Source organism: Somniosus microcephalus, chromosome 4 (genome assembly GCF_052327205.1).
Source record: "Somniosus microcephalus isolate GS21.2 chromosome 4, FLI_Smic_1.0, whole genome shotgun sequence".
Classification (NCBI taxonomy): domain Eukaryota; kingdom Metazoa; phylum Chordata; class Chondrichthyes; order Squaliformes; family Somniosidae; genus Somniosus; species Somniosus microcephalus.
In genome coordinates, this window is record NC_140990.1 from 170886499 (window position 1) to 171030677 (window position 144179).

A 144179-nucleotide genomic window follows, 5' to 3' on the forward strand; every position below is an offset into this window, starting at 1 on the left:
TCGACTGGGCTGGGTGTGCCTTTGTTGTGTCTGAAGCCGGTGCCGAGGTCAATGCCGGGTGGTCCATCCGGTTTTATTCTTCATATTGTTTCTTGTAGCTTGCTTGGCCATTTCAGAAGGCAGTTGAGAGTCAACCACATTGCTGTGGGTCTGGAGTCACGTATAGGCCAGACCAGGTAAGGACGGCAGATTTCCTTCCCTAAAGGTCATTAGTGAACCAGATGGGTTTTTACGACAATATGGAAGTTTCATGGTCACCATTACTGATATTAGCTTTTTATTCCAGATTTATTTAATTAACTAAATTTCAGTTGTACGTTTTGTTTTTGGGGGTTGTTTAACAAAACATTTTTGTGCTGTTTCTTTAAGGTAAAAACAAATTCAAGTCAAGTCATAGCCAAAGTTTTTGTCTTATACTCCTGTGTGCCTTGGAATGTTTTTCTACGTTAAATGCGCTTTATATATACAAGTTGTTGTTGTATAATGTGGCATCGAGTCTGGGGAATTCATTTAAAATCTGGCTGTCAATTATTAAGTCCAAAAGCATGGTCAAGGACACAGCAGGTGGGCAGATTAGCCCTTGAATTCTTAAATGTGTTTTACCACGGATTAAAATCCACCAAAAAGTCGCAAGCACCTCAATAATGAAATCTTCCACATTAGGAAGCACAGAAGCAAATGGAAAAAATGATACTTGTTCAAAAAAAAAGTACTCTTAGACATTTCCAATTAACCCACTCAAAAAGTGGGCACATGGAAACCTGCATTTGAATCACACAATCTGGTCACCTATAGAATCTTACAGCTTAGGAGGCCATTTGGCCCATCGTGCCTGTGCTGACTCTTTGAAAGATATTTCGAACATTTTTTTTTCGTTTATGGGATCTGGGCGTCGCTGGCAAGGCCAGCATTTATTGCCCATCCCTAATTGCCCTTGAGAAGGTGGTGGTGAGCCGCCTTCTTGAACCACTGCAGTCCGTGTGGTGATGGTACTCCCACAGTGCTGTTAGGTAGGGAGTTCCAGGATTTTGACCCAGCGATGATGAAGAATCGGCGATATATTTCTAAGTCAGGATGGTGTGTGACTTGGAGGGGAACTTGGAGGTGGTGGTGTTCCCATGCGACTGCTGCCCTTGTCCTTCTAGGTGGAAGAAGTCGTGGGTTTGGGAGGTGCTGTCGAAGAAACCTTGGCGAGTTGCTGCAGTGCATCTTGTAGATGGTACACACTGCAGCCACGGTATGCCAGTGGTGGAGGGAGTGAATGTTTAAGGTGGTGGATGGTGTGCCAATCAAGCGGGCTGCTTTGTCCTGGATGGTGTCGAGCTTCTTGAGTGTTGTTGGAGCTGCACTCGTCCAGGCAAGAGTATTCCATCACACTCCTTACTTGTGCCTTGTAGATGGTGGAAAGGCTTTGGGGAGTCAGGAGGTGAGATACTCACCACAGAATACCTAGCCTCTGACCTGCTCTTGTTGCCACAGCATTTATGTGGCTGGTCCAGTTAAGTTTCTGGTCAAGGGTTACCCCCAAGATGTTGATAGTGGGGGATTCGGCGATGGTAATGCCATTGAATGTCAAGGGAAGGTGGTTAGACTCTTGCTTGTTGGAGATAGTCACTGCCTGGCACTTCTGTGATGCGAATGTTACTTGCCACTTATCAGCCCAAGCCTGAATGTTGTCCAGGTCTTGTTGCATGCGGGCAATGACTGCTTCATTATCTGAGGAGTTGTGAATGCTGCTGAACACTGTGCAGTCATCAGCGAACATCCCCATTTCTGACCTTATGTTGGACGGAAGGTCATTGATAAAGCAGCTGAAGATAGTTGGGCCTAGGACACTGCCCTGAGGAACTCCTGCAGCGATGTCCTGGGGTTGTGATGATTGACCTTCAACCACTACAACCATCTTTCTTTGTGCTAGGTATGACTCCAGCCAGTGGAGCATTTTCCCCCTGATTCCCATTGACTTCAGTTTTACTAGGGCTCCTTGATGCCACATTCGGTCAAATGCTGCCTTGATGTCAAGGGCAGTCACTCTCACCTCACCTCTGGAATTCAGCTCTTTTGTCCATGTTTGGACCAAGGCTGTAATGAGGTCGGGAGCTGAGTGGTCTTGGCGGAACCCAAACTGGGCATCAGTGAGCAGGTTATTGGTGAGTAGGTGCCACTTGATAGCACTGTCGATGACACCTTCCATCACTTTGCTGATGATTGCGAGTAGACTGATGGGGCGGTAATTGGCCGGGTTGGATTTGTCCTGCTTTTTGTGGACAGGACATACCTGGGCAGTTTTCCACATTGTCGGATAGATGCCAGTGTTGTAGCTGTACTGGAACAGCTTGGTTAGAGGCACGGCTAGTTCTGGAGCACAAGTCTTCAGCACGATAGCCTGGATGTTGTCGGGGCCCATAGCCTTTGCTGTATCCAGTGCGCTCAGCCGTTTCTTGATATCACTTGGAACTCAGCCCACTTCTCTGCTCTTTCCCCACAGCTCTGCAAATTTTTCCTTTTCAGTATTTATCCAGTCCCCTTTTGCAAGTTACTACTGAATCTGTTTCCGCCACACTTTCAAGCAGCGCATTCCAGATCATCATAACTCGCGGCATAAAAAAATTCTCCTCATCTCCCCTCTGGTTCTTTTGGCAATTATTTTAAATCTGTGTCCTCTGGTTATCGACCCTCCTGCCAGTGGAAACAGTTTCTCCCTATCTACTCTATGTAAACCCTTCATAATCTATTAAATCTCCCCTTAACCTTCTCTACTCCAAGGAGAGCAATCCCAATTAATGGCAAACTATTGGGAACTGTAGGCTACAATAGCAGTCACACACAGCGTTGATGTCCTGGTTCTTGAAGAAACACATCTACCAGTTCGACACAAGAGGACGGATCACAGGTTTTGACCTAATCGCTTTCAATAACCATCCCAAATATGGCCTGGCGTGCTATGTCAAACAAGGCATCAAAAGCTACACTGAACTCAAGCATACCAGTATTGCCGGAGTTTTCACTACAGCAATATGCGTAGGAGAGCTAACAATCTCCAATGTCTACAAACCACCACTCGTACAGTGGCCTGACCCACCGCTCCCTCCTAGTCAACATCCATCCATTCATTCATCTCGGAGACGTTTCAAGCCACCACACAATGTGGGGCTATGCAGACGTCAACTATGATGGAGAAGCAATTGTATGTATAGTGGGCTTCACTAGAGAATAAATTCCTCCTTTTTGATGCCAAAGGTCGAGGTACATTTCATTCGTCAAGGTGGCAGAGAGAACATAACCCAGAACTATGTTTCCTCTCTAAAGACAGCAAAGGAAACCCAATTATCGCCTCCAGAACCATTCCTGATGATTTCCCCAACAGCCAACACAGGCCCTCGATCATCAACATTGGCCTCGAAATTCCCGTCATTACATCAACACTGGAAACACAATGGAACTTCAAGAAAACAGACTGAGAAACCTTCCAAAGGTCAGTTGACACCAACATCAGGTAGAGTCTGCCAACCACCAATGCCTTCAACAGATTTATAGGAATTATTAAAGCTGCCATAAAATGCAGTATACCTCGGGGTTTAGAAAGACATATATTCCTTGTTGGACAGAAGAAAGCGAGGCTCTCTGCCAGGCGTATTCGCTGAACAAGAACCCAGCCACAGCCACCGCAATGCTGGAGTCCTTGAACTCGGCGAGATGTGAAAGGCAGAGGAGCCTTCACTCACTCCAGCAGGAAAGCATGGGCCCTGCTCCGTCAACTTGGTGGGACAAACCCTGCCTATAAACACAAGACGACCATCAAAGCAGACGCCGTTGCATTTCGCTTGATACAAACATCAAAGGCTCCGGTGGACAAAGAATTTCGACGTCAGGTGAAGCGGCAACTTTCGAAAACTTGATGGCGGCACCAAGATCGTCAACTATGTCTGATCCATTCACCTTGGATGCACTAAATGCAGCCCTGCTGACAACCAAATCTGGAAAAGCTGCTGGTCCAGATTGTGTTTACCCAGAATTCCTAAAAGCACTGGGACCCAAAGCAAAGAGATGGTTGACCTCCTTCTCTGAGGTACTGGCAACTGGTAAAATTCCACCTATTTGGAGGGAGACTAAAATAATTGCCCTCCTGAAGCAGGGGAAGAATGCTTGTGAAGCCTCCAGCTGCTGCCTGATCTCTTTACTTTGCAATTGTTATAAAGTGCTGGAGAAGCAACTACTCCACAGACTAGTCCCTATCATCAAGCCAACCATCCCTAAGGAGCAAGCGGGCTTCCAGAGCGGCCGTAACTGCTGCGGCTCAGTGATAGCTTTAACAACGCACATCGAAGCAGACTTCCAGTGCCAGCTCAAGACCACCGTAGCACTTGTGGACCTGTCAGTGGCGTATGACACAGTATGGAAGTATGGACTGCTTTTCAAGCTCGCCACCATTTTACCCTGCAGAACAACGATCCACCTTCTCAACTCCATGCTTAGAACCGACATTTCCATGTGTACACTAGCACCCAGAAGAGCAGATATAGGGCATTGAACAACGGACTCCCACAGGGTTCTGTCCTGGCACCCATGTGTTAAGTCTGTGAGTTGTTCAAGTAATTAATACTGAGACTTAATCAGTAACAATAAAACAGGTCTTTACTGGTTGGAGGTAGGGACTATTCTGAATACAAGATTACTGCACAGTGCTTATATACCGGTGTGTTCACCCCCGGTATTACGTCTACAGCAGCCTGAGAAAGTAGTACATCTCTTAAGGTGGAACAGGCTTAAGCTCTCTTAAGGTGGAACAGGTTACATACACAACACCATGTTATTCAAAGTTTACACCAGTGACCTGCCCAATACAGAGTCCCGCAAGTTCGTATACGCTGATGATATTGCCTTGGCCACACAAAACATGAATCTGCCCATCGCCGAGGAGATCCTGACCAGTGATTTACAGAGGATGGAGATCTACTTCCGCCGATGGCTACTTCGGCCAAACCCGCAAAAGACCATCACCTCGACATTCCACCTCAACACCCATCAAGCAAACTAAGCTTTGAAAGTCTCCTTTTACAGCGCAGAGGTAAACCGCCAAAAATACCCTCCTATTTAGGAGTCACACTCGATCGCACCCTGTCGTATAGACAGCATCTCCAGAACCTTGGGAAGAAACTGAAGAGTAGGGTCAACTTCATCCAGAAACTTGCCAGATCTACATGGGGAGCAGATGCTCAAACCTTCCATACGGCAGCGCTCGCCCTGGTGTACTCTGCAGCGGAGTACTGCTCTCCGGCATGGCTATCAAGTCCGCATGTCAAATCCATTGATGTCCAGCTGAATTCTACTTTGAGAATTATCCCCGGTGCGCTTTTATCGACACCAATACCTTGGCTGCCCGTGCTTGCAAACATCGCACCACCACACCTACACCACGAATATGCAGTCTCCAGAGAATACAACTGTTACACCAGCAAAGACCTGCCGATCCAGGCTGACTTGAACAACCTACCACCAACCCGTCTCAAATCTAGGCCATTTTAGACCGTCACCAAAGCCCTTCAGCGATCTTCCCTCAGCCTTGATGACCGATACTGAAATGCTTGGAAGAACTGTGACATACGGAATGGATTCCTGAAAGAGGACCCCACAGTACAACCTGAAGGATCAAATCTTCCTCGCAAACAGTGGACAATCATCAACCGCCTCAGAACCAGTCATGGTAGATGCTGCCACCTTCTCCATAGATGGAAGATTAAAGTATCCCCATCATGCAACTGTGGAGCTCCTAATCAGACCCTGGAGCACTGCCCTCAGAGGAAATTCGCAGGCAGCCTACAAAATATTCACGCTGTTATGCCGGATGCTTTGGCCTGGATATCTGACTTAGATATTAGCATTTGATTTGCTTTGCTACTACCATATGAAAGAAGAAGAATAGCAGTCACAGAGATGAAGTCTAATAAATTGCATAAATAAAGGTACGTCTGTATTGCTCATTGAACACTTGCTTATCCAAAAACAGGGGCATAGGCTGGCCTGTAAGCATCGGCGCAGGTCCCAAGGATTTTTTTTTGTATCGGACATTTTGTATGATTGTTACAGCTGATCGACCAGCAGCCTGTTTGGCCCAGTGGTAGGGGTGTGGTGCAGTTGGACCTAGAAGCACAGACACACCTGTGAGTTTCAATTTAATGGTGAATAGATAATTTAACTTTGGACAATGAGCATCTCGATAGATGATGAGACTTCGTGTTTTAATGGGTTTCGATGGATCTTCAATTGGATAAGACAACGATGCCAGTTTTGCTGGAACAATGGACTTCCTGGCCTCAATGAAAACACCTTAACCTTGGGCAAAACACATCAGCAGTACGACTAAATCACATCAAATATGTACCACAGGGAGGGGGAGACAAGATAAGGAATTGTCTTCCATCCCCCAGCCCTGTACACGTCCTGTGGTTTGGGTTACTGGGTGTTTATTGGAATACAAGAGTTGGGGGAAGGCCCAGGCTCTCAAAGGTGGGAACCAGACAAAGGAGGGTGATTTAAAAGACATCACTGCAATACACAGACCTTAATGAACTTTTAGGGTATACAGAGAAGGCAGCTTTGGCCATTCTCTCCCTCTCGCTTGCTCTCGCCTTCACGTGCCCTCATTCTCTGAACCAAGAACTGAGCACTCCGTCCGAGACGGAGAGAAGAAACCACCACGAGTGACAAGAGCCTCGCCTTGCTCTTCGACTGTAGGAACAAATCTCGAAACTGGGACTTGGATACTGCATCTGCGATACGGAACCAGGAGACACGCTCTACACAGGGAAGCAGCGAGCAAGAAAACAGACAATCGGGGTGAGCATTGTCCAAGCCCACGCATCCTTAAGACCACCGGTACTGTGTGAGGGGGTGTTGTGTGTCCCAACCAATCCAGAGGGGTTCAGTGGGGAGGTTCTGTGTGTATTATATAGTGTATGTTCCGGGGTTTGTGGGACAGGTCCATGTTATACTCTGTATTGCAACAGTGTGATTTTAGGTGTCTTAATTCGAGACAGGGGCCTGTTCGACGGGCCAAGTTGCATTGTTGTACTGTTTGTTTTACGCCACCAGGCATTTTACGTACTGGAGGCGGGTGTGTGTGTTAACCTTATTAAACACCGTACGGTTGAGTCTGAAAAGCTTGTCTGTGTTCCAATCCTGTTCACCGTAATTCCTGTTGTCTAGAACTAAGTAGGGGAGGTGATTCGAACCACCAAGGCAAACCACCTACAGCCTTTAGCTTACAGGTCTATTAATTGTTTCATTTATCTTTTAATTACTCTCACTCCCTACTTCCTCAGATCTGGCATGGTCTCACTGATACTGCAAGAAATAAAATGTAACCTATTTGTTTCACAGTTTTAAAAAATCCCTCTATTACTTTCTATGCTTTTGTTGCATTTTGCTTCATTGTTTCTGTCACAAAATGTCACTACTGGCAACAATCTAACTTTGGCTACTCGACTACAAACATGATATCTATTTTTTGCTTTTACTGTACTTCTGCTTTGAGCATAGTCCTGACTACTAACCGCCCCCAGCCTCCTGATACCCAGATGCACTCACTGCCCAGGATTACACAAAGAATGACCACTGGAGCACAGCTGACAATCAGTAAACACTACCAGATGTGGAAAAAAATGGGCGAAAATTGTTTCTGACAAGTTATCCCTCTCATAATTTCCTTGCAAGCACAAGATTTCATCAATAAAAGGCTGGTGATCTGAAACAAAAACAGAAAAAACTGGAACACACAGCAAGTCAGTCACCATCTGTGGAGCAGAGAGTTGGCGTTTCTGATGCGTTCCCTTCTTCAGTACTGAGACGGAGTAAGAGACGAAGAAATCATCTTAATAGAATCGGCTGTTAATGAAAAAGTTCGTGGTTCGATCCCACCCAGGGACGGATCTTTCACCTTTACGGGGAAAGGGCGGGGGAGTGGGACTAGCTGAAGTGCTCTTGCAGAGAGCCAGCACGGGCCGAATAGCCTCCTTCTGTGCTGTAACCATTCTATGATTCTATGAATCATAAAAAGGAGGGGGGAAATAGCAAGCAGACAAGCAAACACAGGAAAGAAGTATCAGTGGATGGATTGTTGGGTGAAGTAACAGATCATCTCAATCAAATAATAGAAAGGCACACGGAAGAAATAAAACAAAAATACATTGAAGAAACAAAGGCCTCGTGGAATATGAAAATGCCTCAAAATTGGAAAAATGAAAACCATAAAAAACTTGTATGCAGTATCGCATTCCAAATCAGACACCAGATTACACTGCAAACAAGCAAATAATAATTTGCCAACAAGGAGGAACCCAGTATTTTGTGAACCCAGTATTCAATGAATTTCGAGCTCGGCACGATGTTGAGCTCTTTTTCCGCCGCCTTCGTCTCCATGCCCACTTCTCTGGCCAGGAGCCTTCCCCTCGCACAGCTGACCCTTTCTCCCGCTTTCAAAATTCTCGTTCTACTTGGACCCCTCCCCCTGGCCTCTTACGCTCTTTAGATCTTTCCATCGCTAACTGCCGCCGTGACATCGGCCATCTCCATTTCTCTGCTCCCCTCACTCACTCCAACCAACCTCCCTCTGAACTTGCAGCACTCCGTTCTCTCAGATCCAACCCTGACATTTTCATTAAACCTGCTGACAAGGGTGGTGCTGTTGTTGTTTGGCAAACTGACCTCTACCTAGTGGAAGCTGAACGCCAACTCTCCGACACCTCCTCCTACCTCCACCTGGACCATGACCCCACTACCGAACATCAAACCACCGTTTCCAAGACTGTCACTGACCTCATCTCCTCTGGAGATCTTCCCCCCGCGGCCACCAACCTCATAGTTTCCCAACCCCGCACAGCCCGCTTCTAACTCCTTCCCAAGATCCACAAACAGGACTGCCCTGGTAGACCCATCGTTTCAGCTTGTTCTTGCCCCACGGAACTTATCTCTTCCTATCTCAACTCTATCTTTTCTCCCCTTGTCCAGTCTCTTCCCACCTACATCCGCGACTCTTTGGACGCCCTCTGCCACTTTAACAGTTTCCTGGCCCCAACTGCCTCCTTTTCACCATGGACGTACAATCCCTCTACACCTCCATCCCCCATCAGGATGGCCTGAGGGCGCTCCGCTTCTTCCTTGAACAGAGGCCTGACCAGTCCCCATCCACCACCACCCTCCTCCACCTGGCTGAACTTGTTCTCACATTGAACAACTTCTCCTTTGACTCCACTCATTTCCTCCAAATCAAAGGTGTTGCTATGGGTGCCTGCATGGGTCCTAGCTATGCCTGCCTTTTCGTGGGATATGTGGAACACTCTTTGTTCCAGTCCTACTCAGGTCCTCTCCCTCACCTCTTTTTCCGGTACATTGATGACTGTATCGGTGCCGTTTCCTGCTCTCGCCCTGAACTAGACAATTTCATTCACTTTGCCTCCAATTTCCACCCTTCCTTCACCTTCACATGGTCTATCTCCGACTCTTCCCTTCCCTTCCCTTCCTCGACTTCTCCGTCTCCATCTCTGGGGATAGGTTATTGACCAACATTCACTACAAGCCCACTGACTCCCACAGCTACCTGGACTACACTTCCTCCCACCCCACCTCCTGTAAGGACTCTATTCCATTCTCCCAGTTTCTCCGTCTCCGCCACATCTGCTCCGATGATGCCACCTTCCACACCAGTGCTTCCGACATGTCTTCCTTTTTCCTCAACCAAGGATTCCCCTCTACCGTGGTTGACACGGCCCTCGACCGTGTCCGTTTTATCTCCCGCACTTCTGCCTTCACCCCTGCCCCTCCCTCCCGGAACCACGATAGGGTTCCCCTTGTCCTCACCTTTCACCCCACCAGCCTCCACATTCAACGGATTATCCTCCGCCATTTCTGCCACCTCCAACGTGATCCCAACACCAAACGCATCTTCCCCTCCCCTCCCCTTTCAGCATTCCGTAGGGACCGCTCACTCCGAGACACCCTAGTCCACTCCTCTATCACCCCCAGCACCCCTTCCCCTTCGCCCGGCACCTTCCCGTGCAAGCGCAGGAGATGTAGCACCTGCCCTTATACCTCCCCCCTTCCCACTGTCCAGGGCCCCAAACACCCCTTCCAGGTGAAACAGCGATTTACTTGTACTTCTTGCAATGTAGTATACTGTATTCACTGCTCACGATGTGGTCTCCTCTACATTGGGGAGACCAAACGCAGATTAGGTGACCGCTTTGCGGAACACCTCCGTTCAGTCCGTAAGGATGACCCCGAGCTTCCGGTCGCCTGTCATTCACCACCCCATTCCCACTCAGACTGTACTCGGGCTCTTGCATTGTTCCACGGAAGCTCAGCGTAAGCTCGAGGAACAGCACCTCATCTTCCAATTAGGCATTTTACAGCCTTCCGGACTCAATATCGAGTTCAACAATTTCAGATCATAACCTCGGCCCCCATTACATTTTTACTCATATTTTTTATCCACACCTTTGTTTTGGCCCCCCCCTTTTTTTCTCTCCCACATGGCAGCTGTCTCACATTCTGCCAGCGCATTTCACACCTAATCTAGAGCCGTCTTCTGTCTCCACTAGTCCTATCACCATCTCGTCTCGTTTTGAATACCTCTTAATGTCTCTTCACTTCTCTTTTGTTCTCTCCCAGCCCCCAAACTGGCCTTTTAATTTGTTTCATTTCCTGTGCTTCTTCAGTCTTGACGAAGGGTTTCGACCTGAAACGTTGACGCTATTTCTCTCTCCACGGATGTTGCGTGGCCTGCTGAGTTTTACCAGCATTTTCTGTTGTTGTTTCGGATTTCCAGCATCTGCCGTATTTTGCTATCATACCAGTATTTTGTGGGGTTGTACATTATCAGTTTGTATCGCCGAGTCAATATTCCAAGATTCTGCACCATTATCCAACAACAGCAGCAAAAAAAGTGAAATTAAGATATATTGTGAAAAAAATATTCCTCAACAAGTGGCAGTTGGATAAAAGCAGCGTATATAATGGTCCCAGTAATGCCTTACCTATTATATATTAGAAACAGAGTGGCCGCAACATTCTAATGACATTGTGCCTGTAAGTAGCCCTGTAAAGGTCACATTATGTCACTCATTAACTTAAATGAGGCTCCTCCTATGATGTGATGGATTGCTGTGCCTTCCTGCCCCCTCCAAGCAATCAAAAAAGTGGCATGAATTCTAAATAATGCCTCGATGTGCAAACTCTGATCTTTGCCCTACCTTAATCTGAATGAAAACCTAAAAGTCTGCTCGGAAAAGTGGAAATGCCAAGATTTTCAATGGCTGCTTCGTGTTTAAATGGCCAGAATGGCCACTACATGTGTATAAACTCCCCCCCTTCTCCCTCAGAGCTCACCCCTTCCCCTCCACTCTTTCCCTCCTTACTCCCCTCATTCCCCTACTCTCCCCCCTTCTTAGTATATTTTTTCCCAAGAGCCATACCATTTGTTTCCCTTATGTTCTCTTAACCAACATTCCTCACTCAATCAACACACCAACAAAGATTAACTGATCATTCATCTCAGTGCTCTTTGTAGGATTGTGCTGTGTGCAAAACAACTGCCATGTTCACCTACATAACAGCAATGAATGTGCTTCAAAGTAATTCATTTGTAATGTTTGAGACATGCCGTGGCACTATATAAATACAAGTTGTTTCTTATTATTAATTTAATATATATTAAGCGGTGAATTGTCATTTATTTGAAAATTTAGCGTGATCCTTAATTCTTATCCCTGAAACAAAATCAGAGCGTTATGGGCTCAATTTGTCAAGGGCAAATGCTAGAACCGGTCATGTCAATCCTAAACCAAAGGCGGGGTTATGCATAACAAAATACTTCAGATCTACTTCAGATCTGTGTTTAGCATCAGACTAGTTTCTGGTTTTGCAAGGAGGAGGGCAAAAGTACTACACCAAAAGAAATAAATCAACTCTAAAATAAATCCGCATTTTCACCAAGGAAATGCAAATTGTGTCATGATTCTAGCTTAAAGCTGCATAAGGTGTTTGTTTCGTAAAATATATGTATTTTTTAAAAAAGAGACACGAGGGCGGAGATATGAAACACACATTTGATGTGGGCGTGCCTTAGCTGGGGTCATTTGCAATAAGTTGTTGGAAGGGACTTTACTCGTGTAGTCGGATACAGTGATCTGGGCAAAGGAAAACCGACCAGCTTGCAAAGAAGGGAAGGGAAGGGAATCGAATCCAGTTGTAACCACAGTTAGAGAGAAGTGGACATCATGGCTCAATTGGACATGGAGCAGCTGAGGAGCAGAGGAGCTGGGAAATCCATAGCGGTGCTGACCAGCGGGGGAGATGCTCAAGGTAACATTTTCCAACCCCCCCCCCAAATCATTCACATAACGATTTTTAAAAAGCGATAAAGATCGTCAGAGCTGGACATGAAGAGCAATATTGCAGCATTTCAACCTCTTTCTCCCCACCCCATTAATAAATGAGGCGGAAAGATGAGCGGATTAATCTCCAGCTAAAACAGCAGCTGGATTACGACTCAAATCAGCGATTAAAGGGATGGAAAATGTTTAAATAATCGAAAAAGAGCTGGTTCTGCGGGTGGGAAAAATAAAGTGGCCATCACTAAAGCGATTCATCCTGTCAGTGAAAGGCGTGTTGAGTTATTTTCCCACCGCCAGGCACGAAGTTATGGCTCTGTGCGGAATATCTGATTCAAATACTTAGTAAAGAATGGCCCATTCCCCCTCAGACACGCCTCCACCTTGCTGGCCCTTTTCCACTTTGCATGTGAATTTTATTTAATGTTAATTATTTAATCTCATTTTTAAACACCGTGAAGAATGTGTACTGTCGGATTGACCCAGACTCCGGTGTTCTTTCTCTAATGGACATTTCTCGAGCCCAACCGCCAAATACTGCTGTTACTCGTCGCCATCATTGATATGGGCACAATGTGTGTGTTTAAAAAAAAATGTTTTTTAAGATTCATAACCTAAAAAAACGACTTAGTTTTTAATTTAAACATAAACAATAAAGTTAGTGTTTTAACGGATTCTGACGTTTCGAAAATGTTGTTTATAGTTTTCCGATGCGCCAGTCTGAATGATGGCGGTCAGGTGGTGCGGACGTGCTGCCTGGCAGGTTGTCCCCGAGTCCAGAGGAGTGGGCGTCAGTCTCTGCGACATTCACTCTCTCTCTCTGCCTAGGAGGGGAGTGGGAGACGAGAGAGAATGCAAATCAGTAGGGGCCCCACTTCTCTACTGTCCTAAAGATTTTATGCAAGGTTACTGCCTGCCCAGGCATGTAATGTTCCATTTATCTTGCTTTCATTTTTTTTAGCCTATTGTAGTCCCAAGTTTGATCTGTTTAAATGCAATTGCAATTTATATTGCCTCCTGTCATTCCCCTACTGTGGATAGCTGTCTGTTTTTTGAGTGGCGTATCTGAAAATTTCTAAAATAGGGTACCTGATGTCAAAAGTGTCTTTTTTTAATGCAAACTCATTTTCACATAACTGTGTGCCACAGACGCAGCTCATTTCGAGGTCCGCCTCATTCCTAACATTTCTTTGAGGTTGATCGCTCTAATTGGGACTCGAGCTGTAATCTTGGCTCATCCCTGCATCAGTTCTGCTCTGGTCTTGAGTCTGCATATGACGAGAGGCAACACTAATGTTAATTCCTTATGCCCACTGAGCTCCATTCAGTCTGTTGCATTTCCAACATATCTTTTGGACTTTCCCCAACAGATCTCAATGCTTTTAAATGACAAGTGCGTGAATACTGTGGCATAAATTACGGGCTTGACCTTGGGCTCCACCTGTCCAGTTTCTGAGCAAGCTATCCAGAAGCTTCTGAAATGCAAAGCAGACATTCTCAGAACAGTCTTTTGCATTAGTTATTGATGGGTCAAGTAATGCGGCAAGGCACAATATGTAACACCAATTCATTCAATGTTTTTACACTTGTTGCGGATAAAGAGAAAGAACTGCATTTCTATAGTGCCTTTCACAGCCTAGGTATATCCCAAAGTGCTTTACAGCCAATGAAGTACTTTTGAAATGTAGCCATGGTTGTAATGTAGGAAATGCAGGAGCCAATTTGCGCACAAAAAGCTCCCACAAACAGAAACGTGAAAATAACCAGATAATCTGTTTGTGATACTGGTTGAGGAATAAATATTGGCCAGGACACTGGGGAGAACTCTTCTGCGCTTCTTCGAATATGGAGTGCCATGGGATCTTTTACGTCCACCTGAGAGGGCAGATGGGACCTTGGTTTAACTTCACTTCCAAAAGACAGCACCTCCATCATTGGAGCCTAGATTTTGTGTTCCAGTCTCTAGAGTGGGAATTGAACCCACAACCTATTGACTCAGAGGTGAAAGTGCTACCCACTGAGCCATGCATTGCCCATTCCCTGTTCTGTATTCGGTTTTGGGCTTGGGAATAGGTGGCGAACCCTAGGGTGAGTTCTATAAAAGCAGACATGATTGGAGTCTCTTTTGTGCTCCCAGATATCCTATTAATGGGTATCCTTTTAACAAGTCAGTGCATTTATTTTGTGCACATGACAGTTCTTGTCACTTCTCTTTAATATAATTGTTTTATATACAGGAGTTATGCACCTTTTACAAAACAAGTTTTTGATGCCATTTCTCAACCGTGTTGATGTTCCTTTCAGAAAGTTTTGCAGGCTGAGGCTGCATAACCAGCAATTTCAGAGCTCTTTAAAGAGAGACTTGCCATCAGTGCCCTGCTTTGTTATAAAGAAATAGAATGAACTCTTAACAACAATAATTTGCATTTTATAGCATCTTTAATGTAAGATCTGCACCTCAACTCCATTTACCCACCTTTTCTCCTTATCCCTCCATACCCTTACCTAACAAAAATTCGATTGATCTTGGTCTTGAAAATTTCAATTGTCCCAATACCCACAGCCTTTGGGGGCATGGAGTTCCAGATTTCCACTAACATTTGTGTGAAAAAAATGCCTTCTGATTTCACTCCTAAATGGCCTAGCCCTAATCTTAAGATTATGCCCCTTGTGGTTTCCCCCACCAGAGGAAATCATTTCTCTGCAGCTACTATATCAAAACCCTTTAATTTTAAACACCTCAATGAGGCAACCCATCAACCTTCTCAACTGAAGGGAGTACAAACCAAGTTTATGCAAGTTATCCTCCTAATGTAGCCCTTTTTAAGCCCCGGTATCATTCTGGTGAATCTGCACTGCACCCCCTCCAAGGCCAGTTTATCTTTCCTGAGGTGTGGTGCCCAAAACTGAACACAGTGCTCCAGATGGGGTCTGACCAAGGCTTTGTACAGCTGAAGCATAACTTCCTCCCCTTTGTATTCAACCCTCTTGAGATAAAGGCCAACAGTCCATTTACCTTTTTCATTTCTTCTTGTACCTGTGCACTAGCTTTTAGTGATGTGTACATGAACCCCTACATTTCTTTGCTCCTCCACAACTCCCTGTCTCTCCCTGTATTCAAAGTGGATGACCTCACACTTCCACACATTGAACTCCATGTCACAGTTTTGCCCACACACTTAGGCCTCTATTTTCATTGGGCCGTGAGGCGGGCTTTTAGGCGTGCGGGGGGTTAAAATCGCAAAACCTAGGGGTCGCGACACCCCCCCCGCCTGGTTCCCGCCTCCATGCCTTTTTAACCTAGGTGTGTCTGATTGACCCAAATCAGTCCCGCCTGCAACAGGTGGGACTGGTCTTTAGGGCCCTTAAACAGCATTGATTGGCCTTTATAATCCCATTTTAACAGGCCCTTGCCTGTTTAACCCTTTTCCCACGTAAAACGCGCCTGGTGGGGATGACGCCTGTGAAACCTGGCGTGAACACTATTGGCTTGCTGACTACCAGCTGCAGGTCCAACATTAAAGAGGATATTTGATCAGTCATCATTTGCAGGTGGCAGGACTTTGTTGTTTCAGGCCTGGGGCAACTTTTACCAGGCCTAACCACACCTGTGGAAGGTTGGAGCCTCACACCCATCTCCAGTGTGACCTCCTGGGGAAACCCTGCTCGCCACCTTCACTCAGCGCTTCCTCAATGGAATCATACACCAGAAGCATGGGAGCCATTTATTTCCTTCCCTTCTGGGCATTAGATGAGCTCGAACACCAGCTGCGGCACCAGCAGAACCAGGAACAACAGCAACAGGAGCACCAGGCTGCTGCTCACCCACCTGAAGCTGCACAGGCCAGAAGGGGCCAGTGCTTGCAAGTGGCTTGAGAGCACCTTGCACATCAGGGGGGGCCATGGGGACCCATATCTGCACTGGCAGTCCTACTCAGAAGGACTTCCATGAAGGTCTGATTTCTCTGTTCAATAGATGACCATCGCTCCTCCAGAGGTGTCATTCTATTCTGAACACTCACCATGTTTTCTATAGCCTGGCGACTTATCTCCTCCATGGAGGTTGCCATCCTTTCCATGGTGATGCATTCATGCGCCAATGACTCCACAAAGGCTCTGCTCATGTTTGCGATGGACTCCTCCATTTGCTCCACACTCGCTTCTACCCTGGAGACAAAACCTGCCAGCGACTCCTGCATCTGTTCCTGGAGTTCCAGCACCACTGATCTTATGGATGAACCCAGAGGCAGAGGGTCAACATGCAGCTGAGCCGAGCTGGCAGAGTCCTGCGCCCTCTGACTAGGACTCTCCACTGCTGTCCCTGTCTCCACAATCTGCTGATGCTCACTTGTGAGCTGTGATACACCAGGTGACAACAGTACTCTATGTCCCAAAGGTCCCACCGAGGTGTGAGTGGGTGCGCTGAATTCTGATGACGCTGTGCCCTCAGAGGTTGCAGATTCCTCTGAGGAGTCTGGAAGCTCAGGCTCTTCCTCCTGGACAGTGGGGACGGGGGCTCTTGATGGTCCTGTGGGGGAGTGAAGGAAAGAGTTGGCGATGTGAGGTCAAGGTTATATGCATATTGCAGATGAGCATAGGTCCATCTGTTGTAGCTTCAGAATCATTATCAGCGACTCATGCAATGTCAGTGAGAGAGATGGAAAACTATTCTGCCACCAGATTGCTGTGATGCACCCGTCTGTCCGTCCCCCACTAGCGCCTCATCCTCCAGTCCTACGATCTCCAGGATCGCCTCCTCCCAGGGGGTGAGGTGGGCTACTGATGGTGGCCCTCCTCCGGTCCTCGCTTGTTCTCTTTTATTGTGAGCTCTCTTTTCCTGCACTGCAACCACGTTCTTCGTGTGAGCCCCAAGGAATTGACTTGACCTGCCACCTGTAGCCACACAGCCTTGGTCTGACTGGGAGGCCTCTTCCTCCCTGAAGGGAACAGGGCCTCCCTGTGGGCCCTAGCACCATCCGGTAATGCCTGGTGAAGCCTCATCAAATTTGGTGGCAGATCTGGCCCTCCCGCTGGCCGTTGCTCCTGCAGGCTCCTGTGCCATCTTAATGGTGAAGTTTGGGAGCCTGCAGAGGAAGCAAGGCTTGCTGTGGACCTTAGAAGCAGCAGCAGTGATGACGTCATATTCTGTGACTTTCTGACTGGAAATACTCAATTGCCAAGGCTTCCCACACGCTGGAAATCAATTGGCCAATTGAGTTAAATTTGCATCAATCTCACAGACCCATTTACAATCGTGTCGGAATCGCTAAATTTGGGGAACCCGCCAATTCCCCACACCTGAACTAAAATCGAGCCCTTATAGTATCTATATTTCTTTGTAACTTCCTACTCCCATCTACACAACTTACTGTCTCCCAACTTAGTGCCATCATCAATCTTGAATATATGACTGTATTCCTTCATCCAAGTCGTTAATATATACGGTGAAAAGCTGAGGCTCTGGTACAGATCCCTGGGGAAAACCACTTGTCACATCCCACCAATCAGTGTACATTTCTAACCCATGTCATAAAGTTACCTCCAATTCTGTGTGCTTTCATTTTAAATAAACTCTTATGTGGAACCTTATCAAATGCTTTCTGAAAGTCCATATAGACAACATCCATAGACACTCCTTATCCACCATGTCAATGACCTGCTCAAAAAAATTCAATAGACTAGTCAGAGATGACCTACTCTTCAAAAATCATTGTATCCCCACCTCCGCCCCTACTTCACATCCATTGCCAATGAAACCCTTGCCACCCTCTGCCGGCCTCCTATCTTCCACCCTTTCTAAACTTGCCTAGCTGCCTGTATCCTGTGTGCACTAAGTCTTGCTCACCAATCCCATCCCCGTTGACCTAAAGAGAGAAAAAAAGCTTGCATTTATAAAGTGCCTTTCACAACATCAGGACATCCCAGAACACTTTACAGCCAACTAAGAACTTTTGAAATGTAGTCACTGTTGTAATGTAAGGAATGTGGCAACCAATTTGTGCACTGCAAGATTCCACAAACAGCAATGAGATAAATGACCAGATCATCTGTTTTAGTAATATTGGTTGAGGGATAAATATTGGCCAGGACACTGGGGAGAACACCTTTGTTCTTCTTCGAATATGGGGTGCTGTGGGATCTTTTACATCCACCTGAGGGGGAAGATGGGGCCTCGATTTAACATCTCATTCGAAGGATGGCACATCTGCCAGTGCAGCACTCCCTCAGTACTACACTAGAGGGCTGGATTTTACTAACCGTGGCAGGTAGTGTCGGTGGTGGATCCCGGCCTCACTGCCAGCTCCATCCCAAAATGATTTTCCCCTGATTGGGCTTGTTAAGCCCGCCCAGTGTGTTTGCTGGCCAATTGAAGGAAGCGGGTCTGATGACGCCATTTGAAGACACGTCATCAGCGGTTTCCTTAAAGGGACCATGCACAAATTGATTTTGACAGTTGTGCTGTCAGTATTCTACAGCATTGAGGCGCTGCAAACACTGACAATCACTGCACAGAGGTGCACGGCTGTACCCAGGCTCTCCCAGGACTCCCTCCATATGCTTATGGAGGGAGTCACAGCACACAGGAAAGTCCTCTTTCCTTCCAATCGGCAGAAGAAACCTCCCCAGGAGACCAATGCAGCCTGGTTGTGCATTGCACAAGAGGACACCAGCAGGGATGTCATCAGGAGGACCAGGCTGCAGTGGCGCAAACCTTTCAATGATCTCAGTAGATCACGAAACATTAGTACAAAGCCACACTCTACCTCATCCTGCTGTGCCTCCCATCACATCCCCATCACTCTGCCTTCCCTACCCTGTATCCTGTGTGCACTAAGTCTTGCTCACCAATCCCATCCCCGGTGACCTAAAGAAAGAAAAAAAGCTTGCATTTATAAAGCACATCCTTACTCACATCTACTTACCTTGTACCTCCACCCATCCCTCTCTATCTACATTATCGTATCCCCATCTCACTAGCCACCCCTCTCACTCACCCTCATCCTAGCCAAATCATACCGACTAACAACACACAAGGGTAGGTACTTGGGTGTTTTAAGCAATGTTCATGTAAAGTTTCTGTTAATGTGGTGCCAAACATTGAAACCTTTATTTTGAACAATTTGCATTCTTGGACAGATTTGTGTGTGCCTTTGGAAGTGGCTTAGTGAGTTGCAATGAATGGTGGAGACATAACAGTACCCCCCGCAATGGTGATGAGTGTGAAAAGAATGGCTTGGGCATTGTAGGGATGCTTTATGGTGCTGGTGTGGGGTGGTGCCAACCTGGCAGACAGGGTGTACAGCATCAAGTAAAGTAAATCTGGCCATGGTGAGGCCATCCCTGGCCTTCCAGGCAGCAATGTGGTCAGCTGCTCGTGCAGCATCAGTTGATTGTGGAGAAGGTTGGTGTTGGTTTGGTGCTGCTGGTGTGCCTGATACTGCTGGTGTTGAGGCTGCTCGTGGTCAGATTCTGAGGACCAAGGTGAGATAGTATAAACCGTCCCCATTCTGATGTAATAGATGGCACGTGAAGTTGAGGTGACAGAAGCAATCTGTCAATGTGAGAGGTTGTTCCAATGAGGTGACACTGGATAGAGAGTTTGCTCCAAACACTTGCAACCTGCATAAAGCTCAATCTGTCTTCCAAATGCAGTAAGCAACAGCTTCTGAGCTTGGAAAGTGAACAGCTGTGAGATGGGGGCTTTTATAGCACATTTGCAGCTGTCAAGTAATGAGATGATTCCATGGCCATTCAACTCCCGGAGCAGCGTGTACCCCGTAGGCGACCTGGTAAACTCTGAAGGTGAGCTGAAAATAGTTCTTCATCCTCTTGCCCATTAACAAGGTCATAATGACCTGAATTGCCTCCCCCGCCGCTGCGTGTCGGGTCTGCTCAGCACTGACAGACCTGACATTTGGGAATGGCGCGTGACAGAAGGGTCCCGACCTGCTGTCAAAAAAACTTTCCCACCCGACCCGCCACCGATCACACCCGCTGATCCCCCGGAAAATTCTCCCCAGAGTGTCTGTCTAGATTTTGTGCACAAGTCTCTGGAGTGGGACTTGAACCCACGACCTCTCACTCAGAGTGCTACCCACTGAGCCACAGATGATACTACACTGGCTCCCTGTCCCCCAGTACATTAAATTTTAAATCCTTGACTTTCTCTTTCATTTGATACTTTTACAAATTGGTCACGACCTTCTCTATCTTTGATCGGATTTCTATGCAGGCAAGTAACAGTAAAAGTGGATTGCAGGCCCCTGGCACAGTGAAGATTGTGGCCTTCACTTGCATCCTGGGCTAAATTGTAATGCAAAAGAAGCATTAAATTGAGTGTTGTGTTCATTGGGAGAAAATTCTCTGAATAGAGGCAACCATTTCTCCACTCACCAGATGAGGTCACAAACACGATATTAGAAAAATTTAGAAAAACAGAAGTTAGTTCAAGTACAGGAAACTCTCTTTTTTTACCGGCACCTAAATAACCAGAAATCTCTCTTAACCGGCAAAATTCAGGAGTAGGTTCAGGTAAGTTTTACTTCATATTAGTGGCCATGTAACCGGAGTTCCTGGATCTGTGGCCGTGTACCCGGGGTTCCTGCACTTGTTGCCATGCAACAGGGACTCCTGGATCGGTGGCCGTGTAACCGGGACTCCTGCACCTGTTGCTATGCAACAGGGACTCCTGGATCGGTGGCTGTGTACAGGGCTCTTGTACCTTAGTAAGTATACCGCTCTGTAATCCGGACTTTTTGATCAACCGGCACCACTCCGGTCCCGTCGGTGCCGGATAAAAAAAAAAAAAAAGGTTACTGTTTTGCAGTAATCAGTTGTGAAGCAGAAGTTGATGTCCACGTAGTACCAGTGTTAATAGCAAGGAAAAGACCCAAAACTAGCACTTATTATAGAATTAAAACTGCTGAGCTTCTGAAAAGCAATTGATATTACAAGTTTAGTGGTTGTTGTGGCAACCTGCTGTTGTGCACTTCTTAACATAAGCCCAACAATAAGGACTGGATAGGAGGTTGGCTTGGAAACGTTGGGGAGAGGTTTGTATGGACTGGAGTCTAAAATCTTCCTCCTAGATCAGTGGGCTTTTTAAAAACCCAAACTTGGTGTCATCTAATTGGTGATTAGGCTCATTTAGTACCATATTGTACCAATATAATATGTGGAAAGAAAATGGAAGTATACAAAAAATCACATGTACGCTTTAATTTTCTTTTCATTCATGGGATGTGGACAATGCTAGTAAGGCCAGCACTTATTGCCCATCCCTAATTTCCCTCAAGAAGGTGGGGGTGAGCCACCTTCTTGAATACAACTGAGTGGCTTGCTGGGCTATTTCAGAGGGCAGTTAAGAGTCAACCACATTGGTGTGGGTCTGGAGTCACATGTAGGCCAGACCGGGTAAGGGACAGCCGATTTCCTTCCCTAAAGGACATTAGTGAGCCAGATGGGTTTTTACGACAATCCGGTAGTTTCATCATCACCATTACTGATACTAGCTTTTTATTCCAGATTTATTTAATTGAATTTAAGTTCCCCTGCTGCCGGCGTGGAATTTGAATTTGCGTCTCCGGATCATTACTCCAGGCCTCTGGATCACTAGTCCAGTAACATAACCACTATGCTACTGTATCTGTTGTGCCATTCTGCTTTTTATTTCATCAGTTCAAATTGTTCCCATCACTACAAGCACCACCAGTGACAGTCCTGTAACGGTACCTTGCCCCATGTTACAAACCTTGCTGCAGACATGGGCCCGGATTTTGCGGTGGTAATGACGGCGAAACTGTCAGCGTTTGCCGTCATTACCCCTCTCAAACTGACCGTAACTTCAGGATTTAGCACATGCACAGCTAAATGGAGAAATCCTGAAGTTGCAGTCAGTCATTCCCTGCTCTGCCACAAGTTGCACTGTTGAAATCCCCAAAGCCAGCAATCGGGGAAATCAGTTGAACTGACGAAAACGTAAGCTTTTCCGTTGTAATATGGCTGGTAAACACCCCATAAAAACTTATGCCTTGTTGGAATAGGTGTAACTGGGGTTTTAATGGCATATTGACTGCTAAACAACAGTTCTGACCCTGAAAAATTAATTTTATATTTGTAGAATGTCAAATTTCTCCATTATGATAGGAAATTACTCAATTTTTTAAATAATAAATATTTTTTCAAATTTTCTCTTAAAGTTTGTTTATGATATTTCAGCTTCTACCTTAACCCCATGAGTATGCCCCAATCTTTATTTTGCTCTCTGTAAAATTTTTAAAAAGTGAATTGAATCAATGCCTTTTATTTCCTGGTTTGCTGTCTGTGAAAATTCTTCAATGTGATTGGCTGCTTAGACAGCTTGATGACATCACTGCCGTTCTGCACTGGGGATTCCCTTTTGACAGCGCTACAATCAATTTTACTATCGAGAAAGCTGAAGTTGCCACAGAGATCACGAGATCTTTTGTGGGCAACTTTCTTCGAGGTCAGCGGCGAGCGCCGTCGCTGATCGCAAATTCTGGGCCATACTCTAAGGTCTGAAGGACCAAATCCATTGCACATTTCGGAAATTATGGTCATGTGGCAGAGCCACCAAAGGACTCAGAGCGGTTGTACATAATTCCTTTAACAGCAATGTAGTTACTGTCTGTGCCTGTACCTTTAATTACACTGTTTGACTGTACAATGTCTAGTTACCTTTACAGCGCGGTTTCAACGTGATGACGTCATGCCGTTAGTCACGTGATGCCCCAATGGCGGGAAGAACGCGATGACGTCAGTCTTCTGACCAGAGGATCAGTCCTCGTGGAGCCCTCAAGGAGAGTAGACCTGTAATTGATCTGTTCTAGCAGTTTCCAGTTTAAACTTGTTTCGTTTCATTAAAGTTCATTGTCTTAATTGCCTGAGTCGAACTCAGTCTTTTTGATAGGAACCTCCGTTCCTACATTGGTGACCCCGAATTCTATGAACGATTTTCGTGGAAGATTCAACATGGACACGAACGCCGTCACGCTGAAACTGCCACAGTTCTGGGAGCAACAACTAGACACCTGGTTTATCCAGGCTGAAGCCCAATTCGCCATTAGGAACATCGTCGCAGATCAGACCCGTTATTATTACGTGGTCTCCGCCCTTGACAGCGCAACTGCATCACGGATCATCAGTCCTCCTACTGACAGCAAGTATGATGCAATTAAGGCGCAGTTGCTTCAGGTTTTCGGGCTCTCAAAGTCAGAGCGCGCTCGCCGGCTCATCACGCTGCCTGGCCTCAGGGACTTCAAACCGTCCGAGCTCATGAGCCAAATGCTCACGCTCTTGGGTGCCGAACCGGAATGTTTCCTCTTCCGGGAGCTTTTCCTCTATCAAATGCCTGAACAGGTTCAGGCTGCCCTAGCCAGATCCGACATTACAGACTGCGCCGAGCTTGCGGCCGAAGCCGATAAGATTTTCACGGTTACCCAGCAGTGCTGCGCGGCCATGAGGCGCCCATCCCCCAGACGCGGTTCCAGCTCCTCCTACAGTGGGCTGGTGCTCCTACCACACCCGTTTTGGTGCGAAAGCACGATGCTGCCGTTCCCACTGCAGTTTTTCGCCCCAAAAAAACCCAAGAAAGCACATGTGGCGTCCCTGGCGACAGATGACCAAGTCTAACGGACGTTCCGCGGTGGCGATGGCCATCGGATCTACGGGGAAACTCCTTTTTATATCACCGATTCCCTCTCGGGCTGCCATTTTCTTTGACACCGGGGCGCAGTGTAGCATTCTACCTGTGTCGAAGCTCGACATGCAGACTGGGTACCTCGGTTTTTCCGTCGTAGCGGCTAATGGCGCAGCAATTCGAACGTTCTGAAAGCGGTGGGTCGTAGTCTGTTTCGGCGGTCAGCGCTTCTTTTGGGAAATTGTCACGGCCACAGTCTCTCAGGCTATCCTAGGGGCGGATTTTCTGTGTGCCAACAGCCTACTTGTTGATGTCCGGCACCGCCGGCTGATCAATGCGGCCACCTTCCACTCGATTCCGTGCTACCACGGTACCTTCGTGTCGCGCTCCATTGCCTGTGCTTTCCCTCCTGTGGATGACTTCACGCGGCTCCTCGGAGTTTCCGGAGCTGACAAGGCCCACCTTCTCCTCTTCGGAAACGAAGCATGGTGTTGAACATCACAACTACTGGCTCCCCGACTTATGCGTGGGCTAGAAGGCTTGAACCTGGCAAGCTCGCGCCTGCGAAGGCGGAGTTCGACACTGGAGCGGCTCGGGATCATTCGGCGATCCAAGAGTCCCTGGTCCTCGCCCCTCCACATTGTGCCGAAACCAGGCAGCGGCTGGCGGTCATGCGGTGACTACCGACGCCTCAACGACGCCACCACTCCGGATCGATACCCAATCCCGCACATCCAGGATTTCTCTGCCCATTTGGCAGGAAATTCTATCTTCTCTAAAGTCAACCTCGTCCATGGATATCACCAGGTTCCAGTGCACCCACAAGATGTCCTGAAAACCGCAGTCATCACCCCTTTTGGCCTCTGAGTTCCTGCAGATGCCGTTTGGCTTAACGCAGCACAGGCGTTCCAGCGTTTAATGGACTCCGTTCTTCGAGACCTGCGTTTCATCTTCGTCTACCTTGACTACATTCTCATCGCCAGTGCCAGCAAGGAGGAGCACATCTCCCATTTGCGTTCCCTCTTTACGCGCCTCAGCCAACATGGTTTAATCATCAACCCGGCCAAGTGCCAGTTCGGCCTGCAACAGATCGATTTCCTGGGACATGGCATAACATCGGACGGCGCCGTCCCTTTGACGAAGGTTGAAGCGGTTACCTCTTTCCCGCGGCCGTCGACATTCAAGGCCTTGCAGGAGTTCCTGGGGATGGTCAACTTCTACCACCGCTTTGTCCCCAAGGCGGCTCAACTCATGTAACCTTTGTTCGGGGCCCTCTGGGTCTTTACCGGATTTGCCCTTATCAGCTGGACAGCTGAAATGATCCAGGCGTTCGGCGACACCAAGAACGCTTTGGCCAACGCAACCATGCTGGCGCACCCGCTTCCAGGTACCACCATCGCCCTTACCACCGACGCGTCAGACTACGCCATCGGTGCAGTGCAAGAACGGTGGGTCAACGGCACGTGGCAACCGCTGGCGTTTTTCAGCTGTCAACTACGGAAGAATGAAAAAAAGTACAGCACCTTCGATCGGGAGCTACTGTCACTTCGCCATTTTCGGTTTTTATTGGAGGGGCGTCCCTTCACGGCTTTTGTCGACCACAAACCCCTTATGTTCGCCATGGCCAAGACCGCCGAACCGTGGTCTGCTCGTCAACAACGTCACTTGACGTTCATTTCCGAATTTACCATGGACATTCAGCATGTGTCTAGTAAGGACAACCTGGTGGCGGATTGCCTCTCCCGTGCGACGGTGCACCTGGGGATCGACTACGCCCTCATGGCTGCAGATCAGGCCTCGGACTCTGAGGTCCAATCATATAGAACTGTTCCTTCTAGCTTCCAAGCAACCGATGTCACTTTCCAGGCCGCAGGCGCCACGCTCTTTCGCAACGTCTCCATGGGCTTTCCTCGACCTATCGTGCCAGTCGCATGGCGCCGGAAGGTTTTTGATGCCATACATGGGTTGTCGCACCCTGGGATGAAGGCTTCGCAACGGCTTATGTCGGCGAAGTTCGTCTGGAAAGGTATGCACCTCTATGTCCGTGACTGGGCTAATACCTGCGTTGTCTGCCGGAAGGCCAAAGTCCAGCGCCATGTTAAAGCTCCAGTGGCTGCGTTCACTGTTCCAGAGCGTCGTTTCGATCACGTGCATGTGGACCTTGTGGGGCCGCTTCCGCCTTCCCAGGGTTATACTCATCTCCTCACCATGGTGGACCGCACCACTAGGTGGCCAGAGGCAATTCCTTTGGTTTCCACCACTTCGGCAGACGTCGCTAGAGCTTTCATCTCCTGTTGGGTTGCCCGTTTCGGGGTACCGGCGGACATCTCTTCTGACCGCGGGCCACAATTTTCCTCGGAGCTTTGGAACGCTGTGGCTCAGGGGCTCGGCACCAAACTTCATCGCACCACCGCCTATCATCCACAGGCAAACGGCCTTTGCGAGCGATTCCACAGGCCGCTTAAAGCCTCTCTTCGGGCCAGTCTTCAAGGTGCAGGATGGGTGGACAGACTTCCATGGGTCCTTTTGGGTCTTCGTACAGCGCCCAAAGATGACCTACAATCGTCTTCAGCTGAACTCGTCTATGGCCAGCCGCTCCGAGTACCAGGGGATTTCCTCCCTTCTCCCACGGAGCCATGGTCCGCCTCCCAGCAACTCGTTCGCCACCAGGGAGCGGCCAGATGCTTCGCTCCGGTACCTACGTCCAATCACGGTTTGCAGAACTCCTACGTGCCACCGGGACTGAAGAATGCAGAGCATATATTCATCCGCCACGACGCTCACCGGGATCCGCTCGAGCCCCCTTGCACTGGTCCTTTCCACTTTATCGAACCAGGAGACAAATCCTTTTCGGTTGACGTCGGAGGGAAGCCGGATCCCATCTCGGACCGCTTGAAGCCGGCTCACCTGGACCTGGACCACCCTGTCGTAGTCGCTCAACCACCCAAACGTGGCCGACCGCCAGCAGCCGCCGCACCAGATCAACCAAAGCCGCCTGCCAACTCGACCGCGCTCGCCGCACCTGCTCAACCAACTGCCAACTCGACCACCGGCCATCAACTTCCTCTACCAGGGTATCGAAGTCGATCGGACCGGCTTGTCAGGCCTCCTCCTCGCCTCACCTTTTCTGTTGAAGACAATTCTGGGGGGCGCATGTGGCGGAGCCACCAAAGGACTCAGAGCAGTTGTACATAATTCCTTTAACAGCAATGTAGTTACTGTCTGTGCCTGTACTTTTAATTACACTGTTTGACTGTACAATGTCTGTTTACCTTTACAGCGCGGTTTCAATGTGATGACGTCATGCCGTTAGTCACGTGATGCCCCAATGGCGGGAAGAACGTGATGACGTCAGTCTTTTGACCAGAGGATCAGTCCTCGTGGAGCCCTCAAGGAGAGTAGACCTGTAATTGATGTGTTCTAGCAGTTTCCAGTTTAAACTTGTTTCGTTTCATTAAAGTTCATTGTTTTAATTGCCTGAGGCGAACTCAGTCTTTTTGATAGGAACCTCCGTTCCTACAGTAATAACATTGTTTTAGCTCCGAGCCCTGGCCCTTCTCTACATTACTTAATCAAAAAAAACTCATTCTTTTTATAATTCCTCAACAAAAATTTTCCTAAATTAAAGACCTACTGAAAATGCTAGCTATAGGGTAATGCACGGGTTACAGTGTATTGCAAGATGGGAAATACCTCAATGTTCGGATAATAAAGTGTGACTCAGGCTGTTAGCATTGAAAAGTACCACGTTATGAGATTTTGACTTGTGAACCATATATTTGAGGTATCCAGTCATAATAAAACTGAGACTAAAATCAACCACCTGCATCTGTTGCAAGGTCCACGTGTTCTTCTTTCTCCTTTGTCCACTTGTTCTCTTTTCCCATTTTCAGCATTATAATGGAGGACAAAAAAAACATAAGTAGGGAAGATTCAAATTTTGAAGGCACAAATTTGCTGGAACCTTACTAGAAGGGTCCAGGAGCATTTTACATTAAAATTATGCATTCTGGTTAGTTTTGTGCTTTACAATTAATATGAGAAGTCACACAACACCAGGTTATAGTCCAACAGCTTTATTTGAAATCACAAGCTTTTGGAGCGCTGCTCCTTCGTCAGGTCTTAATAGATTGAGAAAAGCAAAGTAACATTTGGATTGCCAACAGACCAACCAGCTCATCACTTACCCAAACGTTACCTCAACAGGCCCACTCTCGTATCCAACCCCCCCCCCCCCCAATCGCCCCAATTCACAAAGACACTCTACCAACTCTGGACTCAGTTCACAGAGATGCTACACCCTATCCAACACTACATCCTTTCACCGAATCACTCTCTTCTCCAATCCTCCCACTTCACACTGATAATCCCCTTGCTCTCTTCTGTCAATTCAGCATGATACTCTTCTCCAAAAGCAAAATACTGCGGGTGCTGGAAATCTGTAATAAAAACAGAAAATACTGGAAACGCTGAGCAGCATCTGAGGAGAGAGAAACAGAGTTAATGTTTCAGATCGATGACCTTGCATCAGAACTGGAAAAAATTAGAGATGTAACAGATTTTAAGAAATTAGAGGCAAAGAAAGAGGGGGCTGGGGGGGTGGGCGAACAAAAGGGAAGATCAAGGCTCTAGTGCCAGCTTCTACCCTCTTCCCTTATTCTTTGTTACCATCCATTCTCCTTCCCTCTGTTGCCATCCGTTTTCCTCACCTTCATTGCTCTCCATTTCCCACCTTTCACCCACTCCTATCCGAGTGTGATGGCTAATACACTGAAACGGGTCTTCCCTCTGTGCCATTCTCGGCGCTAATGGTTGTTGTCCCTGCTTACTGTATGCAGGAACTCTCTCGGGAACGGGAGTTCCTGCCCACAATACACTGAGGTCACAAACTCAGCGGCTGGCTCAAAGAGGAAACGAGGATTGGACTGGGCGAGGGAGCAATGGCTACGCTGATTTTTGTCAGAAAACGCTAACTGTCAGAATAAAGCACACATGGTGTTGTCGCTAGGATTTCATTGGAGTGGTGGGATGTCAAATTTTTGTACGCTGTCCTTTTTGACCTGTGAACCCAAATGTCAGACACGCTAGAATTAGTTCAGTTGCTGTTCTATTGGTCTCCACAGATCATGACCGGGCATTTACTGCATATTATCTATTACCCTGTGTTTTATTTAACCCCACATAATCTGGGCTGACACTCCATATTGGAGTGCTGCGATGTTGCAGGTGCTGTCCTTAGGATGCGATATTAAACTGAAGCCTTGTTTACTGGTGGTGATTCAGATGGATATTAAAGATCCCACGACACTATTCGAAGATGAGCAGGGAGTTGCTCGGTGTCCTGACCAATATTCCTCCCTCAGCCAACAACACCAAAACAGATTTGGTGGCCGTTCATTTTGTTGCGGTTTGTGGGATCTGGCTGTGCACAAAAATGGCAGTGCTTGTCTACATAACAGTCATTTTACTTGAAAGTAATTCTTTGTATATTGGAATGCTTCTAAGAGGTGCGTTAAAGCACTGTTTCCTTCTTGCTGTACTTTGGTTTTATAGCTGCCAACAGTACAATGATAGATTTAACCTTCCGGGTGTGGATTCTGTCTGGAGAGAGCATTTTGAACTGTATAACATCAGGTGAAGTACTAATAGGGGCAGGCCTGTTGCTGGTGCCGGATGCCATTTGAGACCATGACTTAAAAGCATTGCGTAGGAAGCACGTTAAAATATATTGACTTAAATGGAGTTTTCCTGTATCTTATTGGTACCAATACAAGCCTAGTAATAACAATGAACATAATAGTTAACTCGTATAGAATCATATAGCACAGAAGGAGGCCATTCGGCCCATCGTGCCTGTGCTGGCTCTTTGAAAGAGCTATCCGATTTAATCTCTCTGCCCCCCTACTTTTTCCCTCGTAGCCCTGCACATTTTTCCTTTTCAAGTATTTATCCATTTGAAAGTTACTATTGAATCTGCTTCCACCACCCTTTCAGGCAGTGCGTTCCTGATCATCATAACTTGCTGAGTAAAAAATATTCTCCTCATCGCCCCTCATCCTTTTGCCAATTACGCTAAATCTGTGTCCTCTGGTGGCCGACCCTCCTGCCAGTGGAAACAGTTTCTTTTTAGTTACTCTGATCAAAACACTTCAGAATTTTCAACACCTCCTATTAATTCTCCCCTTAATCTTCTCTGCTCTAACTAATTGTACTTCTTGTAATCTACAGGTATGAATGCTGCGGTGCGAGCTGTGGTACGGATGGGGATCTATGTGGGAGCTGATGTTTATTTTGTGTATGAGGTTAGTGTCTTTTTTGTCCTAGTTATCTAATACCGAAGATCGAATGACCAAAGGACAAAGTCCTATAATTAACTCGTTCTATCTGTCTGCGTATTTGTTTGCAATGAATACGGGTGGCCTGGCCTTGGTCTCTTTATCTCCCCGGTCTGTCGTGACATTTTGTCTATATAAGGTAAAAGAACAGTTTAAACCTGAGAGGAGAGGCACTTCAGGAAACTTCTAAATCAAAAGTTAAATACACCGTAAACAGTTCAGCTATAGCAACGCTTCTGATCCTGATCAGATATTTCAGTCCCTTTCCCTCCTGCCGTCCTCCCTCATGAGGGAGCGGCTTCCCAGGTGCCAGTCACCCTCCAGCATCTTGACCAAATGGCCATTCTTCGTAGAGGAGCCTAGAAAGCGAATGCCAACAGACTGTCGACCTGTGGAGGGTATAACGGCCAAGCCTGATCCCGGCCTTGTGCAAAGCCACGCGTGCTCTTCTGGCAGAGGAGCTGATGTAACGATCAGGAACAGCATCTCGCGTTTACCTGTAGAACAGTGACCACAATTAATGTCATTCATTGGCTGTGAAGTGCTTTAGGAGGTCCTGAGGGCATGAAAGGTGCTACAGAAATACAAGTTCTTGCTTTTCTGCCTTCCTTGCTCCTAATTGCCTAGTTTTTTAAATTCGCATTCCCTAGTGTTTGAGCTTTCATGCTAGTGAACAATTTACCTGGATCAATATTCTTAATAACAGAAAATGCTGGAAACACTCAGCAGGTCAGGCAGCATCGTGGAGAGAGAAACAGTCAACGTTTCAGGTCGCTCCTCAGACCATCGTTGTTTCCTTTATTTAAATTGAGGACCCTTGTCTCTGAGTCAACTACTTCATTTTCCATCTTAATGAAGAATTCGATCATATTATGATCGCTCCGACCTAAGGAGCCTCGTACAACAAGATTGCTAATTAATCCTTTCTCGTTACATAATACCCAGTCTAAGATGGCCTGATCTCTGGTTGGTTCCTCGACATACTGGTCCAGGAAACCATCCCGTAAACACTCCAGGAATTCCTCCTCCACAGCATTGTTACTAATTTGGTTGGCCCAATCTATATGTAGATTAAAGTCCCCCATAATGACTGCTGTGCCCTTATTGCACGCTTCTTTAATTTCCCTTTTTAATGCTGTTCCCCAACCTCCGCCTTACTGTTTGGAGGTCTATATACCACTCCCACTAATTTTTTTTCCCATTAGTATTTCTCAATTCTACCCATACAGATTCCACATCATCAGAGCTAATATCCTTCATTACAATTGTATTAATCCCTTCTTTAACCAGTAATGCTAACCCACCTCCCTTTCCTTTTTGCCTATCTTTCCTGAATATCGAATACCCCTGGATGTTGAGTTCCCAGTCTTGGCCATCCTTGAGCCATGTTTCCGTAATCCCAACCAAATCATATTCGTTTACCTCTATTTGCGCAGCCAATTCATCCACCTTATTACAAATGCTCCTCGCATTAAGACACAAAGCCTTCAGGCTTGTTTTTTTTAATGCTCTTCGACCTATTAGAATTATTATTTACTGTGGCCACGTTTGATTTAAACTGTTGATTTCTCTGACTGCCACTTTTTTTTTTCTGCTTCCTATCTTTTGCTTTTATCCCTGTTTTCCTTTCCTCTCTCTCTCCTTGCTCAGGTTCCCAACCCCCTGCCATTTTAGTTTAAACCCCCCCCCCCCCCCCCGAACAGTGCTAGCAAACCTCCCCGCAAGGATATTTGTCCTGCTCTGGTTCAGGTGCAACCCGTCCAACTTGTACAAGTCCCACCTTCCCCAGAAGCAGGCCCAGTGCTCCAGGAAACTAAAGCCCTCCCTCCTGCACCAACTCTTTAGCCACGCATTCATCTGCTCTATCCTCCTATTCCTATACTCACTAGAACGTGGCACCGGGAGTAATCCAGAGATTACAGCCTTTGAGGTCCTACTCTTTTTAATCTGCTACCTAGCTCCCTAAATTCTTGCTGCAGGACCTCATCCCTCTTCCTACCTATGTCGTTGGTCCCAATGTGAACCACGACCTCTGCCTGTTCACCCTCCCCCTTCAGAAAGCGTCCTGCAGCCGTTCAGTGACATCCTTGACCCTGGCACCAGGGAGGCAACAAACCATCCTGGAGTCACGTCTACGGCCACAGAAACGCCTATCTGTTCCCCTTACGATAGAATCCCCTACCACTATTGCTCTCCCACTCTATATTCTTAATCCCTTCCTAAGTTTGAAAACTTCAATTAGGTGACCTTGACACCTGCCTTGCAACAAATTCCTGATCCCCGGAATCATCTTGGCTTTTTGCCTTTGTCCCCCCTGGAGCACAGTTTCACCCTTCCTAATGATGTCACTGACCACTTCACATGGGTCTGACCAATGCCCAATACAGCAACAATACAAGCTCTTCGGATTTGCACTCTATCCCTCTGCTAATGCAACCTAATTTCCGTTTGTTTTTAACCTGCAGCTAAGCGTTGGACTGATGGTTTCAAACAGTTATCCATTATAACTCCCAGATCTCTCTTCCTGAGAGAGTATGTATATGATAAATCGACACATTCTCCCACTTTTGATTCCTTACTCCCATAACTAATTATCTAGGGCCAGCTCTTGCTGGAAACTAACAGTGTGTTAACGATGCACACAGTTATTAATGCGCAAAACGGCCAGCAAGTTCAGGGGATTAAGAGATACGCCATGAGTTGCGAATCTCCAGAGCTTTCTGGTTGATTTGCGTCACTCCGCTGTTTGCTTCGCACAAGTAGCATCTTGCCCATAGCCTCCCCGTGCTGCATTTGCACATTAATTGCCCATTAAACTCATCGCAAAAAGTTAGGGCTGGAGCATAACAGCGTAAGTACCTACTAAACAACATGATAATTGTTAATGCAATGCCAATCAACCCCTCTGAACCAGAAAGACACCAATTTAAACAGTTCAATCTCATTCCTGCAAGTAGTAAATTATAGTTAGAGATTATTTTTTAAATGTCAAATTAATTTTTTTAAACTTTTCCATTCTGTCTTTTTTTTCTCTCTTGTAATCCAATCTTTCTTTCCCTCTTTTTGCATCTGATTTGACTCTAATTCTATTTCCTATGCCTTTCCTTATTTCCTTCTCCATTGTTCCTTTGTTTCTTTCTCAATCCTTAAACCTCATTGGTTAAGGAGATAGACTGCTGGTCCCGCCAGTCAGAGGTTCTAGATGCCCAAGTTGCCTTCGCCAGGCCGTTATCAGCTCACAATTCCAACTATTTATGGTGCCAATGAGCTGAAGGGTGCAGAAAAAGTCTCACTAATGCCATACACCGTGAGATGCTTCATTCCAGCAGGATCCGACCCAATATCTTGGTCTGGTTTGCTGAAAGACCCAAACTCCTTCGGAATCTGATGGCACTATTGCTCATTATTTGGATTGCCTTTTATTACTTATAAAATGATGCCTTAAAAAATTGAATTTAACTAAGCTCTTGCTGTGGGGAAAATCACACAGTGGGGCCACTCTTTATTGTTTCTAATCTCGTATAGGTCTGGTGTCTGGCTGCATTTTGCTTCCCCTCACCACCTCTCCACACCTCCATCTTATTTGCAGTCTCTCCTTGTGCTGCTCCCCACAGAAAACCGTGGTGCAGATTGTGTGGGTTACGATCAAGGGCTGGTTCTCCATTTTCATCGACAAACAGATCACACTCCTCAGTGTGCGTAGAAATCCCAGAATCCCATGAAAAAAAAACCAGAAGCTTATTTATTCAGTTGCCATGAAGCTGTGGCCTGGCTCATGGGTTAAATGCAGGAATTAGAGGCACTGGAAAGGGTGCAGAGAAGATTTAGAAGGATGATACCAGAAATGCGAGGGTATACCTATCAGGAAAGGATGAACAGGCTGGGTCTCTTTCCTCTTGAAAAAAGAAGACGGGGTGACCTAATAGAGGTCTTTAAAATTATGAAAGGTTTTGATAGAGTGGATACAGAGAGAATGTTTCCACTTGTGGGGAAGAGCATAACTAGAGGCCATTAATATAAGATAGTCACCAAGAAATCCAATAGGGAATTCAGAAGAAACTTCTTTACCCAGAGAGTGGTGAGAATGTGGATCTCGCTACCACAGGGAGTGGTTGAAGTGAATAATATAGATTAATTTAAGGGGAGGCTAGACAAGCATATGAGGGAGAAGGGAATAGAGGGTTATGCTGATAATTAGATGAGGAAAGACGGGAGGAGGCTCGAGTGAAGCATAAACGCTGACATGGACTGGTTGGGCCAAATGGCCTGTGTCTGTGCCGTATATCCTATGTAATGTAATCCTATGTAAACTAATTTGGCGGGGGAGGGGAATCAGAAAATAGCAGAGGGGAGCAGAAATGAGATCAGAGGACAGAGCTGTGGTGTATGTGCCTTTAAGAGCAATGGTGGTGTATGTGCCTTTAAGAGCCCCAGGTGTGCGTAATGCCAGTAATTGCCACTTGGGCTATATAAGCCTGTGTATTGTGTATATCCTTTAGAGACCCCCCCCCCCGACTTGCTTAGTAAATACCTATGAACCAACTCCTGTCTTCAGTGTCTTTATCTACACACGGACACTACAAGAGCGATATAAATAGCAGTGAAATTAGAAATATCCCAAAAATTGCAGGGGCCAGATTGATGAAAATAGCAAAAGTGATGAAGGAGGTATTAAATTGTATGTACGTCAATGTCTGTAGTGTAATTAATAAGGTTGGTGAGCTGCAGGCACAAATTGCTACATGGGATTATGATGTGGTTGCATTACTAGAGATATGGCTCAAACAAGGCCAGGAATGGGTTCTTAATATTCCTGTTTACCAAGTATTCAGGAATGATAGAGAAGGAAAAAAGTGGAGAGGATGTGGCAGTATTGATGAAGCATGATGGTGCAGTTCTAAATAGAAATTATTTACTAGATGGTTCTAGGACTGAATCTATTTGGCTCAAGTTGAGGAACAGAGTAACATTGTTGGGAGTTTTTATAGAGCTCCAAACATCGAGAAGGAGATAGCTGAGCAAATTTGTCGGCAAATTTCAAAGGCATGTAACAAAAATAGAGAAGTAATACTAGAGACCTTAATTACCCTAATATAAACTGGGAATAACATAGTGCTAAGAAGAGCCAATATTTATCCCTCAACCAACATAACAAATAAAACCAGATTATCTGGTCATTATCACATTGCTGTTTGTGGGAGCTTGCTGTGTGCAAATTGTCTGCTGCGTTTCCCACATTACAACAGTGGCTCCACTTCAAAAGTACTTCATTGGCTGTAAAGCGCTTTGAGACGTCCGGTGGTTGTGAAAGGCGCTATATAAATGCAAGTCTTTCTTTTCTAGTGCTAAGGGTAGGGAAGGAGAAGAATTTATGATATATGCACAGGAGAACTTTCTCGATCAATATGTCTCCAGTCCAACCAGTGTTGGATCTGGTTCTGGGAAATGAAGTAGAGCAAGTGGTGTGTGTTACTTTAGGAGGTCATCTAGCTAAAGTGACCACAACATAATTCGGTTCAGAGTAATTATGGAAAGAGACCATCAAAATATTGAAGGTAAAAATGCTCAACTGGGGAAGAGCTCATTTCAGTGATTTAAGAAGGGACCTAGCACAAGTAGATTGGAAAGGCGATTGCAGGGTAAAGCAGTAACAGAGCAATGGAAGGTATTTAGGGGAGAGATAGTTCAGGTATAAACTCAGTATATTCCTTTGAAAGGACAAGGTAGAGCATCCAAAGCTAATGTGCCCTGGATGACAAAGGAAATAAAAGTTAAAATAAAACAGAAAAAGGAGGCTTATGATAAATGTTCAGTTAATAACCAGGAAGATTATGGAAAGTACAGGAGGGAATTGAAAAGTTAATACGGGAGACAGAGGTTAGGAGAAAAGATTAGCAGGCAACATTAAATTGAACCCTAAAACATTTTATAAACATATAAAGTGTAAGCGGTTTGTGAGGGAGAAGGTTGGGCCTATTAAGGACCCAAAAGGAAATCTTCATGTAGAAGCAGAGGACATGGCAAAAGTATTAAACGAGTACTTTGCATCTGTCTTCACAAAGGAAGCGGATGATGTGAAGGTTACACTAAAAGAGGAGAGGAAAGTTATAGACAGGCTAATAATAGATAGAAAAGACCTACTAAAAAGATTATCATTACTGAAAGTTGGTAAGTCACCTGGTCCAGATGGAATGCATCCTAGGTTGCCGAAAGAGGCAAAGGTAGAAATAGTAGAGGTATTGATCACAATCTTTCAATCCTCATTGGATACAGGAGGACTGGAGGGTTGATAATACTATTCAAGAAATGGAAGAGGGATAAACCAGGAAACTACAGGCCAGTCAGCCTAACATTGGTGGTGGGGAAGCTATTGGAAACTTATCAGGGACAAGACAAACTTTTATTTGGAAAGGCTTGGGTTAATCAAGGAGAGCCATCATGGATTTGTTAAAGGTAAATCATGTCTGACGAACTTGATTGAATTCTTTGATGAGGTAACAGAGAAGGTTGATCAAGGTAGTGCAGTAGATGTTGTATATATGGACTTTCGGAAGGCATTCGACAAAGTGCCATACGGGAGACTTATTAATAAGATGGAAGCACATGGAATTAAGGGGAACGTGGTGGTATGGATACCAAATTGGCTCTGACAGGAAGCAGAGGGTGGTGGTGGATGGATGTTTTTCAGACTGGGGGGTGGTTTGCAGTGGTGTTCCCCAAGGGTCAGTTTTGGGTCCATTACTCTTTTCAATATTTATTAATGACCTAGACTCGCGTGTAAGGAGCAGCATTATAAAGTTTGCAGATGATACAAAACTTCGCAAAGTAGTAGATCATAATAAGGATAGTTATAGGCGTCAGGATGACATAGACAGGATGGTGAAATGGGCAGAAGCATGGCAGATGGAGTTCAATGGGGAGAAGTGTGAAGTGATGCACTTTGGGAGGACTAATATGGAAAGACAGTGTAATATAAATGTCACGATTTTGAAAAGTGTAGATGAGCAGAGAGACCTTGGTGTCCATATACACAAATCCTTAAAGGTGGTAGAGCATCTTGATAAGTTGATTAAAATAATATGTGGGTTACTTGGGTTTATAAATAGAGGAATAGAATATAAATCGCCAAGAGATCATGCTAGAACTTTATAAACCACTCATTAGGCCTTAGCTGGAGTATTGTGGAAAATTCTGGGCACCACACTTCAGGAGAGATGTAAAGGCCTTAGAAAGGGTACAGAGGAGGTTTACCAGGATGTTACCAGGGATGAGGGATTTCAGTTATGAGGAGAGGTTGGAAAAGTTAGGACTGTTCTTCTTGGAGCAGAGAAGGTTAAGAGGTGACCTAATGGAGGTTTTCAAGATGATGAGAGGTTTTGATAGAGTAAATAGGGAAAAAATACTCCCTCTGGCGAGTGGGTCAATAACCAGAGGTCACAGATTCAAAATCATTGGCAAAAGATCGAGAGGGGAGATGAGGAGAAATGTTTTCACTGTGTTGTGGGGATCTGGAACGCTCTACTTGAAAAGGTGGTGGAAGCTGATTCCATAAATAATTTGAAAAGGGAGTTGGACGGGTACTGGAGGATGTGGAGCTTACAGGGTTACGGACAAAAAGCAGGGATGTGGGACTGAGCACGACTGCTCTTTCAAAGTTCCAGCACAGGCACGACGGGCTGAATGGCCTTGTTCTGAACTGTTAATTTCTATGAATTGCCACTTGCTGCTTACTGGGAGCGACAGCAACAATTTGCATTTACATAGCACCTTTAACGTAGCAAAATCTCCCAAGGAACTTCACAGGAGCATTATCAAACAGAATTTGACACCGAGCCACATAAGGATATTAGGACAGGTGAGAGATAGCTTTTAAGGAGCTTCTTAAAGGAGGAGAGAAAGGTGGCGAGGTTTAGGGAGGGAATTCCAGAGCTTAGGACCTGGACAGCTGACGGCACGGCTACCAATGGAAGGGCGAATAAAATCAGGGATGCTCAGTGTTGTAACGGGCATGTCTTTCCTTCTGCAGGGTTACGAAGGGCTGGTTGGCGGTGCGGAGTACTTGAAGTTGGCAGACTGGGACAGCGTTTCGAATATCATCCAACTGGTAAGCTGTAGGCTTCTCTTTGTTCTATTTCTCTTCAGACCTTGCGCACAAAGGCCCTGATTTAGAAAAAGAAGTTTAAGATCATCTCTGTGAGTGAGCGTTTTTTAATTGCTTTGTATATTCATTGATTACTTTTAACCTCTGCAATAGGAAGTGTGCTTAAGATAAAGCAGTGAGCAGCCCCATAGCTGCAACACTGGGCCCATGACTGAGAAACCCAGATTCAAAATTAAGGGACATTTTAAACCCTAGGGCCAAGTGTACCAGTCTTGCTACAACCAAGGACTACCTTTATTGGTGAAACATGATTTCCAGACCTGTTCGAGTTGATCATTCGAAGGTATGAACGCTGACCACCCTCTGCCTTCCCCTGCACCTCCCCAGAAAGTGATTTCATCTCTACTTAGCATCTCTTTCTCTCCACAACCACCCAGCTGAGAGCAGGAACACACCGTGTTAGAGAATTGCATGGGTCCTAACCGTGGTACGCAGCGTTAGATGCTTGCAATGGCAGCCTGCATCAAAGAAGGGAAATGGGGGGGACAAAAACATATTTGTTTCAAATCAAACTGCTGCAGGCCATGTTGCCCTATATACTGCCCATCTTTGGGCATCGTGCAGATAGAACAATCTGTATACCATTCTCCAGTAAACTAATACTTTCACCTGCACAACCTGTGATGGGCACAGTGGCTGTCAGGTGAATGACCTTTGGGCACAGTGGCCATTGGGTGGAATTACCTGTGATGGGCACAGTGGCCGTTGGGTGGAATGACCTGTGATGGGCACAGTGGCCATTGGGTGGAATTACCTGTGATGGGCACAGTGGCCGTTGGGTGGAATGACCTGTGATGGGCACAGTGGCCATTGGGTGGAATGACCGGTGATGGGCACAGTGGCCATTGGGTGGAATGACCTGTGGGCACACTGGCCATTGGGTGGAATGACCTATGATGGGCACAGTGGCCATTGGTGGAATGACCTTTGATGGGCACAGTGGCCGTTGGGTGGAATGACCTGTGATGGGCACACTGGCCGTTGGGTGGAATGACCTGTGATGGGCACAGTGGCCATTAGGTGGAATGACCTGTGATGGGCAGTGGCCATTGGGTGGAATGACCTGTGATGGGCACAGTGGCCATTGGGTGGCACAACCTGTGATGGGCACAGTGGCCATTGGGTGGCATGACCTGTGATGGGCACAGCAGCACAATCCACCTCCTTGCCCTAGATACGGAGTAGTCACAATTAATATGGTCTATCTGGTTAACAGTTGGTGAATCTTGCCCAACTAAATGGTGAAGGGAGTCGGAAAAAAGGCCGAGCGAGGGTTGAGCCTAAACCTCAGGTCAGGAATTAGATGGTCAGCTTTTTGAGTGACTTTATCTCCCTTTGAGTGCACTCATTCATGTGTATGTCTTCTTGCCCACTTGTGTATTTCTGCCTCTTTCTGTACATCTTGTAATCTATCTTTGCCTCAGGTTGCCTTCACAATGAGATTGAGTCATTCTCCCTTGTAATGAGGGAGTCCCGTCTGTGGTAAGGTTGTTCTGTTTCTGGCATTAGTTGCTTTGTGCCATTGCAGGGTTGGTTGGGAAAGGAGTGGTGCTGCTTGTCTGACATGTCGAATGTGGCTGCACCCCACAGCTCCAGCCTCCATCTCTGATAGAAGAGCTGGTAGGTTGAGGCTGAGTTTTTGATTGCATGCTTCCATGAACTGGGTGCGAATGGCTCTTCATTTCATAATTTGGAAACTCTGTTCATTGTAGAATGACGTCCAATGCCCTTCATTAGAACCTAAACCAATTGAGACAATTTGCATCGCCATGGAGACGCTGGTGGCCTCCATTTCAGTAAAGAGTCATTGTGGCACAGTGTAATTCAGTGGTCGGCTGGAGGAATCCATTGTGTGAGGGGGGGTGTTGGACCGATTGCTTTTGTTGCAATGCATTTGAGATTGAACGGCTGAAAGCTCTGTCTGTGGACATCTCGAGGATCAGATTAACGATGTGTATGTGTTTGAAATGGAGTGTGGATCGACATCTGATCCCCACCCCCTGCACGATCCGGTGAGCTGCCTCTAAGAATGCTGGTTCGCACTGACATATCTGAAAAGGCTTCAAGTCGATGCTGGCGTCCATTTAAAGGGACCGCATGGACAGCGCAACATCTATTGTCAAGTTCAAACTGGTCCATAAGGTGCCTGGCAACAAGGTTGAGGAGTCATGGAGCACACCTGCAAAATAGGGCAATTTAAGGATGGTGAATAAAATCTGCTGCTATCTGTCACAAATGGGCTGCGCGTTAACTAAAAGGCTGGCTTCAAAACTCTCCTTCATTTAAGAAAGGTAAAATATTGTGATAATGTGATGGTTAGTGAAAATACAGTGAGCTTTGAGCCCTTTGTTAAATACTGGAATAGTGGAGGGAGGTGTGCAGTGGGAATGCAGCTGTTAATGGCCTGACAAAAGCCTCTACAATCAACAACGAGAGAGAGAGAGAGAGAGAGAGAGAGAAATGGGAAATCATCATTTATCTATATTAGATTTTTTTACATTAAGGATTTATGTTCATTAAAGAGAAAAAAATTGAATCAGAAAGAGCAAGTAGATGCTACGAGACATGCCTTAATGTGGATTAAGAAAATTGGAAGTCAGAGGATACCGGACAGAAGTAAAAACATAAAATGCTGAAAACACTCAGCAGGTCAGCCAGCATCTGTGGAGAGAGAAACAGAGTTAACATTTCAGGTCGATGACCCTTCGTCAGAACTGGCCTTCCAGTCAACCCATAATGATCCCATATCAACTGTTTAGGCTCCTGAATTTGCAGGCACGGGTGATCTGGGATGGCCCTCTGTAACTTGTAAGGTCATAGAGAGCTAGGCTCACTCCAATCTGGAGCAAGAGCAGCTTGTTGCATCTCTTGTTTTTCTTTTGCATGTATCTGATCAGCTTGCAAAGCACCTTCTGCAAATGAACATCCATGTTCGGGGCTTCAATACGGGCAGGTGTTGGTCACTGTTTTCAATGGAATCTTTCTTTCGTCTGGTGGGCAGGGTGGAACGATCATTGGCAGTGCCCGGTGCAAGAGTTTCTGCACCCGTGAAGGTCGGCTGGCAGCCGCTTACAACCTGGTGCAGCATGGTATCAACAACCTGTGCGTGATCGGGGGAGACGGCAGTCTAACTGGGGCCAACATCTTCCGGACAGAGTGGAGTGACCTGCTGGCTGGTCTTGTTGAACAGGGTATGTGCCTTAACGTATTGACCTACTCCTGCAAGCACCTGCAAAATATATATATCAATGAAAATACAATAAAGGTAGTTGCACACAATGTTCCCACTAAGCTGCGGGGCCGTGCAGTGGTCTGGAGGTCCCGCGCAGGCCGCTCAGCGGCTTTTAAATGGAAAAACCGCGCACGCGCAGAATGGGCCGCACCCCACAAAAAAAATTAGAGGGAACATTGGTCACACAATTAATATTTTATTGGGCATTCTGTCATTTTTAGGGAGTCAAATTATCTGCACCAAGTCAATAATGACCCCGTCCAGTGTAGCACTACTGGGGGATCAGGGGGAAATCAGAACTTAAGATGTGTGTATATATAAATATGTATTAAATAGAATTTACAGCACTAAAACAGGCCATTCGGCCTGGTGTTTATGCTCTAAATGGCCAGTTTATGGCTGGAACCAGTGTCCTAGCGAGTCGAATAACTAGGGCAGTAGACAGGGCTTTAAACTAATGAAGAGGGGGTGGGAGGATTCAGGAAAGAGTAAATTTAAAAGCAGTAAGGGTCAAGGCTCTGGAGCAGAGCAGAGTTTTGGGTTAAAAATAAGCAGAGTGGATCAGGAAGGGACAGAGAGAGTAACAAAGGTAGTAGGGCATCAGTGACTACGGTGACATCAGGGAAAATTAGAAATAAGTCAAAGCTAAAGGCACTATATCTGTGCAAAGCATTCACAACAAAATAGATGAATTAAAAGCGCAGATAGAAATGAACAGGTTTAATCTAATAGCCATTGCGGAGATGTGGTTGCAAAGTGACTAAATGTTCCAGGATGCTTAACTTTTAGAGATAGACAAATGGAAAAGGAGGCGGGGTAGCCCTGATAATAAAGGATGGGATAAAGACAATAGAGAGAAAGGATCTTGGCTCGGAAAATCAAGAAGTAGAATCAGTTTGGGTGGAGCTAAGAAACAGCAAGGGGCAGAAAACATTGGTGGGAGTTGTTTATAGGCCCACAAACAGTAGTTGTAATGTAGGGCAGAGTATAAATCATGAAATTGGAGGCGCATGTAACCAGGGTAATACAGTAATCATGGGGGACTTTAATCTACATATAGACTGGGCAAACCAAATTTGCAGTAATAGTGTGGAGGACGAGTTCATGGAATGTATACAAGAGAGTTTTCTAGATCAGAATGTTGAGGAACCAACTAGGGAACAGGCTATTTTAGATCTAGTATTGTGCAATGAGAAAGGGTTAATTAATAACCTTGTAGTAAAGGGGCCTTTAGGGAAGAGTGACCATAATATGATGGCATTTTATATTGAGTTTGAAAGTGATTTAGTTAAGTCCGAAACTAGGCTCTTAAATCTAAATAAAGCAAACTACGTAGGTATGAGGGGCGAGTTGGCTAAGGTAGATTGGGAAACTATATTAAAAGGTATGACTGTAGTGTGGTAAACCACTTTTATCGTTCACTATCGTTACACTATAGTTATCACTGTTATATCGTTACTCTGGTTATCACTGTTCACACTGTTGTATCACTATACGAGGTCACCTCTTGTCACGCTGATATACCTGGGCTGACCACTGCTGACTCCGCCCATGACTCCACCTACCTGCCCAGGTATAAAGGTAGTCGACTGGCTGGCATTCCTCCTTGTTGTATCCGATCACCCACGAGGGTGGGCTCTGTTATTTAGCCAATAAAAACCTATAGTTACTTTCCTAACTCGTCGCTTTTCATTGGATGAATTGATAGGTATATCAATTTTATTGGCTAAATTTTAAAATGTCGTTCCCTGAGCAGCAAAGCAAGCAGTCAAACGACCAGCCAGACGCCGAGCTACAACAGCCACAGCAGCCAGCTTGGCTGCGAGCCCTCAGACCACCGTACCTGGATCTAAACCCACAGGCAGCAAACTCAGCCCTCGACTTCGAACACTGGCTGAGCTGTTTCGAGTCCTACCTGGGAGAATCCGGCGTGCCTCAGAGATCCAAGCTAAGAGTTCTGACCGCCCAACTGAGCCCTAAAGTATTCGCACTCATCCGGGACCTTAAAACATACGAGGACGCCATCAACCGGCTGAAAAGACAATACCTGAGCCCGGTAAATTCCATGTATGCCAGACACCTAAGATCCCGCCTGCAACAGCCAGGAGAGACTGTGGATGAATTTTTACAGGTGCTGCAAGCACTCGGCAGAGACTGTAACTTTAAAGCGGTAACGGCGGCAGAAAATACTGAAGACAATGTCCGCGATGCCTTCGTGAAAGGCCTGCGGTCCGACTACTCACGGCAAAGACTACTGGAAGCAAAGGACCTCGACCTGGACAAAGCTGCAGCCCTCGCTCGCTCCCTAGAAGTGGCCCATCGGGACCTCGAGGCATACTCAAGGTACTGTAACCTGCGACCCTGGGACTCTGGACCGACCCCAATACCCCCCCCCCCCCCGGGACCTACCTCGGCGTTGGCGTCCCGGAGCCGATCGGGACCGCCACCCCCGGTACCGGCTGCGACCTCTGACCCCCGCGATCGGGCCGCCGGCTGCTGCTTCTGCGGCCAGGCGAAACACCCGAGGGCGCGCTGCCCAGCCAGGAACTCTACCTGCTCAAGCTGCATGAAGAAAGGCCACTTCGCCAAGGCCTGCAGAGGTGGATCATCAGAGGCCAGCAGCGCCTCATGCGAGCTGTGGGGGCGGCCATCTTCCATCAAGGCCACAGAGGCCAGCATCCCCACATGTGAGTCATGGGGGCGGCCATCTTTGATCCAGGCAACCGACACCAGCAGTGCCTCATGTGAGTTATGGGGGCAGCCATCTTCTCCGCCATTTTGTCCAACCTCGTGGGAGACGCCATTTTACCCACCACGCCCGACCGCCACCGTGCCTCTAGACCCGACTACCGCCTCAACCGCAGACTACAACAACTCGCTCAGCTATACACTAGCCTCCGTCACACTGGACCAGGCCCGCCCGCATCACCTGTCCAAGTCGATGATGGACATCAAAGTAAACGGCCACGCCACGACTTGCCTGTTCGACAGCGGAAGCACGGAGAGCTTCATCCACCCAGACACGGTGAGCCATTACTCCCTCCCTGTCCTGCCAACGCGCAACCGGATCTCGATGGCATCGAGGTCACACGCCACAGACATCAGCGGCTACTGTGTTGTGACCCTGTCGGTTAAGGGTACGGAGTATAAAAATTTTAAACTCCTCGTCCTGCCCCAGCTATGCGCTGCCGTCCTACTAGGCCTAGACTTCCAATCCCACCTCCAAAGCGTCACGCTAGCATACGGCGGACCCCTCCCCCCCCACTCACAGTCGACAACCAGCAGATTTTAAACCGCCCACCGCGTAACACCTGCGGCCTATCCACCCTCAAGGTCCCGCCACCTTCCCTGTTCGCTAACCTCACCCCCAACTGCAAACCCGTCGCTACCAAGAGCAGGCGGTACAGCACCGGGGACAGAGCTTTCATTAGCTCTGAGGTGCAGCGTCTCCTGAAGGAGGGCATCATCGAGGGGAGCACCAGCCCCTGGCGTGCCCAGGTCGTAGTCGTTAAGACCGGCAATAAAAACCGCCTGGTCATCGACTACAGCCAGACCATAAACAGGTACACCCAGCTGGACGCATACCCCCTTCCCCGCATATCTGATATGGTCAATCAGATTGCGCAGTACCGGGTATTCTCCACCATCGACCTTAAGTCGGCCTATCACCAACTCCCTATCCGCCCTGAGGACCGCCAGTATACAGCCTTCGAGGCGAACGGCCGCCTCTACCACTTCCTTAGGGTTCCCTTCGGCGTCACCAACGGGGTTTCGGTCTTCCAAAGGGAGATGGACCGGATGGTTGACCAGAACGGGCTGCACGCCACGTTCCCCTATCTAGATAACGTCACCATCTGCGGCCGCGACCGGCAGGACCACGATGTTAATCTGGAGAGATTCCTCCGTACGGCCCAACGGCTGAACCTCTCCTTACAATAAGGATAAATGTGTGTTTAACACCTCGCGCCTTGCCATCCTCGGCTGTGTAGTAGAGAACGGAGTCATCGGCCCCGACCCCGAAAGAATGCGCCCCCTCATGGAGCTACCCCTCCCCCACTGTCCAAAGGCACTGAAGAGAACCCTGGGGCTCTTCGCCTACTATGCCCAATGGGTGCCCAATTATGCGGACAAAGCCAGACCCCTCATGAAGTCCACATCCTTCCCCCTTACGGAGGAAGCGTGCGCAGCCTTCTCCCTCATTAAGGGAGACATTGCCAAGGCCACAATGCACGCAGTGGATGAGTCCATCCCCTTCCAAGTCGAGAGCGATGCATCCGACTTCGCCCTAGCCGCCACCCTTAACCAGGAGGGGAGACCGGTGGCCTTCTTCTCAAGGACCCTACAGGGCCCTGAGATCCGACACTCGTCGGTCGAGAAGGAGGCCCAGGCGATTGTGGAGGCGGTACGACGCTGGAGGCACTACCTGGCAGGCAAATGATTTACCCTCCTCACCGACCAACGTTCGGTCGCTTTTATGTTTAATAACAAGCTGAGGGGCAAAATCAAGAATGACAAGATCTTGAGGTGGAGAATCGAGCTCTCCACCTACGATTATGATATCTTGTACCGGCCAGGTAAGCTGAACGAACCCCCCGATGCTCTGTCACGAATTACATGCGCCAGCGCGCAAAGTGATAGACTTCAGACCCTCCACAACGACCTCTGCCACCCCGGGGTCACCAGACTTTACCACTTCATTAAGGCCCGCAACCTGCCCTACTCCATCGAGGAGGTCAGGACCACGACCAGGAACTGCCAGACCTGTGCCGAGTGCAAACCGCACTTCTTTAGGCCGGACAGAGCAAGCCTGATCAAGGCCACCCGCCCCTTCGAGCGCCTGAGCATCGACTTTAAGGGGCCCCTCCCGTCCTCTGACCGTAATGTGTACTTCCTCAACATTGTTGATGAGTACTCCCGTTTCCCCTTTGCCTTCCCCTGCCCAGACATGACCAGTACCACGGTCATTAAATGCCTGAACGACCTCTTCGCCTTGTTCGGGTTCCCAAACTATATACATAGTGACCAGGGCTCCTCCTTCATGAGCGAGGAACTCTGTCAGTTCCTACTAGCGAGAGGTATTGCTGCAAGCAGGACCACCAGCTACAACCCCCGAGGGAACGGCCAGGTGGAAAGAGAGAACACGACGGTATGGAAGGCCGTCCTCTTAGCCTTAAAGTCTAAGGGCCTCCCAACCTCCCGCTGGCAGGAAGTCCTCCCGGCAGCGCTGCATTCCACCCGGTCACTACTTTGCACTGCCATCAACGCCACCCCCCATGAACGAATGTTTGTTTTCCCCAGGAAGTCGACTACGGGAACCACGCTACCAACCTGGCTGACCTCTCCGGGGCCCGTCTTGCTGCGAAAGCACGTGAGGGCCCATAAAACGGACCCCCTGGTCGAGAGGGTGGACCTCCTGCACGCCAACCCCCAGTACGCCTATGTGGCATACCCAGACGGGCGGGAGGACACAGTCTCCTTACGAGACCTCGGGCACTCCGGAGACACCACCTTCACCCCCCCAAATCCAGCCAAGGTAGACGGCATGCCGGAACCCCACGAGCCTTCGCCGACCACGCAGACACCAGCATTAACACCGGATAATGCAACACCGCCGCTGCGACGATCAGAAAGGCTTACGAGGCCTCCGGACAGACTGACCTACCAGAACTGATAGTACACTTCACCCCGCCGGACTCAAATCTAAACAAGGGGTGAATGTGGTAAACCACTTTTATCGTTACACTATAGTTATCACTGTTATATCGTTACTCTATGGTTATCACTGTTCACACTGTTGTATCACTATACGAGGTCGCCTCTTGTCACGCTGATATACCTGGGCTGACCACTGCTGACTTCGCCCATGACTCCACCTACCTGCCCAGGTATAAAGGTAGTCGACTGGCTGGCATTCCTCCTTGTTGTATCCGATCACCCACGAGGGTGGGCTCTGTTATTTAGCCAATAAAAATCTATAGTTACTTTCCTAACTCGTCGCTTTTCATTGGATGAATTGATAGGTATATCATGTAGACAAGCAATGGTAAGCATTTAAAGAATTAATATATAATTTACAACAAATATACATTCCTTTTAAGGCTTAAACCCCACAGGAAAAGTGGTTCAACCATGGCCAACAGGAGAAGTTAAAGATATTATTAGATCAAAGGAAGAGACTTATACTGCTGCCAAAAAGAGTAGTAAGCCTGAGGATTGGGAGGATTTTAGAATTCAGCAAGGGAGGACCAAGAAATTGATAACGAAAGGGAAAATAGAATATAAGAGTAAATTAGCAAGAGACATAAAAACAGATTGTAAATGTTTTTATAGGAAGAGATTAATGAAAGTAAATGTGGGCCCATTAGAGACAGACAGGAGAAATTATAATGGGCAATAAGGAAATGGCAGAGACATTAAACAAATACTTTGTATCTGTCTTTACGGTAGAAGACACAAAAAAATTCTGGAAATAATGGAGAACCAAGGGTCTAGAGAGAATGAGGAACTTAATATCAATATAAGTAAAGACATAGTACTGGAGAAATTAATGGGACTAAGTGGCAACAAATCCCCTGGACCTGATGATCTGCATCCTAGGGTTTTAAGAGGTAGCTGCAGAGATAGTGGATGTACTGGTATTAATCTTCCAGAATTCCCTAGATTCTAGAACAGTCCCCAAGGATTGGAAGGTAGCAAACATAACCCCGCTATTTAAGAAAGGAGGAAGAGAAAAAACAGGGAACTATAGGTCAGTTGGCCTGACATCAGTAGTAGGCAAAATGCTAGAATCTATTATTAGGGATGTGGTAACAGGGCACTTAGAAAATCATAATATGATCAGGCAGAATCAATATGGTTTTATGAAAGGAAAATCGTGTTTGACAAATCTGTTAAGAGTTTTTTGAAGATGTAACTAGTAGGATGGATAAGGGGGAACCAGTGGATGTAGAGTATTTGGATTTTCAAAAAGCATTCAATAAGGTGCCACACAAGAGGTTATTACACAAAATCAGGACTCATAGGATTGAGTTTTCTATTAGCATAGATTGAGGATTGGTTAATTGACAGAAAACAGAGTGTAGGAATAAATGGGACTTTTTTGGGTAGGCAGGCTGTAACTAGTGGGGTACGCAAGGATCAGTGCTTGGGCCTCAGCTATTTACAATCTATATTAATGACTTGGATGAAGGGACTGAGTGTAACGTATCCAAGTTTGCTGATGATACAAAGTTAGGTGGGAAAGTAAGATGTGAGGAGGACGCAAAGAGGCTGCAAAGAGATATAGAAAGGTTGACTGGGCAAGAACATGGCAAATGGAATACAATGTGGGGAAGTGTAAAGTTATCCACTTTGGTAGGAAAAACAAAAAAGCAGAATATTTTTTGAATGGTGAGAGACTGGGAAATGTTTGCATTCAGAGGGACCTGGGTGTCCTTGTACATGAATCACAGAAAGTTAACCTGCAGGTACAGCAAGCAATAAAGAAAGCAAATGGTATGTTAGCTTTTTTTGCAAAGGGATTAGAGTATAAGAGTGAAGAAGTCTTACTACAATTATACAGGGCATTGGTGAGGCCACACCTTGAGTACTGTGTACAGTTCTGGTCGCTTTACCTAAGGAAAGACATACTTGCCTTAGAGGGAGTGCAACGAAGGTTCAGTAGACTGGTTCCTGGGATGAGGGGGTTGCCCTATGAGGAGAGATTGAGTAGACTAGACCTATACTCCATAGAGTTTAGAAGAATGCGAGGTGATCTAATTGAAACATATACAATTCTTAAGGGGCTTGACAGTGTTAATGCTGAGAAAATGTTCCCCCTGGCTGGGGAATCTAGAACACGGGGTCACAGTGTCAGAATAAGGGGTCAGCCATTTAGGACTGAGATGAGGAGAAATTTCTTCACTCAAAGGGTTGTGAATCTTTGGAATTCTCGACCCCAGAGAGCTGAGGATGCTAAGTCGTTGAGTATATTCAGGACAGAGGTCGATACAGTTTTTGGAACCAAGGGAATTAAGCGATATGAGGGTAGTGCAGGAAGGTGGAGTTGAGGTAGAAGATTAGCCATGACCTTATTGAATGGCGGCGCAGGCTCGAAGGGCTAAATGGCCTACTGCAGCTCTTATTTCTTATGTTCTTATGCACACGAGCCTCCTCCCACCCTACTTCATCTCACACTATCTACATATCCTTATATTCTTTTCTCCTGCCTGTACATATCTAGCTTCCCCTAAAATGCATCTATGCTGTTCGCCTCAACCACTCCATGTGGAAGCAAGTCCCACATTCTCACCACTGAGTAAAGAACTATTAAAACATATCTATAAAAGTACATCTGAGGTGTCCTGTCAATATAATCTTCTTGGCTCCAGTTATTCGGTGAAAACACCCAGCACTGAACCTTGTAACCCACAACGGTGCAGGGTCTGTTCCTAGTCTGTGCTGAGTTAGCTGATCGGATCAGGGCAACAGTTGAGATACTACAGGTTCCTTCTCCTGATCACTATCCAATGACCAAGCTGAAAGGTTACAGCACAGAAACAGGCCATTTGGCTCATCAGCTCTGTGCTGGAGGTTTTCCTCACTTGAGCAACTTAATCTAATCCCCACTCTCCTGCTCGCTCTTCATTACTCTTTTTAATATTCCTCTTTCTCAAGCAAGTATTTTAATTTTATTTTATAATAATTTAAAGACTCTTGCTTGAACCACAGTTTCTGGCAGAGAATATCACATGTCGAGTGAGGACAGGCTTGGGCGCGATGGCCTCCACAGTCAAATAGCCTACTGGTGCTCACTATTTAGGCACACATGCAAAGAATGATCACTGGTACATTCCTCCTCCCTCCCCATATCTTCATGGCTGGTGACAGCATGAGATGAAATGCCTTGAGTGCTGCCTGCTGTCAGCAGCAGTGGGAAAACCCAGGCTATCGAGAACAGGATTATATCTATAAAAAAAAGTACACCTGAGGTGACCTGTCAACGTAATCATCTTCTTGGCTCCAGTTATTCGGTGAAAACAACTGTTGCCCTGATCCGATCAGCTAACTCAGCACAGACTAGGAACAGACCCTGCACCGTTGTGGGTTACAAGGTTCAGTGCTGGGTGTTTTCACCGAATGGCTGTATGATGTTCAGAGTGGGAGTGGACTGGAAGAAACCACTCCTTCCAAGACGTAAATAAAATGTTATGGTGGAGAGGAAAATGTGCAATTGAAGTCCAGTTAATATCTCCCACCTCCTTATTATACCAATAGTTGTCCTCCCATTATTGTTTTCTTTTTCCATCAATTCCCTCCCCTCTCTGAAGGCATCGACCCCTTGCTGTGGTACGGGCAGCCCTCGGATACTTCCTTCAAGTGACGAATTAATCTTGACAGACTATTCGGGCACAGGAGACATTACAACTGAGCTCCATCCTGTGCTGGCTTCCACACATGTACTTTCCAGCAGGAGTCACAGGAAGAATGTTAGCAACCCTTCCATTTTCACAGAAATGTGTTGGACTAGCTAAGAAGTGCAGGGGTCTTGCCCTGCTGATTTAAAGATATTGAGTAACCTTACCCTGCTGAATAACCACAAATTCCCCACAGTTACACTTTGAGTAACCCTGACCCTGCTGAATAACCAGGAACTCCACACAATTACACAGTGAGTAACCCTGACCCTGCTGAATAACCAGGAACTCTACACAGTTACACTGTGAGTAGTCCTTACCCTACTGAATAACCAGGAACTCCAGTACGATAGCAAAATACTGCAGATGCTGGAAATCCGAAATAACAACAGAAAATGCTGGAAAAACTCAGCAGGCCAGGCAACATCCGTGGAGAGAGAAATAGAGTCAACAGGGTCGATTTTTCTGCCAGCCATCGGGCGGCTTTCCAGGTGGCCGGGGGCCAAAAATCGCAGAAAAAGCGGGTCGCGACCGCCGCCCCCCCCCCCCCCCGCCTGATTCCCCACCCCGTCCGACTTTCGGACTGCCGTTTCTCCGCGACCCGCTTCAGTCCCGGCCGCCGCTGGCAGGACTGGTCGTCGGAACACTAATGACCAATTATTACCTTGTTGAAGTAGATTTTCCGGGGCCGTTGCGAATTTGGGGCTTTCCCCACCTGAAACACGCCTGCGGGGAACCCCGCTGATGAGACCTGGCGTGAAAACAGTTGGCTTGCTTGCTGTCAGCTGCAGGTCAATCGGAGAAGCTGCGATTTAAAGGGACAGCATTTGTATGTTGAAGGACCTTGTTGTTGTAGGTTTGGGGCTACTTCTTCAAGGCTTAGGCACAGCTGTGGAAGGTTGGAGCCTCACACACATCTCCAATGCGATCTCCTGGGAAGCCCCTCTCGCCACCCTCACTCAGCGCTTCCTCAGCGGAGGCATCTACGAGAAGCATGGGACGCCTTTTCTTCCTTCCCTTCTTGCCATTAGAGGATCTCCAGCAGCAGAGGCGGCAGCTGCAGAACCAGGATCAGCAGCAGGAGCACCAGGCTGCTGCTCACTCACCTGAAGCTGCACAGGCCAGAAGGGGCCAGCGCTTGGAAGTGGCTTGAGAGCAGCTTGCTGCGCTTTTGGGGGCCATGGGGACCTGTTTCTGCACTGGCAGTCCTACTCGGAAGGACTTCCATGAAGATCTGGTTTCTCTGTTCAACAGATGGCCAACGCTCCTCAAGAGATGTCATTCTCTTATGAGCACTCACCATATTTTCCGTACCCTGGCAAGTTATCTTCTCCATGGAGGTTGCCAACCTTTCCATGGTGATGCATTCATGCGCCAATGACTCCACAAAGGCTCTGCTCATAGAAACATAGAAGATAGGAGCAGGAGTAGGCCATTCGGCCCCTCGAGCCTGCGCCGCCATTCGATGTGATCATGGCTGATCATCCAAACTCAGTACCCTGTCGCCTTCTCCCCATATCCCTTGATACCTTTAGCTCTAAGAAATATATCTAACTCCTTCTTGAATATATTTAAAGACTTGGCCTCAACCGCCTTCTGTGGTAGAGAATTCCACAGGTTCACCACTCTCTGGGTGAAGAAATTCTTCCTCATCTCTGTCCTAAATGGCTTGCCCCTTATCCTTAGACTAAGACCCCTGGTTCTGGACTCTCCGACCATCGGGAACATTCTACCTGCATCTAGTTTGTCCAGACCTGTCAGAATTTTATAAGTTTCGATGAGAACCCCTCTCATTCTTCTAAACTCCAGCGAGTATAAGCCCAATCGACACAATCTCTCCTCATACGTCATTCCTGCCATCCCAGGGATCAGCCTTGTGAATCTTCGCTGAACTCCTTCCATGGCAAGAACATCCTTCCTCAGATAAGGCGACCAAAACTGCACACAGTAAGGTGTGGTCTCACCAAGGGCCCTGTACAATTGCAGCAGGACATCCTTGCTCCTGTACTCAAACCCTTTCGCTATGAAGGCCAACATACCATTTGCCTTCTTCACCGCCTGCTGCACCTGCATGCTTACCTTCAGCGACTGGTGCACAAGGACACCCAGGTCTCGTTGCACTTCCCCTTCTCCCAATCTATTGCCATTCAGATAATTGTCTGCCTTTCTGTTTTTGCCACCAAAGTGGATAACCTCGCATTTATCCACGTTATATTGCATCTGCCACGCTTCTGCCCAATCACCCAACCTGTCCAAATCATCCTGGAGTTTCTCGGTATCCTCTTTGCAGCACACACGCCCACCCAGCTTTGTGTCGTCTGCAAACTTGGAGATATTACATCTAGTTCCCTTATCTAGATCATTAATGTATATTGTGAATAGCTGGGGTCCCAGGACCGATCCCTGCGGTACCCCACTAGTCACTGCCTGCCACTCGGAAAAAGACCCGTTAATTCCTACTCTCTGCTTTCTGTCCGCCAACCAGTTCTCTATCCAAGTCAATACCTTGCCCCCAATCCCATGTGCCTTAACTTTACACGCTAATCTCTTATATGGGACCTTATCGAAAACCTTTTGAAAGTCCAAATACACCACATCTACTGGTTCTCCCTTATCTATTTTCCCAGTTACATCCTCAAAAAATTCCAGTAGATTAGTCAAGCACAATTTACCTTTTGTCGCTATGGACTCCTCCATTCGCTCCACACTCGCAGCGACCCTGGAGACAACCTGCCAGAGACTCCTGCATCTGTGCATGGAGATCCATCACCTCTTCTCTTGCGGATGGACCCAGAGGCAGAGGGTCAACATGCAGCTGAGCTGAGCTGGCAGAGTCCTGCGCCCTCTGACGAGGACTCTCTACTGCTGTCCCTGTCTCCAGAATCTGCTGAGGCTCACTTGTGAGCTGTGAAACACCAGGTGACAACACTACTCTATGTCCCGAAGGTCCCCCCGAGGTGTGAGTGTCTGCGCTGGTGCTAGGTGCACTTACTTCTGCTGACGCTGCGCCCTCAGAGGTTGGAGCTTCCTCTGAGGAGTCTGGCTGCACAGCCTCTTCCTCCACCACAGTGAGGACGGGGGCTCTGGATGGTACTGTGGGGGAGTAAAGGAAGGAGTTAGAGATGTAATGCCAAGGTTCTTTTGATGACTCCCAGCGAGTTGGCATCTGCTGACACCAGCATTCATGCAGCATTGTTCTCAGTGGGAGGCCTCTTCCTCCCTGACCTAGGGAAGAGGACCTCCCTGTGGGCCCTAAACCCATCCAATAATGCCTGCAGTGAAGCCTCGTCGAATCTGGAGGCAGCTCGGGGTCTGGCACTGGCCACAGCTGCTGCAGGCTCCTCTGCCATCCTGTATGGTTCATTTGGAAGCCTTCAGAGGATGCAGTGCTTGCTATGGACCTTGAAAGCACCACAAATGATGACATCACACTGTGGGGATTTCTGACTCGAATTGGACAATTAGTGAGGCTTCCCACAAGCTGGGAAATAATTGGCCACTTTTTTACATGTGTCAGAAACCCCACATTCGGGGAAACCCGACCATTTCCCACACAAGCTGAAAATCGGGGCCAACGTTTCAGGTCGAAACCCTTTGTCAAGACCTGAAACGTTGACTCTATTTCTCTCTCCACAGATGTTGCCTGGCTTGCTGAGTTTTTCCAGCATTTTCTGTTGTTAACCAGGAACTCCACATAGTTACACTAAGTAATCCTTACCCTGCTGAATAACCAGGAACTCCACACAGTTACACTGTGAGTAACTCTTACCCTGCTGATTAACCAGGAACTCCCCACAGTTACACAGTGAGTAACCCTTACCCTGCTGAATAACCAGGAACTCCACATAGTTACACAGTGAGTAACCCTGACCCTGCTGAATAACCAGGAACTCCACACAGTTACACTGTGAGTAACTCTTACCCTGCTGATTAACCAGGAACTCCCCACAGTTACACAGTGAGTAACCCTTACCCTGCTGAATAACCAGGAACTCCACACAGTTACACAGTGAGTAACCCTGACCCTGCTGAACAACCAGGAACTCCCCACAGTTACACTGTGAGTAACCCTGACCCTGCTGAATAACCAGGAACTCCACACAGTTACACAGTGAGTAACCCTGACCCTGCTGAACAACCAGGAACTCCCCACAGTTACACTGTGAGTAACTCTTACCCTGCTGAATAACCAGGAACTCCCCACAGTTACACTGTGAGTAACCCTGACCCTGCTGAATAACCAGGAACTCCACACAGTTACACAGTGAGTAACCCTGACCCTGCTGAACAACCAGGAACTCCCCACAGTTACACTGTGAGTAACCCTGACCCTGCTGAATAACCAGGAACTCCACACAGTTACACTGTGAGTAACCCTGACCCTGCTGAATAACCAGGAACTCCCCACAGTTACACTGTGAGTAACCCTGACCCTGCTGAATAACCAGGAACTCCACACAGTTACACAGTGAGTAACCCTGACCCTGCTGAACAACCAGGAACTCCCCACAGTTACACTGAGTAACCCTGACCCTGCTGAATAACCAGGAACTCCACACAGTTACACTGAGTAACCCTGACCCTGCTGAATAACCAGGAACTGCAAATGGTTATAAGACTTTGCCCCATTGGATACACAATTAAAAAGTTAGCACTCTCATATTTTCTGTTTGGCCTTCAGATAAAATCACCGAAGATATTTCCCAGCAGTTCTCCCACCTGAACATTGTTGGGATGGTGGGTTCGATTGACAATGACTTCTGTGGGACAGACATGACTATTGGTACAGATTCCGCCCTGCACAGGATCATGGAGGTGATTGACGCCATAACGACCACGGCGCAGAGGTATGTCTATGTGCGGCCGGTTTTATTGCAGCTCAACCGAGTGTGTGTGTATCTACCAAGCGCCCAAATGACCTAGAAAGACCAAAGATCTCCCAGCAGTGTGTGACAGAAAGAACTTGCATTTATATAGCTGCTTATCATGCCTTCTGCCCCTCCCTCCCCAAGCACTTTATAAAGCATGGATTACCTCTGAAATGCAGTCACTGTTACTTAGTAACATTTTTAGCCTATTGCGCAGAGCAAAGTCCCACAAGAAGCAAATGAATGACCAGGTAGCGTGTTGGTTGAGGGAGGAATGTTGACCAGGACTGTGGGATAACTCCCTGCTCCTCTTCAGATAGTGCTGTGGGTTCTCAAACTTCCATCTAAACCAGGTTTAACATCTCATCTGATAAGGCAGCACTCCCTCAGTACTGCACTGAAGTGTCAGCCCAGACACTTAAGTCTAGGAGTGGGGCTTGAACCCACGACCCTCTGGCTCAGAGACGAGAATGCTACCAACTGAGCCAAGCTATGTGTACATGCATGGATTCCTTCTTTACTGTTAAACCTCTCGTATGCTGCCTTCAAGCACAACTACTACCTCCCCATCTATCGATTAACTCAGCATGGACCAGGAATCAAATCATGGTCTTTCTGGCATGTACGACTCAGTGTTAGCCTGGGCGGTGCCCTTACCTACTAAGCCATTGGGTTTGCAGGTTTTTTTTGCTGAACGTCCCTAGCTAGACTGGATGCCTTTATTTCAAGTGATTGACAGAATCACCAAAAAAATGCCAAGAAGATGGATGCAGTTCTGAATGCAAGCTGCCGATTTTATACAAATATCTCCAAGATATTCATCGTTCCTCGAACTACTGCTCTCGCCGCATCCTGAGATCCACGCTCAACGCCATGCGGCGCCACATGAACACACTCGACTTCTCTCTTTAGCAACACCGGCGCACTCTATCTCAAAGCTGTCCGGGTCCACAGTTCCATTTCATCCTTCGACTCATCCGACGCTTCAACAAAAAACTTTTCTTCTTCCTTTTCCGATGTCAAGGATCGCAAGCTTCATCAACTCTTGGACACCAACGCCCCTCCGGAACCTTCTTCCCCTTCACTTTCCTCTGACCCCCCTTCTCCCAATCCCACGCCCTGCCGCGTTTTCACTATCCCCTCTGACCTTCCACTCTCTGACCCTGAACGATCAGTCCTCAGCAAAGGCCTGAGCTTCATCCCCTTACGCCCCCACCTCAACGAATTTCGAGCTCGGCACGATGTTGCGCTCTTTTTCCGCCGCCTTCGTCTCCGTGCCCACTTCACTGGCCAGGAGTCTTCCCCCCGCACAACTGACCCTTTCTCCCGCTTGCAGAATTCCCATTCTACCTGGACCCCTCCCCCTGGCCTCTTACCCTCTCTAGATCTTTTCATCGCTAACTGCCGCCGTGACATCGGCCGTCTCCATTTCTCTGCTCCCCTCACTCACTCCAACCTACCTCCCTCTGAACTTGCAGCACTCCATTCTCTTAGATCCAACCCTGACATTGTCATTAAACCCGCTGACAAGGGTGGTGCTGTTGTTGTTGTTTGGCGTACTGACCTCTACCTAGCGGAAGCTGAACGCCAACTCTCCGACACCTCCTCCTACCTCCACCTGGACCATGACCCCACTACCGAACATCAAACCACCGTTTCCAAGACTGTCACTGACCTCATCTCCTCTGGAGATCTTCCCCCCGCTGCCACCAACCTCATAGTTCCCCAACCCCGCACAGCCCGCTTCTACCTCCTTCCCAAGATCCACAAACAGGACTGCCCTGGTAGACCCATCGTTTCAGCCTGTTCTTGCCCTACAGAACTTATCTCTTCCTATCTTGACTCTATCTTTTCTCCCCTTGTCCAGTCTCTTCCCACCTACATCCGCGACTCTTCGGACGCCCTCCGCCACTTTAACAGTTTCCAGTTTCCTGGCCCCAACCGCTTCCTTTTCACCATGGACGTACAATCCCTCTACACCTCCATCCCCCACCCGGATGGCCTGAGGGCGCTCCGCTTCTTCCTTGAACAGAGGCCCGACCAGTCCCCATCCACCACGACCCTCCTCCGCCTGGCTGAACTTGTTCTCACATTGAACAACTTCTCCTTTAACTCCACTCATTTCCTCCAAATCAAAGGTGTTGCCATGGGTACCCGCATGGGTCCTAGCTATGCCTGCCTTTTCGTGGGCTATGTGGAACAATCTTTGTTCCAGTCCTACTCGGGTCCCCTCCCTCACCTCTTTTTCCGATACAGTGATGACTGTATCGGTGCAGTTTCCTGCTCTCGCCCCGAACTTGACAATTTCATTCACTTTGCCTCCAATTTCCACCCTTCCCTCACCTTCACATGGTCCATCTCGGACTCTTCCCTTCCCTTCCTCGACTTCTCCGTCTCCATCTCTGGGGATAGGTTATCGACCAATATTTACTACAAGCCCACTGACTCCCACAGCTACCTGGACTACACTTCCTCCCACCCCGCTTCCTGTAAGGACTCTATTCCATTCTCCCAGTTTCTCCGCCTCCGCCGTATCTGCTCTGACGACGCCACCTTCCACACCAGTGCTTCAGACATGTCTTCCTTTTTCCGCAACCGAGGATTCCCCTCTACTGTGGTTGACACTGCCCTCGACCGTGTCAGTTCTATCTCCCGCACTTCTGCCCTCACCCCTGCCCCTCCCTCCCGGAACCACGATAGGGTTCCCCTTGTCCTCACCTTTCACCCCACCAGCCTCCACATTCAACGGATCATCCTCCGGCACTTCCGCTACCTCCAAAGTGATCCCACCACCAAACGTATCTTCCCCTCCCCTCCCCTTTCAGCATTCCGCAGGGACCGCTCCCTCCGAGACACCCTAGTCCACTCCTCTATCACCCCAAACAGCCCTTCCTCTTCGCCTGGCACCTTCCCTGCAAGCGGAGGAGATGTAACACCTGCCCCTATACCTCCCCCCTTCCCACTGTCCAGGGCCCCAAACACCCCTTCCAGGTGAAACAGCGATTTACTTGTACTTCTCGCAATCTAGTATACTGTATTCGCTGCTCACGATGCGGTCTCCTCTACATTGGGGAGACCAAACGCAGATTGGGTGACCGCTTTGCGGAACACCTCCGTTCAGTCCGTAAGGGTGACCCCGAGCTTCCGGTCGCCTGTCATTTTAATTCACCGCTCCATTCCCACTCGGACCTCACCGTCCTTGGCCTCTTGTATTGTTCCACGGAAGCTCAACGTAAACTCGAGGAACAGCACCTCATCTTCCGATTAGGCAGTCTGCAGCCTTCCGGACTCAATATCGAGTTCAACAATTTCAGATCATAAGCTCGGCCCCCATTTCATTTTCTCTTGTAATTGTTCCACTCCTTTCCCCCCCCCCCCCCCCCCTTTCCTTTTGTTTCTCTCCCACACCTGGCAGCTATCTTTTGCCCTGCCAGTACACTTTACACCTAATCCCAGCCTATTACCATCTCGTCTAGCTTCTAATCTCTTTTATTCTTTTGTCCGATCGCAGCCCTGCCTCCGATCTAGTTTCTTTTCTTTCCAGTTTTGAAGAAGGGTCCAACCCGAAACGTCAACTCAAATTTCTCTCCACGGATGTTGCCTGACCTGCTGAGTTTTTCCAGCATTTTCTGTTGTTATTGCCGATTTATTACAGGTTGCTTAAAACCAACATACACCAACAGCCTATATATCCTGGCGGGTATCGCTCCCCCTGATATAAGAAGAACGGTAGCCAGCAAGAAAGAGCGACTCCGTCAAACATCAGATGAGAGACACCCTCTGCATTGTCATACACCTACACCCAGCCGCCTAAAGTCAAGAAAGAGCTTCATGAACAGTGTTGTTCCATTACAATCAACCTCATCTGAAGCCCGCATCGCCTTGTGGAAAGACCGGCTCGCCAGTCTTGAACAACCCCCAGCGATGGAAATTTTACTTGATGAAAGCCTTCCTCCAGGAGCTAATTGCAACTGGGCAACCTGGAAGTGCCTTAACAGACTTAGGACCGGTGTAGGCTGCTCAAAGGTGTCACGAAGCAAATGGGGATATTCAACCAGCCCGACAACTTGTGAATGTGGAACTGAGGCACAGACTATGCAACATCTCCTGCAATGCCCATCGTTAGAGGAACCCGGCACTGTTGCAGATCTTGCCGAATTCAACAACAAGGCGCAAAAATGCGTCCAGTTCTGGCTGGGCTATGTATAGACTGTCCGTGGACACGATAAGAAGACGACCAAAAAAATGAGTGGGCAGTAAGGCAATTTGCTCTGAGGCTGCTGTTAACGGCTGCCATGCCCCCTTAAGGAGGGCTGTCTGATCACATAACCAGGTGACCTGGGCCACTGTTTCAGAAAGTTCTTCAGCCTCTTTTACCAGCCCATTAAGAGAGTTAAGCAGACTGTGCACTTATTGGATCTGGGCCCATGTTTGATGAGCCGAAAGGCATTGAACTGGTAACTAGCTTAAAATGCCAGCATTTGGAGTGAGTTGAATGGTGGCCCTGAATCAGCTGCTGTAAAGCACAGTATCCCACGCTCTATTTCCTTCGGGCAAAAGGCTCCACTAAGAAATGCACCAAAGGGGAAAACCCGAGTCCCCACTAATCACCAAACACAGAGCCGCAGGGTCTGTCCCACAAACTGCTCGACTCCTCATGTCAAGTCCAATTAGAAATGAAATACAATGACTCCAGTCACACATTGCTTCTGGTGCTTTTACCAGTGAGTCTTTCCGTCCAGCTGCAATGTCCGTGGTGCTCCCTCTCCTGCTGGCACCTACCAGTGTATAGGGTGAATTCTGTGTCCTCCAATTTAAAATTCTCATCCTTGTTCAAATCCTTCGCCCCCCCCCCCCTCCCTATCTCTGTAACCTCCTTCATCCCTACAACCCTCCGAGATCTCTGCGCTCCTCCAATTTGACCTCTTGCGCAGCCCCGATTTCCATCGCCTCACCATTGGCGGCCGAGCCTTCAGCTGCCTGACCCCTAAGCTCTGGAATTCCCTCCCTAAACCTCGCCGCCTCTCTACCTCTTCCCTTCTCCTTTAAGACCTTCCTTAAAACTTACCGCTTTGACCAAACTTTTGGTCACCTGTCCTAATCTCCTTATAAGGCTCGGTGTCAAATTTTGTCTGATAAAGCTCCTGTGAAGCGCCTTGGAACGATTTACTACGTTAAAGGCGCTGAATAAATATAAGTTGTTGTGGATCCCGAGAGCTGTCGTCACAGGCAGTGTGAGAATGTGACCCTTGCAGGGGTACGCTTATCAATCATGGGGACTTCTTTGAGATCTCTCCCCACCCAGTCACCATTTTAAGTTTCTTTTTAGATTGGGGCTTTTGTGTGTGTGAAGACTCAGACTTGATTATTGGACCCCGCGCCTTTAGGGCTGCACATTGTGTGCATGCTGCAGAACTGCTCGCGTCAAAAAAAGTAATCCAATTTTTTTTACCCTCAACAGAACACGCCTCGTAATGGCACATAAAAGAAACCTTATCAAACAGCTTATCTACAATAATCCTATGCATTGTTTTATCACTCACTCACAGGACAAGGAAGCCCAGCCCAGCTAGCCATCAGCCATTATCAGAGATAATAAACTGTGTTCCTTTTTAATAAAAAAAACACTATGCAGACCGAGTGTTGGAAAGAATGTGCTGTGCTGAAATGAAAGCCAGTTAAATGCAGTCTGTCTGTCATGACTGAGTGAACAGTAGCAGTCTCTGGGTTTAAAGGACGATGTGCTCCTTGGTGTTTATCCAACCTTTACACCCAAGTTATAAAGCCTTGTTAGTTAATTTTATGTGTATATAGCTAGTTTCCATAGCAACACTGATCCCACTGCTGGCCCGGGTACTGCTGTTTGTCTTTCTAGGTAATTTGTTAGATCTACCTCCTTTTTTTCTCTCTCTCATGAAGTGTTCCATCTAGAGCAGGGGTTCTCAACTTTTCTGCTTCTGAGGCCCTCCCTCCCATGTTATAAAGATTCCATGAACCCCCGTAACATCAACACACATTTTTTTCTGTATAAGCGAGTGCAAGGTCTTTAGTTAGGTTTTAAAAGGTGAAATAATCACAGGAGAGACTGGAATCAACTAAGGCCCAGAGGTTACACAAATGGGGCATTTTCCTGAAATCCAAGTATGCAACCCCCGGAAAATTTACCAGTGAGCTGTTTGTGAGCCAAGCAGGAAACCATCTCAAGCAGAAACCAATCCCGAGTTCACCAAATTATATAATTGCTGGGTAGGGGGTTGGTGGTGGGGGATGAGGTGGTTATTTTTATTCAAATCCTGGATAACATTCAGTTTAATGCATGCATGCTCCTTCTTTCATGTTTTAATAATTACTGGATTAATATATTCAGTTGGTTAAGTATGCATCTGCAATATTTAAACTAAGAAAAATGATCAGGGGTAGGCATTATTTACGACCTAGAATTTCTAGTTGGTACAAGTCGGGTAGCACTGTACTTTCAGCAAAGCCCCTGTGGGAAATAGACAGTAATGGATTGTAACTAAAATAATTCAATGACTATGGTTTAAAGAGAATGTTGTTACTGTGCCTTTCCAATACTGTAATCAGAAGATTACTGAAGTTCAGAGCTTGATAACAGTACAATCAGGCTGCCAGGTGGAAGGTTAACCTGAATAATTGAAACTATGCTTGTTACTGGGCAGGATTGCATGCTGATAAACACTCCACCGCACCTTGGCCCCAGCGACTCTGACTCCCGGCAAGCAGCTGCACTGTGACCTAACCTTGATGGCAACCGTGTGATTAGCAGGCCTGTCCACCATGGACGTGCATTGAGAGGCTCCGCCTTCTCCTCATCCTGATTGGTTGGTGGACCTCTCAAAACCTTCTCGTGGACCCCTAGGGAGCCGCAGACCCCCGGTAGAGAACCCCCCGAGGATAGATCAGTAAAGAAAGAACTTGAATTTCTATAGTGCCTTTCGTAACCTCAGCATGTCCCAAAGCTCTTTTCAGCTAATGAAGTACTTTTGAAGTATAGTCACTGTTGTAATGTAGGAAGTGCAGTAGCCAATTTGCACACAGCAAGCTCCCAAAAACAGCAATGTAACAATGACCAGATTATCTGTTTTAGTGATGTTGGTTGAGGGATAAATATTGGCCTGGACACTGAGAAGAATTCACATGCTCTTCTTTGAAATTGTGCCTTGGTATCTTTCCACCTTAGAGGGCAGACGGGACCTCGGTTTAACGTCTCGTCCAAAAGACAGCACCTCCGACAGTGCAGCACTCCCTCAGTACTGCGCTGGACTGTCAGCGGAGATTTTGTGCTCAAGTCTCTTGAGTGGGACTTGAATCCATAAACTTCTGACTCGGAGGCGAGATATAGTTTGCTAACCAGGTTCTTATCACAGCTGATTGGTAATGGCGATGACAATTAAATCTTTATATCCCGTTTTTTTTTTTTAAAGTACGACGCAGCCCGGTTAAGACAACCCAGCCAAGCCCAACGCACACATTAGAATTTAACTCTGGTTTATCACGGGTGAAGATTGTGGGTGCAACCAATCTGTGGCAGTGCGAGGAGCTGCCATGTAGCAGCGGGTTGAGATTAATTGGATTCACTTTTGTTGAGCAGTTTTGCCGCCTGTACACAATGTGTTGCCCTGAAGGTGCGGGTCTGATAATCGAGTTCAAGGCTTCACACACACAAGTCCCAATTTAAAAAGACACTTGAAGTGGTGACTGGGGTGGCGGGGGCTGGGTCGGAGTGAGGGAGATCTCAAAGAAAGCCCATGATTTCTTTGCTCGCTCCATGAGTTCAAATTTAACCAGTTATCTAAACTGTTGAGGCTTCTCTTTATATAAAAAAATATATAGTTTAGCTTGAAGCGCAAAAGAAAACATCAGGGTAAATTGTTCGCCGCCCCTTTTCCCCAATAGTTGCTTCATGAAGAGAGATATCAAAGGGTATGGGGGGGCGAGCCGTAGAGTGGGATTACACTAGGTGACGTATGAAGAGAAAAATGTTGCCGCAGACTTGATAGAATGGTCAGTTTTTGTGCTTTAACATTAAGAGCCGAGGACCCAGATGGGTGCGTAGAAAAGGTGGAGAGAGGGAGAGAGGGTAATTGCAAGGTTGAGATTGTGTTGGGTGGACAGCGAGAGAGGTATGGGTTAAAAACCTGGTTATGGTTCGTTTTCTGGCACACAACCAGTGGCGTGCAGTCAGCATGCGCCTGAACCGGGAGGCCCAAGCCTGGCCCAATATTGGGCCTCGGGGGCCCCAAGTGGGTGAGCTGCTGGCTCCTGTCACACCTCCACAGGCAGCTCGGCCGTTTAAGTAGATGAGTTTCAGGCCACTTGCCTCGCCGGCACCTTGCTCTTCTTCCTGAACTTTATTTAGAAAAAGAAAAGTTTTTCAAGATCTTTTTCATGAAGATGGCCTTTAAACTTAGGCAGACTGGTATCAGTGCAACACGAAAGCTTCGCCAGTCACGATTTCTCGCATGTTTTCAATGTGTCTGTGGAAAGAAAACACATGGTCGGCAGACAGAGCGGGGTGAGAGTCAGGAGTTTGGAGCTTTCATTGGGACCGAGAACTGACCTTTAACTTTACTTTTGGAAAAACCAATGTTCCCTTGCTCCGATGTTGAGCCCTAATCAAATTTATTGCTTGACTATAACATCATGTTTGCTTTTGCCTGTGTCTGAGTGAATGGTTGGACATGTTAATGATCACTCTCTGCCCTTGGGTGTCCTCTCTGCAGCCAGCTACTGCGACTGTTTTCCCTACAGAAAAAGTAAATCCAGAACACCGTTAGTTCTGAGTAGGGCAGTGGAAACCAAATACTGGAATCATTTGAGGACCAGGTGGATACTGTGATCAGGGGACTGCAGGCTTGTCCTGGAAGTTCATGATCCGTTTTTGCCTTGTGATCCAACCTATCGCACACTTCTAGGCCTGGGTAAAGCTTCTGTGTTACAACATCGGGCACTTCCAGATCGCGCACAGATGCAGAGATGCAGGCTATGCCAACAGTATGCCTTAATCCCCCAGCCTCAAAACAGCGCCCCTACTTTGCCGGTGTGTTTTTAAAAATTAATTCTCGGTAATGGCATGCATTTATTGCCATCCCCTAGTTGCCTTACTGATTGGCTTGCTGGGCCACTTCTGAGGGCAGTTAAGAGTCAATCATATTGTTGTGGGACTGGAATCACATATAGACCAGACTGGGTAAGGACGGCAGATCTACTTCTGAGGGTTGGGTTTGTACAACAATCCGACAGCCAGCTTCATGGTCACTTTTACTGATAACAGCTTTTTCACAAACTGCCGTGGTGAGATTTGAACTTGTGTTCTCTGGATTATTAATGTCTGCCTCTGGATTACTGGTTCAGTAACATAAGCACTGCACCACCGTATCCGGTGTGGCGCATCCATTCCCACCCCAACCACCCTTGTTGGTCTGGGTGTAAAAGCATTGCAGAACTTCTTTACCCAAAGAGTGGTGAGAATGTGGAACTCGCTACCACAGGGAGTGATTGAAGTGAATAGTATAAATGAATTTAAGGGGAGGCTAGACAAACATATGAGGGAGAAGGAAATAGAGGGTTATGCTGATAGATTTAGATGAGGAAAGACTGGAGGAGGCTCGAGTGGAACATAAACACTGGCACGGACTGGCTGGGCCGAATGGCCTGTTTCTGTGCCGTTAATCCTATGTAGATTATGTGCTGAATTATGGACAGGATTGTCCTGAAGGTTCATACCCAACAACTCCGTTGAGACTCTACAAGCCATTTCACTCTGGACTCTTGCACATGAGAGAACAAGAAGTTTTGTCGGCTTGGGCTGGATTCATGCCGAGGTCTCAGCTGGCAAATTAACCTTTCACCATGTAGTAATCTGCCTCTTTTCACTCCGCAGTCACCAGCGAACCTTTGTGCTTGAAGTCATGGGCAGGCATTGTGGGTAAGTTGCTGATTCCTGTGACAGTCAAACTCTTAACCTTTTAAAGCTAATCATTTAAAAAATATTAAAGTTTGTTACGTACCATTTTTTAGAAGGAAAGGAAAGGATTTGCGAGGTGCAACCACGGAGCCAAAACTGGCATCTTTGCAAGTTTGTGGCACTCTATATTTGGAATGTGTAGTGTGGGCCCAGGCACCATGCCACTACAGCAGTGTCTCGAGCTTTAGAACAGCAGCACATCTGTGTGCCAATGAGGCTGTCGGTGATACTCCTGGTCCTTAAGATAAGAAAGCACAGGAGAGGAAAGGCCACTTGCATGTAGATTCTGCTCTCTGTATTCACCTTGCAATGCAAACAAAGCACTGGGGTTTATTTTTAGAGGGATAGCATAGAAAAGTGGAGAAGTTATGTTAAACTTGCAGAGAGCATTGGTTAGACCTGGGGTTCTCAACCATTTTGCTTCTGAGGGCGCCCCGCCCCCGCCCCCCATGTTATAACAATTCCACAGAGCCCCAGTAACACATTTTTCTGTATAAAAATTAGTTATGCAATTAAACATATATATTTATTACTATTTTGTTTTACTTACTTAATGTGAAACTTGTTGCTGGTGCTGAGCAACAGTTGTCAAGACGTGGAGGCATCTTCAACAAGTAGTCGTCCCCCCACCGTCACTGGAGAGGCCTGACGAGGAGGGCGAGCCTCCACAAGGCTGAGCAGGTTGGCAGGACAATTGCTGCTTTTCCAACTAAATAAAGAATCAAACAGAAAGGAGAGCACTTTAAAGGTTAAAAAGTTTGTGTTGGGATTATTAGTGCAAGTCTTTTTACAGGCGCAAACAAATATTCTGTGTAAGTTTACCCTCTTTCTCGGTACAATAACAATGTTAATACGAAGCTTTTGCTCAGGGGGTGGGGAGGAGAAAACATCTGCATTTTATCTCTAATACTGACATGGACAGTAACCTTTATCTAACGAGGAAGGACATTGTAATTCTCCTTCCCACTCAAATTTCCCTCCCACTCGTTCCAATCTAAATTAGTAACAACGTGCCGGCAATCGCACGCTCTTGCTTTCTCAAATTCCCATTGGACCAGCTCGGCTATCAATCGCAAGGTATTGCCCTGCCCAAGTCAAGCTCTTTATTCACTCCGTTGGTCACTCGTGTCAACTGGGATGCGGACATCTTTAAAGTTATGGCCTGAGGAAACGGCGCTGGTTGGGGCGTGGAATCTGGTGCTTGAGCCTTCTCCCGCGGGTCAGGACGGGGTGGAGAATAGTGAGGAAAGATTGGGTGTGACTCACTGAGTGACTCGCTGAGTTCGAAGGAGGCTGGCGTCGTAGTAAGTTATTCCGCCCGACCCTGGGGAATTTAAAAAATAACTTCTAGCGGGTACAGTACGGATCATGGTGGAATAGTTGGTCTATGTATTTTTGGCAGACCCCTGGAAACCTTCTCGTGGACCCCCAGGTTAAGAACCCCTGGGTTAGACCACACTTAGAGTACTGTGCACAAGTTCTGGTCTGCATATTATAAATAGGATCTACAGACAGTGGAGAAAGTGTAAAAAAGGTTTATAAAGATGATGCCAGAACTGAGAGGTGGTAACTATCAGGAAAGGCTGAACAGGCTGGGGCTCTTTTCTCTAGAACAAAAGGAAGCTGAGGGGTGACCTGATAGAGGCCTTTAAGATTACGATGACGTAGAGAAAATGTTTCCACTTGTGGGGAGTTCAAAACTAGGGACCATAATTATAAGATAGTCACTAATAAATCCAATAAGGAACTCTGGAGAAATTTCTTTACCCAGAGAGTGGTTAGAATGTGGAACTTGCTACCACAGGGAACAGTTGAGGTGAATCACATAGATGCATTTAAGGGGAAGCTAGATAAGTATATGATGGAGAAAGGAATAGAAGGATGTGCCCAATGGGGTGAGATGAAGAGGGGTAGGAGGAGGCTCGTGTGGAGCATAAACATGGCATAGACAAGCTGGGCCGAATGGCCTGTTCCTGTGCTGTACATTCTCTAACCACAGATAGTTCCATCATCAGCAGTGGTTTCCTGTTACTGGTTGGCTTGGTAACCAATCTGTTCGTCTTGCTTGTTCAGGTACCTGGCTCTGGTGTCTGCATTGGCTTCTGGTGCAGACTGGCTCTTCATCCCAGAGGCCCCTCCAGAGGATGGCTGGGAGGATATCATGTGCAAGAGACTTGGAGAGGTAAGGATTGCAGGGCCACTTTGACATTGGGAAGTCTCTGATTGTGACTGGCGACTTCTACAGTTCCTAGCTCCGGCCAGATAAGAGCACCAACATCACATCCCGATCAATTTACAGTCTGCACAAAATAGCTCGAATCATTTATATATTGATTAGTTCCATTAACCATTCTCGGGATATGGGCGTCACTGGCAAGGCTGCCATTGTTGTCCATCCCTTGTTGCCACTCGCTATGCCACTTCAGAGGCATGTTAAGAGCCAACCACTTTGGTATGGGACTGGAGGCACATATAGGCCAGACTGGGTGAGGATGGCAGGTTTCCTTCCCGAAAGGATTTTAGTCCACCAGTTGGGTGTTTACGACAATCCAACTTCTTCATACCAACTCTTTTATTTCCAGATATTTTAATACAAATTCTCAGAGGCTGCCATGGTGGGATTTGAACTCGTTTTTTCTGGATTATTTGTTCGGGCCTCTGGATCACTCGTCCAGCACCATAACCACTAGGCTTCCATACCCTTCTTTCTTTTAAGTTCAAATTTTTGCTCCCATCCCCTCTGTCCCCTGTCACCTTGCTCTATTTTGTATTTGAGGGATTATCCATAAGATCTTGTCCCAGGTCTCCGTAACCAGGAGACAGGGTGACTCGCTTTAGCAAAAATTCTAGGCTGACACTCCAGTTCTGTACTGAGGAAGTGCTGTGCTGTCAGAGGTGCCATTTTTTAAAATTCGTTTATGGGATCAGGGTGTCGCTGGTAATGCCAGCATTTGTTGCCCTTGAGAAGGTGGTGGTAAGCCACCGCCTTGAACCGCTGCAGTCTGTGGTGAATGTACTCCCACAGTGCTGTTAGGTAGGGAGTTCCAGGATTTAGACCCACCGACGATGAAGGATCAGCGATATACTTCCAAGTCAGGATGGTGTGTGACTTGGAGGGGAACTTGGAGGTGGTGGTGTTCCCATGCGCCTGCTGCCCTTGTCCTTCTAGGTGGAAGAGGTCGCGGGTTTGGGAGCCGAAGAAGCCTTGGCGAGTTGCTGCAGTGCATCTTGTAGATGGTACACACTGCAGCCACGGTACGCCGGTGGTGGAGGGAGTGAATGTTTAAGGTGGTGGATGGGGTGCCAATCAAGCGGGCTGCTTTGTCCTGGATGGTGTCGAGCTTCTTGAGTGTTGTTGGAGCTGCACTCATCCAGACAAGTGGAGAGTATTCCATCACACTCCTTACTTGTGCCTTGTAGATGGTGGAAAGGCTTTGGGGAGTCAGGAGGTGAGACACTCGCCGCAGAATACCTAGCCTCTGACCTGCTCTTGTTGCCACAGTATTTGTGTGGTTGGTCCAGTTAAGTTTCTGGTTAATGGTGACCCCCCCCCAGGATGTTGATAGTGGGGGATTCGGCGATGGTAATGCCATTGAATGTAAAGGGGAGGTGGTTAGACTCTCGCTTGTTGGAGATAGTCATTGCCTGGCACTTCTGTGGCACGAATGTTACCTGCCACTTATCAGCCCAAGCTTGAACGTCGTCCAGATCTTGTTGCATGCAGGCATGGACTGCTTCATTATCTGTGGAGTTGTGAATGGCGCTGAACACTGTGCAGTCATCAGCGAACATCCCCATTTCTGACCTTATGTTGGAGGGAAGGTCATTGATGAAGCAGCTGAAGATAGTTGGGCCTAGGACACTGCCCTGAGGAACTCCTGCAGCGATGTCCTGGGGCTGTGATGATTGACCTTCAACCACCACAACCATCTTCCTTTGTGCTAGGTATGACTCCAGCCAGTGGAGCGTTTTCCCCCTGATTCCCATTGACTTCTAGGGCTCCTTGCTGCCAGACTCGGTCAAATGCTGCCTTGATGTCAAGGGCAGTCACTGTCACCTCACCTCTGGAATTCAGCTCCTTTGTCCATGCTTGGACCAAGGCTGCAATGAGGTCGGGAGCCGAATGGTCTTGGCGGAACCCAAACTGGGCATCAGTGAGCAGGTTATTGGTGAGTAAGTGCCGCTTGATAGCACTGTTGATGACACCTTCCATCACTTTCAGATGAGACATTAAACCAAGACCCCATCCGCCCACTCAGATGGACGTGAAAGATCCCATGAGACTATTTGAAGAGCAGGGGAGTTCTTCCCAGTGTCCTGGCTATGTAAATGCAAGTCTTTTTTTAATTTTCTATCTGACTTTGAGAGAGTAGCAAGTCTGTAGTTGGTTCCTCTTCCTGATGCTCAAACTAAGTCTTGTGGAAGACCACCATTGAGCGCCATGCCTTCAGCTGTCTAGACCCCAAGCTCTGAATTCTCTTCCTAAACCTCTTTCTCCTTTAAGATGTTCCTTAAAACCTACCTCTTTGATCAATACCTGTCCTAATATCTCCTTGTGTGGCTTTGTGAAACACTCCTGTGAAGCGCCTTGGGACGTTTTACTGTGTTAAAGATGCTATATGAAAGCAAGTTGTTGTTAGGAAAGGAAATGGAGAGTGAAGGCTCTGTCACTAATGGAGTGCAGGGATGGGAGATCCACGATAAACAAAAGGTAGAAGATCAGAGGTTGTCTCCTGAGATGTAGGGCTGGAAGAGGTTACAGAGGCACGGAGGGACTTCCCGTCTTGCATGTGGTGTCGGTTTCTACCTACCATTTGAAAAATTCCAGAACCCACTTAAACCCCAAACCCCCCAAAAAATAAACCGTAAGAATTGAAACGGGCGAGACAGTTGATATTGCACCAGCACAATGAGTGCGATACAGGCGGAAAGACCCTTCAGCGCCAAGCCCAACTGTTAGTCACAGGTTTGCCCCCATAAGTTTATAATGGACCAAGCTCCACCCCACTGTGATGCCATGATAATTTCACACTTCCTGTTATTCAACTGTAGCACCATTATTGAGGACCTAAAGGTTTCCTGGCAATCATTTCATGGAATCATAAAGCACGGAAGGAGACCATTCGGCCCTTTGTGCCCGTCCCAACTCTTTGAAAGAGCTATTCAATTATTCCCACTCCCCTGCTCTTTCCCCATAGCCCTGCAAATTGTTCCTTTCAACTATATATCCAATTCCCTTTTGAAAGTTACTATTGAATCAGCTTCCACCATTTATACTAGTATAGCGATAGGAGTAGCCATCAATAGCTTGGTGGGGGAACAGGGATGATTTATGCTCTTCATGTCACTGAAAAGTGGCTCCAGCAAAAGAGATTTGCTTTTAACTGCCTCGTGCTCAGTCACATGCAAAAAGTTGGTGGGCGTGGATTGTGCTGTCCTGCGACATTGGTCAACTTTCAGAAACATTAGGTAATCCATTAGATGCTGTTTCTTGTACTGACACTCTTACAAAGGATATAACTACTCATCAGCAGTCCTGTGGGTGGGTCCAATGCAACAACAAAGAAAAAGAAAGACTTGCATTTCTGTAGTGCCTTTCACCACCTCAGGAGGTCCCAATACGCTTTAACAGCCAATGAAGTACTTTTTGAAATGTAGTCACTGTTGTAATGTAGGAAACGCAGCAGCCAATTTGTGCACAGCAAGATCCCACAAACAGCAATGTGATAATGACCAGATAATCGGTTTTAGTTGGTTGAGGGATAAATATTGGCCAGGACACTGGGGAGAACTCCCCTGCTTTTCTTCGAAATAGTGCAATGGGATCTTTTATTTTCATCTGAGAGGGCAGATGGGGCTGAAAGACATCACCTCTGTGCAGCACTCCTTCAGTACTGCTCTGGAGTGTCAGCATAGATTACGTGCTCAAGTCTCTGGAGTGGGACTCTGAACCCACGACCTTGTGACTCAGAGGCGAGTGTGCTGCCCACTGAGCCACGGCTAGTATCCAAGGCCGACTAACTGACCTAATGTGTCCTTTCTCCAGAGTCGCAGCAGAGGCTCCAGGCTGAACATCATTATCCTTGCGGAGGGAGCAATTGACCGGCATGGGAATGCTATCAGCTCCAACTATGTAAAAGATGTAAGTATGAGAGTATCAGCAGCAGTGAGAGCAGCATGGACATGGTATAAGGAAATAGACTGGTCCCAGGATGTGTTCCTGTGTGCACGTGTCATTTTAATTACTAGACCTCAAAACGGAGACCAGAGTCCAGCTGTGAGACACGGGACCAGTGATTTCTTATATAAGTCAGACAAAATGAAAAAGTCTGGCTCTAGGTGCTAATGGAGTTACTGATTCTATGAAGGACAGTGTAGATCCAGTCTCTGGCTATTTAGGTTCCAGTTGATGGCTATTTTATATTCAGGTTCCAGTTCTTGGCAATCAATCAGAGGATTATTTTTAATTGCTGGAATGTATGCAAATTTACAAGCAATTGCATTACATCCTAAATGGCTGAACCATCAAGGGAGCTTTGTCAGTTGTACATTATTCAAAAGCAGTGCAAGAATTGGGCAAGATGTGATCTCAATAGCTGTCCGGTGTCAAAAGCAAACAGATCATCAGAGCACTGTTCACACCTTAACTACTTGTGTCAGCCTAGTGCTCTGCTTTAGACTGTCGACAGCACGTGAGGTGATTTCTATCAGATTTCACAAAAACTGCTGAAAAGAAAGTCGAGCATTGTACTATTTGTTTCTTAGCTGTGCCTTTCTACTTCTGTATAAATTATCTTGTAGATAAATTCAGGCTAAAACAAAGAGTCAAATTTAACAGCCTAATTAGGAGCTTTTTGCAGCCATTTAAATTAGACAGGTAAGTGTGCTAGGCAGCCCACATTATTTGTGGTGTTATATGTTATGTATTGTGTGTTCTATTGTGTGTTCTCCTCCCACCTGTGGTGGCGCTGTCACAGGAGATAAATGGTTGGGTGTTCTCTGTTAAGTTTAGCTCTTTTTGTTCGGAACTTTCCAGAACTTCCTTTCCTTCCAATAAAGCACTTCATGTTTGAATCTCTGAGTTCTGAGTCCTAAATTGTGTCTAGGTAGAAAGGTACCGACACAACAAGTGGCAACGAGGAGCGGCTGAATCTGCGTACGTTATGGATGCAGTGAGTAAACAGAAAATTTAATTTGAAACGTGAGATGGCTACTATATTAGGAAACATCGGTGATTTTGATGAAAATGTGGCGCAATGGAGCGCATATACGGAACGTTTTGACTATTTTGTATTGGCGAAGGCAGTGGCAAATGAAAAGGTCATGCCTACCTTTGAGTGTAATCGGGCCGAAGACATTCAATTTACTTCGCAGCCTCGTGCAGCCAGATAAGCCAGGAACTAAAACATATAAGCAACTAGTGGAAATTCTTGGAGCACATTTTTCACCAAAACCTCTGGTTATTGCTGAGAGATTTAGATTTCACAAACGGAATCAAGAGGAGGGGGAATCAGTGACGATGTTTATTGCTGCTTTAAAAAGGCTGTCGGAACACTGCCAGTTCAAGGAGGTGCTGAATGACACCATTAGAGACAGACTTGTGTGTGTGGTCTGCAAAATGCAGCCACACAGAAGCGCCTTCTTACTGAGGACAACCTTACTCTTAAAGGCCATTGAAGTTAGTGTCTCCATGGAGATGGCGGAAAAGGAGGCTCACCAGTTGAGTTCAACAGGGAGAGTTCACAAGGTGTCGTCTGAGCCTAAAGGTGCGCGGAACAGCACATGTTACCGTTGTGGGAAAACGGGCCATCACGCTAATGACTGCTGGTGTACGGAGCTGGAATGCCGAAATTGTGGCAAAAAGGGTCACATTGAACACACCTGTAGAAGTAAAAAAAGAACAGACAGAGCTGGGAAGCATGGAAGAAAAATGTCTGTATTTGGACAAGAGAGGAAAAAGAGTGTTCATTCAGTGCAGTATGATGGAACAAGCAAAACAGAGGGGAGCGACACCTCTGAGGAGGAAGAGGTGCACATACTGACGGTTGCAGGTGATTCAAATGGCTACTGGGTGTCACCACTGGTGGAGGGACAATCAGTGCGGATGGAGGTGGACACAGGTGCGGCTGTGTCCCTTGTTTCAGACACTATCTACAACAAAATGCTAAAGCAGCTTACCCTTCAGCCAACAAACATTGTGCTAAAGACGTATACCGGCGAACCTGTGGCCATGAGAGGCGTCATTGAGGTGACAGTTAAATTGAACGGACAGACTGCAAAACTGCCACTACATGTGGTAAAGGGAAATTACCCATCGCTACTGGGACGTGCGTGGCTAGAGAAAATCACGCTGGACTGGCCTGCAATCCGCATGATGTCAAAAGGGGAGTCAGGTCTGACTGCAGTGTTAAACAAACATGCAGAACTCTTCAATGGGGAACTTGGGAGCATGAAAAAGATCAGCGTGAGACTGGACATTAAACCTGATAGCAAGCCGAAGTTTCACAAAGCCCGACCTGTACCCTATGCAGTTAGGCCAAAAGTTAAGGCTAACTTGGAGGCCTTAGTCGAGAGTGGAGTCCTGGAGCCTGTGAGCGTGAGCAAATGGGCCACACCCATTGTTCCTGCCCTGAAAAAGGATGGATCTGTTCGAATCTGCGGGGATTTTAAAGTGACTATTAACCCGGTGCTGTCTGCAGAAAAGTACCCTCTTCCCCTCATTGATCTTTTTACGGGCATGGCCGGAGGGCAAAAGTTCAGCAAAATAGACTTATGCCAGGCTTATCTACAAATGCATGTCGATGACAAATCAAAGGAGCTGCTGACAATTGTGACACACAAGGGGCTATACAGGTACTGCCGCCTTCCATTTGGAATTACGTCAGCCCCTGCTCTATTCCAAAGGGCAATGGATCAGATTTTGAGTGGACTGCCAGGAGTCCAGTGCTACCTGGACGACATCCTTGTCACTGGGACAAATGAGGAGGATCATCTTCTGAACTTGGATGCGACACTACAACGACTGAAAGAGTACGGACTCAGAGTTCGTAAAGACAAATGTGAATTCTTTCAGTCTTCAGTTGAGTACCTGGGGCATGTGATTGACGCTACTGGCCTGCATAAGGCGCCGTCAAAGGTCAAGGCGATCGTGGAGGCCCCAGCACCCCAGAATGTGAGCCAGTTACGTTCATTTCTGGGGCTACTTAACTACTATGGGAAGTTTATTCCAGACTTAGCAACTGATGTAACGGTTTCAGCAATGTTGCTATGTCAAGGCAAAACATGGAAATGGACTGAACTGTGCAACGAAGCTTTCGCCCAAGCAAAGAAAGCATTGCTGAAATCGGAGGTCCTGACACACTTCGACCCAAAGTTACCCGTGCAGCTAGCATGTGATGCATCACCATATGGTGTGGGAGCAGTCATATCCCATGCCTTCGGGTGAAGAGAAACCTATCGCCTTCGCATCACGCACCTTGAACAAGGCCGAGAGTAACTATGCGCAGATCGAGCACGAGGCCTTCGGAATCGTTTTTGGAATTCGAAAATTTCATCAGTACCTGTTTGGGAGAAGGTTCACACTCCTGACGGACCACCGTCCATTGACTTCAATCTTCGGGCCCCACACCGGAATTCCGTCTCTCGCTGCAAGCAGGATGCAAAGGTGGGCTTTACTGTTGTCAGGACACACATACGACATCAAATATCGCAAATCAGACTTGCACGGCAACGCAGACGGTCTCTCGAGGCTACCCTTGCCTGTTACTCCCCCAGAGCCTCGTCAGATAGACATCTTCTACTTTAGACAAGTGGAGGGAGCACCTGTCACTGCAGTTCAGGTGCGAAGGTACACCCGCAACGATCCAGTCCTGTCTGAGGTAATGGACGATGTCATTCGAGGGAGAGCAATAGGAGATTCTCCTAGTTTGAAACCTTACGTTTCAAAAAGAAATGAGCTCTCCGTCCAGGCAGGTTGTCTTCTTTGGGGACGCCGTGTCATCATTCCGCCACCTCTGAGGGAACCTATACTGCAACAACTTCATACAGGCCACAGTGGGATGGTTCGGATGAAGGAAATGGCAAGAAGCTACTTCTGGTGGCCAGGTCTCGATGGGAATATTGAGGAGAAAGCCAAATCATGTTCCCCATGTCAAAGGGTCCGGAATGTTCCACAGCTGGCAACCCTACACCCCTGGGATTGGCCTGCAGAAGTGTGGCAGCGAGTACACGTGGACTTCGCCGGTCCTTTCGAAGAGATGATGTTTATGGTGGTTGTGGACGCTCGTAGCAAGTGGACGGAGGTCGCTGTGATGAGGTCTACCACGGCAGAGAAAACAATTGAGAAACTTGGTGAGATGTTCAGCCATTATGGCTCACCGGAACAACACATAAGTGACAACGGTCCAGAATTTGTATCACAGGAGTTTGCAACCTTCCTGCATGTGAATGGTGTCCAACACATCAGGTCTGCGCCCTATCATCCCTCTACTAACGGCCAGGCAGAAAGGTTTGTGCAAACTTTGAAGCACGCCTTGAAGGAATCGCATGGTCAGGGCTCAATCCACCAACGTCTGAACAGCTTCCTGTTGTCCTACAGGAACAAGCCGCATGCCACAACCAAAACTTCCCCCGCTTCGCTCATGATGAAGAGGCAGTTGCGGACAAGTTTTGACTTACTCAAACCTCCAAGGGCAGAACAGGTTGTCCATTGTCAACAACAAGCTCAAGTTGAAAAGAGAGAGAAAAGAGCCAAGGAGAGACGGTTTCACCCTGGAGAGCACGTCCTAGCTCGAAACTACAACACTGGACCGAAATGGGTTCCTGCTATGGTGATCGCGCAGACGGGCCCTGTGTCTTACACGGTTGAGACTGCTGAGGACGTCGTCTGGAGAAGACACACAGATCAACTGTTGCTAGGAGCAGAGACAGCCACAGAGGCTCCAACGGCTGGTTGGCCTGAACTGTTTCCAGATGATACCGCAAACCAGCATCCTTTGCCACAGTGCTCTTCTCCAACACAGGAAGTCAAAGAGACTGTTCCACCTGTGCAAACTCCTGACTTTCGACTGACACAGGCACCTTCCCCATCCAGGCCTGTGTCAATGCCTACTGCTGTGGAAGCTAGCGATGACCGCCGGTATCCTGTCAGGGAGCGGCGGCCTCCAAGACGCTTGGATCTGTAGTCTTAGCGACTTACCCACAAGACTGGGGCAGAATAAACCCCAGGGTAAAGTCAGGGGTTGAGGCAGTCTACCTCTACCCTAGGTTCGTTGAGTGCATTGAAAGTAACTTACCTGTTGAGGAATAATGTGGACCTTCCATTTAAGAGGGGAGGAAATGTTATGTATTGTGTGTTCTATTGTGTGTTCTCCTCCCACCTGTGGTGGCGCTGTCACAGGAGATAAATGGTTGGGTGTTCTGTTAAGTTTAGCTCTTTTTGTTCGGAACTTTCTAGAACTTCCTTTCCTTCCAATAAAGCACTTCATGTTTGAATCTCTGAGTTCTGAGTCCTAAATTGTGTCTAGGTAGAAAGGTACCGACACAACATTATACATCACAGTTAAGTGGTAATTTGTAATCCCAGTATGTATGCTGACTCACTCACTACATCCATACAGGTGCAGCTTTCAGTTCAGAGAACATGTGGTCTGCGTACGGAACCTGCCCTTTTTGCTGTGAACACAACTTAAGTGTCAGGAGAAGGCCAGAATCGTAACAAAGATGTATGTGTCCCTTGGGTAGTGAGTTTCATGTGGAATGCGTATTCCAAACGGTTACTCTGAACATGCTTCAGAGCCCAGCAAGTACACATGAATCTGCAGTAAAGGGACCCCAAACTCATTTAAAGTGAAAAGTCAACAAAATTGTCCACAATGGTTGAATTTTAAACAGATATTACGATGTATTACAAAGTATATACAGCACAGAAACAGGCCATACAGCTCAACAGGTCTGTGCCGGTGTTTATGCTCCACACGAGCCTCCTCCTGCCCTACTTCATCTCACCCTATCAGCACATTGGATTGCTTAACTGAGCGACGCTCACCTGAAACCTCCATTGCATTACTTGCAATACAATGTAGCAAAATGCTGTATCTCATGAACCTGCCATGTTAAAAATGCAAGGGTTGACCCCAGCACTGCAGACTCGCAACATTCCAGCTGGTCGCTGCTACACATTGGCCCAGAAATTCGGGTCGGGGGCTTCCCGCGGGTGCAAGCCCCCGACCTACACTTACCTAGCGCGCCAGCAGTTGAGCTCTGGGCGTAGAATTCCTCTCCGGGGCCTGGCCCAGAGGCCGGCGTGCTGTGCTGGCGTGTCCCAGGGGCGTAGTTAGTGCGATGCATCCCTTGGGATCACGGAGCCATGGGCAGCCAATGGAGGAGGGAAAAGCCCATTCATAAGATTGACAGAAAGACCTGTCAAAACGTATGAATGCTGAGGGCCCAAAACAGTAGTTAACCTTCAAATAATTTTTTTTTTTAAATCACACTTTTTAAATAAACTATAAATTACATTAAATAACTATTTTAAACAATAATTTAAATTTTTGGAAAAAATAATTTTATTAAAAAGGGGCTAAAAATAAACTTACCTTACTTTAAAGTATTTAAAAATAACAAACCTGTGGAAAAAATGTTTTAATTTTAATTAATTGACCACTTACCTTTTTAAAATGCAGTCCTTACGCCTGGTTTTTACATTTCTAAAGCTGTATAAAAAAAAATAAAACGTAAGATCAAAGCGCACGCGCAGACTCCTGCGCGCACGCGTTCGAAATCTGAACCCCTTCGTTCAGAGGATCGGAAGTGCCGGTTTCCCGCGCATGCGTAGTGCATGCTAGGAACTGGCACTTCCATCGGGTCCACGCGTGAGTACCCCGTGCGTACTCGCGCGTTGGGACCTGAATTTCTGGGCCATTATCTCTGACACATCACAATGCTGACATTTATATAAACAATTCCTGATCTTGAACTGAACGAAGTGGCCTGATTTACAGAGTCCCATCCCATTGAATCACTTAGACGGTAAAGAGACCTACATCAGAATGCTGTTCATAGACTACAGCTCAGCATTCAACACTATTGTCCCCAACAAGCTGGCCACTAAACTCCACTCTCTTGGCCTGAACACTTCCCTCTGCAACTGGACCCTGGACTTCCTAACAAACAGACCCCAGTCTGTCAAATTAGGTAACCACACCTCCCCCCTCCTGACCCTGAACACGGGGGCCCCACAAGGATGTGTGCTGAGCCCCCTCCTCTACTCCCTCTTCACCCACGACTGTGTGGCTGTTCATGGTTCCAACACCACCATCAAGTTTGCGGATGATACCACGGTGGTAGGCCAGATCACCAACAACGATGAGTCAGCCTACAGGGAGGCAGTCCAGCATCTCGTGAAGTGGTGCGCCGATAACAACCTGGCCCTTAACATCAAGAAAACCAAGGAAATCATTGTGGACTTCAGGAAGTCTAAAGGCGGAAGTCACACCCCCATCCACATCCATGGGGCTGTGGTGGAAAGGGTGGACAGCTTTAAGTTCCTCAGAGTCCACATCACGGAAGACCTCTCCTGGTCCCTCAATACCTCCTCTTTGGTGAAGAAGGCCCAACAGCGCCTATATTTCCTAAGGAGGCTGAAGGGATGTAACCTGTTACCCCTGATCCTCTCTAACTTTTACCGCTGCACAATAGAGAGCATCCTGACTAACTGTATCACAGTATGGTATGGCAGCTGTAGCTCCTATGACCGGAAAGCCCTGCAGCGGGTAGTCAAAACTGCCCAACGCATTACCGGCACCCGGCTACCGACCATAGAGAACATCTACCAGAAACGCTGTTTACGGAGGTCACTGACCATCATCAAAGACCCTACCCACCCCAGCCACAGTCTGTTCGCCCCCCTGCCCTCTGGGAGACGCTACAGATGCATTCGCACCCGAACGACCAGATTTAGGAACAGCTTCTTTCCCAGGGCTGTCAGCCTACTGAACTCCACAAATAAACTCTAAAGCCTGCACATCTGCCAATGCACTTTATTATGTTTAATGTTAATGTATTACAAGCCAAATGAATGTTGAATGTTTAAATGTCTTAATCTAAATGTACACTCTTGGGAGCCGCAAGCCTACATTTCGTTGTACTGCACTTGTGCACTAACTGACAATAAAGTTGATTATTATTATTAACACATCGGATCTGAGATTTATACTTTGCACTTTAACCTGATTACCCAATCAAATTCATAAGAGCGCATGCAACTGACCCGCTCTGAAGTGCAGGGAAACCGTTGCCTTTTTAATCCTTGTTCAGGAAGAGAGCCCTGGCTAGTTTTTTTTCTTGCCCATTCAAAACAGCACAAATTTCATATTGAAAATGCCTTCAATGGGGACAGGTTTCCCCCATGTGTAGGAAAATCATTCTAGACCTGACGCACACAGGAAATCTCTTCCCTTCCCTTGCCCCCTTGTGTTCACTATATTTCAGTGAGTCTGAGTTGCATGGTTTACGAAATGCCTTTCTCTTTTTCCCTGATTCTTGTACCTATGGTTCATTCCCTCCCTCCCTGACTGATTTGTGTCTTCTGTTTTATTTTCTCCTCTCAGCTTGTTTCTAAGCACCTCGGATTTGACACACGGGTCACTGTCTTGGGGCACGTACAGCGAGGGGGAACGCCCTCTGCATTCGATCGAATTCTGGTAAGCACCTGTGTTTACTCCAAGCCTCTATAAATGACCCATCGGCACTTCCACCATGGACCTTCCCAAACGGCTCGTTGAGTAGCCGGGCCATGCTGATCAGGAAGTTCCAAGCTCCGTTCCCAGCCTGTGCTGAGCTTGACCATCCCGGGCAGGGCAGCAGTCAGGGGTGGTGCCATGATTGGCCTCGGGAACCATTAGTTAGGGAGGGGAGAGAACAGCCAGGATCCCTGATCCCGATCGCTAACTGCTGTGATGGCTGAGGGCAAGATTGGACTTGGCTGTGCTGCTTCTCCGTGGTTGAATAGCTTGCTGACACTCGCAGTCGAGGCTCACACATGAAAAATGGGAGAGACCCATGGAACTGTACCAGAACACCTGCTCAATATTTTTTTGGGGGGGTGGGGTGGTGGTGGGAGAGAAAACTGGTGAAAGGGGGGAAAAAAGAGTGGCACCCTTGCTTATGGCACTGCTGCATGACATTTGCCATGGCCACGATGGTATGGCACATCTGGATACCCACGGCACAGCTGGAGACCCACGCGGCAGTCTATTTAACTGCATTTTCGGTACATTGTCAGCTGGACTCCGTTGGTAGCACTCTCGTGTCTCGAGTCAGAAGGTCAAAGGTCAAAGCCACTCCAGCACCTAATGTAGGCCGACACTGCAATGCATCACTGTGGGAGTGTGCTGTGCTGTCGAAGGCGCTGCTCTGGATAAGATATTAAACCTCAGTTAAATGATCCGTGGCACTATTTCGAAAGAAGAGCAGGGGAGTTCTCGCAACATCCTGGCCAATATTCATCCCTCGGCCAAAGTCCCCAAAACAGATTATTCATCCTTATGTTTGTGGGATCTTGCTGGGCATAAATTGGCTGCCGTGTTTGCCAACATAGCAGCAGAGATTGCATGTGAAATTCCATGGACTGTAACGTGCACTGGGGCATCCCGGGGTGCAAGTTTTCTCTGATCATCGAAGTAACAAGGTAGAAAGAAAGACTTGCATTTATATCGTGCCTCGCACAACCTCAGGACGTCCCAAAGCGCTTTACAGCCAATGAAGTTCTTTTGAAGTGGAGTCACTGTTGTGATGTAGGAGACGCGGCAGCCAATTTGCGCACAGCAAGCTCCCACAAACATCAATGTGATAATAACCAGATAATCTGTTTTAGTGTTGTTGGTGGAGGGATAAATAGTGGCCAAAACTGCCAAACTCCTCTTCAGAATTGCGCCCTGAAGTTGGACTTGAACACAGGACCTTCTGACTTGGAGGCAAGAGAGCGACCCACTGAGCCACGGCTGACCCATTCTGACATGAGGAGGGAAGAAACTAAAATACAAGGCAAGTCAGTTAAGTGGGATGTGGGTAACCAAGACTTATACTTTAAAGACCTTTTATTGGTGACACTTTTTTTTTTTCAGATCTTTTTTCATCAAAAGAGGAAAATCAAAGCCCAATAAATAAATCTGGGTAAATTTAGGAAAAATCCCTTTTTTATTTTGAACATCACTAAAATGCAGTATAAAAGGGGTCTAACGTAAGCTCCAGTGCAATATAAGTTTCCACAATCTCGCAATACCGTTAAGCGATGTGAACAGTAAAAGATATTTGGAATATTTAGGAAGGTGTCTGGGATGGAATTCCTCAGGAGGCAGGGGGTCCTCCTGCCGTTTCTTTGTTGGAAACAGCCACTTACGCTCTCTCTGGGCTTTCCGCTAAAGGTACGGAAGAAGATAGAGAACTCCCTTGGAAGTTCCAGGCATGTTTAAGCAGCACCTCCACCCATGCCTCCCCCACACCCCCCCCCAGTTGTATCGTCGAGCACAAATATTTTAAAAATCTAATTGAGATATGAAACATTTAATGCTAAAATGTAATGTTGCAGAATATGCCATGGGCAGAATGTTGAAATCATTGCATGCAGTCTGTCCAGTTTTTTAAAAATGAGTATAGCTGTAGTTATTACCGGGGTTCTTCAGATATACTTCATTTTATGCACTTTGTTTCAGAGCCTATCCGCATTCCAGAGTTCCTACATCTTTACATAAAAATTACAGTATAGAAACAAGCCGTTCAGCCCAACTGGTCTGTGTTGGTATTCATGCTCCACGCGAGCCTCCTCCCGCCTTATTTCATCTATCAATTTTTCCTTCTATTCCTTTCCCCCTCATGTACTTTCTCTTTGCTTATTTCCTCTCCCTGCCTGATGATCTTTCTTTTCTCCGTCCTCAGAGCAGCAAGATGGGCATGGAGGCCGTGCTCACCCTCCTGGACGCCTCGTCAGAGACTTCGTCCTGTGTCGTCAGCCTCTCTGGTAACCAGGCTCTGCGTCTGCCGCTGATGGAGTGCGTGCTGCTGGTAGGTGCTTGACGCTTTCCCTTTGAGCGCAATCCCCATCTTCCGCTGCAAACTTTATTTCGAGGTGGCTCCTGCTCCCTCCGTTCATCTCCTTGATAAATCTCGATCCCAACTACCAATGTTTGGACCTAAGGAAAATAGATCAGAGTATTTTCTAAATGGCAAGAAACTAGGAACTGTGGAGGAGCAGAGATTTAGGGGTCCGTGTGCAGCGATTACTACTAGCTGGTGGACAGGTATTAAAAAAGCGAATGTAATGTTGGCCTTTATCTCGGGGGGTCTGGAATACAAACGGGTGGAAGTGATGTTACAGCTGTCCAGAGCTCTTGTTAGACTGTCTCTGGAGCACTGTGTTCAGTTCTGGGCACCGCACCTCAGGAAGGATATACTGGCCTTGGAGGGGGTGCCATGCAGATTCACCAGAATAATACCAGGGCTTAAAGGGTTAAATTATGAGGACAGGTTGTGTAGACTAGATTTGTATTCCCTTGAGTATAAAAGATTAAGGGTTGATCTAATTGAGGTCAAAATTCTGTGAACTCCTGTTGTAAGGGTTGGGGGCTTCTTTAAACTGGTTTAAAGTAATTTTCCTGGTCTTGCAGCCTTTGCCTGCACTCAGACCAATTCCAATAAAACCAATTTTAAAACAGCGGTTTCGAATCGCTACCCCACCTTCCAGTTCTGAGTGGAGGAACTTATAATTAATGATATTAACACGGAACAAGTGGTTTGGATGAGAGAAAAAAATCAAGTTTTATTACCTAAATAAACTACAATCCAAAGAATAAACTATACCACACGAACACAGTAATTACAGTAAAACTATATAACAGGGGGTTGCAGACGACGAAAACGAGGGATACAATGGCTACAATGTTATTTAAACAATCTTAGCAATTACCCTCAAATCACCACCCCTTAACTCCTGCTAGGTTGCCTTGTTGAGGAGTCAGAACACCCTGCTCACCTGTGATCCAGCGAAGTAAGAGAGAGCGATAGCTTCTCAGCAGCTATCTTTATACCTGGTGAGGCCCCTGCCGTTCTGCCTTGCAAGGGCTGTGTGCAAAATTCCCCACCCAAAGGGTCCAATACACAAGAGAAAGCTGTGATTGGCTAACTCAAAGTGGTTAGACTGGGTTAATGTGTCTTCCGGAGCCCCCTGGGCTGAAACAAAAGGGAAATACAACTGCTCTGTTGTCCAGGATGCTAGGTGATTTAGACCCATTCAATTGTTAAACGTTTCCCATTCAAGGTACAAAAGTCTCTTCTGCAGTTTAGATGTATCCACTCGATATACAAACAAATGCTAGTAGCATTCAATTGCTTTGTAAACAAAGCATTGTCCTTTGTCTTCGGCCATGTGGTGACAGCCATTTTTATCCCTGGAAATTTAAAAGCACAACGCCCAGGGATTCTTTAATCAAAAATAATTGATCTTCAGAACTGTATGAAGTGCCTTGGGACATTTTACTACGTTAAAGGCGCTATATAAGTACAATATGTTGTTGAGGTGTTTAAGATGATTAAAGGATTTGATGTCAGGAAGCACTTCTTCACACAAAGGGTAGTAGAAATCTGGAACTCTCTCCCCCAAAATGCTGTTGGGACTGGGGGTCAATTGGAAAATTTCAAAACTAAGATTGCTAGATTTTTATTAGGCAAGGGTATTAAGGGATATGGAACCAAGGCAGGTAAATGAAGTTAAGATATAGATCAGCCATGATCTAATTGAATGGTGGAACAGGCTCGAGAGGCTGAATGGCCTCCTCCTGCTTCTATGTTCCCAACGTGTTCTCTTAATAGACGGCAGGCACTGGGGTTTACAGCGCTACTGTATAAACTCTTTCTGCAGATCATCATAACATTATAATGGGTGTCTCTAGAAGGAAGGCAACTGAGACTCGTGCCAGGCCGTGGAGCTCCCAAGGTCCAAAACTGATTTTCAATGCGATTTGAGTGAGGGAATTAATCCTGTAATCTCATCGTCATCCCACAACTGGTGCTACGTGATAAAATTGCTATTTAAAAAAAGTTCTTTAGAGATGATTTTAGACATAAAATGTTACATTTTATGTAACAGCTCCCGTGATATCCTGTCAATTAACAACAACAACAGCTTGTGATCTCGGAAGGTTGTAGAGCTGGAGGAGGTTACAGAGATAGGGAGGGGTGAAGCCACAGAGGGATTTGAACACGAGGATGAGACTTTTAAAATCGAGGTGATTAAAGCACTTGATGATGTGGTAATAAGCCCCAATCGGAGGTCCCAGGTTGGACTCAGGCTCTGTGTTGAGTTGACAGATCTCTGCTGACCTTGATGCCCCTGAGCTAGTGAGGGGAACATCAGTCATGGGGAGGGTGGTCCTGTTCCTGACCGCACATCACTGACCTCTGCCGTGCGGACATCAGGGTCAAGGATATCCACTGGGCACACCGTGTAGCAAAATCATAAACCTGTTCTTTATAAATGTGATTTTGATTTTGTTGTATTTAGTTCACAGAGGAATTGCCCCCCTCCCCTGTTGATCCAGGGTGAGAGCATGACCTGGTATGGCTGTGACTCTCTCTGTGGCTCATTTCTCTTGCATAGTATTGAAGGGCTATTGGTGTCCATGAAACTGTACCCCAACGAGAGTCAGCGTCAGCGCCTTCAGGAGAGGAGGTGGGGGGAGGGGAAATTTGAGTCAGAAATTATTTTTAACTCATTGGACAGTTTTATTTTTAACGCTTTGCCTAAAGACTTCCATTTCTTAATTTCTTCATTTTGCTTCATTTGAAGACCAAGGATGTTCAGAAGGCGATGGACGAGAAGAGGTTTGATGAAGCAATCACACTGCGTGGCAGGTTAGAGCTCCAGTTCTACATAAGAACATAAGAAATAGGAGCAGGAGTAGGCCAATCGGCCCCTCGAGCCCCACCATTCAATAAGATCATAGTAGATTTGAGGTTAGGATCAGATCAGCCATCACTCTCCATCCCACCCGAACCCATGTGATCTCCCGGGAGAGGTGAAAAACCAGATTTAAAAAAAAACCAATAGCCAATTTGGGAGAAAAAATCTGGGAAATTCCTCTCCGACCCATCTAGGCGATCGAAACTCGTCCAGGAGATCACTCGGTCCCTATATTTTCTACAGTACTTACCTTCTGTAAAGGCGATCTCCACCCCAGCCAGGAACAGGAATAAAACCATCTCCTGAAATCTAACACAGAATTAGAACACAAGAAGTAGGAGCAGAACCAGGCTACACGGCCCCTGGGCCCGCTCCACTACCCACAGGGCCACGACCATTCCAAACCTAGACTCATGTCCAATTTCCTGCCCGCTCCCCGTAACCCTTAATTCCCTTTACTTCTAGGAAACTATCTATTTCTGTTTTAAATTTATTTAATGATGTAGCTTCCACAGCTTTCTGGGGCAGCAAATTCCACAAACCTACCACCCTCTGAGTGAAGAAGTTTCTCCTCATCTCAGTTTTGAAAGAGCAGCCCCTTATTCTAAGATTATGCCCCCTAGTTCTAGTTTCACCCATCATTGGGAACATCCTCACCGCATCCACCCGATCCAACCTGTTCTTTCTCTATATCTCAAACACGTAGAAGAAAGTAAGACTTACATTTCTATAGCACCTTTCAGGACATCCCAAAGCGCTTTACATCCAATAAAGTACTTTTGAAGTGTAGTCACTGTTGTATTATAGGAAACACGGCAGCCAATTTGCACACAAGATCCCACAAACAGCAATGTGATAATGAGCAGATAATCTGTTTTAATGATGTTGATTGAAGGATAAATATTGGCCAAGATACCATGGATAACTCCCCTGCTCTTCTTCGAAATAGTGTTGTGGGATCTTTTACGTACAACTGAGAGGAGACGGGGCCTCGGTTTAATGTCTCATCCAAAAGACGGCACCTCCGACAGTGCAGCACTCCCTCAGCACTGCGCTGGAGTGTCAGCCTAGATTTTGTGCTCAATCTCTGGAGTGGGACTTCAACACACAACCTTCTGACTCAGAGTCGGGAGTGCTGCCCGCTGAGCCACAGCTGACACTTGTTGATCACTCACTGTGAAGAAAAACTTCCTCACATCAGTTCTAAATGTGCCTTTCACCAGTTTGAACCAGTGCTCCTTTGTCCAGGCATTCGGTTTCATTTCATCATGGACAAACAAGCTGAATTCCAGAGGTGAGGCAAGAGTCACCATTGATTAGAAACTTAACTGGAGACTGAGGCACCATCTGCCCTCACAGGTGGATGTAAAAGATCCCACGGCATTACATCGAAGAAGAGCAGGGGCGTTCTCCCAGTGTCCTGGCCAATATTGAACCCTTATCCACTAAAACAGATTATCTGGTCATTATCGCATTGCTGTTTGTGGGATCTTGTGTGCAAATTGGCTGCCGTATTTTCTACATTACAACAGTGACTGTTTGTTCTGTACTGCATTTGATGCAGAAATACAGGGGGAGATGTATCCTGTATCTGGGGATGCTGAACCTTCTGGAGCTGAGGACCAGATACACACGTGAGTGAGCCTTCTGATTACACAGAAAATTCAAACATCCGTACACAAAAATGGTAACACCCCATCAACAAAAATGAAATGAGATCGTCCATACACGTAAAAGGCCAGACCGACCACCACTCCAACCCTCCATACGCACTAATAGCCCAATCCAACATACACAAACCGGAACATCCCCTCTTCCATACACAAAAAAGGACATATAAGGAGCTTTCCTTTACTGTTCCTGAACTTTGCCCAGTGAGCTAAAAAATGCGGCAATATGGCCCCACCTATAATATCCCAGTTTTGGAGCAGGACATGAGTGGATCCTAAATCTTAATGGTGGACTCTCTTGTTCCCTTCGCTACAGGAGCTTCGAGAATAACTGGAATATCTACAAGCTGTTGGCTCACCAGAAACCTGCTGAGATCAAGGTAAACCCACGACCTCCAAGCATTAAGACTCCTGCCACATGGGGCCTGTCACATTGGTGCACCAGGCACTCTACTGAGAATAACCACAGTCAACTCCCAGTCTCGCACTTCTGCTACAGCACAGATGGGAAGACCATCTGGGAGCTTCTCGATCTGCTTGGCTCAGCGATGGAGCCTTCAGCTCTGAGCCATTGGAGGAGAGTCTGAAATAAATCTATCCCTTTCACGGGCTGTGGAACTTCTGGCACTCCGCAAACACCACTTCAGTGTATGGGCTGTGAAACGGTGTGGGAGTAAGTCTTGCTGGTCTGCTCTCGCTGGTTCCCCACTGAAGATAGGCTGCTATCACGGAGTTCAGTGGAGTGGGAGGTGGACATTGCATCTCACTACTCCAGCACAGTGCTCCAGAGCACTGCACGGCCTCCTGAACCCCAAACTGGCAATAGTCACCAAGAGTATGTGCACTGGCAGTGCTGTATGGGTTACGTTATATTTGACTGAAGCAGTGTCCGACCTGGGAATAAGTGGAGCTCGTAGTGAGGCCCGAGAGCCATTTGCGGCCCACCTTTGCCCCCCCACCCCTGCCTGTGGCCCTGGCCAGTCTTCCTGCTCTGTCTCTAGATCCCCTTGTGGTGCCACTTCTTGCTGACCAGCCAAAGGAGACAAGGGAATGCTATGCTGGTTATCCCAGCTTCTATACAGCATATGGATGGGCCCTGTTACAGTAGAACTATTGGTCTGGTAAATCCCCATCCACCCCCACCACCCTCTTCCTGTAGGTGAGTGGACTGGCCTCTAATTGAGAATGACCCACAGTAACGTCTGAGATCAGTCTGGGGAATCGCTAACACGGACACCCTCCCTTCTGTTCCATCGCTCAGTGTGGCAGGGTTCCCTCGGAGTTAGTGAGCGAGTGTCCTAGACGGTGCTGTGTGATGCCCTTGTTGATGTCACTCTGCTCTTTGCTGATCCCACAGAGTAATTTCAAACTAGCCATCGTGAATATCGGAGCTCCAGCTGCAGGGATGAACGCAGCCGTGCGTTCCGCGGTCCGAGTCGGGCTGTCGTCGGGTCACACGGTCTACACTGTTAGCGACGGGCTGGAAGGATTTGCCGCTGGGCAGGTAAGTGGCTCCGTTGTTCCAGAGAGACGGGGCCCTGCATGCTCATTCATGTGACTGTTGGGAGGAATCAGCATCGACAAGGTAGTGGCAGAGGTTTAACTGTAGGTGGATTTTAGCAGATCCCCTGTGACATTGCTCGCAGTCGGCAGAGATGCGGTGAGTTTGCATGGTGAGAGATGTTAGCAGATCTCCTCTGGCATTGCTCACTGTGATGAAGGGGATACTGGTCTGTTTATACAGAGACAGATGTTAGCAGATCTCCGCTGGCATTGCTCACAGTGATGGAGGAGTCACTGTTCTGTCTGCATAGACGTTGCAGATCTCCTCTGGCATTGCTCACTGTTGGAGGAGTTGCTGGTCTGTTTACATAGCGATAGATATTAGCCGATCTCCTGTGGCACTGCTCACAGTTGGAGGAGATGCGGTGAGTAGATATAGATAGATAGCGGATCTCCTGTGGCATTGCTCACAGTCGGAGGAGATGCGGTGTGTACATATAGATAGCGTGACAGGGATGTGTTACAGGATATAAATATGACACTTACAGGAAGTGTGTGCTACACAGCAGAATTTTAAACTATTTTAGATACACGTACTCCTTGTCTTTTCCCTGCAGATTAAGGAAGTGAGTTGGTGTGATGTTGGAGGCTGGACTGGACAAGGCGGATCACTGCTGGGCACGAAACGGTAGGCATCACCTCAGCACCCTGACGACCTTTCACCCCTGAGCAGACGGCGCTGAGTGCGTGAGGGCTGGGTACTCTCTCTAGCATCAGATTGTGTTCACTTACTCTGAAACTAGCTGTTTATATTTTTGAAATCACTGAATAATCTGCCTCATGCTGGTGGTTCAGATGTTACTGCAGTCCTCTCAAGCTAATGTGAATTTGTGTTGCCAAAGACCCTTTTAACCCAGTGGTATTTCTATAAGAGGAGGACCGTGCAACCATAATCCCCATTGTTATCAGATTTGTCTTGGTGATGGTAGCACTCTCACTTCTGAGTCGTGGGGGGTAAGTCTGTTAAATCGGAAATGAGGAGGAATTTCTTCTCTGAGGGTTGTGAATCTTTGGAATTATCTTCCCCAGAGAGCTGTGGAGGCTGGGTCATTGAATATATTTAAGGCGGAGATAGATTTTTGAAAGGTAAGGGAGTCAAGGGTTATGGGTAGGGAAGTGGAGTTGAGGCCAAGATCAGATCAGCCATGATCTTATTGAATGGCGGAGCAGGCTCAAGGGGCCAAATGACCTACTCCTGCTCCTACGTCTTATGTTCTTATAAGTCCTACTCTAGGCACATGCCTGTGTTCCAGGCTGACAGTCCCAGTGCAGTACTGAGGGAGCGGTGCACTGTCAGAAGTGCCGTCTTTCAGATGAGACATTAAACTGAGGCCTCGTCTGCCCTCAGGTGGGTGTAAAAGATCCCATGGCTCTATCTGAAGAAGAGCAGGAGAGCTCTCCCCGCTGTCCTGGGCCAACATACCTCCTACACCACTGGAAGCAGGTGATCTGGCCAGTCACCTCATTGCTGTTTGTGGGATTTTGCTGTGCACAAATTGGCTGCCACATTTTTCCGACATAATAACAGTAATTGGACATCATGTGAAGCATGTTGAGATGGCCTGAAAGATGTGATAAAAGTTCTACATAAATGCTTTCTTTCCTTTTTCTTTTTCTTTCTTTCGCTGAGATGCTGTTCTAAAACAGATGATCTGGTCATTATCACATTGCTGTTTGTGGGAGCTTGCTGTGTGCAAATTGGCTGCCGTGTTTTCTACATTAGAACAGTGACTACACTTCAAAAAGTAGCTAATTGGCTGTAAAGCACTTTGGGACATCCTGAGGTCTTGAAAGACTCTAAATAAATGCAAGTTTTTCTTTTAGACTATAAAAAGAATGGATGTGCATCTAAAGAGAAGTCGGGAGGGGTGGGGTGGGGTGGGGGTCAGTGGCACGGCGGAGGGGAAGCGCAGTGATCATTTTTAAATATATCAACCGGCGTTCCCACTCCCGATTGCTATCCAGTGACCCCTATCTGGAGAATGTGCATATGTGCGGTCAATAGATCGGGACTGAACTATGGTGATTCCCTTAGGTTGAATATTCTGCCAACACACACTGTCTGTGCTCACTCAAAGAATGGCTATCCCTGAGCAGACTGTCCTGAGTGCATGAGGGCTGGGTACGCTCTGTAGCATCAGATTGTGCTCACTTACTCAGAAACCACAACCAGCAATGAGATAATGACCAGTTAATCTGTTTTAGTGATGTTGGTTGAGGGATAAATATTGGCCAGGACACCGGGGAGAACTCCTCTGCTCATTTTCAAAATAGTGTCATGGGATCTTTTACGTCCACTTGCTAAGGTGTTTTTTAATGCTTTGAACTGAATTAAAGACTTGCTGGAAGTTTCTGAGCTCCCATTCCCTTTTTAAGCAGCTCGGTGGCACGTCCCCTTTAAAAGGCCTGTCTGGCCACTGTCCTCGTGTTTGGGAACTGGGAATATCCGACCAGCTGCACACAGCACGCTAACAGTACCATTACACCACACCAGGTTCTGTAACCTGCCTGTAAACTTCTCAGTTCTCTCAGTGGCTGCCCCACATTTTCTTTGACCTAAATCAGCAAGTCAGAGGCCATTCGGCCCATCGTGCCTGTGCTGGCTCTTCGAAAGCTATCCAATTAGTGTCGGCTGTGGCTCAGTGGGTAGCACACTCACCTCTGAGTCAGAAGGTTGTAGGTTCAAGTCCCACTCCAGGGACTTGAGCACATAAAGTTAGGCTGACACTCCATTGCAGATGTCATCTTTCGGATCAGACGTTAAACCAAGGCCCCATCTGCTCTCTCAGGTGGACGTAAAAGATCCCATGGCACTATTTCAAAGAAGAGCAGGGGAGTTATCCCCCGGTGTCCTGGCCAATATTTATCCCTCAACCAACATAACAGAAACAGATTATCTGGTCATTATCACATTGCTCTTTGTGGGAGCTTGCTGTGTGCAAATTGGCTGCTGCGTTTCACACATTACAACAGTGACTACACTGCAAAAACTACTTCATTGGCTGTAAAGCACTTTGAGACATCCAGTAGTCATGAAAGGCGCTGTAGAAATGCAAGTCTTTTTCTTTTCAATCAGTCCCACTCCCCTGCTCTTTCCCCATAGCCCTGCATATTTTTCCTGTATGTATTTATCCAATTCTCTTTTTTTGAAGGTTATTTTTGAATCTGCTTCCACCACCCTTTCAGGCAGAACATTCCAGATCATCATAACTCGCTGCGTATTTTTTTCCTGCTCTCCCCTCTGGTTCATTTGCCAATCGCCTTAAATCTGTGTCCTCTGGTCACCGACCCCCTGGCACTGCAAACAGTTTCTCTATCTACTCGTTCAAAACCATTCATAATTTTGAACACCTATCAAATCTCCCCTTAACCTACTCTGCTCTAAGGAGAACAACCCCAGCTTCTCCAGTCTCTCCACATAACTGAAGTCCCTAATCCCTGGTGCCGTTCCAGTAAAGGTACCATTCTCGCAGTCAGTATCAACTACTCTCTGACATTCTTGTGCCTACTCAATTTACATCTACTTTGTCTAAGTTTATGTGCTGCTATTTCATCTCTTTTTTTTGTTTGCAGAACACTCCCCGAAAAGTTCATGGAAAAGCTTGTGCATCAGATCCGCAAGCTTGGTATCCATGCTCTCCTGATCATTGGTGGGTTTGAGGTGAGATGTGCACATTTTTGTCCAGTCCTAAAACCTCCTGCCACTCTTTCCTGCAGCTCCTGTCGAACCCTGCCTCTCCCATGGTTAAACAACCTGCCATAAGAAAGAAAGACTTTTCACGACCACCGGAAGTCCCAAAGCACTTTACAGCCAATGAAGTACTTTTGAAATGTAGTCACTGTTGTAATGTAGGAAACGTGGCAGCTAATTTGCACACAGCAAGATCCCACAAACAGCAACGTGATAATGACCAGATAATCTGATTTTGTTATATTGGTTGAAGGATAAATATTGGCCAGGACACTGGGGATAACTCTTCTGCTCTTCTAATATTGCCATGGGATCTTTTACATCCACCTGAGAGAGCAGACGGGGCCTCGGTTTAACATCTCATCCCTCAACCAACATAACAAAAACAGATTATCTGGTCATTATCACATTGCTGTAGAAATGCAAGTCTGTCTTTCTTTCTTGTGGCAGGTTGTTTAACCATGGGAGAGGCACTCACAACTGAGCCTCCTGCTGATCCTTACAGGGCTGATACTAGCAGTGTCAGTTGTAGCGGCAGTGGACATGGGTTGATGTCCCCACTCCAGGGACCTGAGCACATAAGCTGGGCTGGCACTCCCAGTGCAGCACTGAGGGCGTCAGCCGGCGTGATCAAGGTGTAACACCCCCTTCCCCCGCTCCGCTGAGGCTCGCAAATTTTAGGGGTCTTTATTATCCTTTTAATGCCCCTCCGACCTCTCTGCATTCCTCGCTCTGCTGAAACCAAGACCTATCACACTTTCCTACTCCAACTCCTTCTTTCCCAGGAACCTACTTAACCTCCCTCAGCCTTCCCTTCTGCCTATAATCTGCAGGCTTTAAAATTCAAAACTTGCCGTCGCCTCCCGACCTACTCCCTTCTTCTCTTCTGTTTCCCAACCTCGGCGGCCTCCTCCAGCACAAGGCCCAGACCCTCCATCTTGATTTTTCTTCACGAGGAGGCCCGCATTGTCGTTTCTGAGGTACAGATGGAGTGGTGGCCACGGTGATGTGGGCGGGTGCATTGACGAACATGTGCTTCTCCTTCCATGGCAGGCCTTTGTTGCGGCTCTGCAGCTGACGGAGGGGCGCGAACACTATGAGGAGCTCTGCATACCCATGTGTGTCATCCCGGCAACCATCAGCAACAACGTGCCGGGCACCGACTTCAGCCTCGGCTGCGACACTGCCGTCAACGCTGCGATGGAGGTAAGGAGGGGGAATGGAACATAGGAACAGGAGGAGGCCCTCCAGCCCTTCGAGCCTGTTATATAGGAACAGAAGGAGGCCCTTCGAGCCTGTTACATAGGAACAGGAGGAGGCCCTTCAGCCCTTCGAGCCTGTTACATAGAAAAAGGAGGAGACCATACAGCCCCCTCAATCTGTACCGCCATTCAATTAGATCATGGCTGATCTGTAACCTGGTATTAGAGGGCTAAGGAATGAGGCCTGGTATTAGAGGATGAGGAATGAGGCCTGGTATTAGAGGATGAGGAATGTGGTGATTAGCTCCAGGTCTTCAGCCATGGAAAGTGGCAGAATAGACCTTTTATAAAGATCATTAATGAGATGGAGAAAGTGCATAAGGCCCCACCGCATATAGCGGATACGTTTGTGCTTACACATTTAGAGCGGGGCCTATGGGGCGAGAGTGCCGGGCAGTGGAATTATTTTTGGATTGCTCTCAAAGAGCCAGCACAGCTCTAGACAGCAGGATCTCTGGGCCAGTACACTTCACCTCTGAGTGTTACTGATTTTTTTTCTCCCTCCGCAGACCTGCGACCGCATCAAGCAGTCTGCATCAGGAACCAAGCGGCGAGTCTTCATCGTGGAGACCATGGGAGGTTATTGCGGCTACCTGGCCTCCGCAACGGCGCTGGCTGTCGGGGCTGACGCCGCCTACATCTACGAAGACCTGATTGACATTCACGACTTGACGGTACGTTCCTGAGACGCCGAGCAAAATCTGACCCGGAGGGTGAGGGGGCAATACTCGAGCCTTTAGTTTTCCCGGCTGTAGTTACTCTTCCTCCTCCTGAGGGCACTCGCTGGTCCTGGGCTACAATCCGCCGTCCGCTACCCTGACCAAGTGTACATCCGTCAATGGAAGACTATTCAACTGCATGGGGCATCGCATCTTGCCTGATGTCAGCAAGTGCGCATTCCCGACGGGGTCAGTCAATTGAGATTTAGGCAAAAGCCTTCATGATGGTTTTTTTCTCCTTTCTACCCCAGTGGCGGAAAGGCCAATTATAGTTCCCCCTCTCTCTTTTCCCCCCCCGCGCCCCCAATCTTATAGTCACACAGCACAGAAGGAGAACGTTCGGCCCATCGTGCCTGTGCCGGCTCTTTGAAAGAGCTCTCCAATTAGTCCCACTCCCCTGCTCTTTCCCCATAGCCCTGCAAATTATTTCCTTTTCAAGTATTTATTCCAATTCCCTTTTGAAAGTTATTATTGAATCTGCTTCCACCTTTCAGGCAGCGCATTCCAGATCATAACAACTCGCTGCTTAAAAAAAAAAAATTCTCCTCATCTTCCCCCTGGTTCTTTTGCCAATTATATTAAATCTGTGTCCTCTTGTTACCGACCCTCCTGACAGAGTAACTGGGGAGAAACTGTTTGCACTATCAACACCCTGTCAGACTTCTGTCCGTTTACTTTCTGAGGTGCCCCTTTAGGGAGGGGGATCTGGTTGGAAGGGGTCAGTTTCCTTTCTCCTCAGCTTCTGACGCTTTGCTTTGTGCCTGCAGGCCAACGTGGAACATCTAACTGGGAAGATGAAGACGACAATCCAGCGAGGGCTTGTACTGAGGTAGGCTCCCACCATAAAACCGCGGGGGAGGATTTGGGCGTGATGGTAAAGCCAAGTAACGCGCACGCTTCTCGACCAGCCAAGCTGTCCTTTCATAGGTGTTGGCTCTGGCTCAGTGGGTAGCACCCTCGCCCCTGAGTCAGAAGGTTGTGTGTTTAAGTCCCACTCCAGAGACTTGAGCACAAACATCTAGACTGACACTCCAGTGCAGTGCTGAGGGAGTGCTGCACTGTCGGAGGTGCCGTCTTTCAAATGAGCCGTTAAACCGAGGCCCCCGTCTGCCCTCTCTGGTGGCTGTAAAAGATCCCACGGCAATATTTCAAAGAAGAGCAGGGGAACTTGCTAATATTTATTCCCTCAGCCAACATCACCAAAAAAGATTATCCGGTCATTATCACATTGCTGTTTGTGGGAGCTTGCTGTGCGCAAATTGGCTGCTGCGTTTCCTACATTACAACAGTGACCACACTTCAAAAGTGCTTTATTGGCTGTAAAGCACTTTGAGATGTGCTGAGGCTGTGAAAGGCAAATGCAAGTCTTTCTTCGTGGACAAGGAAATATTATGTATTCCAAATAAGTTCCCACAGCCCATCTTTGCTGGGAGGGCATTGAGCAATTAAGCTGAGTGGCCGCGCAGCGCTCTAGGGGTCCTGCGCAGCTGGTGAGCCGTCTTTTAAAATGAAAAATCTGCGCGTCCCTCAAAAAATTACAGGGAAGATTGGCAGTGAGACACCCGGCTCTCGTACTTCTCGACCATGCCAGTTTAACCAGGGCCCCTCCCCAAGCATTAAACAGGGCCATTGAGAACAAGCCAGCGAGACTCCTAAAGCCACTTCTAGCCGAAAGCTGAGCTCCCACCCCGGGCGCTAACCTGAATTCCGCAATCTAGCAGCTGCACTGGGCTCCAGTGGCGGCATTCTCCAGCTGGCCACTGGAGGGTGCCTGCGAGCTGCCGAGGAGTGGGGCGCTCCCCTCTGGTTAGTGAAGCCTTTGTATCTGTTCCACCTCGTGAGTAACTCGCCACAGGGGAATTCTACATGGCTTTATCTTCAAATCAGATTGCGTCGCATTTGTCTCTTTTTGTTCCCTTTCTGTTTTTAGCCCCGAGATGAAAGGACAGCAGAGTTATAGAGAGAGGACCTCTCTCGTCACTGGTACAAACATTGGGACTGTTGCCCTTGACGTGCGGCATGAACTTGCCGCCGTCACCGGTCCCCTGCTGCTGATTTCCACCACCAGACTTTATCAGTGGTAGAAATCGGGTATGGGCAAGAAACATCTGGCCTCTTTTCTTCCCCCCCCCCCCCTTTCTTCATCGGCAAGCGGTCACGATCCTCAACGCCTGCTCTGCTGACTGAAGTGGGACCCGTTCCCTTCCCAAATTTCCTTCTCTCCTGAAGGAGCTTCCTCTTAACTGGGACACGGCCACCCTCTCCCGAGAGACCATTCCGTTCTTCAGGCGAGAGGGTGAGTGCCGTCATGCTATTTGGCCACCGAAGGCGTCGCAGCGGAGCCCAATCCTGGCCTTGCTCAACATCTCCACGAATACATTTTGCAGCAGGAGTCACAAGGTAGTCAGACCTCCCGTCCCCATGGGTGCTGAGGCCAATTCTCGTGCCTCTACTGCTAACCCCTGGTTGAGATCAGCTAGCTCAGCACAAACCAAGAATTCTACCTGGCACCTTCTGGTCTAATCGGTCCAGTGTTCCACCATCGTGTTCGGGCCTAGGACAACCCCCAACTCCAGTCTCGCACACACGACTCTTGAGCCACTTAGTAGTCGCTGAGGTGGTTTCCCATTGCCTTCCTCGCGGTTTTTATCTTCCGAATACCTTCTCCTAGGTGTGCTGCAACCATGGCTAAAGAGGCCCACCTGCCCTTTACAATAGGGGATGCCACCCGGTCCCATCGGGCACAAGTACCCTCGCTGGATCTCAACCCAATATTCTAAGCCAGTGCTTGGTCTCTGGGTCTATCTGGAGTGGGGTCTGGACCCAACTCTTCTGACTCGGAGGTGGGAAAACTATCCCCGAGCCCGTGGTCACTCTGTCCGGACTCAAAGTACCCCGCTGGATGTCACCACAGTATTTACAGGCCATATTCAAGTCTCCACTCGCCGGGGCTGTCTGGACTGGGGCTTGAACACTTCACCCTTCTCACTCAGAGGCAGGAATCTACCACTGGGCCAAAGGCTCACTCTTGCCATATGCTGTGCCTACCATCAAAGTACTATCACCTCAGCCCTGAGAAAGTAACGCTGAGCAGTGGTTCCAGATGTTACTGACCCCTCCGCAGATGTGAGAATGCCTCACGCAGAGGCTGTGGATGTTGGGGATCAGTTGAAATTTTAAAGATCGAGTTTGATTGATTTCTGTTGGGTGAGGGTATGAAGGGTTACAGAACCACAGCTGGTAAATGGAGTTAAGATATAGATCAGCCATGATCTAATTGAATGGCGGACAGGTTGGAGGGGCTGAATGGTTTACTCCTGTTCCTATGTATAAAAAAGCCGACCATCAGCTCACCTCCATTAGACACACTTCCACCCCCACAACATAATTGTTGCTGACCAAGGTGGCAGGGCAATCTGTGGCACAGACTGGTCCATTCGTCAGCGGGAGGAGGCTGGACCTCCTTTATTTAAGAGAAATGGACAAGGGCCTGTGAATCACCCAGTCACTGCTCCGGGACGCTGGACCCAGACCTGTGAATCGCCCAGTCGGTGCTCCAGGACATTGGACCCGGGCCTGTGAATCACCCAGTCAGTGCTCCAGGACACAGGACCTGGGCCTGTGACTTGCCCAGTCAGTGCACTGGGACACTGGACCCGGGGCCTGTGAATTGCCCAGTCAGTGCTCCGGGACCCGGGGCGTGTGAATTGCCCAGTCAGTGCACCGGGACATGGGACCCGGGTCTGTGAATCGCCCAGTCACTGCTCCGGGACCCGGGTCTGTGAATTGCCCAGTTGGTCCAGGACCCGGGCCCGTGAATCGCCCAGTCATTGCTCCGGGACACGGAACCCGGGTCTGTGACTCGCCCAGTCAGTGCTCTGGGACACTGGACCCGGGGCGTGTGAATCGCCCAGTCAGTGCACTGGGATCCGGGGCCTGTGAATCGCCCAGTCACTGCTCCAGGAGACTGGACCCGGGCCTGTGAATCGCCCAGTCAGTGCTCCGGGACACGGGACACGGGTCTGTGAATCGCCCAGTCACTGCTCCGGGACACGGGACCCGGGTCTGTGAATTGCCCAGTCACTGCTCCGGGACACTGGACCCAGGGCCTGTGAATTGCCCAGTCAGTGCACCGGGACTCGGGGCCTGTGAATCGCCCAGTCAGTGCACCGGGACATAGGCCTGTGAATCGCCCAGTCACTGCTCCAGGACACTGGACCAGGGCCTGTGAATCATCCAGTCAGTGCTCCGGGACACGGGACCCGGGTCTGTGAATTGCCCAGTCGGTCCAGGACCCAGGCCCGTGAATTGCCCAGTCAGTGCACCGGGACACTGGACCCGGGGCCTGTGAATCGGCCAGTCAGTGCTCCAGGACACTGGACCCGGGCCTGTGAATCGCCCAGTCAGTGCACCGGGACATTGGACCCGGGGCCTGTGAATCGCCCAGTCAGTGCACCGGGACACTGGACCCGGAGCCTGTGAATCGCCCAGTCACTGCTCCAGGACACTTGACCCAGGCCTATGAATCGCCCAGTCAAGCTCGAGGACACGTAACCCGGGTCTGTGAATCGCCCAGTCAGTGCTCCGGGACACGGGACCCGGGTCTGTGAATCGCCCAGTCAGTGCTCCGGGACATGGGACCTGGGCCTGTGAATCGCCCAGTCAGTGCTCTGGGACACGGGACACTGGACCCAGGCCTGTGAATTGTCCAGTCGGTGCTCCGGGACACGGGCCTGTGAATCGCCCAGTCATTGCTACGGAACATTAGACCCGGGCCTGTGAATCGCCCAGTCAATGCTACGGGACCCGGGTCTGTGAATCGCCCAGTCAAGCTTCAGGACACGGAACCCGGGCCTGTGAACCACCCAGTCAGTGCTCCGGGACACGCGTCCCGGGTCTGTGAATCGCCCAGTCACTGCTCCGGGACACTGGACCCGGGCCTGTGAATCGCCCAGTCAGTGCTCCGGGACACTGGACCTGGGCCTGTGAAATTGCCCAGTCATTGCACCGGGACACTGGACCCTGGTCTGTGAATCGCCCAGTCAGTGCTCCAGGACACTAGACCCGGGGACTGTGAATTGCCCAGTCAGTGCTCCGGGACACGGGCCTGTGAATTGCCCAGTCTGTGCTCCGGGACGCGGGGCCCGGGTCTGTGAATTGCCCAGTCAGTGCTCCGGGACACGCGACACGGGCCTGTGAATCGCCCAGTCTGTACTCCGGGATACGCGACACAGGCCTATGAATTGCCCAGTCTGTGCTACGGGACACTAGACGCTAGCCTGTGAATCGCCCAGTCACTGCTCCGGGACACTGGACCCGGGCCTGTGAATCGCCCAGTCATTGCTCCAGGACACTTGACCCAGGCCTATGAATCGCCCAGTCAAGCTCGAGGACACGTAACCCGGGTCTGTGAATCGCCCAGTCAGTGCTCCGGGACACGGGACCCGGGTCTGTGAATCGCCCAGTCAGTGCTCCGGGACATGGGACCCGGGCCTGTGAATCGCCCAGTCAGTGCTCTGGGACACGGGACACTGGACCCAGGCCTGTGAATTGTCCAGTCGGTGCTCCGGGACACGGGCCTGTGAATCGCCCAGTCATTGCTACGGAACATTAGACCCGGGCCTGTGAATCGCCCAGTCATTGCTACGGGACCCGGGTCTGTGAATCGCCCAGTCAAGCTTCAGGACACGGAACCCGGGCCTGTGAACCACCCAGTCAGTGCTCTGGGACACGGGACACTGGACCCAGGCCTGTGAATTGCCCAGTCAGTGCTCCGGGACACGGGCCTGTGAATTGCCCAGTCTGTGCTCCGGGACGCGGGGCCCGGGTCTGTGAATCGCCCAGTCAGTGCTCCGGGACACGCGACACGGGCCTGTGAATCGCCCAGTCTGTACTCCGGGATACGCGACACAGGCCTATGAATTGCCCAGTCTGTGCTACGGGACACTAGACGCTAGCCTGTGAATCGCCCAGTCACTGCTCCGGGACACTGGACCCGGGCCTGTGAATCGCCCAGTCATTGCTCCGGGACACGCGACCCGGGGCCTGTGAATCGCCCAGTCAGTGCTCCGGGACACTGGACTCGGGACTGTGAATAGCCCAGTCAGTGCTCCGGGACGCAGGACCCGGGTCTATGAATCGCCCAGTCAGTGCTCCGGGACACGCGACACGGGCCTGTGAATCGCCCAGTCTGTACTCCGGGACACGCGACACGGGCCTGTGAATTGGCCAGTCAGTGTTCTGGGATACTTGATCCTAGACTGAATTGCCCAGTCGGTGCTCCGGGACGCGGGACCTGGGTCTGTGAATCGCCCAGTCAGTGCTCTGGGACACTGGACCCAGGGGCCTGTGAATCGCCTCCCACTGAGTTTCCAATCTCATTCTTGGGGGTGAGGAAGTGAGGAGCAATCAGCCCCAGAGGAGAGGACAGGAGGGACTGAGTCCCATCACCACCGGACTGCTGTAGGAGGATTAACGGAGGCGGGAAGATCAATGCCTGTCCTATTTCCATAAACATTTGAGGTGAAATTTCTTTCTTCCTTTTCCCTCAAGAAACGAGAAATGTCACCAATACTACACCACGGAGTTCTTGTACAACCTGTACTCTGCCGAGGGGAAGGGAGTGTTCGACTGTCGAACAAACGTGCTGGGCCACATGCAGCAGGTAAGGTACACCTGAGACTGTGGAGCTTCAGGTAATGGCTCAGCGAGGGATTGAGGAAATACAAAGGCACATTCGGAAAATCTGATAATTCCCGATCCCAGACTCTGCTCCTGGTACTCCCAATCCCAGACTCGGCTCCTGATACTCCCAATCCCAGACTCTGCACTTGATAATTCCCGCTCCCAGACTCTGCTCCTGATAATTCCCACTCCCAGACTCTGCTCCTGATAATTCCCACTCCCAGACTCTGCACCCGATAATTCCCTACAGTTCAAAGGGATCTGGGGGTCCTGGTGCATGAAACAAAAAGTTAGTATGCAGGTGCAGCAGGTGATCAGGAAGGCCAATGGAATCTTGGCTTTTATTGCTAGGGGGATGGAGTATAAAAACAGGGAAGTCTTGCTGCAGTTATACAGGGTATTGGTGAGGCCACACCTGGAATACTGCGTGCAGTTTTGGTTTCCATATTTAAGAAAAGATATACTTGCTCTCGAGGCGGTTCAGAGAAGGTTCACTCGGTTGATTCCGGAGATGAGGGGGTTGACGTATGAGGAAAGGTTGAGTAGGTTGGGACTCTACTCATTGGAGTTCAGAAGAATGAGAGGCGATCTTATCGAAACATATAAGATTGTGAGGGGGCTTGATCGGGTGGATGCGGGGAGGATGTTTCCACTGATGGGTGAGACTAGAACTAGGGGGCATAATCTTAGAATAAGGGGCTGCCCTTTCAGAACTGAGATGAGGAGAAACTTCTTCACTCAGGGTAGTAAATCTATGGAATTTGCTACCCCAGAGAGCTGTGGAAGCTGCAACATTAAATAAATTTAAAATGGAGATAGACAGTTTCCTAGCAGATAAGGGAATTAGGGGTTACAGGGAGAGGGCAGGGAAGTGGACATGAGTCTAGATTCGGATCAGCCATGATCCTATTGAATGGCGGAGCAGGCCCGAGGGGTCGTATGGCCTACTCCTGCTTCTTATGTTCTCTCCCAGACTCTGCACCTGATAAGTAGAAAAGTCAAGATGGCGACCGAGACGATCCGATGCTAAGCGCGCTCTCCCTGCTTTGGGCGGCCCGCTCTCGCCGCTCGCTCCCGCAACCGGAGCGAAGTGTTCGGCAAGTCGGGTGGAGGCAGCGCAGCACAACGAGCAGCAGCAGCAGCCACGATGACCCGCTAGAGCACGTCGGCCGGCAGCTCCTCGGCGGGAAGGCATTCCGACTGGGAGGAGGGGAGCCGAGCATGGCGGCCAGAGGCTGGACCGTGAGCAGGAGAAGCAGGCCCCGGGCCGTCGGACCGTGGAGCCGGCGACGGTGAGGAGGAGGCCGCGACGACCGGAGCATTTACACCCCGACGATGTGTTCGGCGAGTCGGGCGGAGGCAGCGCAGCGCAACAAGCAGCAGCAGCAGCCACGACGACCCGCTACAGCACTTCGGCCGGCAGCTCCTTGGCGAGAAGCTCGCAGTCCGACTGGGAGGGGGGGGAGCCGGGCATGGTGGCCAGAGGTCGGATCGTGAGAAGCAGGCCACCACACGTGGAGCCGGCAACAGTGAGGAGGAGGCTGGGGTGACGAGGAGGACGGAGCGGCTGAGGGACATCGTACTCCCACTGCCACTGGATGCCATTGAATTGACTTTCTGAACACGGCGCTGTACGAATAGCTGACGTGTCCCTACGGGGAGTAAGCATTCCATTGTACTAGTTACATACGGCAAATTAAATTGAATTGAATTGAATTGAATTATTCCCGCTCCCAGATTCAGCTCCTGATAATTCCCGCTCCCAGACTCTGCTCCTGATAATTCCCTCTCCCAGACTCTGCTCCTGATAATTCCCGCTCCCAGACTCTGCTCCTGATAATTCCCGCTCCCAGACTCTGCTCCTGATAATTCCCGCTCCCAGACTCTGCTCCTGATAATTCCCGCTCCCAGACTCTGCTCCTGATAATTCCCGCTCCCAGATTCAGCTCCTGATAATTCCCGCTCCCAGACTCTGCTCCTGATAATTCCCGCTCCCAGATTCAGCTCCTGATAATTCCCGCTCCCAGACTCTGCTCTCTTGTTTTGCCCGTTAACACATTGGCCTCGGCTTGTACCCGTGGGGAGCGTGCACGCGAGCCCGTTAGCGAGTGGTGCAGCCGGATATTCCGGGGACTTGTGGGGCCTGGTCAATCTCAAAAGTTCCCGGAGTCCCGGCCAGATTCACTACCTGGCCAGCGGGAGCAGGAATTTGATGGCAGGGGGCCGCAGCTGGAGACCTGTGGGAGGAGGGGACTGAAGGCGATCAGTGGCGGGGATGGGGGGAGGTGATGGTTTCAGTGCGATCGAGAGCTGGGGAAGTCCATGGACTCCTTGCGAGGCGGGGGGCTGGAGAACTCCTGCTTCTCCTGGCCCACAAGGAGTTCTGACAGAAGAAATAGCTTAGCTTACCTGGGCCTCTTCTGGCCAGTCAGCTCCTCCCGCCATGGTTCTGCTGCCGGGCTCCAGACAGTGCGGGACACCCCCTGACGTGACGTTAATATTACATCACCGTGCCAATTGCATCATTGGGCTGCGACCTTTGCCCCGGCCCACTTTTAGCAAGAGCCTCTTCCAGGGCCTGAATCGGCGCTGTTAATCTTAAGGTGGTTGGGAATGCTGCGGGTTAGAGGCAGGATCGCGTTACTTTTGGATTTTAACCCCTTGCCCAACCCTTTCCTGCAGGTGGATTTAAAATCGAGGCCATTATGTCTCGTCGGGGCCGTCCAACCTGTTTGAATCTCCCCGTTCACACGCGGGCCTCTTTTATTTATTTTCTTCTGTCTCCAGGGCGGCGCGCCAACTCCATTCGATAGGAACTTCGGGACGAAGTTGGGCGTGAAGGCCGTGCAGTGGCTAACTGAGAAACTCCAGGAAACCTACAGGAAAGGTGGGGTGTAGAACCTCGCAGTGCTGAGAGGGCAGGGCGGGGCTTCAATGAGCCAGTCAGCGGAGCGGAGCGGGGGCTCAATGAGCCAGTCAGCGGGGTGGGGTGGGGCTTCAGTGAGCCAGTCGGCGGGGCGGGGGTTCAATGAGCCAGTCGGCGGGGCGGGGGTTCAATGAGCCAGTCGGCGGGGCGGGGGTTCAATGAGCCAGTCGGCAGGGCGGGGGTTCAATGAGCCAGTCGGCGGGGCGGGGGTTCAATGAGCCAGTCGGCGGGGCGGGGCGGGGGTTCAATGAGCCAGTCGGCGGGGCGGGGCGGGGGTTCAATGAGCCAGTCAGCGGGGCGGGGCGGGGGTTCAATGAGCCAGTCGGCGGGGCGGGGGTTCAATGAGCCAGTCAGCAGGGCAGGGCGGGGGTTCAATGAGCCAGTCAGCGGGGCAGGGCGGGGGTTCAATGAGCCAGTCAGCGGGGCAGGGCGGGGGTTCAATGAGCCAGTCAGCAGAGCGGGGGTTCAATGAGCCAGTCGGCGGGGCGGGGGTTCAATGAGCCAGTCAGCGGGGCAGGGCGGGGGTTCAATGAGCCAGTCAGCGGAGCGGAGCGGGGCGGAGGTAGAGCTGTCCCAGGCCCCACTGGATCGAAACATAGCAGGATCCTATAGTGGTGTCAGAATCGATGAATCAATGGGACCATGGGGAACGAGGAAGCCTTTCCTCCCAAACACTCAGGGAGGTGATCCAGAGAGAATGCCCCGGAGCTAACACCGAGCGAGGGGCACCAAGGCAAGCCCTCTGAAGCATTGGGAGAGTTGAGAAAAGCCCCTGATGTTACGTTTGAAGCTTCAGTTTATTTTAGCTCACTGAATCTGGACAGTGCTCCCTTCAGGCCTCCTGACCAATAGAAAGTCCCAGCCCCAGTAAAGAAAGACAGACTTGTGCAGGGGTGGGGGGATTATCAGCAGCGTTCGTTATGTCAGAAGTTGGGGAGGGGGTGGTGGGGGGCTTTCGAAAGGGTGTCTACTGTAATCACCCTTTCTGTAACTCACTTGCCTTTTCTTGGATAGGGCAAATCTTCGCCAACTCTCCTGACACGGCCTGTGTCCTGGGAATGAACAGGAAGGCCCTGGTTTTCCGACCAGTGACCGAGCTGAAGGCAGACACAGACTTTGAGTAAGTAGGGGTGGGGGTGGAGGTCAGGGTGTGACACTGCTGCAACATCAATAGGGATTCATCTCCGGAATCGCAGGATGAAGGCAGGGAAACCACGGCTAGTGATGGAGGGAATGGGCGGTGGGGTCAAAACTGTCTGTAAAGAAAGACGGATGATTCCATTTTCACAGAGTAATCCATAACCAGACATCTTTTGTAGGAGATTAATAATACAACTTGCATTTATATAGCGCCTTTAATGTAGTAAAACATCCCTTGGAACTTCACAGGAGCGTTATCAGATAAAATTTGACACTGAGCCACAGAAGGAGATATTAGGACAAGTGACCAAAAGCTTGGTCAAAGAGGTAGGTTTTAAGGTGTGTCTTAAAGGAGGAGAAAGGGGTGGAGAGAGAATTCCAGAGCTCAGGGCCCCCCAGGCAGCTGAAGGCGTGGCCGCCAATGGTGGAGCGATGAAAATCGGGGATGTGCAAGAGGCCAGAATAGCACAATAGGCCCCATTAGTTAGTCCCATTGTTCAACATGGAGAGTAGAAGTCACCAGAAGAGCGATCCCACACTCCTACTGTAGAAGACACACCCTAAGTGTAGGTCAAGAGCTGGGGCTACAACACTGCAGCCCACATTCTCTGACCCATGCTCCTCACGCTGGGAGCACCGGAGTTTGGAGTCGTCCCTTAGACCCACAGGTGAGTCCTCCAACAACATCAATGTCATCGGTGCTGCAGCACATTCAGACACGATTGCACCAGACGCTCCATGTCTGAACCATAAATTGCCATCTAACACGTCGTTGATGAAGGCATTGAATAGGAGATGAGGAACATAGGAACAGGAGGAGGCCATTCAGCCCCTCGAGCCTGTTCTGCCATTCAGTGAGATCATGGCTGATCTGTATCTTAACTCCATCTACTCGCCTTGGTTCCATTTCTCTTATCACCCTTGCCTAACAAAAAGCAGTTTTGGAATTTTTAATTGACCCCCCAGCCTCAACAGCTTTGTGGGGGAGAGAGTTCCAGATTTCCACTGCCCTTTGTGTGAAGAAGTGCCTCCTGACATCACCCCTGAACGGCCTTGCTCTAATTTTAAGGTTATGCCCCCTTGTTCAGTACTCCCCCACCAGAGGAAATAGTTTCTCTCTATCTACCCTATCAAGAATAGAGGGCTATTTATTGTACAGGGAGGCTGGCGGGTGGAGGCGGAGATTAGGGTTAGGGACAGAGTTGGCAGGGAGGTCAGTGGGGATTGTAGGTATTACTGGAGACCAGGATATGAATCTCTCTAATATTTTTCTTAAAGGGTTGGGGCTGGAGTTTGTCTTTGTGATATTGGTCCCGAGGATTAACCCTTAAATTCCACGTGTGTCCGACAGGCACCGGATGCCGAAGGAGCAGTGGTGGCTGAGGCTGCGGCCCTTACTGAAGATGTTGGCCAAGTACCAGACCCGCTTCGATAACTACATCACAGGGAAGATGGAGCACGTCAACCGGCGGAGTTTGAGCGTCGAGTCGGGCTTCTGAAGGGAGTGGCCGCTCGCAAACACCTTGGGTCTCCCGTCACTCCATTTTCACCTCGTTAGCATGCATTGGTATCGCACCTGTAACGCAAAAAAACATCCCAAGCTGCTTCACAGAAGCGCAGTCAGACAGGAGGAGATTTACACCCCAGGTGGCCGCATTCTCAGTGCAAAAGGATCATGTGTCAGATCTAATCCACCAGGAGAATGGCTTCATGCCTGTGAGCATGGTTGTACCTTCTATCCGCACCCCACCCCCCGCCCCGGGTCCTCGACCTGTGTCACCCACTCTAAGTGGCCCATATCTGACACATGAGAACAGTTTGTGGTGGCTCCAAGCTGGATTCCTTGTCTCCACTCAACATCTCTCTCTTACGATCGCCACTCTTTCTCCGTCTCTCTCTCTTTCCCCCTCTCTCATATTCCTTCTTCTCCCCACACCCCTCCACAGTGCTACTGAAACAATAGGAGCCTGGGATAATCCTGGCATCCTGTGCTATTCGATGCCACAATTTGGGGCGTCACAGCCCCTTGGTACCATACCAGACAATTTTAAATTTTTTTGTTTAGTTGACTTATCTATGGTGTATAAAACACAGTGAAGTGTTTAACTCCTCACCAATCCAAACACCAACCCTTGCACTCAGTGCTGTAACTCAAATGTACCCGAGGCAGTTCAAACAATGAAGATGGGGAGGGGGGAGACAACAGTATTCTTTCAGTGGGATTGGAGGGTCTTCTACCTCGCACAGTGACCCTGGACAAACACACATGAAATCAGTGACTGAGAATGGGTGGGAGGAGGCACGAGGGAGATCGATCCATGGGCACCGCACCCGATACCCTTACATTTACTTTGATAGAAACCGCGAGCACCTGGGTAGCGCACCCTCACCAGCCGCTCCAGTGACACATAGGAAATTCAGGGATGGCGCTGAGATAGCTACCTCCCCACGTCTAAAGGCAGCAAAGCGTCTCCCGAAGGGAAACCCATGACCCCAAGTATCGTACGCTGTGCATTCTGTGACCCCGCCATCGAGCACCTAACCCTTCAGCCACTTCTGGCCGCACTTAACTGTATCTTAACCGTTAGATTAGCTCCTGAAATCCTGCTCGTTGAAAACACTGTTGATACCATGCGCATTCTGTGATAACTTCCCGTAGAAATTAACCAAGATATTCATCTCGGCTTCTCTTGACTACAATGAAGGTCTGGGATTGAGAAAATTCCAAGTTATTCCCTTCTCCGAAAGGTTAAAGATCAATCCTGGAATTAATGGTGGATAGTTATTTGAGGTTCTTTTAATATTGTGTTTTTTTTTTTTAAATACAAATCCTAAGCTTAAAGGAGCTCTATCTTCAAAAAATGTTGGCAACCTACTTAGAGGATAGAGCCATGAATGATTCCTCTCACTCCCCGATAATAATTATTGCATTGCTTCATGTGTTTGTTGCCGTATGAGTAAAAGTTTGCCCAACACTTATTTAAGGATGACATTGCCCCTTTAAATATTACTATAGTATTCTCTGGTCACATGACCACTCCAGTGAATCATGGTAAAGACGACCCTTGTGAGGTCACAAGGGGAGCAACATGAACTCTGACGATGCAATCAAGGCTATGTAGCACAGAGGGTTAGTACACTGTCTATTCAACCCTGGTTGACAGGATGAGAGTTTCCTTTGCTCGCTGGTAAAGTCAATCCTGCTGCCAATGGGCACAAAGCCAAGGTGCACATGTGACATAGGATGACTGGTGTGGGAGAGTGCCAGAATGGTGCAGTAGAGGGCTCTCTCCTGCGACTGGGCACGAGGCCAGTGTAAGAGTGAGCTTTACTTCGCATCTGGCTGAGCAGCACCTGCTGACACACCGTGTTGAAAAGATCTCCCTATAGTTCAAAGTAGTAGTAAACGTGGCTTTTAACACCGAATAAGTCATTACTGGCCAGAACATCTAATACTGCAACGTATCTGTAGGCTGTGTGTATATAAAACTGTCCATCATGTACTGACAATGGATTGTGTCCTGGATAGATTAGATTGTGTCTTGTGATTAAATTTGGATTGTGCAATGGCTATAGTCTGTGAACCTGTTGATTTGGGTTTATTATTGGGTGAGAATTCCCCCAGTCGTTCTGTGCGGAGGGTTCACTACTGTATGTGTGTGAGAAGTTTTCCTCTCTGCAGTATTTCTTGCAAGATTGTAAATGGATTCTTTCAGAACGGGGAACAGCAAGCAGAGGGAATCTTCACAAATACACTTAAGAAAGTCACCACCCACAGAAATGCAGCGCCTTTCATGACCTCTGGACATCCCAAAGTGCTTTACAGCCAATTTTGAAGTGTTGTACTGTAAGAAACATGGCTGCCAATTTGCACACAGCAAGATCCCACAATAGGACAATGACCAGATCATCTGTTTTAGTGATGTTGATTGAGGGATAAATACCAGCCAGGATACTGGGGAGAACTCCCCTGCTCTTCTTCGAATAGTGCCATGGGTCATTTCCACTTCTGTAGCACTATTAGTTGTTGATGGGATTAAGTGTCATGAACTTCCATCTGAACTCAAGTGCATGACCCTGGCCTCTGTCTGATTTTGGAATGGGGGCAATGTGGCAACCCAAGAGAGAAAGGTACCAAAAAGAATACAACAACTTGCATTTATATCGTGCCTTTAACATCGTAAAATGTCCCAAGGTGCTTCACAGGAGCATTATCGAACAAAAATTGACACCGAGCCATTTAAGGAGATATTAGGAGGGATAATTAATGGCTTAGTCAAAGAGGTAGGTTTTAAGGATGGGAGACATAGGTGGAGAAGTTTAAGGAGGGAATTATAGAGCTTGGGGCCTAGACGGCTGAAGGCACGGCCACCAATGATGGGGCGAAGGAAGTGGGGGATGCACAAGAGGCCAAAGCGCAGTTTTTGGAGGGTTGTAGGGCTTGAGGAGGTTAGAGAGGGGGGGGGGGGGCAAGTCCATGAGGAATTTGAGCACGAGGACACGAATTTTAAAATTGAGGTGTTCCAGGAACCAATGTAGGTCAGCGAGCACAGGGCTGATGAGTGAACGGGACTTGATGCGAGTTAGGCAGCAGAGTTTTAGAGCTGAAGTTTACAGAGAAAAGAAAGACTTGCATTTGTATAGTGCCTTTCTTGACCACTGGACATCTCAAAGCGCCTTACAGCCAATGTGAAGTATTTTTGGAGTGTAGTCCCTGTTGTAATGTGGGAAACGCGGCAGCCAATTTGCACACAGCAAGTTCCCACAAACAGCAATGTGATAATGACCAGATAAATCTGTTTTTTGTTATGTTGAGGGTGGAAGATGGGAGGCCGGCCAAGAGAGCATTGGAATAATTGAGTCTGGAGGTAACAAAAACATGGATGAGGGTTTCAGCAAGAGTTGGGCTGAGGCAGGAGTGGAGACGGGGCGATGTTACGGAATGCACCCATCATATATATCTCGTGCTGTTTAAATTTGACCAAACCAGGATGTTTCTAGTCCTGTGTGAGATCTTAATCTAGTGAAGGGTAGTGCGCCAGGGTTAAAACTTACCAGCTGAGTGTTAGAACCGATCTGCCCAGGGAACCCTACCTGGTCAATGGTCACTACATAGCATTATATAAAAAAACCATCGGAGTGAGTCCATATGCAGTAACATAAGGATGTTTGGCTGCAGGTTGGAATGGATTGAGAGGTAAGCCTGTAATGATCCTTGACAATAGCATCCTTTTCAAGTTATAAATCACGGCCTCTACCATTGATAATAATGTCACATACATGTGTAAAATTAATTACCCCCATCCAATAAACACTGACTTAATTATGACTTCATTTGCCTTGCAGTCATATTCAAATCCTAATCTAGTCAGAGAGGCTCTGCTGATTAATATAACAGTGAATTATTACAAGGCTACAATAAGACGCTGTTCTGAATAATTGATTTCCCCCTCGATCCTATTAAATTCTGCCTGTTCTGATCGCTCAAAGGTACACTCGCTGTGAGATTATGTTTTAACCAAAATGAGGCATCACTATCATGAGCGTTTATTTAGAAAGCTCCAAATGTTGAAAGGAATTATTAACCTTTATCTCTCCCAATTTTCTCTGCTAAATGTCTCTTCTTTTGTTTGAAGTAGTTAGCTCCTTACTGAGGTACAATTCCACGGCTGTTGTTCGGGCCCGCTGCAACCCATCTGCCTCTTCTTCACGAGAGCATCTTTGGCAGTGAGAATTGCTATGCTACTCAACCATGGAGGGAGGAGGGGGTGGGTGGACCAGAGCCAAGCCCAATCCTGTCCTTGTCCCAACAGCCACACAAAGTCTTCCAGCTGGAGTCGCCGGATAGTAATTGAGAACCCGGAACCGTTGCCAATTTTCACCTTTCCCCAACTGGTACTGAGGCCAATTGTTGCAGCTCTGCTGATGTCCTGGCCGAGGCCAGTCTGGGTCAAACATGGGACATTCATGGTCCCCAGAGCTACTCACTGAATAAGCTCACCAAGCCGTTTGGGAGCTCAAAGTATTAACTACAGATAAAAAATACACATAACTAAATGAATGTTACAGGGAGAGCCAATGGCATTCTTGGGGGTGTTACAAATAAGGGGTTCCAATAGAATCATTACTCTCAACAGAGTGACACCTGTTTCCACAGTGAACCTTGTCTGCCACAATCTGGAAGTTATCTTTTCATTGGTAATTTATCCTTTGTACAGTCATGTGGCCCACGGAGCAACATTTAGCCTACTTGCACTAATCCATTTACTAAATGAAACATAATCTCGTTCTACACTGCTTGCTCCTTTTGCATTGGCAGATGTTATACAGAGGTCAGAGTTTACAGGCGATTGCAATTAAAATTTTCATTAGAATCATGAAGCATTAAAGAATTTGGCAATACATCAACTTGCATTTATATAGTGCCTTTGACATAGCAAAATATCCCAAGGTGCTTCACAGGAACGTTATCCGAGAAAAATTGACACCGAGCCACATAAGGAGATGTTAGGACAGGTGACCAAAAGCTTGGACAAAGAGGTAGGTTTTAAGGAGCGTCTTAAAGAAGGAGAGAGGCGGAGAGGTTTAGGGGGGGAATTCCAGAGCTTAGGGCATTGGCAGCTAAAGGCACGGCCGCCAATGGTGGGGCGTTGGAAATCAGAGATGCGCAAGAGGCCAGAATTAGAGGAGCACAGATACGATCAATTACTAATATTTAAGTATAATAAGCAAAGTACATAATGGGTTAGTTATCCTTTCTAAAAATTGTCTTTGGCTATTAACAAAGTACCGGCACAGCTAAATCTCTGTCTTCTAATCCACATTCCAGTGTTCACAGAAACCCCACCGTGCAGATGGAGGCCATTTCGGCCCATCGAGCCTGCACCGACACATATCCCACCCGATCCCCGTAACCCCGACACATATCCCACTCGATCCCCGTAACCCCACGTATTTAATCCCCCTAACACTAAGGGTCAATTTATCATAGCCAATCAACCTAACCTGCACATCTTTGGACTGTGGGAGGAAACCGGCGCACCCGGCGGAAACCCACGCAAACACGGGGAGAATGTGCAAACTCCACACAGACAGTCACCCGAGGCCGGATTCGAACCCGGGTCCCTGGCGCTGTGAGGCAACAGTGCTAACCACTATGCCACCGTGCTGTTGATGTAAATTAAAATTGCACAATGATTTCTGCAGCATAAACCAGACATTATGTAGTGCTCAATCTGACCTGACCCCAGTACTAACTCCTGAATTCATATACCTCCCACCTTTTAACCTGTTGCCCCTTTTGACGACAGGAGACAGGGTTTTCACCATAACTGCAGCCGCCCACAGCAGGAAATCCATTGGACAGAAACATTGACGAAAGGTCATCGACCTGAAACGTTAACTCTGTTTCTCTCTTCACAGATGCTGCCTGACCTGCTGAGTTTCTCCAGCATTTTCTGTTTTTATATTAGGACAGAAACAACTTGCATTCCTACAGCGCCCTCTCACGACCTCAGGAGGTCCCACATTGCTTTACAGCCAATGAAGTACTTGTTAGCCTGCGCCGTGCACACAGCGACCAGTTCCATGGGCGATGGAGCCAAAGGATCTCAGACGGCACCATATTGGTTCGGGGGCTCGGCCTAAAACAGGTGTTAGGCCCCTTGAATCTATATATATAAATCGGTACATCTGTCATTCTGTCCGTGTGCGTCTGGCGGGCTATGCGCTCAAAAGTTACAGGGCGTACCTACGCGCGCGTTACCTCCAAAGAAAGCTTACGCTTCCGAGACGGTTTTAAGCGTATTTACGTTTCGGCCGGGCTAAAATCGCGCCCGCGGTATCCCAAAAACCTTCAACATTCCGCTCATTAGCATCTCATTATCCGCTCATTAGCGACAGAGTGACCTCGAGGTCGACCAATCGTATGGCGGCTTGCTGCCGCGTGCGGCCGGGCCAATCGGTGCGTATGTGGGCGGGCCTTATCGTTCTGAACCGAGGTGAGTCGCCGCCATCTTGATTCCAAACTTTTCCTTTCTTTTTCCCACTTTCTGCGTCTTTAAAAAAAACGTTGCTTTTAAAACACATAGGCCTAGAAATTGGGGTTTGGCTTAGCCAGGGCTTTAGCGCCGGAAATTAGTGCCGGCGCTAAGTCCCCTGCGCGCGCCAAAAATTCAGTGGCGCCGCGCCCAAACGGCTGCCGGCGCTACTGAAGGGTCTTAGCGCCTGGAAAAGGGCGCTAACTGCCGTTTCGCGCCGCAATTCCGGCGCTGCGGCACCCGGTGCGGTGCGGCAGGCTGGGGAAGTGCAGGCCTCCTCCTTCCGTTAAGGAGGAGCTGCCTGCACCCGGCCGCGGCCCGCGCAAATCTGCTTAAAAATGAGCCCGGCACCTCGGACAAGTGCCGGGCTTGCATCTGTTCCGGGGGCAGGCGGCCGGCGGGAAAGCGGCCGGCCGCCGCGGGGCCTTTAATGCGCCGGCACTAACTGCAGTAAGGCACCTCTGACAAAACGCTGGTTGCGGCTGCCACGGGCGAGGCGGCCGCAACTCAATTTCGGAGTTCGGGCGGGTTACCACGGCAACCGGGACGCTGCGCACACCGATGACGTCATCGGTATCGGTGCCGGCGCAGCGCTGCCGGAGCAACGCCGATTTAGGGCCCCAGGGAATTTCACTACTGGCCATAACTCCGGCGCAAGGCCCTCTAGCGCCTCAAATGAGGCGCTAAGGCTACTGAATATTCAGCCGATATTGTTTTAAAAAAAAATGATTTAGAATCAAATTAACTTATCTAATCTCATTAATTTTCCTGCCTTTCCCCGTTTTTCCAGGTAGGCCTCGAAGCCTCGGCTTCTCCTCCGCACCCACGCCCGAGCTAGGCACCTCCCGGCCCCACTCGAAGGCTGCAGGGGCCGGCCTCAGCCCAGCGCCGCTACCTTACTAAAGGGTGCGCGCGCAGCAGGAGCTGAGACGCGGCGTCTCTCTGGCTCGGCCGGGGGGCGGGGCTTGCTGAGCGTCAACGGTTACCCTGGCAACCGGGCCCGCCGGCCGTCTCGCACAGCCGCAATCGGCGGTCTTCACCTCGGGGGGGGGGGCCCCCGCCCACCCTCCCTCCCCCCCCGCCCTCCGCCCTCCCCCTCGTCGCTCTCTCTCTTCCAACAACATGCCCTCGAAAAAGCCTCGGCACCGCCGGGCACTTCAGCTAGTATGCAATAAAGGACCTAACGCCCGATTGTAGGAGCCCTTTCCGAAATTGGCCAAAAATTGGGTGGAGTTACACCGCAGAAGCTCCACCTAGTTTTCTGCAGTTATGCAGTGCCCACCCCTGATTGCTGCCCCCCCCAGGGCCTACACATGTCCCGCTGCTGGGGACAGCTCGCCGGACTGATTAAAATGAGGCCCAAGCCCCAATATCGATCGGCCTAGTGGATGTTTACCCCTGGGAGGCTGGACTGGAAAGAGTTCCATTCCCCAGCACCAATGTCCCTCAGCCTGGTGAACAGAAAAAGATCATTAATAAGATCAGCACTTAATTAATGTTTATACTAAATCGTCTCCAGCCTGCACTGTAGGCCTCCTGTGAGCAGCTACAATGTTTATTGCCATAACTGAAACCGCTGGTGAGTGTGGAGTTAATGTGTTAATTATATTTTGCGTTGTCTTAACGTTATGCTAATTAACCCGACACGCTCAATGACAAATGTTAATCGGCAATTAAAGACAGCTTGGTCATCGTCGCCGTGCCAACCAGTGGGAGTCGGGCCTGATTGGAGGCCTTCGCACCCCGACTCGGAGGTAGGGAGGCAGCTGGCCTGGTTGCCATGACGTCACACATTCCGGGATCCCTTGGCCTGACTACAGGAGGCTGATGGGGACGGATTTGGGAGGGGCTTCTCGCTGCAACTGAGATTCGGAGCCCAGCCCATCAAATCTCAGCTGTGGGCCGAGTCCAAATCCACTCGCCAGCTCAGCGATACGGTCTCATCCCGTCTCCATGACAACTTCACATTTCCCTCTCTTCTGCTTCTCTATTGAGAGAATAAATTCATGTGAACAACTTCTCCCGACTCTCTCTCTCTCTCTCTCTCTCTTTCACTGGGGTATGATTTTAACAGCCCTGCTCACTTAGGAGGCCATTCTTCACGCCTGACGCCGGCCAGGGGGGGGGGGGGGCGTTGACCGACTATTCAACCACGGTGGGCACATCGTGCCCCAGCTTGATCCTGTCGTCCACATGCGCACGTTTTCCAGATTAGGTCATTTGATAGTGATCAGGAGCGGGAATCCATGGCCTGATGTTCCCTGTTCATTAGCCAAAGGAGCACTGCGGCCAACTGTACCTGCTGCCCACCTGAGATTCTGAAAGGTTGACATGGGGCTTTCCCCATTGTAAACCGTGACACAAGAAGCAAGATTAATGTTGGACAGGGAGTGAGTGCCAGACACAAGCCTCCTAATTGTATTATATATCGATAGACATGTTTATTATTTTTGTTTTCAAGCAAAAGGCAACTTCTTCACTTCGCCTAGTCATACTGGGAGGGGCTACTAAGGCCAGCAATGTGAAAGGTTTGGAGGAACATCAGTATTAATGAGCTGGGTACGTCAATCCATCTCCTTCACAACATCGGTCTCAGCAACGCTTCACCATTCTCCATGTGCAATACTCTCCACTTGCCTGGATGAGTGCAGCTCCAACAACACTCAAGAAGCTCGACACAATCCAGGACAAAGCAGCCCGCTTGATTGGCACCCCATCCACCACCTTAAACATTCACTCCTCCACCACCAGTGTACCGTGGCTGCAGTGTGTACCATCTATAAGATTCACTGCAGCAACTCGCCAAGGATTCTTCGGTGGCACCTCCTAAACCCGCGACCTCTTCCACCTAGAAGGACAAGGGCAGCAGGTGCATGGAAACACCACCACCTCCAAGTTCCCCTCCAAGTCACACACCATCCTGACTTAGAAGTATATCGCCGCTCCTTCATCGTCGCTGGGTCAAAATCCTGGAACTCCCTCCCTGACAACACTGTGGGAATACCTTCACCACACGGACTGCAGCGGTTCAGGAAGGTGGTTCACCACCACTTTCTCAAAGCAGCAGTGATGGGCAATAAATGTTGGCCTTGCCAGCGATGCCCACATCGCGAGAATTAATTTAAAAAAGTTCCCCTACTGCTCTCCTCCTAATGTCATTGGCTATAATTGTTTAAGTAAACATTCAAAATTAATAGAAGGATATGAACAAAAGGATGTTAAAGCTTAATATTAATTTTTTTCTAACATGAGAAGGTCAGGAGTAAGAAATAATGCGAATGGGGGTCAGTCCCTCTTTAAAAATAAAAGGAAACCATCAGCTTTAGGTGAGAGGTCGCAACAGGCTACATTTTCCCACCATTCGGAGAAAAGACTTGGCGGGTCAGAGCTATGTGTAATGCTCCCAGCGACCAGCAGGTGGCACCCATCATCAGTCTTCGAACAGACTAATGTAAGAAGTCACACAACACCAGGTTATAGTCCAACAGTTTTATTTGAAATCACAAGCTTTCGGAGCGCTGCTCCTTCGTCAGGTGAAGTGACTGGCATCAGGCGTCATGGTTACACCAGAAAGTCCTTCGTCCTTTTCTTTGTCTATTTCCAGTGCGTGATTCGCGGTATTTCTATTTTCTCACCAGTTTTCTCCATGCTTCACACAATGGTCTAGCCTCCCTGGGGTGCCACAGCACTTTCTGGTCCCTCCATCGATATATGCATTCCTTAAGTTCTCAGCCTTGACAGTGAGGGCAGGATATTTGACTACAGAAGGCATCATGCCCAAGCCTGATCCTGTCCTCAATAAACACATTCAGACACCCAAAATACACACACCCAAAATACACCCCCCCCCAAAATGCACACACCCAAAATAAACCCATCCAAAATACACCCACCCAAAATACACACCCAAAATACACCCCACCAAAATATACCCCACCAAAATACACCCCACCAAAATACACCCCCACAAAATACCCCCAAAGCACACACCAAAATACATCCCCCCAAAATACCCCCCCAAATAACACCCCCCAAATAACACCCCCCAAAAATACACACACACCAAAATACACACACACCAAAATACACACACACCAAAATACACACACACCAAATACCCCCAAAGCACACACCAAAATACATCCCCCCAAAATACCCCCCCAAATAACACCCCCCAAAAATACACACACACACCAAAATACACACACACCAAAATACACACACACCAAAATACACACACACAAAATACACCCCTCCAAAATACAGCCCCCCCAAAATACAGCCCCCCCAAAATACACACACCCAATATGCACCCGCAAAATACACTCCCCAAAATACACACACCCAAAATACACCCCCACAATATACACCCCCCAAAATACACCCCCTCAGAATACACCCCACCAAAATACACCCCCCAAAAAACACACCAAAAAACACGCCCCAAAATACACACTGCCAAAATACACACTGCCAAAATACACACCCAAAATACACACACCCCAAAATGCACCCCATCAAAATATACACACCCAAAAGAACACCCCAAACTATACCGCTCAAATACACACACCCAAATTACACACACCAAAATTACACACACCAAAATTCACCCCCCAAAATACACCCCTGCCGAAATATACACCCCGCAAAATACACCCCCCCCAAAATACACCCCCCAAAATAAACCCCACCAAAATATACTCCCACAAAATACACCCCCTCAAAATACCCCCCAAAATACACACACCCAAAATACACACACACCAAAATACACACACCCAAATCCCCCAATACACCCCACCAAAATACACCCCCAAAAATACACCCCACCAAAACACACACACACCAAAATACACCCCCAAAATAAACACACCCCAAATAAACCCACACAAAATACACCCCAGCAAAATACACCCAAAATAAACCCCCCAAATCACACACACAAAAGTACACACACCCCAAAATACACATCCAATAAACCCCCCCAAAACATACACACCCAAAATACACACACCCAAAATAGAGCCCCCAAAATACAACCCCCAAAATACACCCCACCAAAATACACACACCCCCAAAATATAACCCCCAAAATACAACCCCCAAAATACACCCACCCAAAACACACTCCCCAAAAGACAGACACGCAAAAATACACCCCACCAAAACACCTCCCCAAAATACAACTCCACAAAACACCCCACCAAAACACACACACACACACCAAAATACACCCCCCCAAAATACACACACTCCAAAATACACACACTCCAAAATACACACACTCCAAAATAGATACACCCCCTCAAAAAACACACCCAAAATACACACACCCAAAATGCACACACACCAAAATACAACCCCCAAAATACACACCCCCAAAATACACACCCCCAAAATACACCCCCCCAAAATACATCCCCCCAAAATATGCACCCCCAAAATACGCACCCCAACAGAACACCCCCCCCCAAAATACACCCCCACAAAATACCCCCCAAAACACACACACCAAAATACCCCCCCCAAATAACACACACACCCAAAATACACCCCCCCAAAATACACCCCCCCAAAATGCACACACCCAATATGCACCCCCAAAATACACTCCCCAAAATACACACACCCAAAATACACACACACAAAATACACCCCCCAAAAAACACACACCCCAAAATACACACCCAAATACATAGCCAAAATACACACACCCCAAAATACACACCCAAATTACACACACCCCAAAATTCACCCCCAAAATACACCCGCCAAAATACACCCCCCCAAAATACACCCCGCAAAATACACAACCCCCCAAAATACACCCCACAAAATACACCCCACTGAAATATACTCCCACAAAATACACCCCCTCAAAATACCTCACAAAATACACACACACAAAATCCCCCCAAAATACACCCCACCAAAATACACCCCACCAAAATACACAAACACAAAATACACACCCCCCAAAATAATCACACACCAAAATACACCCCACCAAAACACACACACACACCAAAATACACCCCCAAAATAAACACACCCCAAATAAACCCACACAAAATACACCCCAGCAAAATATACACCCAAAATAAACCCCCCAAATCACACACACACAAAAATACACACTCCAAAATACACATCCAATAAACACCCCCCAAAATATACACACCCAAAATAGAGCCCCTCAAAACACACTCCCCAAAAGACAACCACACCAAAATACACCCCCCAAAATACACCCCCACAAAATACCCCACCAAAACACACCAAAAAAAACCCCGAAACACACCCCAAAATACACATCCATCACCCCCAAAATATACACACCCAAAATACACCCACACAATATACACCCCCCCAAAATACACCCCCTCAAAATACACACACCCAAAATATATCCCCCCAAATTACACACCGCCAAAATACACCCCACCAAAATACACTCCAAAAAACACACACCAAAAAACATGACGCAAAATACACACACCCCAAAATACACACCCAAATACACAGCCAAAATACACACACCAAAATGCACACCCAAAAATACACACCCAAAATACAGACCCCCAAAATACACCCCATCAAAATATACCCCATCAAAATATACACACCCAAGAGAACACCCCAAACTACACACTCAAAATACACACACCCAAAACTCACCCAAAATACACCCCGCAAAATACACCCCACCAAAACACACACACACCAAAATCCACCCCACCAAGATACACCACCCCAAAATACACTACCCGAAAACACACACACACACACACACCAAAATACACCCCCAAAATAAACACACCCCAAATAAACCCAGACAAAATACACCCCTAAATCAAACACCCCCCAAAATACACATCCAATAAACACCCCCCAAAATAGAGCCCACCAAAATACACAGACCCAAAATACACAGACCCAAAATACACACACACCAAAATACAACTCCCAAAATACACCCCCTCAAAATGCACCCACACACCAAAATACACCACCCCAGAATACACCCCCAAAACATCCCCCCAAAAATACACACCCAAAAAATACACACACCCAAAAAATACACCCCCCCAAAATACACCCCCCCAAAATATACCCACCCCAAATACACAGCCTCAAAATACACAGCCCCAAAATATACAGCCCCAAAATACACGCCCCCCAAAATAAAGCCCCACAAAATACCCACCCAAAATACACCCACCCATAATACACCCACCCATAATACACCCACCCATAATACACCCACCCATAATACACCCACCCAAAAATACACCCACCCAAAAATACAGCCCCCCAAAATACACGTGCACCAAAATACTCACACCCAAAATACAGCCCCCCAAAATAAACCCCCAAAATACACACACACAAAATACACACACCCAAAATACACTCCCCCAAAATACACACACCCCACCAAAATACACCCACCCAAAATACACCCACCCAAAATACACCCCCCCAAAATACACCCCCCCAAAATACATACACCCCAAAATACACCCCCCCAAAATACACGTGCACCAAAATACTCACACCCAAAATACACGTGCACCAAAATACTCACACCCAAAATACACTCCCCCAAAATAAACCCCATCAAAATACACACACCCAAAGTACACCCCCAAAATACACCCTCCCAAAATACACATCCCCAAAATACAACCCCCAAAATACAACCCCCAAAATACACAGCCAAAACACACACACACCAAAATAAACACCCCCAAAATACACACATCCAAAATACACCCCTCCCAAAATACAACCCCCCAAAATACACCTCCCCCAAAATACACCCCCCCCAAAATAAACACACACACCAAAATACAATCCCCACAAAATACACACACCCAAAATACAAACACCCCACCAATACACACACCCAAATACACACACCCAAAGTATCGTGATCGGGGTGGTAGCGGGGCGCTGCGCACACCGATGACGTCATCGTTGGCAGCGCAGTGCTACAGGCTAATGCCGCCATTAGCACCCCACTAAATTTCACGGGAGGCATGGCCAGTGGTGCTAAACCCACTAAGTGCACTCTTTGGGCGCTAACTGGTGGCACAGCCCACTGAATTTCTAGGCCCCACACCCAAAATACACACAACCAAAATACACACACCCCAAAATACACAGGCCTAGAAATTCAGTATTGCCACGTTTGGGGCGCTACAGCCGGGCGTTCGCTAAATTTAGCGCCCGGCGCAACTTAGCGCCACCTTCACTGAAATTGAGTTGCATCACCCCAAGAGGTTGCTGCTGCGCTAAAGCAGGCGATGCACGACTATCATAAGGTGCTAAGCCGGCGAGCCGAGGCACTAACACCGAGGGCGGGCACAGCGCAGGTGCGGCGAGTTTCTGAATGAAGGCAGACACGCTGGCGCCGGTCAGCTCTTAAAGGGGGAGGTTCGACTTGTTTGGCTGCCATGCCCTGCACACTGCAGCCCTGAAGCAAGGCCTGACCATTGCTGGTTCATCAGTTCTACGCCCAGGACCATGGGGAAGCCCGCTATTCTTCCAAATCCCATTGCACGCTCTTGCTGCTTGTCCAGGGTCATGGGGAAGGAGATGTACTGACGTCTCTTTCTGAAAAGGGCTTTGGTCACCTGGCGGATGCAGCAATGTACCGTGAACTGGGAGATGTTGGCAATGTCCCCAGTAGTGGATTGGAAGGAGCCGGTGGCATAGAAGTTGAGAGCCACCGTCACCTTCACTGCCACCGACAGACGTCCTGCTCCTCAGCTGTGGCTGCAGATCTCTGTGAAGCAGGTGGCAGATCTCAGTGACCACCTCCCTTCTGAATCGTCGCCTCCGAACACACTGCTCCTCAGACATGTTCAGATATGAGAACTGCTGGCGGTATACCCTGGGTGGGTAAGGCCTCCTGTGCCGACGCCTGTTGGCGCTTCGCCGGCTGGCCATGACTGGCACTCTCTCATGGCGTCTGAGCCCTTTGAATGGAATGCAATGCAGAAAGCCATCGTTTCCACCCATTGCAGCCCCCATTATATGTGGCGACTCAAGGCTATGGCACTGAAAGTTAAATCCAAGTGCAAAGCTCTGGCCTGAAGCCAGATGTACCTGTGTGAGCGCTGAGTCAAAGCAGAAAGCTCGCTCACTTTGTCTCTCTCCAAATATCCGTCTCTCACACAGAAGGATTGGCACAAAATGGCTGCCACTTATAATGCAGGAGGAGTCCCCTTTAAATAGCACCCCCCGCGCCCCGCAGCGACTGGGAACCGTTCCCCTCCACCAGTCGCTGGGAGCGCCAGGCGCACAGAAGGGCGGCACCACTGAAGTTCCAGTTCGGGGCGCACCAAGGGCGTTGCACCATGAAATGACATCACGATCTGCGCGCGCAGCTGAGCGGGCGCTGCGGTTTTGTGCCACCGCTAAATCTTGAGTGAAGTTCGCGAGAGGCGCAGATCGCGCCGCGCCCGGGCGCTAGCCACTTAGCGCCCCACTTCTCCTCCTCCTAAGGCGCTAGCGGCTGGCGCTAACAACTGAACTGAATTTCTAGGCCACACACCCAAAATACACACGCCCAAAATACACCCCCACAAAATACACCCCCCAAATAAATCCCCCTAAAATACACTCCCAAAATACACCGCCTCAAAATGAATACACACCCAAAATTCACAAACCCCACCAAAATACACCCCCCCAAAAATACACCCCCCCAAAATACACCCCCCCAAAATACACCCCCCCAAAAAATACACCCCCCCAAAATACACAGCCCCCCAAAATAAAGCCCCCCAAAATACACACCCAAAATACGCACACCCCAAAATACACACACCCCCTTAAAATACACACACCCAAAATACATCCACCCAAAATACACCCCCCCAAAATACAGCCCCCCAAAATACATATACCCCAAAATACACCCCCCCAAAATACACGTGCACCAAAATACTCACACCCAAAATACAGCCCCCCAAAATAAACCCCCAAAATAAACCCCCAAAATTCACACACCCAAAATACACTCCCCCAAAAATAAACCCCCTCAAGATACACACACCCAAAATACACTCCCCCAAAATACACAGAACCAAAAGAAAGACACCCAAAATACAGCCCCAAAATACACCCTCCCAAGATACACATCCCCAAAATGCACACACCCCAAAATACAACCCCCAAAATACACCCCCACCAAAATACACAGCCAAAACACACACACACCAAAATAAACCCCCCCAAAATACACACATCCAAAATACACCCCTCCCAAAATACAACCCCCCAAAATACAGCCCCCCAAAATACACACATCCCAAAATACACCCCACCAAAATACACCCCACCAAAATACACACACACCCAAAATATAATCCCCAAAATACACCCTCCCAAAATACACCCACCCAAAATACACCCACCCAAAATACACATCCCACAAAAATTCAGCCCCCCACAAAATGCATACCCAAACTACACCCCCCCAAAATACACACCCAAAATACACCCCCCCCAAAATAAACCCACTCAAAATACACACACCCAAAATACACTCCCCCAAAATACACAGAACCAAAATAAAGACACCCAAAATACACCCCCAAAATACACCCTCCCAAAATACACATACCCCAAAATGCACCCCCCCAAAATGCACCCCCAATATACACACACCCAATATACACACACCCAATATACACACTCCAAAATACACACATCCAAAATACACTCCCCAAAATACACACACCCCTTCCAAAATACAACCCCCAAAATACACACACCCAAAATACACACAACCCACCAAAATACACCCCCAAAATACACATCCCAAAATACACACACCCCAAAATACACCCCACCAAAATACACCCCAGCAAAATACAAACATCCCACCAAAATACACCCCCCCAAAATACAAACATCCCACCAAAATACACACATCCCAAAATACAAACATCCCACCAAAATACACCCCCCCAAAATACACACATCCCAAAATACACACACCGCACCAAAATACATCCCCTCAAAATACACACACCACAAAAATTCACCCCCCCACAAAATGCACACCCAAGATACAGCCCCCAAAATGCACACTCCCAAAATGCACCCCCCCAAAATGCACCCCCCCCAAATACACCCTCCCCCAAATACACACACACACCCAAATACACATACCCCAAAAATTCACTCCCCCCACAAAATGCATACCCAAAATACACTGTAATTAACCACCACCTAGACCGAAGGGTGTGTTGATGCGGGATGGAGGACACAAGCACAGTCACAAGATTGGTAAATGAAATACAGCAGCTAGCTGTGTTTTATTTTTAGGAAACAGGTTCACGTCTGTCAACATCCAATAAATCAGTTTCTTCAAAAACAATAAGCCAGGGTTACTTTACCACTGGATCTTTCTCAGCCGGACCAGGGATCACATCAGGCTCTCAGAACTAAACAATATTCCACCCGGGTTCAACAGCAGACCTCTCTGTGACAGCTGCAAGCTGGGCCCCAAAAGCAGCCGTGGCCTTGTCCTGGCTTTTTCCTCAGGTACTGGCCTTATCCTGGGCGGCGGCGGCGGCGGCGGCTGCGGCTCCGGCTCCGGCTCCGGCTCCGGCTCCGGCTCCGGCCCTCTCCTCAGGCACTGGCCCTGAAGGGATGCACTAGTTTGCCTTTTGAACTTTTGAGCTAATGGGTAGATTTGCTTCAGGTGTGTTGGAGGTGGGTGTGACCTTCACCTGAGCTTCCGTGACCGGTGGGCGCCGTGGGGACTGGAGTGCATAATTAATTTGGATAACCAAATTCTGATTTGATTTATTAACGTTTATGTGGGGTTCTGTTAGTTACAGTTTATTTGTTTGTTTTTGATTGGTCCTACCAAAAGAGGGACCTTCACCTGAGAGGGGGGCTTTGTCTCCATCTGGTGGCCACACACCGTCCATCCACCACAAACCGCCCCCATAGCTCACATAGCCCCCCCTCAGCTCCGACCTCCGGGAAGGGGCGCAGGCAGACCAAAGGGCCTCCTCTTTCCTGCTTTTAGTTCATCCTCTATTTTTTCGGAGTTTTTTTTTTGTTGCTGTTTTATAACGAAGCACCTGTCCTTCGAGTCTGGCAACATTTTGTTCAACAGTGGCAATATCCTGTTCTGCCTTAGACAGTTTAAACTTGTACTCACTCAACTGCCTATTCACCTCTCATTCCTATTTTGAGTAAAATTAAAATTGCATCCAAGTCCTTCATTATCACTTTAATTGTAGCAGTTTTTTTGCAAACACTCGGGCCGTTCCTTTCTCTCTAAACTGCAAATAGAGGCATGTTTTTGTACCCTATTTGATAGCCAGCTTTATACTTAGCATTTTCTGCACTAACTAACAACTTCCATGGTTCTAACAACATTTAATTCTCTATTTATCCCTTTCAGGACTAAAGTAGCATTGCTGCACCATACCCATAAGTACAAGGTAATATTTAATTTGAAGCACAATGAAGGGATGATGTAGCCTTTTTCAGGTCAGAATTTTAGAACAATCTGATTATTATCCTTCTCCTTCAGACTAACTTGCTTTGTATTTCCAGCATTTTTTGTGTTTTTTTTTCTTTTGGAACAATCCTTCAGTTTTTAAATGTTTACAACAAACACATCAGATTCTAAGGAGATAACGCAACATACAAGTAAATGAACATCTGTTCCCTTCCTACTTAATTTTTTTCTAAACCCCAGTAACGCGTCAAAACAAAACAAGCAATTTATCAAACCAGAGGAAAAAGACTATGGCCTAGAAATTCGGTTGTTTGCGCCAGCGGTTAGCGCCTAAAGAGACCGAGAATTGGGGCGTAACCTAATGTTGGGGCGGGCGCAATGAAGATAGCGACAACTTCCATATTGACTATACATTTAACGCCTGCGCTTAAGTGTTTGCGCGCGCCCGCGAGCGCAAGCAGATCATGACGTCATTTCATTGTGCAACGCCTTTCAGGGGTGCCTGAGCGGATATTGGGTGGCGCCCGGAGCCTTTACGCCTAGCGCTATTAGTGACAGTTCGAAGGAGCGTTAGCAGGCCCTTCTCGGAGTCGGGGGCGCTATTTAAAGGGGACAGCTCTAGTATAGAAGCTTCAGCCACTTGGCCTGTTCATTGCGATCGTTGGTGGAGAGAGTTGGGGAGCTACTGTGGAGCAGAGTTTTTGGAATTTAGCATTAGAGTACTTGGGACCCTCAAACCTGTCCGGAGCAGTTGGAGCACTAGACCTAACAGCCTTTTGACCAACTGGCATCGGAATGGGAGATGCTTTGGAGGGCGACGGCCTCATGGCCGAACAATATGAAGGGGCAGAAAGACGGCGGGAGAGAGGGCCGGGATTGGCCAGAAGGAGGAGGGGCAATGGAGGTCGCCCAATCCGAGGGTATGCTGCGAGGGTCTTTAGGCAGCAGGTGTCATACCTTGACATGTCGGAGGAGCAGTGTGTGCGAATGCTCTGATTCGGGATGGACGTTGTTACTGAGCTGTGCCACCTGCTTACTGAGGATCTGCAGCCGCGTCTACGGTGCATGACCTCTCTGTCGGTGGCAGCTAAACTGACTGTTGGCCTCAATTTTTATGGCAACGGATCCTTTCAGTGAGCCATTGGGGACATCGCGAATATCTCTCAGGTTGCAGTCCACTGCTGCATCCGGCAAGTTACAGCTGCCCTTTATAGGCGAAGGCGTCAACTCATCACCTTCCCTCTGACCCTGGAGAAGCAGGCGGAGGAGGAGGAGGAGGAGGAGCACGCGGACGAGGAGGAGGAGGAGGAGGAGGAGGAAGATGGAAGGGCTCCTGAAAGTGGAAGGGCCATCCGTCACTGGCTCATGAGGACTCGTATCGAGGCCCCTCTGGCGGAATGATGAGTGTCTTAACTGCTGCGCACTTTGGATGTTTGAAAGCCTCTGAAGGCCAGCATCACTGTAATTAGTCACGTACACCATAGCACATTTAAACTTCTCTTTATTGTCACAAAAGTCTTTCATTACAGCAAAACAACGTCATGTCAACAGAAACCATAACTAACAAAATAACAGTTAACTCTTCGGCAAAGCCGCCAAACTAAACAAACTATTTCCAACAATTCCAACAGGTGAGGGTCTCCTTGATTTTGGCCAAAGAAACGTCTCAGTACCTCCCTCTACTGCTGGCCCCTTGATGGAGAACGACTTCTCTTTCACGCTCGGCCCCTTCCCTCCCTGCTGCTCCTACGTAATTGAACCCCAGTGGCGGGGTGAAGGCTGAGGGACGCCTGCTGACTGTCTGGAAGTGCAGAAGCCCCTGAGGGACGGCCTGGCCGACCTCTGGGCTTGGAGGGTGCGGACGCAGGATGCTTGATCTGAGCATGGCTGGAAGCAGTGTGCACTGCAGGTGGTGGCAGCTGCACTGCAGACGTGCCAGTGCTGGCATGTGGAATGGTCACCTGCCGAGAGAGGATACCTGCACCATTGTCGGACGACACACTGGCTCTCTGAGGGGACCGGCTCGGCTCATCCGCCACAATCGCATGCTCCACTGATTCCTGGCCTTGTATGGGACTGGAAGGGCCCGGGGTGATCCTAGCTGATGCAGATAGGGTGGCTGCAGTGAGAGTTCGCGTTGCCTCAATCTGGGTGTGGACGAGGCCGGCAAGTGACTGCGTGGCAGCATTGAGGACCTGTGAGCCAGGTGCCAGTGCTTCGGAGAAGCCCTGGACAGTTCTTTCCATTGCTTCGGACAAGGCCGGTGCTGACCGCTCCACTGCCTCAGACAAGCCCTGGACAGACCTTTCCAGGGATTGTCCGAAGCCCTGAACAGTCCTTTCCATAGCGGCCTCGAAGCCCTGGACAGTCCTCTCCATTGTTGGGCCAAAGCCCTCGACAGACCTCTCCATTGTTGCCCCGAAGCCCTGGAGAGTCCTGTCCATTGTTGCCCCGAAGCCCTGGAGAGTCCTGTCCATTGTTGCCCCGAAGCCCTGGAGAGTCCTCTCCATTGTTGCCCCGAAGTCCAACACACTCTTTGCCAGTGTATCTATTGACTGAGGCATCCTCCCCACTGCAGCCATCAGCTCAGTGTGCCTGAGCCGGGCCTGGGTGCTCATTTCAGCCAGGCGACGCACCTCCTCTGCACTCTGTGCAGCAGTCATCACTACCTGCCTTGCCCTCCGGGGAGACGGTGGCCGAACTTGCCTACCCCCCTTGCGTTGCTGCATGCCGCTTGGTCCGGCAACTGCCTGATCCTCAGAGCCCCCCCCCTCCCCTCCAGGGAACTACTATCCCCAGTCTGTACATGTGTATGCTCCTCTGAGATTGGAGCGGATGGTCTGGCTTCCTCCTGATCCTCGCCTCCGGAGGCACTGGCACTGGCAGCTTCAGGGCGTGGAGCCCCAGTTGGTGATGCATCATCTGAAAGCAGGGAGGTGGAAGAGTTGCTTTAGCAAAAGGACAGGTTGGCGGAAAGGCATGGCAGATTGCGGCACACTGAGGAAGCATGCTGGCGGGGGGACCAAGTGGAAGGAGACAACTGCAAAAGGTGAGAGCCTTACCCTCGCTGTCGAGAATGGGGTCGGCAGCTGCAGTGGTAACAGGACCAGACAGACGTCCTCCAAGAATCTGGTGCACTCTCTCCTCGAGATCCGTGAGAGTGACCACTTGTGGAGGTCTGCCACCGGTTCGACGCTGCTCCTTTCGCATCGTCACCAGCTTGGACTGCAGGGGAAAGAAGGGGAAGTTCTGTAACATGATGCCTTGAGAGATCATCTCATGCCTCCCATGGTGCAAGAGCCCTTACATGATGCCTTGAGAGATCATCTCATGCCCCCCATGGTGCAAGAGCCCTTACATGATGCCTTGAGAGATCATCTCATGCCCCCCATGGTGCAAGGGCCCTTACATGTGGCCTTGAGAGATCATCTCATGCCCCCCATGGTGCAAGGGCCCTTACATGTGGCCTTGAGTGAAATGTCCATGTGTGTGCCCAGAAAGGGCCATGGGTGCTTGCTGACAGATGGCCATTGGGGCATCATGGCAACAGGGTCCTCGAAGTTAGGTGCAGATGGAGGGAATCAGACGTTTGCATAACCAACACTCACCCTAACGACCCGAGTGAGGTCGTTGAATTTCTTCCTGCACTGAACAGGGGTCCTGGTCGCCAAGCTGTTGGAGTTGACCCTCTGAGAAACCTCCCTCCAAGATCGCCGGTAAGCCTTTTGATTCGGCCTCTTGCCATTGTCAGGATACAGAACATCTCGACGGCGCTCAACTGCAGACACCAAGTGGTCCAGAGCCTCAGTGCTGAAGCGCTCTGTTCTCTGTCTCACCTTCTCCATCCTCACCAAGTTTCTTGCGCCAGAGAAGGGCGAGTGCCGATTCTGAGGCCTACAGGGCGTTGAGTGTAGCAGCTCAGGCTGACTGACCCACCCCTTTAAGAGCCGGCCGGCACCTGGAAGTCTCGTGGTTTCCGGTAGTTGAGATCACCTGCGCTGCGCCCGTCCGCGCCGATATTGGGTAACGCCTGAACTTTTGCGCCTTAGGAGCCTCGTGCAACGTCCGAGTTCGCGCCTCAATCCCCTTTGGGGGCGATGCAACCCAATATCTCGCCAGGCAGCGATAAGTTTCGTCTGGCTATAAACTTTGCGCAGCGCCAGTTCTAACGCCTCAAGCGGGGCTATACCCAATTTCTAGGCCTATATTACATACAATTGTTCCTTCTACAAAACATTATACTGTGGCGGAGCCACCAAAGGACTCAGATCGTTTGTATATAATTCCTTTAACAACATGTTAGCTACAGCCTGAGTCTGTATCTTTATTTATGCTGTTTAACTGTACAGAGCGTGGTTACTTTAACAGCGCGGCTAAAACGTGATGATGTCACGCCGTTCATCACGTGATTCCCCACTGGCGGGAAAATGTGATGATGTCATGACGTCAGCCACGGGACCACCGGAGCAGTCCTCGTGGAGCCTCCAAAGAGAGCAGACCTACATTCGATGTTATCCTGCAGCTTCTTGTTAAAACCTGTTTGTTTCATTAAAGTTCGTTTTGTTTGATCGCCTGAGTAGAACTCAGTCTTTTAGTTAGGAACTCACATTCCTACATTGGTGACCCCGACTTTCGAGAACGGTTTTCGTGGACGATCTTCAGCATGGAAACGAACGCCGTGACTCTGAAACTGCCACAGTTCTGGGAGCAACAACCAGCCACGTGGTTTATCCAGGCTGAAGCCCAGTTCGCCATCAGGAACATCGTCACGGATCAGACCCGTTATTACTACGTGGTCTCTGCCCTCGACAGCGCCACTGCCTCGTGGATCATCAGCCTCCTCAGTAGTCCTCCTACTGACCGCAAGTATGATACATTAAAGGCACGGTTGCTACAAGTCTTCAGGCTCTCGAAGTCAGAACGCGCTCGCCGGCTCCTCGCTATGCCCGGTGTAGTGTATGTACCTTTAAGAGAGAACTACTTTTACAGCTCCTGTATACTGTAGTACCGGCAGTGACCATATAAGCCTTGAGCATGCCTCTGTACCCCCAGTCTTGAGAATACCCTACTCCAGAAAATATCTGTTAATTGTTAAGGTACAGCATCCGTGTAGTTATTGAAAAGCATCATACTCTCAGAATCACGGATCTAACAGTGGCGACGAGTGTTGATTCGAATCTACCTGCAACTCTGCATTTCCCTTCGAGAATTCGCTCCGGGAGGGCGGTGGAAGAAAGTCGAGGCCAGAAGCACGGGCGTCGACTACGAGCAACCGCCCAGTCATCCGGCAGAGAGTGAACATCGCAGGGGAGGCTGTGGAGAGCCGGGCTTGGTTCCCCAGCCACGACGATCAGCAACAGACTGACGACAGGTACAGCGCAGACCCTTCCTGGACAGCGGCGGCTGGAGCCGACCGACGGCAGAGAAAAAGCCGAGCAGCATCGACGGGGTAAGATAGAGGGTGAAGCGCACAGGGCGCAGCCGGGGGTTGAAAACCGAGCGGCGTCGAGGAAAAACAACGGCGAGCGAGAGGGTAAAGCAGCAGCCGGGTTCAGGACCGAGCGGCGGAAATGGGAAAGGCGCACAGAAAAAAAAAAACGCGCAGAGCACAGCCAGGGCTCAAGGGCTGAACAGTGTCCGCGGGGAGAAGGGAGAGCGCGGGAGACGCCATTTTTAGAAGCCGCAGCGGAGAAGAAGGGCGAGCGCAGGAAGAAAGGAAAGCGCGGGAGACGCCATTTTGTGCCAGCGGAGAAGAAGGGAAAGCACGGGAGATGCCATTTTGGACAGTTAAATCACACCCAGGGATGCCGAAGAGTGGCAGTATCTCTACGTTCGACAATGAAGTCGAAGATTGGGCGACATATGTGGAACGTATTGAGGTGTACTGCAGGGCAAATGAAGTGCCAGATGCTAGGAAAGCACTGGTTTTGTTAAATTCTATGGGTGCAAAAACTTATGGGTTACTGCGAAACCTAATAACCCCCAAGAAGCCAGTGAATAAGAATTTCGAAAGCATAGTAGAAATCCTGCAGGACCACTTAAACCCCACACCACTGCTGATAGCAGAACGATTTAAGTTCCATAAAAGGAACCAACACAAAGACGAAAGCAATGCTGAGTACTTAACGGAACTGCGCAAGCTATCGAAACACTGCCAGTTTGGAGTGGGACTAGCAGATACGTTAAGGGACAAGTTTGTGTGTGGGCTTCAAAGTGAAGGAACCCAGAAATGGCTTCTATCAGAAAAGGATCTTACGCTGGACAAGGCTTTCAGTATGGCAGTATCACATGAAGCAGCCGCAAGGAGCGCTGCAGAGATACAACGGAGACCGCAAGAATATGGCACCAATGAAATGTCCTATGGAACAGGGAAGTGTTATCGCTGCGGCAGAACAACACACGACCAGAAGGATTGTTGGTTCAAGGACCAAGTGTGCAGACAGTGTGGAAAAGCAGGACACATAGCAAGAGTCTGCAGGTCTGGGAAGAAAACCAACAGCAAGAAATCTCCACAGGAGAAGTACAAAAAGGTACACAAGGAGATGGACAGTAGTTCAGACGAGCAGAAAAGTGACACAGACTCGGAAGCAAGGAGCTGGGTTGCCTGAAACTACATAAGGTAACCAAAATGGAGGATCACCAGACTATCTGGGTTACACTCAAGATAGACGGAGTCCAAGTGAAAATGGAATTGGACACAGGATCAGCCCTAACAGTCATAAACCAAAGGGACTACAAGAGGCTATTTTCACATATACCCTTGAAAACTACAGAGATTGTCTTGAAGACGTACATGGGGCAAAAAGTCTACCCCAAAGGAAAAATAAGGGTGAAAGTGATATACAAAGGCCAGGAAATACCTAAAATGGACTTATATGTATTGCCAGATGGAGGACCACCACTGCTAGGACGTGAATGGATCCGGAAGATACAATTAGATTGGCATTCCATACAGGCACTGAAGGTTGAGGCCAAAAAGGATGACGACGTCACACCTGGACAACTGTCAAAAATGCTAACTGACGCAAAAGAAGTGTTCCAGGAGGGACTCGGAACACTAAAAGGCATAACAGCAACGATTAAAATAGAGGAAAATGCAAGCCCAAAGTTTCTTAAGGTCAGACCAGTGCCTTATGCGATCAGACCAGCCATCGAAGCAGAGCTGGAAGGGTTGGAACGTTCAGGAGTACTATTCAAAGTAGACTGGAGCGAGTGGGCTACACCCATCGTTCCTGTAATGAAGAGGTCGTTGAGTCATACGCCTGGGGAACCAAAGAAGGTCCGCATCTGTGGGGATTTTAAGGTGACAGTGAACCCAGTCCTTCACACGGTACAATATCCGCTTCCACGAATTGAGGATATTTTCACCTCGCTATCTGGAGGTAAACGCTTCACCAAAATTGATCTAGCCCAGGCATACTTGCAAATGGAGGTAGAAGAAGCCTCGAAACAATACCTCACAATCAACACTCAAAGGTCTCTATCAATACAACCAGCTGGTGTTCGGGGTAGCATCGGCTCCGGCTATTTGGCAAAGGGTGATGGATCAAGTCCTGCAATGGATTCCAGGGACCCAGTGTTATTTGGACGACATCCTGGTCATGGGCAAAAATGACAGTGATCACCTCGCCAACTTGGAGAAGGTGCTCACCAGATTAAAGGAATATGGGCTACGAGCAAATCGCCACAAGTGCGAGTTTTTCCAGAAGCAGATCTCGTATTGTGGCCATGTCATCGATGAAGAGGGGTTACATAAGTCCCCTGAAAAGATTGAGGCAGTAGTCAAGGCTCCAGCACCGGAAAATGTGTCACAACTGAGGTCGTTCCTCAGGCTGGTAAACTACTACCATAAGTTCTTACCAAATTTGTCCACGGTATTACACCCACTGAACACCCTACTGCAAACAGGGAAGTGGAATGACGAACGTAGACGAGCTTTCCAGAATGCAAAGAATTGATTACATCAAAAGAGGTGTTGGCCCATTTCAACCCAGCACTACCAATACGTTTGGCATGTGATGCATCGCCCTATGGTATTGGAGCGGTGCTGTCGCACAAATTCCCAAACGGGTTGGAGAGGCCAGTAGCCTTCGCGTCTCGGTCACTAACCTCAGCCGAGCGCAACTACGCCCAGATTGACAGGGAGGCCCTCAGCCTAGTATGGGGAGTAAAAAAATTCAACCACTATCTGCATGGGCAGAAGTTCACCTTGCTGACTGACCACCAACCACTTGTCTCCATCTTTAATCCTAAGAAGGGCGTTCCAGTGATGACTGCACAACGGTTACAAAGATGGTCCCTGTTTCTAGGGGCGAATCAATATGAAATAGAATATAAAGGCACGAAACAGCATGGAAACGCTGATGGGCTATCACGCCTGCCACTGCCTACTGTGGAGGAAACACCAGCAGTGGACCCTATCGAGATATTTTATTCATCAATAATTGAACGATTGCCAGTAACGAACGCGGATATAGAGAAGGAGACCCGCAATGATCCGACGCTGTCTCGGGTATATGATTTGATGGTGAGGGGATGGCCAACACATGACGACTCACTGTTGCCAGCATTCTCATCCAGAAGAGAACAGCTGTCAGTATGCCAGGGGACAGTGATGTGTGGATCCAGAGTGGTGATTCCACCCAAGTTAAGGGAGAGAGTGCTAAAGGAGCTTCATGAAGGTCATCTGGGGGGAGTGAAAATGAAAAGCCTTGCTAGGGCTTATGTGTGGTGGCCGGGAATCGATCAACAAATCGAAGACCTAACCAAGTGCTGCTCAGGATGCCAGTAGGACCAAAATGCACCACCACATGCCCCTCTACACCCATGGGAGTGGCCCTCCTCTCCATGGCAACGGGTGCATATTGATTTCGCTGGTCCATTCATGGACGCCATGTTCTTAATAGCAGTGGATGCTCATTCGAAATGGCCTGAGGTGATAAAAATGTCCTCAACCACTACAGAGAAAACGATTGCAGTCCTACGGACCATATTTGCCAGGAACGGCTTGCCAGAGCAGATTTGCTCTGATAATGGACCACAGTTTGTGTCCGAAGAGTTTCGAAAATTTATGAGAAGGAATGGGGTAAGGCATTACACATCCGCCCCGTATCATCCAGCCACAAATGGATTGGCTGAGAGGTTCGTACAAACCTTTAAGAAGGCGATAAAGGCCATGTGTGACGATGAAATTCCACTACAGCATAAGGTGGACAATTTCTTATTAGCCTACCGAAACGCGACACATGCAGTTACCAACCAGACCCCGGCCATGATGTTCTTTAACCGAAGGTTGAGATCTCGTCTGGACTTGCTCAGACCAAATGTGCGAAGAAATGTTGAGGATAAACAATTCCAGCACATCAACGAGAAGCCGACAAGGAGCTTCAACGTAGGACAACCAATCTTGGCCCGTGACTACCGAACAGAGAAATGGCAACCCGGAACGATATGCACAAGGCAGGGGCCATTAATGTACACAGTGAATGTTGGGGAGAACATTGTGAGACGCCACGTCGATCAGATCTTAGCGTCACAGGAACGAGTCAACCCCATGTCTCGCGTACCTGGGCATGAACCCGACATACCGGTAGCATCTACCTCCGAACAAGTAGCAGTGGAAACCGATGAACTAACCAATGAAAAGGGGCCAGAATCGCCTCCGCACCAAGAACAAGAACCTCAGGAAAGGCGCTATCCCGAAAGGATCAGGAAGCCGCCCCAATGACTGAATCTATAAATGGACTATTGTTGTTTAATGTACATGTTAAAGTGTTAATTGTTATTTGAATATTATGGGTACTGCTAATCTAAAAGGGGAGGAATTGTAGTGTATGTACCTTAAAGAGAGAACTACTTTTACAGCTCCTGTATACTGTAGTACCGGCAGTGACCACACCTGTATATAAGCCTTGAGCATGCCTCTGTACCCCCAGTTTTGAGACTACCCTACTCCAGTAAATACCTGTTAATTGTTAAGGTACAGCATCCATGTAGTTATTGAAAAGCATCATACTCTCAGAATCACGGATCTAACACCCGGCCTCGGGGACTTCAAACCGTCCGAGCTCATGAGCCAAATGCTCATGCTCTTAGGTGCTGAACCGGAATGCTTCCTCTTCTGGGAGTTATTCCTCTGCCAACTGCCGGAGCAGGTGCAGGCTGCCCTAGCCAGGTCCGAGGTCACAGATTGCACCGAGCTTGCTGCCGAAGCCGATAAGATTTTCACAGTAACCCAGCAGTGCTGCGCAGCCACGAGACGCCCATCCCCCACAGACGCGACTCCAGCTCCTCTTGCAGCGGGCTGGTGCTCCTACCATGCCCATTTTGGCGTGAAAGCACGACGCTGCCGCTCTCCCTGCAGCTTTTCGCCCCAAAAAAAACCAAAGCTCCTGCAGCGTTCCTGGCGAAGGAGGACCGGGTCTAACGGGCGCTCCACGGCTGCGATGGCCATCGGATCTTCGGGGAAACTTCTTTACATCACCGATTCCCTCTTGGGTCGACGTTTCCTTTGTGACACCGGGGTGCTGTGTAGCATCCTACCTGCGTCGAATCTCGATATGCAAGCTGGGGACCACGGTTTTTCCCTCGTGGCGGCTAATGGCGCAGCCATTCGAACTTTCCAAAAGCGGCTGGTCCAAGTGTGTTTCGGCGGTCAGTGCTTCCATTGGGAATTCATCACGGCCACAGTCTCGCAGGCCATCCTAGGGGCGGACTTTCTGTGTGCCAACGGCCTCCTCGTCGATGTCCGGCAATGCCGGTTGATCAACGTGGCCACCTTCTACTCGATTCTGTGCCACCGTGGTACCACCGTGTCGCGCTCTATCGCCTGTGCGTTCCCATCTCCGGATGACTTCACTCGGCTCCTCGGAGAGTTCCCGGAGCTGACCAGGCCCACTTTCTCCTCCTCGGCCACGAAGCATGGTGTTGAACATCATATCACCACTACTGGCTCCCCGGTTTATGCACGGGCTAGAAGGTTCGAACCCGGCAAGCTCGCGGCTGCGAAAGTAGAGTTCGACACGATGGAGCGGCTGGGGATTATTCGCCGGTCGAATAGTCCCTGGTCTTCGCCTCTCCACATTGTTCCGAAACCGGGCGGCGGCTGGCGGCCATGCGGTGACTACCGACGCCTGAACGACGCTACTACTCCTGATCGGTACCCGATCCCGCATATTCAGGATTTCTCGGCCCATTTGGTGGGAAATTCTATCTTTTCAAAGGTCGACCTCGTCCGGGGATATCACCAGGTTCCCGTGCACCCGCAAGACGTCCCGAAAACCGCAGTCATCACCCCTTTCGGCCTTTTTGAGTTCCTGCGGATGCTGTTTGGCTTGAAGAACGTGGCACAGGCTTTCCAGCGCCTGATGGACTCCGTGCTCCGAGACCTAAACTTCATCTTCGTCTACCTCAATGACATTCTCATCGCCAGCGCTAGCAAGGAAGAGCACATCTGCCATTTGCGCACCCTCTTTACACGCCTCAGTCAGCACGGTTTGATCATCAACCCGGCCAAGTGCCAGTTCGGCCTGCAGCGGATCGATTTCTTGGGCTACCGCATAACATCAGATGGCGCCGTCCCCTTACTGACGAAGGTGGAAGCTGTTACCTCTTTCCCGCGGCCCGCCAACCGTCAAGGCCCTGCAGGAGTTCCTCGGGATGGTCAATTTCTATCACCGATTCATCCCTAAGGCGGCTCAGGTTATGCAGCCTTTGTACGGGGCCCTCAAGGGCAAGTCCAGTAAGGATCCAATCAGCTGGACAGCCAAGATAGACCAGGCATTCGTCAACACCAAGAGCACTTTGGCCAACGCAACCATGCTGGCGCACCCACTTCCAGGTGCCACCATCGCCCTTACCACAGACGCGTCAGACTACGCCATCGGCGCAGTGCAGGAGCAGTGGGTGAACGGCACGTGGCAACCGCTGGCGTTTTTCAGCCATCAACTACGGAGAAATGAAAGAAAATACAGCACCTTCGATCGGGAGTTGCTGGCCCTTTTTCTAGCTATCCGCCATTTCCCGTTCTTATTAGAAGGACGTCCCTTCACGGCTTTTGTCGACCACAAGCCTCTAACGTTCGCCATGGCCAAGACCGCCGAACCGTGGTCAGCTCGTCAACAACGTCACCTGACGTTTATTTCTGAATTTACCACGAACATTCAACATGTGTCTGGTAAAGACAACCTGGTAGCGGATTGCCTCTCCCGCGCGACGGTCCATGCGGTTCACCTTGGGATTGACTACGCCCTCATGGCTGCGGATCAGGCCTTGGACCCAGAGGTCCAATCATACAGAACCGTCCCCTCCAGCTTCCAAGCGACCGACGTCAGTTTCCAGGCCGCAGGCACCACGCTGCTTTGCGACGTCTCCATGGGCGTTCCCCGACCTATCGTGCCAGTCGCATGGCGCCAGAAGGTGTTTGATGCCATACACGGGTTGTTGCACCCTGGCATGAAGGCTTCACAATGGCTAATGTCGGCAAAGTTCGTCTGGAAGGGTATGCACCTCGATGTCTGTGACTGGGCCAACACCTGCGTGGTCTGCCAGAAGGCCAAGGTCCAGCGTCATGTAAAAGCTCCAGTGGTTATGTTCGCTCTTCCGGAGCGTCGTTTCGACCACATGCATGTGGACCTTGTGGGGCCACTTCCGCCTTCTCACGGTTATACGCAATTCCTTTGGTTTCCACCACTTCGGCAGACGTCGCTAGAGTTTTCATCTCCTGTTGGGTTGCTCGTTTCGGGGTACCGGCGGACATCTCCTCCGATCGTGGGCCACAATTTTCATCGGAGCTCTGGAATGCTGTAGCTCAGGGGCTCGGCACCAAACTTCATCGCACCACACCGCCTGTCATCCACAGGCGAACGGCCTGTGCGAGCGCTTCCACAGGTCGCTTAATGCCGCCCTACGGGCCAGTCTTCAAGGTGCAGGATGGGTGGACAGATCCCATGGGTCCTTTTGGGTCTTCGTACGGCGCCCAAAGAAGACCTGCAATCGTCCTCGGTGGAACTCATTTATGGCCAGCCGCTCAGAGTACCAGGGGATTTCCTCCCTTCTCCCACAGAGCCACGGTCCGCCTCCCAGCAACTCGTCAGCCACCAGGAAGCGGCCAGATGCTTCGCTCCGGTGCCTACATCAAATCACAGCCTACCGAGCTCCCACATGCCAGCGGAGCTGAAGAACGCTGAGTACCTATTTATCCACCACGACGTTCACCGGGATCTGCTCAAGCCCCCTTACACTGGTCCTTTCCGCGTCATCGAATCAGGAGACAAATCTTTTTCGGTCGACATCGGAGGAGAGCCGGATCACATTTCGGTGGACCGGTTGAAGCCAGCTCACTTGGACCTGGACCGCCCAGTCGTCATCGCTCAACCGCCGAAATGTGGCCGACCGCCCACAGCCGCCGTGCCAGATCTACCACAGCCGCCCGCCAGCTCGACCACACTCGCCGCGCCAGCCCAACCACAACTGCCCGCCAGCTCAACCACCGTCCATCAGCTTCCTCTGCAGGGTTACCGAAGTCGCTCGGACAGACTTGTCAGGCCTCCTCGACGCCTCACTTTTGCTGTTAAAGACAATTCTGGGGGGGCGCATGTGGCGGAGCCACCAAAGGACTCAGATCGTTTGTACATAATTCCTTTAACAATATGTTAGCTACAGCCTGAGTCTGTATCTTTATTTATGCTGTTTAACTGTACAGAGCGTGGTTACTTTAACAGCACGGCTAAAATGTGATGACGTCACGCCGTTCATCACGTGATTCCCCACTGGCGGGAAAACGTGACCTACATTCGATGTTATCCTGCAGTTTCTTGTTAAAACCTGTTTGTTTCATTAAAGTTCGTTTTGTTTGATCGCTTGAGTAGAACTCAGTCTTTTAGTTAGGAACTCACGTTCCTACAATACAGTACATTTATCCTTCAATTTTGTTACCACACACTTGTTCCATATTTTTGTTCATGAGTACTGCAAGTTGTTGCTTGATTTCTTCCACAGTTTTTTGAAGTTCTCTGCAACAACAGCCTCTGTGATCTTGAACTTTTTTTTAGTTGCTTTCTGATCTGGGCATTTAGCCAGACCTTCCAATAACAATTTATCAGATACTAGCTGGAGTGCCCGGCGGTGCCGAGGGTTTTTTGAGGACATGTTGTTGTTGGAAGAGAGAGAGAGAGAGAGAGACTGGGGGGAGTAGAGAGAGACGGGGGGGCAGGGAGAGAGAGAGAGAGACTGGGGAGGAGAGAGAGAGCGGCTGGGGGGGAGAGAGAGAGAGAGGGACTGGGGGGGAGAGAGAGAGAGAGAGAGACTGGGGGGGAGAGAGAGAGAGAGAGACTGGGGGGAGAGAGAGAGACTGGGTGGAAGACGAGAGAGAGAAGACTGGGGGGAGAAGAGAGAGATGGGGGGAGAGAGAGACTGGGGGGGAGAGAGAGAGAGAGAGAGACTGGGGGAAGAGAGAGAGAGAGACTGGGGGAGAGAGAGAGAGAGAGGGAAAGAGAGAGGGGGAGAGAGAGAGAGAGAGACTGGGGGAGAAGAGAGAGATGGGGGGGAAGAGAGAGAGATGGGGGGGAAGAGAGAGAGAGAGAGACTGCTGGATTTAGTTCAGGATTAGCCTGGAGAGAGAGGGGGGGGAAGGAGCGCCTCAGGCCTGGCCCGATGGACCCCTGCGAAGGAAGGAAGGAAGGAAGAAGGCGAGCTCTCCCTCCCTCTCCCACCCCCTCACTCTTTCCCTCCCTCACCCTGTCTCTCTCCCTCCCCCTGTCTCTCCCTGCTTTACTCTCTCTCCCTCCCTCCCCTCTCCTCTCCCTCCCTGCCCCTCTCCTCTCCCTCCCTCCCCCTCTCCTCATCCTCCCTCCCCCTCTCCTCACCCTCCCTCCCCCTCTCCTCCCCCTCCCTCCCCCTCTCCTCCCCCTCCCTCCCCCTCTCCTCTCCCTCCCTCTCTTCTCCCCCTCCCTCCCCCTCTCCTCTCCCTCCCTGCCCCTCTCCCTCCCTCCCCCTATCCTCTCCCTCCCTCCCCCTCCTCTCCCCTCCCTCCCTCCCCCTCTCCTCTCCCTCCCCCTCTCCTCTCCCTCCCTCCCCCTCTCCTCTCCCTCCCTCCCCCTCTCCTCCCCTCCCCCCTCCTCTCCCCTCCTCTCCTCTCCCTCCCCCTGTCTCTCCCTAATTTCCTCTCTCTCCCTCCTTCCCCCTCTCTCTCTCCCTCCTTCCCCCTCTCCCTCCTTCCCCCTCTCGCTCTCTCCCTCCCTCCCCCTCTCTCTCTCCCTTTCCTCTGAGCCCGGATGCAGTGAGCCGAAGCCCCCGTGTGCGGATCAGCGCCTCAGGGCCAGCCGGTGCGTGGCCTAGCGCGTGAGGCCCGGCCCGACTCTCAGGTCCCGCTCCGGGCCACGCCGACATTCACGCGCTCGCTGTCTCCCGCCCCACCAACCTTTACCAAGATGGCAGCGATGGCAACGCTCGGCTCAGTCCTGCCGTGCCAGCCTTTACCAAGATGGCGGCGATCGCGGGCCGCTGGTTTGGAATCGGGCCCAGCGGGATGGGCAGTGCCTAGCTCGGGTGTGGCTGGTGAGGAGAGGCCGAGGCTTCGAGGCCTGAGGCTTGCAGGCAGCTCATCCACCGCCGACGGGGGAAAGCCCGAGTCCCCTTTGCAAAAGGATTTTTTTTCTTTTAAAAGCAACTTTTTTTTTGTTGGAAATCTATAATTGAAAATAAACACACAGAAAGTGGGAAAAAATAAATCAAGTTAGGAATCAAGATGGCGGCCACTCACCTCAGCTCAGAAGGATTAGGCCCGCCCACACACGCAATGAAATGCCCCCCGTGACGCACCGATTGGTCAACCATGAGGTCACTCAACTGTAGGATTGGTCAACCATCACGTCACTCAACGCTATCCCCTGTAGGATGGCCCGCCCACACACACAATGAACCCCCCCCCGTGATGCACCGATGGTCAACCATCACGTCACTCAACGCTATCCCCTGTATGATTGGTCAACCATCACGTCACTCAACGCTATCCCCTGTATGATTGGTCAACCATCACATCACTCAACGCTATCCCCTGTACGATTGGTCAACTATCACGTCACTCAACGCTAATGAGCGGAATTTTGCCGTTTTTTGAATCTTTTTTGTATACTGTCCGAACAATTTTTGTCTGACCAAAAAGTAAATATGCCTATTAGACTCCCCTAATGATAAGCTTTCTTTTGATATAACATATGTGTAGGTTCACTCTATAACTTTTGATTGTATAGCCAGACAGACAGACAAACAGACAGACAGACAAACTCTTTTATATATATAGATTTTAATAGCAGCACCTTCAATATGTCCGATCAAATCGACAGAGAGGATATTTCCATCAAACTCTCTGATTGAGCTCTACACTGCTCAGCCAATTCTGCATTCAACAGGTATAATTTCTTCAAATCTTGAGTCCCAATAATTTGAACACAGAAGATGCCAGGATTTATTATTTCTTTCACCTTAATAGGTACAACACTGTTCAAAGGCAGCTCTACAGTCTTCCACAGCATTGCATACACATTTCTTCCCACACTTGCTATATTGCTTTCCAAGGTGGGAATTATTTGTTCTTCCACCATTTCAACAGCCAATCCTGCTGAAATTAACTATTCATTGATATTGATAATTGGATTATCAGTTTCATCTTTAAGTTCCACAACTAGGAGGTTCTCTTTCTTCTCAACAGTCCTGGATTTCAGACACTTATTCATCACCAGGTTTTTCAACAATGTGTGCTTTGTCCTCCCAGCCACCAGAGGGCTAAAGCCAGCATTCTCCACCATATGGAATCAACCACCACCTAGACCGAAGGGTGTGTTGATGCGGGATGGAGGACACAAGCACAGTCACAAGATTGGTAAATGAAATACAGCAGCTAGCTGTGTTTTATTTTTAGAAAACGGGAAACAGGTTCACGTCTGTCAACATCCAATAAATCAGTTTCTTCAAAAACAATAAGCCAGGGTTACTTTACCACTGGATCTTTCTCAGCCGGACCAGGGATCACATCAGGCTCTCAGAACTAAACAATATTCCACCCGGGTTCAACAGCAGACATCTCTGTGGCAGCAGCCTTGGCCTTGTCCTGGCTTTCTCCTCAGGTACTGGCCCTGTCCTGGGCCTCTCCGTAGGCACTGGCCCTCTCCTCAGGCTCTGGCCTTCTCCTCAGGCACTGGCCCTCTCCTCAGGCTCTGGCCTTCTCCTCAGGCACTGGCGCTCTCCTCGGGCTCTGGCCCTCTCCTCGGGCACTGGCCCTCTTCTCAGGCTCTGGCCCTCTCCTCAGGCACTGGTCTTCTCCTCAGGCACTGGCCGTGAAGGGATGCATTAGTTTGCCTTTGAACTTTTGAGCTAATGGGTAGATTTGCCTCAGGTGTGTTGTAGGTGGGTGTGGCCTTCACCTGAGAGGGGGACTTTGTCTCCATCTGGTGGCCACACACCGTCCATCCACCACAAACCACCCCTATAGCTCACAACACACACACAAAATATGCACACCCAACATACACCCACACAAAATACACCCCCAAAATAACACCCCCCAAAATATACACCCAAAATACACACACCCAAAATACACACAGCCAAAATACACACACCTAAAATACACACACAAACAAAATACACACACACAAAATATGCACACCCCCCCAAAAAACACCCAAAATACACACTCCCCAAAATACACCCCCTTAAAATACACACACCCAAAATACACACACACCAATATACACACACCCAAAATACACACACCAAAATACACACACCCAAATACACACACCACAAAAATTCACTACCCCACAAAATGCATAACCAAAATACACACACACAAAATATGCACACCCAAAATAAACAGAGAAAAAACACACCCAAAATAACACACCCCAAAATATACACCCAAAATACACACACCCAAAATACACACACCCACAATAGAAACACCCAAAATACACACACACAAAGTACACCCCCCCAAAATACACACAACC

At 48.7% G+C, this 144179-nt stretch overlaps 2 protein-coding genes across 3 annotated transcripts; both read left to right on the forward strand.

Annotated features, from left to right (window-relative positions):
- Positions 1-12139: 12139 nt before the first annotated feature.
- On the forward strand, positions 12140-109204 carry LOC147119982 (ATP-dependent 6-phosphofructokinase, liver type-like). 2 transcript variants are annotated; one of them, XM_085985448.1, is made up of 22 exons: positions 12142-12357; positions 30274-30347; positions 38407-38484; positions 41543-41732; positions 55850-56015; positions 65941-65985; positions 68098-68206; positions 72071-72166; positions 80634-80726; positions 82960-83085; positions 85865-85929; positions 87965-88028; positions 89006-89152; positions 89769-89839; positions 92785-92872; positions 93956-94108; positions 94674-94838; positions 95651-95712; positions 101436-101547; positions 104355-104454; positions 105508-105613; positions 106985-109204. In XM_085985448.1, the coding sequence occupies exons 1-22, from the start codon at positions 12273-12275 to the stop codon at positions 107130-107132; spliced, it is 2343 nt and encodes a 780-aa protein (XP_085841574.1). In that variant the 5' UTR covers positions 12142-12272; the 3' UTR covers positions 107133-109204. The 2 variants fall into 2 exon arrangements, 1 of the variants encoding a protein (XP_085841574.1); XR_015078109.1 differs by lacking the exon at positions 104355-104454 and having other exon boundaries at positions 12140-12357; positions 106985-107113.
- LOC147119983 (uncharacterized) lies at positions 42517-47763 on the forward strand. The gene is made up of 3 exons (XM_085983657.1): positions 42517-42529; positions 43696-44798; positions 47072-47763. The coding sequence occupies exons 1-3, from the start codon at positions 42517-42519 to the stop codon at positions 47153-47155; spliced, it is 1200 nt and encodes a 399-aa protein (XP_085839783.1). The 3' UTR covers positions 47156-47763.
- Positions 109205-144179: the final 34975 nt, after the last annotated feature.

Coding starts and splice junctions, on each gene's coding strand:
- LOC147119982 (XM_085985448.1), top strand. CDS start 12,273: ATGGCTCAATTGGACATGGAGCAGCTGAGGAGCAGAGGAGCTGGGAAA. Junction 85,930..87,964: donor GCAATCACACTGCGTGGCAG/GTTAGAGCTCCA, acceptor CCTTCGCTACAG/GAGCTTCGAGAATAACTGGA. Junction 104,455..105,507: donor CCAGGAAACCTACAGGAAAG/GTGGGGTGTAGA, acceptor TTTCTTGGATAG/GGCAAATCTTCGCCAACTCT.
- LOC147119983 (XM_085983657.1), top strand. Junction 44,799..47,071: donor GCTTCATCCACCCAGACACG/GTGAGCCATTAC, acceptor TGTTTTCCCCAG/GAAGTCGACTACGGGAACCA.